Source organism: Patiria miniata, unplaced genomic scaffold (genome assembly GCF_015706575.1).
Source record: "Patiria miniata isolate m_02_andy unplaced genomic scaffold, ASM1570657v1 HiC_scaffold_5, whole genome shotgun sequence".
Classification (NCBI taxonomy): Eukaryota; Metazoa; Echinodermata; class Asteroidea; order Valvatida; family Asterinidae; genus Patiria; species Patiria miniata.
In genome coordinates, this window is record NW_024037072.1 from 28,836,299 (window position 1) to 28,975,887 (window position 139,589).

Here is a 139,589-nt window from a genome sequence, read left to right on the forward strand (position 1 = left end):
AGATGGCAAATTATCGGATGAAGATGAGTCGTTTGCAGATTCCGAAATGGAAAACTGTGAAACTGAATCTACACAGAATGAAGATGGGGATTTTGAGGAAGATATTCGGAATCCGAAACGGAGGTAGAAGAAGACGAATTATCAGATGAAAATGAGTCTAGTTCTGAATTGGAAGACAATGCTGCCTTTCAAGACTAGTTGGTAGACGCCAAAGACGCCACTGAAGAGATGTGGAGTGAGAAATACGTCAACGGGCGTATGGATGAAGATCAAGCCAAGGAAAAGGCAAATAGGAAGACACTCTTTGGCAGTCAAGCGAGTTTTTTTTTAAAACAAATACAAAGATCTTGAGGAAGACTAGTGATGATTAAAGAAGAAAGACTATTGTAATTTTTTTTTAATTATAGTACATGTAGTGCCTTTGGTAGAAAAAAAACAGTATATACCTTGTGCACTCTGATCCAATCTGGTCAAGATTCCCTGAAATTCAATCTAAATGCTCTGCTCTTACTTGATTCTACGGCACCGATATCCCCAATAAACGCCGATTGCCTACATGAAGACATTTAAAGCACCGCGAATTCGGATCTTTGACGATTGGACAAGACCAGACTTGTCCGGCTTCTTTTTGCCATCCTTCGATGACTCAGCACTATGACGTCAACGGATTCTCTCATTCGAGCATATGCAAAGAATATTTTGGACCATAATGGTGTGGATAACAGAACAACCGTAATGAAATTATTAGAATACCAAAATAACTGATACGGATAAAAATGTTCAAAGCGTAGGAGGTCAAATAGCCTACATAGTGTAAATACATTAAATAGTTGAAATAAAACATTCATTGTTATATGTCATTGATTTTGTGTGATGTGAATTTAAAAAATACACGTACTTGTAAATACATATTCAGTTGATTTTATATTTTGTAGCCTACGTTTTCCGCGTTTCTTTGTTATTCGTCATCTTTTAATACTTGTTTATATTTGTTTAATACTTTTACACACAATCATTCAACTAGAATAAATAGGTATAATTTTCAACTTAGCCGAAATATGCCGCGTGATTAAAAAAAAAGGGGAGGAAAAAAATTCGAATCAAGAGGACGTGATATCCATCGATAGGCCTACATGTTATTGCCTTTTTCTGTGAACTGCGTTAAAAATAATGCATGTATTATCTACAGAGTCAAGTTGTAAAAAATAATTATTCATTCACGTGCGCCTTGACTCCATTTAGTCGTCCACTGCATTCCATTTTTTCCTCCTTTTGTTGCACCAATTGTCTTCTAACAATAATACTCATTCAGTGCTAATCCCCACGATCGATTTATCCATCGATCCATGACGTCAATACGCCACAGACACACCCCGTTTTACGATCCTCGTCAGGGTTACCGATATAATCCTCGATGAGGATCATGATCCTCCTTGAGAAAACGGGGTCAAATGCTTAGACTACATTACTCGTCATTTATCCTATTTGACGTCATAGACAATAAATATGGACATGACAACGATTTATATACATTTTTTTTTACCACAATGGCTTCTTCATTTTCTGTGCCTTGTGTTTTCTTTGTTCAATCACATTTGTTTTTCATTTTTAACAATGAATAAACACATTACAGTAAACACATTAGAATTAAATAAATGTATCAGATTAAAGCCGCAACAATGCAATTATATACCCCAGGAAGTAAATATGAAGTGAAGCTGTTTAATGAAATAATTAAACGTATAATTCATTTTCTACGGTTGATACCTGAATCAGGCCACTATCCGCAACACATACAGTGGAATACAGTTTGTGAACACAGAAATGTACGTAGGACATCTGTGTTTTGGGGTAATAATACAATTTAAAGAGTATTGACAGAGAAAGAAAATATAGTGTTCATTTTTTTTTATTCTGTTCAATGGAATAAAGTTGATGAACACGGTAATGTATGTTTGATGAATCCTATCGTAAATTGTACCCTATTGTCGTATATTACTGTAAAATATTTTGTTCACTGTACTTCGTTTATTTCAGAAAAATATTTCTCTGTCAGGCCACCCATGCACTTTCGACCCCATCTTTATTGCTTCTTGATCTTTAAAAACTTGTCATAAACAAGGTGAATGAATGAAACAGCAACTCTAGGCTAATCTATTAAGTTCAATTACAAATTATATTAAGAGCAGCCGGGAAAGGACGTAAAATTCGAATAATGTCACATTCATAAACATAAAATTGTCTATAAAGGCCTATTTTCCTTTTTATAATGTTGTACGAATAAGTGGAGAGAAAGGATATGAGAATAGACTACGACATCAATTTATAAATGTCGCCTGATCTGGTTCTCTGATTTTAATAATTACACAGCATCGATGGCTATTTCCAGGAGGAGGGAAGGAAGGCATGGCCCCCATGTACCCTCCCCCAACCCCTCCTCCGTACCCCGATCCACCAGTAACACATAGAGTAGTGCAACCCCGCCCTCCCTGTCCATCATAAGTGAGACAATGACTCGAAGCCGCTTATCAAATCAGTTCCGAAGTCGTCTCACAGCCTAATCTAATGGGGTTCCCTTTGGATTGTATATAGGTTTGGTGAAGCAGTGACATTGACAAGCCACATACCAAATTCCTTGAATTTGCGCAGTTTCGCTGGGTGACTGCGTATACTAGCGGCATGCATGACTACTGTGGAGTGGTTCTGCTTTTGCCACGATGGGTCAAAAAATCTGGGTCCCCATGGAAACAGGTCCTCGTCTAGTATCTTGATATTCACATGTACGGGTTTATCAGCCGTAAACAGTCCATTCATTACACTTTGATCAGTCGGGAATTTTCCTTTTTTCTTGTTGTTATCCAAAAGTTCGGCCCACGTCCTTACGAACTGGATGGACGCATTGGTCGGTTTCAGGTAAATGAAGCCAGCGCAGAAATGCGTTTTGCTGATTATTCTGGGTTTAGAGAAGCTTCTGAGACTCATGTCAAAGTCTCCCTGAAAGTATGGAAAGGGATCCCGGAACCAAAACGTGTCCGAGTCAGAAAACAGAACCTCCAGGCCTTGCTCTAATAAAGTCAAAATGTAGGCCTGGCGTTTGTTCATAAGCCCACGACGAGAGGGCTCTATTTCATCCATTTCCCCCGAGTTGGTTTTCTGAACATAAATTGCTGGGTCACCCTTGGCATACTTGAGCAACAGATCGTAAGCCTTCTGATCCTCTGCGATGACTGAAGTGTTGACACAAACTCCAATCCTCTTGACGCTCTCCAGCATGTTCAGCGCGACGTCCGCGTAAGCGAGATTTGCCGTAGTCAGCATAACCACGCCGGGTCTCTTCTTGATGTCAGCCAATGTGCAATTGGATAGTTGTCCGCGGATCGGCATTAGCAGTTCCCCATTCTGGCAAACATAAGCCGATGTGTTAAATACTTCTCTTGTACCAGTTGGTTCGCAATCACAGTGTTTTTCAGCGCTCGACTTTCCGACAGGTTTATGGACAACCGTGGACGTTTGAGAGTAATCTGCAAGTTAAAGAATGTTAAAAAAAAATCGAAGTAAAGTACGAGTAACAAGCTCATTGCCCCTGACCTACAGATATAGGCCCACTAGGTCACCATTACCGCCGAACAAAGTACATATCCTCAGCACACATACAAGAACAGGTCCTCAGATGCATCATGATGTAGATTCAAAGACGTATTAAAGATGTAACGCTGGATCGAGTGTACTTGTTCGTAACTCCGTGTGACACAGCAGGGGCGGATCAAGTTTTTTGCAAGGGGGCAGGTTCAATCAGAAAATCATTGCTGAAATGTAGACAGGTTTTTTGTCCGGACACCTGGCTCCGTAAAATCAATAGGTGGGGGTGGTGGTGGTGGGGGGGGGGGGGGGGGGGCGGCTAGTACCTTAATTTCGATGGGGGCGCTGTTCAAATCCGACGATTACTAACCCTATATTAAAGGATTGTGTACAAATACCCTCTTAACCCAGCAGGCTCTGTCCGTATTTTGGACACATGCCTGTATATTTGTTTTTGGGTGTCAGAGTGGGGGGATACATTATTTTTTAATGAATTTCTATGGGGAAAAAAAAACACTTTGACAGAGCTGGGGGTTGACCCCCAAACCCCTCCCCCCCCCCCCCCCCCCCCGGATCCGCGCTTGACACATTGTTTAATTTTTTTCGTTAAATTATGTGCAGTTTCATTACTTCCATGTTCCAAATTATTCAGTTCTAGTTGTGTTTGGGTCCAGTTTGCATTGACTAAGACAAGATCGAAAGCTGAGGACTTCGAAGCAAGTCGGGACCGAGGTCTCATTCATCCGTGACCTTTACCACGACCGTTTTCGCCTCAGGCATTCGCACAAAGGCCCTAGTTCACGACAGTTTGAATAAATAAAATGCTTTGCCTCGAAGCTTTTACAAAAATCGCAGTGTGTGGAACAATTAGCTTCTATTCCTCCACTGAAGACATAATAAGCATTATAATGGACCTTTTACTACCACGGCAACGAAACGCTTTGGAAATTGTGGATTGAGATTTGAGTTGTGCAAAGCCAGACATCATTGGTATGAACTTAAAACTTGTATATTCTTATGGTCCTGAATACTTAACTAGACTATACAGAGTTCGGACTTAGTCGGACTATGGTTTACAAGGCTTGCACAAACTTGCCCATAAATGCACAGAATGCATTTTATATACATGCACATGTACATGAAAAGCATTTGTCTGCAAAGTTAGTTTTCGATTATGTGCAAAAAAATGCCCTTAGATCAAGATCAAAAGACATACTCAATATCTATTTCTGATGACGAGAGGAATTAGGTTTTTTATAAAAAAAAAAGTACACTTCGCAACTAACATTATTGCAAAAATACAAGTCCATTTTTGTCTTTTAATATTTTTTGTTAAGAAATGTTTCGACGTAGAACACGAAATAAACGCTACATAAATATCATTTAGTTCGTGAATATTTAATTTCTTGGAAAAATGTTACTAGTTTCGGATAAATTCACTGAAATCTATCAACAAAATCGATGCTTCAAATCACGATCAAAGTGCGCGAAAACAGACACTTCTGTTGCGACGCCGTTGTTAAGCACGAATCGTGGCACGCGCACTTCGGTGCACTTTGAACGCACGTGCTCTGTACTCAGTTAGTATTCAGTTGGCACATTTTTCCTGCTGACGTTATCAAAATAATGTGTATATACGTGTACATTAAACATACTGAAATTTACTATACCCGAAAGATGCATATATTTTTTTCTGGATTACAAATATTGATTTTAATGTAGAGGCTGAATTTCATTAATTTCTCTTTCTGCACTAACATGAAAATGTTCAAAACTGGGCAATACCCTATGAATTAGTTTTCGGCCCGATCACCCATTTACTCAACATACGCGAAGCTCTATGGTTATAACTAATTTGTATTTTGTTTTAGCTTAGTTTTTGTATGGTCGTTGTTCCCTTCACAATAATGTTGAGAGGTAGAATGGCAAGAGGCAAGAGGTAAAATGAGCAGGAAAATACCACGCTATAATATCGTACAAGTGATTCAGAAACCGTGAAAATAAAGCCACAAACTTTAACAACCATATAAAAGCGTGATAGTACATGGTGAGTAAATAAAACAAAACCAAAATGGCACGACCAATTTTTGTATTAAGTTTTGCCTGTAGCACTTGCAAAATCAAGTATATGAAAGCCCAGTCATTGAGCTTTCTTTTAGTACAAGCATCATTCAAATCACTCGTGTACTTTTCAAGTTATGGAATTTTGAACACAAACACCGTTTTAAAGTCCTGTCCACGGATCACAAAAATAAGTGTTTTTTCAGCAAAACGAAAACAATTCTCACACTTAGCCTATCTATTTTGTGATCGGTGGACAGAAGTATAAAGCGGTGTTTGTGTTCAAAATTGCGTAACTTGAAAAGTACATGAGTGATTTGAATGATAATTTTGTAGGCCTACTAAAAGAGAGCTTGTTAATTGGGCTTTCTTATCCTAATTTTTGATAGTTCTACAGACAAAACTTCATTTACAAATTGGTCCTGCCATTTTGGTTCCGGTTTTTTACTGACCCTGTAGTATCACGGTTGATTTCCACAACGGGAGTGTCGCATCCAAAACTAAAGATGGCGATACTACGTACATTGTCTGTCTTCCTTACATGTCGGTAATATTGCAAATAAATGTTTTCTTTACATGTTCGGACTATGATTAATTATTGTGAAAGCACACTTACTGATGATGAATAGTGTGAAGGCCGCAGACTGAATGAAGAACAGGACTTTAAAGACGTGATCGGAAGCCATCTTGACTGACCCGTTCAGATCATAAACATAGTGGTGGAACCGCAACTGAACGCCAAATGACAACGAAAAGCTGCGACATATGCAGGACGTGCACCCACTGGCTTGTACTATTCGTTGCGTACATAAAGCTGAACACGCCTATTATTAACAAGCTGATTTACCCGATCATAGATCGGGTAGGGCGTATTTGTGTTGGGGTTGAAAGTGTGGGGAGTTAAATGTAAATGGGGGATTTAGTTGAGAAGACATGTAGCTATAGAAAAGCAATTTACGGTGACGCGATCTGAGGCAATTTCTGACCACGTACGATAGTAAAACAAAAGATCATCTTTTAAACATCATTTTCGAGTTCGGAGTCATTGAATCAGCTGTTCTGAGCAAAAGAATATTATAGTAGGCTACAATTTTTATTCGGGGAAGAAAAAGTGGGGGTAGGGAACCAAACGATATTGCCCGCTTTAAAATGTTGGGGTGGGGGTCCCCCGTCCCCCACTGATTGACGCCGCGCCCATGATAATAAAATTACATAGTCTGAATCATGGAGGAAGGTCATTATGAAGGTACAGTATTGGACTCTTCAACAAACGTAAACTTGAACTTCTTACAATTTGCGAGACCTGCGAGGAAAAAGTCGATTTAACTATTTTATTCAAGTTGGCATGGTTCAACCATAATATAAGCGGGCCAAACAGCCAACAACCGCCAATATTATTATTTATGCACTCTTCGTTATTCCAACCCAACATAGTTCAAAGAGCACAATATTTGAAGCAATGCATCGATCCCTCGTTGATTTACCCGATCATTGATCAGGTAGGGCGTAGAGTTGGGGATGAAAATGTGGGGAGATGAATGTAATTGGGGGATTTAGTTGAGAAGACATGCAGTTATAGAAAAGCAATTTCTGTGGTGCGATCTGAGGCAATTTCTGACCACTAAAACAATTTTTTGTTTGCAAAAGATCATCTTTTAAACATCATTTTCGAGTTTGGTGTCATTGAATCAGCTATTCTGAGTAATAGAATCATTATACATGTAGTAGCTACAATTTTTATTCGGGGTAGAAAAGTGGGGGGAGGGGACCAAAACAGTGTCCACCGCTTTAAAAATGGGGGGGGGGAGTGGAGGGGTTCCCCGTCCCCCACCGATTGACGCCCATGATAATTATGTACCATGGCAACAGTCTGTAAATGTTCCCGTTGGTCTGTTAAATTGGCATTTTGTGAGGCAGTGGCATTTGTGAGAAAACGTACTGGAAAGGCTTGCCGTAGTACACAGGCGAAGGCTGATTAGGAAGGTCATAATTAAGTTTCAGTATATTGGACTCAACAAACGTAAACTTGAACTTCTTACAATTTGCGAGACTGTCTGCGAGGAAAAAGTTGAGTCAACTGTTATTCAACTTGGGTCAACCATCTATATAAGAGCAAATTTTACTCGGCTTCCGAGAAATGTTTGCTCCTGAAACGATCTGAGACCGCGGTCTTTCGCGACGCCAAAATCGCCCCACGTCCGTGGAAAAATGTGGAGGGTGTCTTCCGCCGGATCGGACACATTTTCGTTGATTTTTTTTTTGTGACTTCGTTTAAGATCGCGATGTTTGAAGCAATGCATCGATCCTTCGTTGATCCCAGACAGGCCCCCGAAATTATAACGCAACACTGTGGCGGGCAGCGAACTCACAACGCTCAGCCTTGGTGGAAGCATGGAGCTGTATTAACACACGTTGGAAGCAACAGAGCACTATACACGTCACATGCTTGTGCTTCAAATCATGCAAATAGCGAGCACCGTAGACCCAACCTCGTTTCCAGGGTGTGGAGCAGGCTGCAGTACGCGTTGCCATCGAAAGTTTTGCATAGCCCGGAAATACTACGCAGTGTAGACTTTCGATTGGTCAGACCGCGCAAGGCATACTTAATGTGTAGTCCTTCTGAGTATTCGTTGCACTCGGCGCAGGGGCGGCAAGCGAAGCCTATGAAAGAATAGGGGCACTTGGTGGCCACGCACCATGGAGAAAAAATATTTTACCAAGGTCACCCCATAACACAATTTGGTGAACGCTTTTGCAGAACGGCTGAGTAGAACACATGTACGGAACCCCTACGTTGACCTCGCTGACCTCGCACAGTCTAGACACGCAGAGAAGCCAGCACAGGGGGCGGTCAGGCAGTCAACGTGAAAGCGCACACGACGGCAAATTCCTGCGAAAAACGCAGTCACGAAAAATAGACGAAAAGGATCGCCGGTCCGTACGGGAAAATCAGGACGACCCGAAGTGTCCGACCCGGCGGAAGACACCCTCCGTATTTTTCCACGGACGTGGAGCAATTTTCGCGCAGCGGGAGCCCGCGGTCTCGGATCCTTTCATGAGCAAACATCGTCTCGGAGGCCAAGTTAAACTCTCTCTTATATATATGGTAGCAGACCAGTAAATAAACTTCCATAGACCCCAATGGTAAATGCTCCCACTTCAAAAAATCGGGAAAAATACTCACAACTCTCCAAGGTGTTCGAGACACACATCAAATTAAAACTTATTTCATCATCTTTCATTTTCTTTTCAATTTTCGGGGGGTCAACTGATGACTTTTAGGAGAAATTTCCATCTGAAGATGATCACCCCTGAAAATAGTCCTGAAGCCCATCGCCATTTTGAAAAACGATGCCTACACTCCATTGCAAAGTAGAGCGCTTTTAGGGTCCAAATTACATCCAAATTACACAGAACTGCAAGCTCCAAGTCCTGTGCACGGTTTCCACCGATATTTTTTACAAACCCTCAAGTTCATGGCCCACAGCATGCTCAAATACCGAAGATTTTGAGGGCATGCAAATCGTGATTTGGCCGGCGCAGGCAATTTTTGACCGATTTACTGGTCTGCACCCTATAGAGAAGCGAGGTTTTGAAAAAATTTTCCAAACCACTTGTACGGCACGAGGAAGGATGGATGACTCATATTTCATCACAAAATTGCGAGAAAAAAAATCTCTGACTGCGATTTCTGGCCTGAAAACAAGCCCTCTGTTTGCGGCTACCTTACTGTAGGGCGCCCCCAACGGGCGTGAATTGAGTTTTTGCTCTTTCCGACCCCAAATTACCCCCCCCCCCCCTTGTTCGCTCGAAATTGCTGTGATCGGAGGACGGTCCATCGGCCCTATTCAGATTTTGGGCGCATTTGTTGCGGAACCGCCATTGGTGACCCCTTTTGAAACGCTGCCCCCCCCCCCCCAGGTTCCGCCCCCTGAAAAAAAACCACTCCGCAAACATTTGACAACAAACGGGGGAAGGCGCCATTTTGAAACTATAGAGAAGCGAGGTTTTGAAAAATTTCTCCAAACCACTTGTACGGCACGAGGAAGGATGGATGACTCATATTTCATCAAAAAATTGCGAGAAAAAAAATCTCTGACTGCGATTTCTGGCCTGAAAACAAGCCCTCTGTTTGCGGCTACCTTACTGTAGGGCGCCCCCAACGGGCGTGAATTGAGTTTTTGCTCTTTCCGACCCCAAATTACCCCCCCCCCCCCCTCCTTGTTCGCTCGAAATTGCTGTGATCGGAGGACGGTCCATCGGCCCTATTCAGATTTTGGGCGCATTTGTTGCGGAACCGCCATTGGTGACCCCTTTTGAAACGCTGCCCCCCCCCCCCAGGTTCCGCCCCCTGAAAAAAAGCCACTCCGCAAACATTTGACAACAAACGGGGGAAGGCGCCATTTTGAAACTATAGGTAGCAGACCAGTAAATAAACTTCCATAGACCCCAATGGTAAATGCTCCCACTTCAAAAAATCGGGAAAAATACTCACAACTCTCCAAGGTGTTCGAGACACACATCAAATTAAAACTTATTTCATCATCTTTCATTTTCTTTTCAATTTTCGGGGGGTCAACTGATGACTTTTAGGAGAAATTTCCATCTGAAGATGATCACCCCTGAAAATAGTCCTGAAGCCCATCGCCATTTTGAAAAACGATGCCTACACTCCATTGCAAAGTAGAGCGCTTTTAGGGTCCAAATTACATCCAAATTACACAGAACTGCAAGCTCCAAGTCCTGTGCACGGTTTCCACCGATATTTTTTACAAACCCTCAAGTTCATGGCCCACAGCATACTCAAATACCGAAGATTTTGAGGGCATGCAAATCGTGATTTGGCCGGCGCAGGCAATTTTTGACCGATTTACTGGTCTGCACCCATATAGATATACGTCAATACGCCTTCTTATACAGCTCAATATGAGAGAAAGAATAACGTTAGTGTCGATACTGCTGTTTAGCATGGGAAACTACACGTGGGTGCTTGCACTACCGGCGTGTATGTGATCACACCATCACACCATCACACCATCATGGGCGTCGCAAGGATTTTTTTTCTGGGGAAAGAACATTTTCCCCAAAAATCCTTGCACTTTCTCTAGCATATTCTCAATTTATATATTTTTTTTATATAAGATAGGCGGGGGACATTCACCGACCCACCCCCATTGATGACACCCCTGCAGACGGCCATTGCGTTAAACGTGTATTAAGTAAATAGCAAATCACCTCTATTCTTCTGCGTCTTCTTTCTTTTCATTCACTTTTTTTGGGGGGGGGGGGTTTCCCCCCCCTTGCCCAATCCTGGCGACGCCAATCATGGGCGTCGCCAGGATTTTTTCTAGAGGGGGGCAAAACATATTTTTCCCCAAAAATTCATGTATTTCTCAACATATTCTCGATTTATCAGTTTTAGAGGGGGGCAGGGACATTTTGCCCCCCCCCCCACCCCATTAAATTAATACCACTATGAATTCGCGCCTCTTTTCCTTTTCCTTTTTCTCTTTTTTTTCTTCCTTTTTTTTTATTTTGCTTTTCCAGGGGGGGGAAGTGCCCCCTTGCCACCCCCCCCCCCCCCTCGCGACGCCCACGACGCCAATGCACTGCACTCTATACATGTAATAGCAGAAAAGCAGATTGAACGTTTTGCTAAAATGCATTTTTCTACTTTTTTGCTTTTCTGCTACAAGAAAAGCAGATTTTACTTTTTTTCCGAAATTGGCCATTCAAAAATGAATTCGTTTGTACAATATATTGTAATATAAGTCGGCAATTACTAAAACGGCGGAAATTGTCTCCAGAAACATCACAAAAAGTGTCTTTTTAGAGTTTTCAGTTTCATATCTCAACTTCTGCTTAACGTATGAATTCAGTTCTTTCGCCCAAATAAAGTAATTATTCCTCTCAATAACAGTACTGTACTACAAAGTTCTTATAAAGTTCCGTGGTTAAGATGGTCAGTTATGTCAATTTTGCTGTGCGAACGTCACTTTTTGCTCAATTCTGAGAACGCAATGAGGTCTCTACATGGTCGTTACACAGCAACCATTCGGCCGATTTTTTTAGTTCGTGTGTTAAAAAAGACTTTGGTCCCCTACAAAAAAAACGATGTAAAAATCGCGATGATTGATCACTTTTTTCTACCGTACTTGGTATATGCTGAATCCAAATAGCAAATCAGAATGGTCTTTTGAGACCCCATTAAGCTAGACGACCAAGGCATGCAACGTTTTCCGTCAGCGATGTCCACGTTAAATAAGATCTCCTTTTCAAAAAAAGAGGTAAATTCACTCTTTTAAAATTCACCACCGTAAACAAGAGCGTTCTGTCTGCTTTCTTGGATGGCAGAAAAGCAGAAAAGTGAACTTGTCCATCAAATCGTTCAATCTGAGTTTCTAATAGCGGAAGAGCACATGTCCACCTTTGGACCACACAGACAAAAACGTTCGATCTGTTGTCTCGAAAAGCAGCTGGGCCTTAGTAGACAAATTGATTTGTTCAAAATGTTTGATTGGCTTTACTGGTAGTAGTAATAGCAGATGACGCCACGGTATACAAAGACACATTACCCTGACAAAAGCTGCTCGTATCAGGTAGACGATGTTTATTCTGAATATGCAGTGCATGTACATAATCTGTAATTTTTGAAAAGTCTGTGGACGGTTCCCAAAACAGGCAAAAGCTATATAGTCATTAGCACTATTATACTAATATCGCCTTTGTATTACTGCTGGAGGAATCTGAAGCGTTCATTTAAATCACTAAAAGAACATTTTGAGTGCTTTTCCTCACTGTTTGCCTTATTTTCCTGTGGTTTAACCAACTACAAAATATCTACGCGATTGGAATACGAAAAACAAAAATTCTTGTTTACCGAGCACTGGCAGAGACCCCAACGAAACGGTGTCCCATATCTCTATGCGCCGTGTAGAGTTTTAATCTTACCATGTACCAACATTTTCCAAAATTACAAAACAAACCAACTTTGGAGAATAAATTATGCTCTTTGGTTACAAATTAATAACAGATGAAAGCAAAACATTTAAATTGTCCTGACTCCGTGGTAGCGTTTATAACTAGCCGGTTCTGAACAGTTTTCGGCGGTGTTTTAAACGGTGACTTAAAACCACCCACGTGATGAGCTCTTGACCAATAGGAATGAAATTGTAACACAGTCCTTCTTTGAAGTCTGTTCACAGTGAATAACGAAATTAGATCTACTGATCAAACACATTTAATGCAACTAAATCTTTCTGTTCCTGGCACTTTCTTTTAAAGGTAAAGGTAAAGATCCCATAGCCATTACTGGCCGTAGGGGCAGTGGGATGTTAGAGGTCCACCGTGTCTTAGGCGCGGCATATGAGTGGCGGGGCCCAGTCCTCTCCTCTCGCCGTCTTACCTTCCCTGAACGAATCAGGTACCCATTTTACTGTTGGGTCGTCAGAGAGAGTTTTCCAGTTTTTTGTTCGAATGGGATTCGAACCGCCAACCTTCCACTCCGTAGCTCCACGCTCTAACCGCTTGGCTACGAGGCCCCCCTAACTTAACTTACTTTTACCCTAACCTCTAAAATTCTTGATCAACAATTTACTCTGCGAAATGTAAAAACCTGCATCCTCCGTAAGTTAGTTCTATTAAAATTGATTTATATATATACAATTTATTGGAATCCAAATATACCAGTAAGAAGCACTTACATCATATTGACAAAACTGAAGTCTAGCTAAGCACATTCTCTATATTCAATGTTATGATAGCTTCTCTATAGGTAAATGCATCCATGCAGTAAGAGAACCTTTCGTTATCACCGAGTACTTAAGATTAAAACACAGGGCATGAACTGATCTGTTAGGCAGGGTGACCGTAAGGTATTGGCAAAATGCACTTCAAAAATCTGCTAGATTTAACAAAATCTTCTAAATCACCAAAATACATTATAAATGTATCGGCAGCGTTTGTACGCCAGGCAGGGGACGGATCCTGGACCTCCGAAGTATGAGAAATGAATCCCCGGTAAGCGATGGACTGGACTGACACAAGATGTTACACACACTGTGCATTGCTCCAAAGCTTTATTACTCCACAATCAAACACATTCGTTCGTCGTTGAATAAACACCCCATAAATCAATCTAAAACCAAAGTCTCAATTAATAACAGGTATGGTACATTTTATCATACAATAACCACAACAATTATACAATCAGAAACTTATAAGGTACCCGCGAGCAACACGCGGAAGCAAGTGAGCGCGATAATCGAGCACGCGCGAGACTGTTTGGCGAGCACCCTCGCGATCACACGCGAAGTTCGAGCGGCACTGTACCATGTGCACAGAGCCACAGACAGACAGCACGTACACAACATGTTACGTGCAATCGCTGCATTCCAAAAGGTCACACACAATAGCGTCAAAAACCGCAAAATACTGTCACAAAGACATATAGAATACACTGAAATCCTACCCACCCCGACACCAAGGGGTGGGCAGGAGTTCCTTCTGGTCACGAAACAAGGCTGGAGTCTCCAGACTCAGGTTTTGAGTGTCGTTTGCTGCCAGAAAAAGTACTCTATTCATTCAGCTTCAGCCATCATGTAAAAAGAGGACAAGCTCCCGCGAAACCAAATAACACGATAGGCTAGTTTATATATCCGTGCGCGGGAAAATGTACAATAATCACTACTTAACTTAAGTCATGAATCAATATTAGGAAAACGATTCAATATAATTCATAAAACAAAACTGGATAGTTATCCCTACCCAAATGTGTGTAAACTTGGAAAAAGTGGTAAACTAACTTCTTTCCCTACAGGCGCGGCAACTTTATGAGGTATGCAGTAAGCAACCTACTCGTTGCTACGCAACATAACAAAGTAAAGGTGAAATTAGTCTGGTTCCCAGACCAAAAGATTCTGACTATTCCTGATGAATCTTAGGTCCGGTAGCCTCCGGTAATACATTGTATTACAATTTACATCACGTGACTAAACCGGGAGGAATTCCTCCTTTTTCCGAAAATGTCCGAAGTTTGCCGAATTCATTTCGTCGACAATCGGATAGCGCCCGAGTATTTCCGAGTATAATATAGGTTTAACTAACTGCTAATTGATTTTTAAAAACTTTTTAAAATGAGTTGATCATTAGTATGCATTGCTTTCATTTAGAAAGCTTGAAGTTCAACGACGATTTTGTGCATCAAGTATACCCGGATCGTACGGGCGAACGTTTTGCAGCGTCATGTACTAAAGTTTGAATTTGACGACCGTTACCGAGATTTTCCAAAACTCGGTCTTCATTCGGCTCCGCCGGCTAACAGTGCTATTTGGGTGCCTAATTTTGAAGATTCCAGGTCAAAATTAGTCAACGTTTTCTTACAGAAATATCAAACTGTATTATCATACTAATTGTATGATATATGAAGCAAGTGATATATTTTAAAAATTTGATCAGAACAATAAAAGCTTCAAGTGATAAAGCGAATTCGGAAACGAAGCCGAGCTTTGAAAAAGGGTCGTCAATGTCGTCATGTTTATTTTAAGCCACGGAGGCTGCCTGACCTACAATTTAGACGTGTGGAAGTCGGAGAAAATTGTCAGGTCGGGGAACCAGACTAAGGTGAAATGAACTTCAGAACGTATGCAGATCCCCCACATAAACACTTATACTCACATGCAAATGTTATAAAATCGTAATTTTCCTCAGTTAAAAAAACCCATTAAATTGCAATTATTATATTTTTTTTTATTTGCACGTATCTAGCCTGGCTTGTGCTCAGTAACTGTGTACAAATTCACGTCAGGGAACTCAAATTTAAGCTTTTTGAGAAAAAAACTGATCAACTATATTTTTCAAAACTGCCATATTTTTTGTAACATCACCGATTTCACAGAATTCTGCTAGAAATCCGCTAAAAAGTTCATTCTGCTAAACTTTCTGTCAAACTCGTGTTTTTCGGAAGAATTCTGTCAAATTTAGCCGAACTTTTGCTAAAACGGTCACCCTGCTGGTAGGTTCTTATACAAGCGATGCATCAAGAATACACGGGAATATATTCCCATGCATTCTTAATGCATTGCTTGCATGTGCCCCTTCTAGTTTGCGATGCTTGCCTACCGCACGCATGCACAAGTTCGAATTTTATTAGCGAACGGGTCTGTGCATTGGATCACAGAGGCCTACAATCCTCACGTCTTATATATAACTGCAAAATGTGTAACAGCTAGAATAAGTCTCAACAAACGGACGATTGACAGTGAATGAAGCACTCTCCATAAATTCCGGTTCACTGCCTGTGTTTCGGTCGTCAAACAAACATAACTGGTATCTTTCTCACGAGCGAATGCCATGTCAGAGATGCGGAAACTAATTGGCAAAAATATAGCTCTTCAAAACCGGCCAGTAATTGCGTGCCCATTTTCAGGTCGCATTGTAGGGTTTGGGGGCTTGGTTTTCATATTCCTCGTTCATATCATAACTCCCTTTACCATTTGGAAATGGTAACTGAAACAAATTATCCGAAAATTAACGGCCAGTTTTGGTTTCATCTCGAGGGGGGCACATTTATGCGCGAGGGGGCACATAATGTCCGCAAGAGGGTCACTTGGGTAAAACTGGGGGCAAGTGCCCCCTGCCCCCTCCCCCCCCCCCCCCGCTTCCACCGCCCCTGTCCTCACAATATTCTGTCCTCACAATATTACTTAACTTAAAGTTGCTTAACAAAACCGTTCCTGTTCCGAAATAGATCGACAGTTTAATCCAGTCAGATTCACTTTGGATTTCACTTATCGCTTTGATGAAGTGGTGATATTGACAAGCCACATGCCAAATTCCTTGAATTTGCTCAGTTTCGCTGGGTGACCTCGTATATTAGCGGCATGCATGACTACTGTGGAGTGGTTCTGCTTTTGCCACGATGGGTCGAAAAATGTTGATCCCCATGGAAACAGGTCCTCGTCTAGTATCGTGATATTCACATGTACGGGTTTATCAGCCGTTAACAGTCCGTTCATTACATTTTGATCAGTCGGGAATTTTCCTTTTTTCTTGTTGTTATCCAAAAGTTCGACCCACGTCCTTACGAACTGGATGGTCGCATTGGTCGGTTTCAGGTAAATGAAGCCAGAGCAGAAATGCGTTTTGCTAATTATCCTGGTTTTAGAGAAGCTTCTGAGACTTATGTCAAAGTCTCCCTGAAAGTATGGAAAGGGGTCCCGAAACCAAAACGTGTCCGAATCGGAAAACAGAACCTCCAGGCCTTGCTCTAATAAAGTCAAAATGTAGGCCTGGCGTTTGTTCATAATCCCGTAGTAGTGACTGCCAAGACGACGAGAGGGCTCTATTTCATCCATTTCCCCCGAGTTGGTTTTCTGAACATAAATTGCAGGGTCACCCTTGGCATACTTGAGCAACAGATCGTAAGCCTTCTGATCCTCTGCGATGACTGTGGTGTTGACGCAAGCTCCAATCCGCTTGACACTCTCCAGCATGTTCAGCGCGATATCCACGAAGGCGAGATTTGCCGTAGTCAGCATAACCACGCCGGGTCTCTTCTTGATGTCAGCCAATGTGCAATTGGATAGTTGTCCACGGATCGGCATTAGCAGTTCCCCATTCTGGCGAACAAAAGCCGATTTGTTAAATACTTCTCTTGTGCCGGTTGGTTCGCAATCACATTGTTTTTCAGCGCTCAACTTCCCGACAGGTTTAAGCACAACGGTGGATATGTGAGAGTAATCTGCAAATTAAAGAATTAAAAAAAAATCAAAGAAAGCTTGTTATTCGTATACACGAGTTACAAGCTCAGTGCCCCTGGCCTAAAGTAAGCCCACTAAGTCACATGCATTACCACCGCACAAGTACATAATTTTATCCTCAGCACACTGTAGGTCCCTTGACGTAAATGTGTAACTTTGGCTCGAGTGCATGTACTCCGTATGACACGTTATAATCCGGGTTTATTTTCCCTGCTTAATTTAATTCGTTAAATTCTGTGCAGTTTCATTACTTTCATGTCCCAAATTCTTCAGCTCTAGTTGCGTTTGTGTCCAGTTTGCATTGGACCGAGACAAGATCGAAAGCTGACTTCAGAGCAAGTCGGGACCGAGGTCTTATTCATCCGTGTCCTTTACCAGGACTGTTTCACCCGAGGAATTCAAACGAAAGTTTGAATTTATAAAAAAAAAAGCTTTACCGCGAAACTTTTAGAAAAAGCGCAGTGTGTGGAACAATAGCTTCTATGCCTCCGCCGAAGGCACAAGTATAGAGATGGACCTTACTGCCACGGCAGAAAAACGCTTTTGAAATTGTGGGGCACGATGTGCGAAGCCAGACATCATTTGAAAAAGCGAAAGAAACATTCTTGAGAACCTATTTGCTAAGAGTGAAACAAATTAGGTTTCAGTCATCAGGTGAAGCGTGAGTCTATAGTCGGAGTTGTAATCGAGACAATCACAAGTCAATCGTGACGGGTTTTAAAAAAGTTCAAAGCAAGCAAAGTCACAATTCAATTCAAAGAGGTTGAATTCCACAGGAATACATGTATTTTGATAAGCTTTTTGACTTGGCTTGAGACTGGATGACTTGGGACTGACTTCCGATTACTTTGTTATGGTGTGATGACCAGAATCCAGCTAGAAAGATGTCTCCCTTTTGTTCTCTCATTGTTGTTTTTTTCCATATCTAGCAACAGGATCAGACTCTGCTCATCAGTTTGATATGTCAGTAAATTTGACATTTAAAAATATTGTATACGTATTAACCTGCTATGTTGACAGCGAGTCAAACAATCAATCTTGTTCCACTGCCATGCCTTTATAGGCCTTTATACACGGGCTAGTCAACAACAGTCAGATCACATTTCTTGTAAACAATAGTGAAATTCCATCAACAGACAAAAACAGTAAGGCAATTCTGCTGTAGGTAAACAGTATGCTACTGGCCTTTTAAAAAACAGTCACCTGATTAATTTCGACTTTTGGAATGGCTTTGTTTGGATTTACCGGCCAGAGAGGGGCATGGGCGTCGCCAGAATTGTTGGGGGGGGGGGGGGGGGGTTAAAGCACGTTTTTCCCCAAAATCTTGGTACTTTCTGTAGCATATTCTCAATTGATTTTTTTTTCGAGGGTGGGCGCAGGACATTTACCCACTCCACCGCAATGACATCCCTGCAGACGCCCATATTGCTGTGTATTAAATTAATAGTAACAATTACTTCACACCTCTTCTTTTTTTTTCTTCTTCTTTTTTTTGCTTTTCCGGGGGGGGGGGGGGGGGGGGGCTTGCCCCATCCTGGCGACGCCCATCGAGAGGGGTTATTTGGCTACAACTTTTGACTGGCCTATTGATCTCAATATTACAAGAAAAGGGGTGGCCATTATTTGGGCCTACTTATTATGACTCATTTTTAATTCTATTTTACGTTTTCGTTTCTGTTTGTTTTGGTCGTTGTTCCCCTCACAGTAATGACGTTGGTCACAAACGATTACTGAAGGCAAAAGGTAAAGGGAGCAGGAAACTACCACTCTAGTATAATATCATACAAGCAATTTAGAAAGAGTGAAAACAAACTTTAACAACCACAACAGCGTGACAATGGTAATCACGGCTGATTTCCAAACCAGGAGTTGTCGCATCCAAATCTACAGTTTTATGGAGAAACAATTTCCCTTTTCTCTCTACCTTTACATGTCAGTAATATTGCAAATAATTGTTTTCTTTACATGTCCGTACTATGATTAATTAATGTAAAACCACACTTACTGATGATGAATAGTGTGAAGGCCGCAGACTGAACGAAGAACAGGACTTTAAAGACGTGATCGGAAGCCATCTTGAGTGACCCGTTCAGATCATAACCAGTGGTGGAACCGCAACTGAATTACCAATGAACGCCAAATGACAAGGAAAAAGCCGTGAGCAGCTGAAGGATTTGCACCCACAAGGTCGGCTTATACGGTGCAAACATACAGCTAAACATGCCTATATTAAGTATTAATATACGTCAACGAGCCTTTTTACACGGATCAATATGAGAAAAAAAATATAGAAAACGATTTTTATGTATAGGAAACGATAGCGTCGACACTGCTGTTTAGCATTAGAGACTATACGTGTTGTGCTTGTACCACCGTCGTGTACATGACGTCCATGTAGAATGGCAGACAAAAGTATCACACCACCAATATACCTATCCACTGTATTTTACAGGCTCCAGACTCCAGAAAACACGAACAAAAGACCTTTTCCCCCGAAACTGAAAAGTATGAACATGGGGGTCGTGAGGCGGAACAAAATCGTCCCATTGAAAATGTACAGGGGTTCAAACCTTCGGGTCGTTTTTAATTCCCTTAAATCTATAGTCCATCATTTGCAGCCATCCGAAAAAGTAACTGGCGTATTATTGTTGAAAAACATACTTGGTTGAAAGATAGTAAGTGGACTAAACTCCCTGTGAAATTAATCTTTCTGGCAAGCTATCATTTTGAAGTAATCAACAAAAGAAGGCCTTTCCAACGGTGACGCACCGTAGGAAAATTTAAATTAGTAGTTCGTTTTGTTATTCGGCGCAGCGCGCGCAAGCATTGGAACGACGCACAGGAGGGCGCGGTTGCTATAATTCGTCGGATCAGTGCGCGACATCGCGTATAGCTGCAATTCAAAACAATTCAAAACATGATTCAGCAACTTTTGATTTGAAATTGAGATCCTAGAATGCTGTTTTTCTCAGAATATACAGCTGAAGCTGAGCTGAAACTTCCTCAGGCTAGTTGTTCAGTATCCTTCATTAGATTTTGAACACTTCTGTTGCTTCAAACGAACAAAATGCACAAATTACAAATGATGGACTTTATCTTTAAAACACCGGTTGAACTCGATTCAGTGTAACGCCTTCTCCGTGGCGCGCTTTTCTATTAAATTTTCCAATTTTCCAAAGTTTTCTGACCACATGGCCCGAGTTTCACATCGTGCTCACTCGAACTCGCACACACGATGACAAACGTGTACCGTAATTTTCGGAATATAAGCCGCGGCTTATACGTTGATTTTGCCCAAGAAAATGTTTACTGCGGCTTATACACAGGGCGGCTTATACGCCGAGCCTTGAAGAATAAAAATGAAATTCACATGTGTATTTAATGTACTGGTATAAGAAGAGATATGTTGCTGAAATGAATTAAGAAAGTCATTGAACCGAAACCACGTGCCACGTAAAGGTGCCGAGCGGTAAAAAGTACGGTGAAAGCTGTCTTGATCGACGCTTGCAACAAGCCGTACGTGATTCTAGTGCTGCTGCATGCAGCATGCTTTCCCCAGCGGACCACACCATTTGAGGTAATATAGGGGTGTACTATCTTGGAAACAATAATTACCAATATTTCCGCTGTTTAAAAAAAAGGAAAAAGACGACTAATACTTTTTATGGTGATCGAAACATTTCTGTATTCGATAATCAGTTGTTCAACGTCACAATATAATTTGTGTACTTCGAATGTATTCAAGAAACGATGTAAATCTCAAAACAGGGACTACATCACCCCTAACAAAATTAATGGATTCGTCCATGAAAATGGCAGCATCGTTTTGACTATTTTCGAAGAAAGTTACGATCGAAACTTGAATACTGCTCGTTAGTTATCACAACAAATTGATAAGTTTTGAGATAAAAACGGACCTGTATATTTTTAGGACAAAACAAATCAGCATCTGTTGCCACAGAGCAAGATTTGTACGTAGCGCTCATTGATCTCCATATACACAGACTGGATAGGACATCGCGCCGTGTTTGTGCACGAATGCGCGGCCGAACAATGGCGGCGCGTTTACTGTCAGACGGGTAAACGCGCATTGTGCTTTCACTTTGTTTACTTTGGAAAATTGATTATCGAGCGACATTTTTCTTACAGGAGGGAAATCAAGCGCTCCTCCAAAACCAATCTTAAACTAACTGAACGATGAAGAGTTACCCTCAATCCCTCCAAACAGCTTTTCCACACTTTCTTGATATACACTTTATTATGCATTTTCGAAATTCAAGAACCCCCATTTCCTTTTCCTTTTTTTTTTTAAATCCCTCCTCCTCCCAAAAATGATTGTAAGTAAATTGCCATTTTATTTTTGGCACATTGGTCATTAGAGCACACTGAATTACTCCATCAATGAAATGATTATTGTATTAATAATATGCTGAAATGACATCATATTTTTTAACTGAACACTCACACGAGAAATTGTATGGATATTCATTCAAATGATTGATATATTTATTAAAAACCCGAACATAAATCAATTAGAATCTAAAAGGTAAGGAAAAACCTTAATTTTACAAAGTAATCAGTAAAAACTTCTTCCCGTCCCTAGATTGATCAGGGAATGACATCGTTCACCTCCTGTGATATTGTGTGAAAGGAGATGAATCACAAAGCAAAATTCTATTTTTGTCAAAGAATAATTCAAGCTACGCACGGTCTTGTTTTATAATTAAATGTTTAGCTATACTTCTGAAAATAAATATAATTACTTGTAAGTATAATGGGAATCGTTTTTGTGAGCGAATATGACGGTGTATTAATGGCTATAACTAATAAGCTTATATAACGGCGTACACAATATAATTTCAAACCGTAAAAGTACTCATTGCTTTCTTCACCATACAAACTGTCAATAATGTGTCAGTCATCTTGGAGCTCACAAAAATACTTGCGTTGAACCCCACAGCTTCTTTCCAAAAAGAAAAATCAATCAATCTTAACAGGTTTACATAAAGACTGAATAGATTAAGTCAAACTCTCAGATGCCCATCACATCGCATGTTCCATTCAGTGGATGATATACGGTATTCGATTCCATCCCTCCGTGAAGTTCTCCATTTTCGTCCGTCTCGGAAATCGTCCTGCAGCTGGTAGTTTTTGCTATGGCTTTGCTGAAGTTCTTTGTTTGATATGAAGGTCAATCGGCCGGTTGTGCAGTAATTTAGCATAAACCATCTCCTCGGTTTCTCTTTATAAAGAATAGAAACATTTCGGTAGGCGTTTAAGGCAGACATAATTCAATCAGATTTTGCATATAAAAGTTATAAAAGTTATTTGAATAAACTATTTTAAACAAGTCAACTTTTGTTCATTGCCATTGCCATTGCCGGGTCAGTCATGCACGTTTAGGCCTATGTCTTTTAAAGAAAAATGATGCCGACCAGCATGACACTGACAGGCCTAGACTTATGGAATTTGAACAGAATATCTCGCTATAGCTACCAAACAGGCCTCCATCCCCTCAAACTCACAGCGACATTAACGATATTATAATTTGCTTTGTCGTTCCCATGTTCATATTCCTCCATGCCATGTTGTATAGGCCTCGTTAAAAAAAACAACTTACTTGCGAATAATTGTCCTATTCTTCAACGCTCCTTACTTCCCGACTCCAGCAATCTAATGCTGCGCACACCTTGACTTTACTACTCGTCGATTTTGATCAATTTAGATCTCTGTTTCTTTTATTCTTTCAAAAATGACAAAGAAACCGAAGAAAAGCCAACTTCATTTTTTAATCCTCCGTTCGAAAGTGTACACAATTCGAATGCGAATTTGTGTTCTTTACCCTTTTCAAAAAACGCGCGCGCGGACGCACGTTCGTACGCGATGTCCTATCCAGTCTGTGTATATGGAGATCAATGGTAGCGCTCCAGTCAGACAACACACGCAATGGGGGAAAATCACGGTGGGTTGCATACTCTCTCACGTGCTGCAGGAAAAAGTTGTCTTAGGCCGGCGCGCGGCGCAGGCTGCCGCGCCGGGCGATGTATTAACTTTTACGGCCGGGGACCGGACGGGTCAGCCGGCAGCAATTCCCGGTGGTTATTTCTCATCATCAATTTCCACATTTTTTTGTGAGAGTATCGATTGTAAATGATTTGACACAACTTTTGGAGGCCTTACAAAATTGAAACCGCTGCCGTCGGTGCGGCTTATACGCCGACTTCAAATCTTAATTTGCAGATTTTTGCGTGCTGCGGCTTATACGCCGCGCGGCTTATATTCCGAAAATTACGGGTAGATGCCAACGCAAAAACCGCAAGCAGGAGCATAACTATCATAATACACTAATGTATTCAACTACCAGGAAAACCTTGGCGTTGATTGGTCAATATTGCAACGTTAATATCACGTGTATTTTCACGATCACGTGCCTGACATGTTGTGCGGGCAAGTTGATGCAGTAAACCGTGAGTGAAATCTGTTCAATGACGTCTCAGTTTCGAACACTGGTTTTCGAACAACTTATCAGAACATTTTTTATGTCTTTTTGCACCACGAAGGTACAGAAAATAGCCCCGAAAATGTAAACAAAAATGGTGAACAAGTAAGGCCGATGTACGATACTTCCAAAAAATGGGGAAATCGCCGCGGTGGACAAGTGACTATCGTCACGCGTCATGTTTACCGGCGTGCCGTGGTACGTGACCGGCCGAGGGTGCCATGTCAAACACGGCATGGCAACACACATATGATCACACGGTAAGGGGCTCAGACCACGTGTAGTGAACTTAAAAATGGGAGAGTGAAGGCTCATTTTAGCGCACGGTTTTTGCCGAGGTGGATGTTCTACGTGACCTTAGAAACTCAGATAAACTACTTCGAGTTGAACTTGCTGCACTTTAAACGATGTCTGGACGCTCGGTAGTTTTAACGACCGTTTTAACTGTTACCGCTTTAGCTAACACGGCCAATTTGTCAATGATTTCTCACTTTGTTCTTTTTCAAAAGCATCTAAAATCGTCACAAGTAAATACTATCCGTCACTTTTTTTATGCACAAAATAAAAACTTAAAAATGTTTTGTCCCGTGCGCACGATGTCAAGGCATATTAGCACGGCTCCTTTAGCTTTCCGATTTTCGGAGTGGAAAAAAAAATACCTGTGTTATTCGGGTTACCATCCCAGGCGCGGATCCAGGTGGGGGGTTTTGGGTGTCAAACCCCCCCCCCCCCCAAAAAAAAAAATCTGTCAAAAAAATATCATACGAATTCCTAAAAGATAATGCGAAGCCCCCGGCCCCCCCCCCCCCTGCTGTGACACCCCCAAAAAAATTATACTTGTATAATGTCCGCCTGTTCAAAATACGGTACACAATTTTTTATTCTAGTGTTAATAATCGTCGAATTTGAACAGCACCCCCTATTGAAATATATGGGCCCCGGGGTCTTGCCTAATTAATCAGCAAATCTTTTCACGCGAAATATATTACATAGACTACTTTTCTGGTAGCAGAAAGCAGAAAAGTAGAAAAATGCATTTTAGCAAAACGTTCAATCTGCTTTTCTGCTATTCTGAACCTCCATAACAATAGGTATTGTTTGTTCGTCATGTTTGACTTTCCGGTAGACGCCAGACAGAATAAAACGGCGACTCATTCTGAAGTTAAAGTGGAAGTCTGCAGCGAGGAAAAACCCAGTGCGTCGCCATTTTTACAGTGTAACTATCCTTCAAAGTGTCACATTGACACGTTCACTTGCACGCAGCGCTATAAACAATTGGCTGCATGCAGAAAGGGATCAAAGTGAGCCAAAATAATTTTAAAAAAACCAACAACAACAACAATAAGTGGTAAAACACATTTCACTATACAAGGTTTTCCGACCCGTAACGATGAAATCTCAAGGTCTATCAGCGAAAGGCTGTTTTGTTTATTATTCCATTCATACGAGTATATTAGCGTACATTTGTATAGATGTATTATTGAAAATCACAATGAAATTGATCTGCCAGTGCCTTAAGTTACAATATTGGTCAAAGCATGCTTTAACTCTTTCAGTGCCCACGAAATTTGAAAAGTTTAACCCTAAAGTGCCTAACTTCGAGCGTTTTTTTAATTGTTCAAAATTCTGTAAAAAAAAAAAAGTAAATAAGTTTTACTCGCTAAATCTGTTCTTGTTGCTCTCTGGTATATCCTTGGTATATTGGAAAGTCAATGGTACTCCACATACATAGTGATACACCCTGAAACACTGTCCTGCACACAGGGGAATTCCGTACTTTTTGCAGAAAATACGAGTGTCAGTGCTGCGCCCTCTCGCAAGAACTCGAATGAAACAAATAAATACAGGTCGTACCTGAACAAAGATGATATTATTAGAAAGAGCGAGAGCGCCCCTTGTGATAACATGCTTACTCTACCTCGTACATTTGTACATGTACGAAGTTTGGCGATTTTAAGTACGAACATTACCTCGTACATGTACGAGGTTGGCAATTTCGAGCTAACAAATATACCTGGTATATGTACGACTTTGGTACTGTCGGATAATGTATGTTTTTACAAACATTCCTTAAGCTTTGTGATATCATCATAGATGGGTTTTGTATCGATAACCACCAAAAAATGACGAATTGAGTTAAGTCACCACGGTATCCAAAGGCAGATTACCCTGACAAAAGCTACTCGTATCAGGTAGACGATATTCAGGTATTAGGCCTACATAAGTTGTAGGTTTCACTTTGGAAAGTCTGTGGACGGTACCCAGAATAGGCAAAAGCTTTATAGTCATTGGCCCTATGTATATATACTAGCATGTGCGGCAAGCAATATCGCCTTTGTAACTTCTGGAGGAATCTGAGGCGTTCATTTTAATCTCTTAAAGAAAATTTAGAGTGTTTTTCCTCACTGTTTGCCTTATTTTACTGTGGTATAACCCAACGACAAAATATTTCTGGACGATTGGGACACGTTACAAATTAAAAACAGACGAAAGCAGATATTTTGAATTGTCCTCCTTGACGGCGTTTGTTATTGGCCAGTTATAAACTGTTTTCGACGGTGTTTAAAAGGCGAGTTAAAAACAACCACGTGACGAGCTCTTGACCAATAGGAATGACATGGTAATGTATTATTTCTTTGAAGTATGTTCACACTGAATAACGAAATTAGATCTACTGATCATATCTAATGCAACTATCGTTCTAAAAACGTCAGTGAAGGGCAAAACCTAATTTGATTTATATCACCCCGACGCAAAATTCCATCTTATAATAGTTAATGCGGTACCCGCTGCTATGTACATCAGATTCGAGCCGGCCACCCGATCCCGTTAGCTCGGTGGTCGAGTGGTAAGACATATGCACTAGAAAGCAGGACGGTCGAGGGTTCGAGTCCCAACCGAGTGATTTTTTCCAACTTTCACTCGGGAGGTAACACACTGAGTATACAGTTTTTAAAAACGTCGGTGAAGGGCAAAACCTAATTTGATTTATATCACCCCGACGCAAAATTCCATCTTATAATAACTATCGTTCTGCTCCTGACCCTTACTCTTCCTATAACCTCTAAAATTCTTGGTTAACAATTTACTTTGCGAAATGTAAACACCACTAAACTGGCATCCTCCCTAATTGAGTTATATTAAAAACAATGATTTCTATCAAACACTTAAAGGAACCCAGGACTACCAGTAAGAAGAACTGACATCATATTGACAAAACTGAAAGCCTGTGCAAATGAGTCACGAAGCAGACTATTTTGTGATAAAGGCAAAACCCGTGTGACTTAACTCTCCAGGAAAATATGATCACGTCGTAGCAACTAAGCATGTTCTCTATGTTCGATTTTACAAAGTTCTCTATAGGTAAATGCATCCATGCACTTAGAAAACCTTCCGTTATCACCGAGAATTAAAAGTTAAAACACGCGGCAAGAACTGATCTGGTAGGTACTTATTTCCATGCATTCTTAATGCATAGCTTGCATGTACCGCACGCTTTCGCATGTTCGAATTTTGTTAGCGAACGGGTCTTTGCATGGGAACACCGAGGCCTACAATCCTCGTGTCTAATAACTGCGAAATTTGTAACAGCAAACTGACTATTGACACGAAATGAAACACTCTCACTAAATTCAGGTTCACTTCCTGTGTTTCTGTCGCCAGTCATGGGACTGCAACAAATGCATTCCTTTGTCATTGTTTGTGCCCCGTTACTCGTGGCTGGTCTTGTCAATGGTCGCGTGCTTGCTCCAAAATGATTGGTCTTTTTCCTGTCTCAACTACAATACTGGAAAGGACGTAAATTGCAGGTTATTATGTCCGATCCATGTTCACGTACAAGTTATACACTGTAAAAAATAATGGGTAAAACACTGTTGGGCAATATAATTTTACCCAACATTGGTTTGAAATTACTAAATTTGGGTAAACATTTTCCAACAATTGGGAAAAATTCGCCCTAGAGTTTAACCTGTTGATATGTTGATCAACGTTGGTCTACATATCAACCCACTTTGCCCAACGTGTTTACAGTGTACATCATGAACAAAGCCAACAGACTCAGATGATGCCCCTCCCCGTTCCAATACCTCACTCAACTGGTCCCTCACAATTTTACAAGAACTCGAAGTCGCTCATCAAAACCGTTCCAGTTTCGAAATGGATCGACAGTTTAATCCAGTCAGATTCACTTTGGATTTCACTTATCGCTTTGATGAAGTGGTGACATTGACAAGCCACATGCCAAATTCCTTGAATTTGCTCAGTTTCGCTGGGTGACCGCGTATATTAGCGGCATGCATGACTACTGTGGAGTGGTTCTGCTTTTGCCACGATGGGTCGAAAAATGTAGATCCCCATGGAAACAGGTCCTCGTCTAGTATCGTGATATTCACATGTACGGGTTTATCAGCCGTTAACAGTCCGTTCATTACTCTTTGATCAGGCGGGAATTCTCCCTTTTTCTTGTTGTTATCCATAAGTTCGACCCACGTCCTTACGAACTGGATGGTCGCATTGGTCGGTTTCAGGTAAATGAAGCCAGAGCAGAAATGCGTTTTGCTAATTATCCTTGTTTTAGAGAAGCTTCTGATACTTATGTCAAAGTCTCCCTGAAAGTATGGAAAGGGGTCCCGAAACCAAAACGTGTCCGAGTCGGAAAACAGAACCTCCAGGCCTTGCTCTAATAAAGTCAAAATGTAGGCCTGGCGTTTGTTCATAATCCCGTAGTAGTGACTGCCATGACGACGAGAGGGCTCTATTTCATCCATTTCCCCCGAGTTGGTTTTCTGAACATAAATTGCAGGGTCACCCTTGGCATACTTGAGCAACAGATCGTAAGCCTTCTGATCCTCTGCGATGACTGTGGTGTTGACGCAAACTCCAATCCTCTTGACACTCTCTAGCATGTTCAGCGCGATATCCACGAAGGCGAGATTTGCCGTAGTCAGCATAACCACGCCGGGTCTCTTCTTGATGTCAGCCAATGTGCAATTGGACAGTTGTCCACGGATCGGCATTAGCAGTTCCCCATTCTGGCGAACAAAAGCCGATTTGTTAAATACTTCTCTTGTGCCGGTTGGTTCGCAATCACATTGTTTTTCAGCACTCAACTTCCCGACAGGTTTAAGCACAACGGTGGATATGTGAGAGTAATCTGCAAATTAAAGAATTAAAAAAAATCAAAGAAAGCTTGTTACTCGTATACACGAGTTACAAGCTCAGTGCCCCTGGCCTAAAGTAAGCCCACTAAGTCACATGCATTACTACGGCGCTCCATGAGTGCCATCCACTTCTTTATTTCCTCAAATAATTTATCACGTCATGTTGACATACCGCCGAGAGTAAGGCGACTTAATCACATAATTGTATCGCTAAGTCGACTTACCGAAGTCAACTTGACGACTTGTCCAGATGCATTATCTCTCCAAGTCGACTTCCGTAAGTCGACATGACGACTTGTCCAGATGTATTATTTCGTCAAGTCGACTTTCCGAAGTCGAGATGACGACTTGTCCAGATGTATTAACTCGCCAAGTTGACTTCTCGAAGTCGAGATGACGACTTGTCCAGATGTATTATCTCGCCAAGTTGACTTCTCGAAGTCGAGATGACGATTTGTCCAGATGAAATATCTCGCTAAGTCGACTTCCTGAAGTCGAGATGACAACTTGTCGAGATAAATTATCTTGCCAAGTCGACTTACGATGTGAAGATGATGACATGCAAAAATCTCGTCCTGCATGGATATCCCGTCGTTGAAGCACTGTCGTGGATTCTCTCATGTTCGTCGGTGCATTTGAGGTTTCCCCACCCGTTCTTATATGAACAATAAACTGTCAGATGAACAAGAGATAAACTGTAGGGTATTGACATGATCTGGGTCGAAGTTGATTTGTGTTTTCTTTATTTTCAACTTGCTTTCAATTACTCCCCAAGCTTCGTAGGAAATCACACCTCTGCCTTGTTTTCCCCTATTTATCCCGTTGAAAAGTAATTCACTTCACGTGAAACATTAACAATCATAAATTTACAAAAAATGTCTTTATTGACAGGTTGCCTAAAAATGACACTTACAAATTCAAGATTTGCTTTAAATCATATTGAGATCATATTTAGGATAAAACGACTCTCACGGCTTAAATTGGAATATCGAAAAATTAGCAAAACTCTTGTCTGATATATTTAATAAAAAATCACTATAAAAGCTCTTATTGCCATTATTAAATCTGGGGAATGAAGACAAAGACAAATTTGTGTTAATTTCAATATTTTAAATGGAGAGCGCCGGGGGGGGGGGCATTTGTTGCAGGACATTATATTATTTTACATTTCGTTCGGAAAAGAAAAATCGAAATTTTGAAAAAGCACGTAAATAATTATACCAACAATAACCTTTCAAATTCCCAAAACTATACAATCATGCGTTGTATGTTCGTCAAGCTTAACATCTTTTCCATTGATGATTATACCCAAACGCTTTGCATCAAAGCAACAATACCTTTTCAATAAAAACACTCTTAAGAACATCATTAATCATCCGTCTTTGTGCCGCTTCATGTGTGGAAAGGAAAAAGACGAGCAGACGTTTTGAATTTTTATGAACATCAACAAAAGAGACACAACCATTAGTTGCCTCTGCACGCCGCATTTTGATCAAATTTTCAGTCTCGGTGTCGTCGGGTATTAGTTTCTAGGAATGCTATTTAATAATTAAGAAATATCAAGTCCGTTTGCGAAAATAATTTACACGTTTCAAAATGTACCACAAACGTATTGACACTCAACTTTCCTTAGTTCTAATTTTACATGTCTTTGTGTGTGTTTACTCGACTAAACCACAGATGTCGCCGGTTTGATGCCCCATGAGTTTGTAAGCTGGATAAATACAATCTACAAAGAAATAAATGTCGTCGAATTGTTTGGTTTGTTGTTTTATATTTTGAGAACATCATAATGATGTAAATAATAGTTGAAGACTTATTTTGAGGTAAAATCAAATGTTCTTGTGGCAATAAACAAAAGACAAGTCAAGCCTAGCCAAGCTTTTCCCAAATTATAAAAAAATTATATTCAACTGGTTCCGAATGGCTATTCAATTGAGGCCTTTGGGTGCATCTGTGTACACAATAGACCATTCGTGTGACGTTACGGGGTAATCCTGTACAATAGTACTGCCCAGCGCCCCTACTCCGACACCCCGAGAAATTATACTGGTATTATACGCCTTTCCCCACAATACGGACAGAACCTGCTGGGTTAGGGGGTATTTGTACATCCCGTAACATATTGTTAATAATCGTCGGATTTGAACAGCGACCGCTTTAAAAGTATGGTACGAGCCACCCCCCCCCCCCTATTGATTTTAAGGAGCCAAGTGTCCGGACAAAAAACCCTGTCTACATTTCAGCATTGATTTGCTGATGAACCCCCACCCCCCCCCGACAATTCCTGGTTCCCCCCCCCCCCCCCCCCCCCCCCCCCCCATTGTTGTTGTGCATATACGGCAATTATTATTGTCTACAAGGTGATTCAAAATGCAATCAAATGTGATACACAAATTTGATACAATGAAGTATGTCTAATAAGAGCATGTTCTTCCACTCATCTGAAAAAAGCAGTTACTGATATTGATCTATGCCAACAGACGTTATGCATGTTTTACTTAAAGGAAGCATTTTTATAGCTTTCCTTGGAGTGCCATTGAGCGTAGTGATAATACACACAAGCATTCATTAAAATGAGATATTAATAATTGAAATCAAGACCATTGTTTTTACTGTCAGTTGTAATGGTTTGCATATGAGGAACAAGTCAACTCTTTTTCTTCTGAAACGTTGTTAGCGATATAAAAATCCTTTGCAAGTTCTCGTTCATTCATCGAGGTGGGAAAACGTCCATGTTTCATAATACTCAATGTGTATTAACCAGTTCGTAGAATTATCAGAGGTTGACAGCCGAGTTTTTGTGATTTTTTATTCAACTAGACATAACGTGAGATTTGAAGGTTTGCATGCTGGAAAGATACTAAGACAAGAAAAGTTTGCGGTAGCACCATGTGAATAACATTCTCCTGACGACGGGCAGAGCATACTGTTCGAAACGTTGAGTCCCCGGCTCTTTTCAGAACCACACATACTCACAAAAGAGATTTATTCACATGGTGCTACCGCAAACTTATCTTGTTTTAGACATAACACGGGAATAAAGTATGCAAATGACGTGAAATGTTCACAGTTAAAAGTCAATAAGATGTACTTTATCCTTTTTTTTTCATAATGAAATTGAGCAAGCCGAATATTTTTAAATATTTTCAAATTCAGTCATTTTCTTTTTTGACTCCCCTGCAAGGAGAAGCCGGTAGAAAGCCTTGCGAATCGGTATCGGCTGAGCACCGCATGCATGGTTGTATACACGGTAGCCTCATCAGTATCCTGTACTCTGAAACCGACCACTCGCGGTTTGCATCATGTCCTATTAGCCAATATATTCGGCTTTTCCAAAAGAGAGACTGACAACAACATTCCAAAGGGAAAACGTTTCTTTTGCGCAACTCACAGGCAGGTGTGATAAAAGTATAATATTGTCGAATTAGCCGGTTATGCTGTAAAATATGACCGGCGTTTGCATGGTGATAAAGGAAGGATATTAAAACACATGCTGACATATATTTACAGTTATAATTCTTTTTCATTTCTTGAAAAAAAGGTAAAACATACTGGTACTATCAGTGGCGTAACTGGGTTGTGCGCCCCCCCCCCACAACAAATGTCCGTGCCGTACCCCCCCCCCCCCCCCCGCCCGGCGCTCCCCGTTTAAAATCTTTAAATGAAAAAAAATGTGTCATTTGCCTTCAGTGCCCCCTTAAAAATTGTGTGCACCCATGTGCCCCCCCCCACCCACCCATCGGAATTAGGTTAAACCTCACGCCACTGACTGTTAATACCTATGAACAAAGTACTCTCTTTTAACGTCTTCCACCTGGTGTCTTACGTCAAAGAGGAAAGTATCATTAACTTATTAATAGGGAAATCGTTTAGGTTCTTGGGAATTTGGATTACATATTTGACAAAATATCATTCTTCCCGAGGGATCTTCTCAGCCTTAACGATTTAGGTCGATTTGGGATCTAAAATCGCTTGTAATTTCATACTTCATGACATCAGAATAACGTCACAGTAATATTGAGGCCGATGTCTCATTCAAAAGTGAACAACTTCTATATTGCTAGGAACGGAACTTTATCATAATGTGATGATCACAGTGTGATTTTAGTGTTCTGAGGCTAATCATAAGCTAATGTCCTTTATAAAACATTGATTTAGTGTTGACAATAAGAGTTTTTATAGTGATACCTTTATCAAATCATTTCTCGTAATATACCAGACAAGAGTTTTGCTAAATTTCCGATATTCCAATTTAAGCCATGAGAGTCGTTTTATCTTAAATATGATCTCAATATGATTAAAAACAAATCTTGAATTTGTTAGTGTCATTTAAGAAAGCAACAAGTTTTATGCAACCTGTCAATAAAGACATTTTTGGGAATTTGTGATTGTTAATGTTTCACGTGAAGTGAATTACTTTTCAACGGGATAAATAGGGGAAAACAAGGCAGAGGGTGTGATTTCCTACGAAGCTTGGGGGAGTAATTTAAAACAAGATAAAAATAAAAAAACAAAAATCAACTTCGACCCAGATCAAATCAATACCCTACAGTTTATCTCTTGTTCCTCTGCCAGTTTATTGTTCATATAAGAACGGGTGGGGGAAACCTCAAATGCACCGACGAACAAGAAAGAATCCATGACAATGCTTCAAAAAACGGGATATCCATGCAGAACGAGATTTTTGCATGTCATCATCTCCACATCGTAAGTCGACTTGGCAAGATAATTTATCTCGACAAGTTGTCATCTCGACTTCAGGAAGTCGACTTAGCGAGATATTTCATCTGGACAAGTCGTCATCTCGACTTCGAGAAGTCAACTTGGCGAGATAATACATCTGGACAAGTCGTCATCTCGACTTCGGAAAGTCGACTTGACGAGATAATACATCTGAACAAGTCGTCATGTCGACTTATGGAAGACGACTTGGAGAGATAATGCATCTGGACAAGTCACCAAGTCGACTTCGGTAAGTCGACTGGGCGATACAATTATGTGATTAAATCGCCTTACTCTCGGCGATATGTCAACATGACGTGATGAATTATCTGAGTAAATAAAGAAGTGGATGGCACTCATGGAGCGCCGTACATTGCCACCGCGCAAGTACATAATTTTATCCTCAGCACACTGTAGGTCCCTTTGACGTAAATGTGTAATTTTAGCTCGAGTGCATGTACTCCGTATTTTCCCTGCTTAATTTATTTCGTAAAATTCTGTGCAGTCTCATTACTTTCATGTCCCAAATTCTTCAGCTCTAGTTGCGTTTGTGTCCAGTTTGCATTGGACCGAGACAAGATCGAAAGCTGACTTCAGAGCAAGTCGGGACCGAGGTCTTATTCATCCGTGTCCATTACCAGGACTGTTTCACCCGAGGAATTCAAACGACAGTTTGAATTTATAAAAAAATGCTTTACCGCGAAACTTTTAGATTAATCGCAGTGTGTGGAACAAAAGCTTCTATGCCTCCGCCGAAGGCACAAGTATAGAGATGGACCTTACTGCCACGGCAGAAAAACGCTTTTGAAATTGTGGGGCACGATGTGCGAAGCCAGACATCATTTGAAAAAGCGAAAGAAACATTCTTGAGAACCTATTTGCTTAGAGTGAAACAAATTAGGTTTCAGTCATCAAGTGAAGCGTGAGTCTATAGTCGGAGTTGTAATCGAGACAATCACAAGTCAATCGTGACGGGTTTTTAAAAAAGTTCAAAGCAAGCAAAGTCACAATTCAGTTCAAAGAGGTTGAAACAGGAATACATGTATTTTGATAAGCTTTTTGACTTGGCTTGAGACTGGATGACTTGGGACTGACTTCCGATTGCTTTGTTATGGTGTGATGACCAGAATCCAGCTAGATAGATATCTCCCTTTTGTTCTCTCACTGTTTGTTTGTTTGTTTGTTTTTTTGTTTTTTTGTTTTTTTCCATATGTAGCAACAGGATCAGACTCTGCTCATCAGTTTGATATGTCAGTAAATGTGACATTTAAAAATATTGTATACGTATTAACCTGCTATGTTGACAGCGAGTCAAACAATCAATCTTGTTCCGCTGCCATGCCTTTATAGGCCTTTATACACGGGCTAGTCAACAACAGTCAGATCACATTTCTTGTAAACAATAGTGAAATTCCATCAACAGACAAAAACAGTAAGGCAATTCTGCTGTAGGTAAACAGTATGCTAATGGCCTTTAAAAAACAGTCACCTGATTAATTTCGACTTTTGGAATGGCTTTGTTTGGATTTACCGGCCAGAGAGGGGCATGGGCGTCGCCAGAATTTTTCGGGGGGGGGGGTGTTAAAGCACGTTTTTTCCCAAAATCTTGGTACTTTCTGTAGCATATTCTCAATTTTTTTTTTTTTTTTTTTTTTTTCGAGGGTGGGCGCAGGACATTTACCCACTCCATGCACCCCATTGACATCCCTGCAGACGCGCATATTGATTGTGAATTAAATTAATAGTAACAATTACTTCACACCTCTTCTTTTTTTTTCTTTTTCTTTTTTGCTTTTCCGGGGGGGGGGGGCTTGCCCCATCCTGGCGACGCCCATCGAGAGGCTATTAGGCTACAACTTTTGACTGGCCTATTGATCTCAATATTACAAGAAAAGGGGGTGGCCATTATTTGGGCCTACTTATTATGACTCATTTTTAATTCTATTTTACGTTTTTGTTTCTGTTGTTGTTGTTTTGGTCGTTGTTCCCCTCACAGTAATGACGTTGGTTACAAACGATTACTGAAGGCAAAAGGTAAAGGGAGCAGGAAACTACCACTCTAGTATAATATCATACAAGCAATTTAGAAAGAGTGAAAACAAACTTGAACAACCACAACAGCGTGACAATGGTAATCACGGCTGATTTCCAAACCAGGAGTTGTCGCATCCAAATCTACAGTTTTATGGAGAAACAATTTCCCTTTTACATGTCAGTAATATTGCAAATAATTGTTTTCTTTACATGTCCGTACTTTGATTAATTATTGTAAAAGCACACTTACTGATGATGAATAGTGTGAAGGCCGCAGACTGAATGAAGAACAGGACTTTAAAGACGTGATCGGAAGCCATCTTGACTGACCCGTTCAGATCATAACCAGTGGTGGAACCGCAACTGAATTACCAATGAACGCCAAATGACAAGGAAAAAGCCGTGAGCAGCTGAAGGATTTGCACCCACTAGGTCGGCTTACACGGTGCGAACATACAGCTAAACATGCCTATATTAAGTATTAATATACGTCAACGAGCCTTTTTACACGGATCAATATGAGAAAAAAGCATACAGAAAACGATTTTTATGTATAGGAAACGATAGCGTCGACACTGCTGTTTAGCATTAGAGACTATACGTGTTGTGCTTGTACCACCGTCGTGTACATGACGTCCATGTAGAATGGCAGACAAAAGTATCACACCACCAATATACCTATCCACTGTATTTTACAGGCTCCAGACTCCAGAAAACACGCACAAAAGACCTTTTCACCCGAAACTGAAAAGTATGAACATGGGGGTCGTGAGGCGGAACAAAATCGTCCCATTGAAAATGTACAGGGGTTCAAACCTTCGGGTCGTTTTAAATTCCCTTAAATCTATAGTCCATCATTTGCAGCCATCCGAAAAAGTAACTTGCGTATTATTGTTGAAAAACATACTTGGTTGAAAGATAGTAAGTGGACTAAACTCCCTGTGAAATTAATCTTTCTGGCAAGCTATCATTTTGAAGTAATCAACAAAAGAAGGCCTTTCCAACGGTGACGCACCGTAGGAAAATTTAAATTAGTAGTTCGTTTTGTTATTCGGCGCAGCGCGCGCAAGCATTGGAACGACGCACAGGAGGGCGCGGTTGCTATAATTCGTCGGATCAGTGCGCGACATCGCGTATAGCTGCAATTCAAAACAATTCAAAACATGATTCAGCAACTTTTGATTTGAAATTGAGATCCTAGAATGCTGTTTTTCTCAGAATATACAGCTGAAGCTGAGCTGAAACTTCCTCAGGTTAGTTGTTCAGTATCCTTCATTAGATTTTGAACACTTCTGTTGCTTCAAACGAACAAAATGCACAAATTACAAATGATGGACTTTATCTTTAAAACACCGGTTGAACTCGATTCAGTGTAACGCCTTCTCCGTGGCGCGCTTTTCTATTAAATTTTCCAATTTTCCAAAGTTTTCTGGCCACATGGCCCGAGTTTCACATCGTGCTCACTCGAACTCGCACACACGATGACAAACGTGTACCGTAATTTTCGGAATATAAGCCGCGGCTTATACGTTGATTTTGCCCAAGAAAATGTTTACTGCGGCTTATACACAGGGCGGCTTATACGCCGAGCCTTGAAGAATAAAAATGAAATTCACATGTGTATTTAATGTTCTGGTATAAGAAGAGATATGTTGCTGAAATGAATTAAGAAAGTCATTGAACCGAAACCACGTGCCACGTAAAGGTGCCGAGCGGTAAAAAGTACGGTGAAAGCTGTCTTGATCGACGCTTGCAACAAGCCGTACGTGATTCTAGTGCTGCTGCATGCAGCATGCTTTCCCCAGCGGACCACACCATTTGAGGTAATATAGGGGTGTACTATCTTGGAAACAATAATTACCAATATTTCCGCTGTTTAAAAAAAAGGAAAAAGACGACTAATACTTTTTATGGTGATCGAAACATTTCTGTATTCGATAATCAGTTGTTCAACGTCACAATATAATTTGTGTACTTCGAATGTATTCAAGAAACGATGTAAACCTCAAAACAGGGACTACATCACCCCTAACAAAATTAATGGATTCGTCCATGAAAATGGCAGCATCGTTTTGACTATTTTCGAAGAAAGTTACGATCGAAACTTGAATACTGCTCGTTAGTTATCACAAAAAATTGATAAGTTTTGAGATAAAAACGGACCTGTATATTTTTAGGACAAAACAAATCAGCATCTGTTGCCACAGAGCAAGATTTGTACGTAGCGCTCCAGTCAGACAACACACGCAATGGGGGAAAATCACGGTGGGTTGCATACTCTCTCACGTGCTGCAGGAAAATGTTGTCACAGGCCGGCGCGGCGCAGGCTGCCGCGCCGGGCGATGTATTAACTTTTACGGCCGGGGACCGGACGGTCAGCCGGCAGCAATTCCCGGTGGTTATTTCTCATCATCAATTTCCACATTTTTTTGTGAGAGTATCGATTGTAAATGATTTGACACAACTTTTGGAGGCCTTACAAAATTGAAACCGCTGCCGTCGGTGCGGCTTATACGCCGACTTCAAATCTTAATTTGCAGATTTTTGCGTGCTGCGGCTTATACGCCGCGCGGCTTATATTCCGAAAATTACGGGTAGATGCCAACGCAAAAACCGCAAGCAGGAGCATAACTATCATAATACACTAATGTATTCAACTACCAGGAAAACCTTGGCGTTGATTGGTCAATATTGCAACGTTAATATCACGTGTATTTTCACGATCACGTGCCTGACATGCTGTGCGGGCAAGTTGATGCAGTAAACCGTGAGTGAAATCTGTTCAATGACGTCTCAGTTTCGAACACTGGTTTTCGAACAACTTATCAGAACATTTTTTATGTCTTTTTGCACCACGAAGGTACAGAAAATAGCCCCGAAAATGTAAACAAAAATGGTGAACAAGTAAGGCCGATGTACGATACTTCCAAAAAATGGGGAAATCGCCGCGTTGGACAAGTGACTATCGTCACGCGTCATGTTTACCGGCGTGCCGTGGAACGTGACCGGCCGAGGGTGCCATGTCAAACACGGCATGGCAACACACATATGATCACACGGTAAGGGGCTCAGACCACGTGTAGCGAACTTAAAAATGGGAGAGTGAAGGCTCATTTTAGCGCACGGTTTTTGCCGAGGTGGATGTTCTACGTGACCTTAGAAACTCAGATAAACTACTTCGAGTTGAACTTGCTGCACTTTAAACGATGTCTGGACGCTCGGTAGTTTTAACGACCGTTTTAACTGTTACCGCTTTAGCTAACACGGCCAATTTGTCAATGATTTCTCACTTTGTTCATTTTCAAAAGCATCTAAAATCGTCACAAGTAAATACTATCCGTCACTTTTTTTATGCACAAAATAAAAACTTAAAAATGTTTTGTCCCGTGCGCACGATGTCAAGGCATATTAGCACGGCTCCTTTAGCTTTCCGATTTTCGGAGTGGAAAAAAAAATACCTGTGTTATTCGGGTTACCATCCCAGGCGCGGATCCAGGTGGGGGGTTTTTTGGGTGTCAACCCCCCCCCCCCCCCAAACTCTGTCAAAAAAAATATCATACGAATTCCTAAAAGATAATGCGAAGCCCCCCGCCCCCCCCCCCCCCCCGCCCTGCTGTGCCACCCCAAAAAATTTATACTTGTATAATGTCCGCCTGTTCAAAATACGGTACACAATTTTTTATTCTAGTGTTAATAATCGTCGAATTTGAACAGCGCCCCCTATTGAAATATATGGACCCCGGGGTCTTGCCTAATTAATCAGCAAATCTTTTCACGCGAAATATATTACATAGACTACTTTTCTGGTAGCAGAAAGCAGAAAAGTAGAAAAATGCATTTTAGCAAAACGTTCAATCTGCTTTTCTGCTATTCTGAACCTCCATAACAATAGGTATTGTTTGTTCGTCATGTTTGACTTTCCGGTAGACCCAGACAGAATAAAACGGCGACTCATTCTGAAGTTAAAGTGGAAGTATGCAACGAGGAAAAACCCAGTGCGTCGCCATTTTTACAGTGTAACTATCCTTCAAAGTGTCACATTGACACGTTCACTTGCACGCAGGGCTATAAACAATTGGCTGCATGCAGAAAGGGATCAAAGTGAGCCAAAATAATAAAATTAAAAAATAAAAAAACAACAACAACAACAATAAGTGGTAAAACACATTTCACTATACAAGGTTTTGTAACGATGAAATCTCAAGGTCTATCAGCGAAAGGCTGTTTTGTTTATTATTCCATTTATACGAGTATATTATCGTACATTTGTATAGATGTATTATTGAAAAGCACAATGAAATTGATCTGCCAGTGCCTTAAGTTACAATATTGGTCAAAGCATGCTTTAACTCTTTCAGTGCCCGCGAAATTTGAAAAGTTTAACCCTAAATTGCCCAACTTCGAGGATTTTTTGTAATTGTTCAAAATTCTGTAAAAAAAAAAGTAAACAAGTTTTACTCACTAAATTTTTTTCTTGTTGCTCTCTGGTATATCCTTGGTATATTGGAAAGTCAATGGTAGTCACATACATAGTGATACACCCTGAAACACTGTCCTGCACACAGGGGAATTCCGCACTTTTTGCAGAAAATACGAGTGTCAGTGCTGCGCCCTCTCGCAAGAACTCGAATGAAACAAATAAATACAGGTCGTACCTGAATAAAAATGATATTATTAGAAAGAGCGAGAGCGCCCCTTGTGATAACATTCTTACTCTACCTCGTACGTGTACGAAGTTTGGCGATTTTAAGTACGAAGATTACCTCGTACATGTACGAAGTTGGCAATTTCGAGCTAACAAATATACCTCGTATATGTACGACTTTGGTACTGTCGGATAATGTATGTTTTTAAAAAATGTTTGTAACATTCCTTAAGCTTTGTGATATCATCATAGATGGGTTTTGTACCGATTACCACCAAAAAAACGTCAAATTGAGTTAAGTCACCACGGTATTCAAAGGCAGATTACCCTGACAAAAGCTACTCGTATCAGGTAGACGATATTCAGGTTTCGTTGTTTATTTTCAAATATATTGTGAATACACAGTGCATGTACATAAGTTGTAGGTTTCATTTTGGAAAGTCTGTGACGGTACCCAAAATAGGCAAAAGCTTTATAGTCATTGGCCCTATGTATATATACTAGCATGTGCGGCAAGCAATATCGCCTTTGTAACTTCGAGAGGAATCTAAGGCGTTCATTTTAAGAAAATTTAGAGTGTTTTTCCTCACTGTTTGCCTTATTTTACTGTGGTATTGGGACACGTTACAAATTAAAAACAGACGAAAGCAGATATTTTGAATTGTCCTGACTCCTTGGCGGCGTTTGTTACTGGCCAGTTATAAACTGTTTTCGGCGGTGTTTAAAAGGTGAGTTAAAACAACCACATGACGAGCTCTTGACCAATAGGAATGAAATTGTAATGTATTATTTCTTTGAAGTATGTTCACACTGAATAACGAAATTAGATCTACTGATCATATATAAAGCAACTATCGTTCTGCTTCTGACCCCTACTCTTCCTATAACCTCTAAAATTCTTAATTAACAAGTTACTTTGCGAAATGTAAACACCACTAAACTGGCATCCTCCGTAATTGAGTTATATTAAAAACAATGAGTTCTATCAAACATTTAAAGGAACCCAGGACTACCAGTAAGAAGAACTGACATCATATTGACAAAACTGAAAGCCTGTGCAAATGAGTCACGAAGCAGACTATTTTGTGATAAAGGCAAAAACCGTGTGACTTAACTCTCCAGGAAAATATGATCACGTCGTAGCAACTAAGCATGTTGTCTATGTTCGATTTTACAAAGTTCTCTATAGGTAAATGCATCCATGCACTTAGAAAACCTTCCGTTATCACCGAGAATTAAAAGTTAAAACACGCGGCAAGAACTGATCTGGTAGGTACTTATTTCCATGCATTCTTAATGCATAGCTTGCATGTACCGCACGCTTTCGCATGTTCGAATTTTGTTAGCGAACGGGTCTTTGCATGGGAACACCGAGGCCTACAATCCTCGTGTCTAATAACTGCGAAATTTGTAACAGCAAACTGACTATTGACACGAAATGAAACACTCTCAATAAATTCAGGTTCACTTCCTGTGTTTCTGTCGCCAGTCAAGGGACTGCAACAAATGCATTCCTTTGTCATTGTTTGTGCCCCGTTACTCGTGGCTGGTCTTGTCAATGGTCGAATGCTTGCTCCAAAATGATATTGTGTTTGGTCTTCTTCCTGTCTCAACTACAATACTGGAAATGACGTAAATTGCGGGTTATTAAGTCCGATCCATGTTCACGTACAAGTTATACACTGTAAAAAATAATGGGTAAAACACTGTTGGGCAATATAATTTTACCCAACATTGGTTTGAAATTACTAAATTTGGGTAAACATTTTCCAACAATTGGGAAAAATTCGCCCTAGAGTTTAACCTGTTGATAAGTTGACCAACGTTGGTCTACATATCAACCCACTTTGCCCAACGTGTTTACAGTGTACATCATGAACAAAGCCAACAGACTCAGATGATGCCCCTCCCCGTTCCAATACCTCACTCAACTGGTCCCTCACAATTTTACAAGAACTCGAAGTCGCTCATCAAAACCGTTCCAGTTCCGAAATAGATCGACAGTTTAAGCCAGTCAGATTCACTTTGGATTTCACTTATCGGTTTGATGAAGTGGTGACATTGACAAGCCACATGCCAAATTCCTTGAATTTACTCAGTTTCGCTGGGTGACCGGGTATATTAGCGGCATGCATGACTACTGTGGAGTGGTTCTGCTTTTGCCACGATGGGTCGAAAAATGTTGATCCCCATGGAAACAGGTCCTCGTCTAGTATCGTGATATTCACATGTACGGGTTTATCAGCCGTTAACAGTCCGTTCATTACACTTTGATCAGTCGGGAATTTTCCTTTTTTCTTGTTGTTATCCAAAAGTTCGACCCACGTCCTTACGAACTGGATGGTCGCATTGGTCGGTTTCAGGTAAATGAAGCCAGAGCAGAAATGCGTTTTGCTAATTATCCTTGTTTTAGAGAAGCTTCTGATACTTATGTCAAAGTCTCCCTGAAAGTATGGAAAGGGGTCCCGAAACCAAAACGTGTCCGAGTCGGAAAACAGAACCTCCAGGCCTTGCTCTAATAAAGTCAAAATGTAGGCCTGGCGTTTGTTCATAATCCCGTAGTAGTGACTGCCAAGACGACGAGAGGGCTCTATTTCATCCATTTCCCCCGAGTTGGTTTTCTGAACATAAATTGCAGGGTCACCCTTGGCATACTTGAGCAACAGATCGTAAGCCTTCTGATCCTCTGCGATGACCGTGGTGTTGACGCAAACTCCAATCCTCTTGACGCTCTCCAGCATGTTCAGCGCGATATCCACGAAGGCGAGATTTGCCGTAGTCAGCATAACCACGCCGGGTCTCTTCTTGATGTCAGCCAATGTGCAATTGGATAGTTGTCCGCGGATCGGCATTAGCAGTTCCCCATTCTGGTGAACATAAGCCGATGTGTTAAATACTTCTCTTGTACCAGTTGGTTTGCAATGACAGTGTTTTTCATCGTTCAACTTTCCGACAGGTTTAAGCACAACCGTGGTCATTTGAGAGTAATCTGCAAAAGAATGCAAACAGGCTAACAGACTGAGAGCTGGATGAGTTTAATCAAAATGTTGGGAACAAATCCCCTGATTGTCTTAAAGCATAGTATAATCGAGCAGTTTGAATTGATGCCTTGGCACTTGGAACGTGGAACATGAAAATATTACTTAAGGGGGCTTTTAGGTCAGACTAATTACCTTAAGACCGGCGGGAAAAGCCAGAAAGGGGCGGGGCCTCAACCCCCCTCCGTGCACATTTTGGCTCCTATCGTCGCAAAGCATTTAAATCACGCCAAGTTTCTTTGACAGTTGTTCAGATGCCTTGCGATTATTTTGACACCAGGTTTATGAAAATGTGGCATACCTTCATCGCAAAATGTCCAAATGTTAACTTTTCCCATTGAAAAGTACATGCACATGAAAGCGTGCATCAGAGTGCCGACTAACAGATCGAATAGAAGCTGTGCAAATGTACTTCAAATTAAAAATGGGAAATTGAAACAATTTTTATTGATGCCTTGGCACATATGGAACGTGAAAATATAACCTAAGAGTGACTTTTGATTAGACTAATTATCTTAACAGCGGTGCGAAGAGCGTGGAGGGGGCGGGCCGCAAACCCCCTCCATGTACATTGCACTGATTCAATTCATCCAAGTTTCTCTGACAGTTGTTCCGATGTAAGGGGCCATTCAGAATTTTCAATGTTTTAAAATTTCGATCTAATTTTTTCCAAATTGTGGGTGGGTGGGTCAAGCTAAATAATTGAAAATCGAAATTCACTTTCCATGGAAAAAAAGATAAAAAAACAAAGAAAGATAGATCTTTTGACTTGCCTGAACTACGCGCAAGCGTTCCGATATCGCGATGCGTGTTTCTTTTCCAACTTCGTCCCCTGTATGTACTGTCAGTGGCGTAGCCAGGAATTTTTCAGTGGGGGGAGGGGGGGCGCTGGGGGGAGGGGGGCCGCCTGGGGGGGGAGTTTGGCTGGAACATTTCATGGGGGGGGGGGGCGTCATGTAGATCAATGATAATTTTTTTAGAAACTCAAAATCTCAGTGGGGGAGGCGACTGGGGTGGGGGTGACAAGGTTTTCATGGGGGGGGGGGCTGTCGCCCCCCACGCCCCCCCCCCCCCCCCCCCCCCGTGGATACGCCACTGCAGGTCATACAGTTACAGTTTATGTAAACTTGTATGAAAAGTCAAAGAAAAGTAACTCCCATGATCTATTTGACACCAAGTTTGTGTTAACTTGCCGGTAACGCCCTAAAAAATTATCCAGACAAATATGTTTATTTTGTAACATTTTATGTTCGTCTGTCGGTCTTCTATGCTGTTATGTTTACTTTTAGGTACCTTCAATGGTACTATGTTTACTTAACCTGTTCATTTGTTTAATTAAACTAATAACGCACATATAGTTGCCAAATATGGCACTAACAAGTTTGAGGTCGGCAATTTCGTCTTTAAAAATCTGTGTACGTCGGGTTACCGTACACACAATTGTCCTGGAAACAACAGTACCAAAGTACAGAAAGTCGTACGCAAGAGCTCCCCAGCAAGTATCACTGACGCCATTATGATTCCAAAATTTCTCACTGTGTCACACAGTGAAATAACTAAACAGCGTCGTTGTATTGTGAACACATAAAAGCATTCATCGCGTTCCTGCACACTTTCTGCAAGTCGACATAGATATCCTTGAACCACTGCCCCTGCTTTGCATAACAAGTGCACATGAATGAACGATTCGACTTTTATTCAAAGAAATTTCTATGTACAGTCACCAGACTCTATTCAGTAAAGTCCCCGTCAAAACGAAAGTAAACAATCCACGTGCATAACGCACGACTACACCATCGTACAGTGTGGCAGGGACACCAACAAGTAACCAACAACTAAACATTTTTTTAAAATTGATAAATATTCTGATTGAATTTCGTTAAAAGATACTTGTTGGTGAGGTATCACATATTCTAGCAAATTGATAAAAATGTACAATATTACAATATGCAATTTTGAGAGAAATGGGCAAAATACTGCATAAATAATTTGACAAGCCAGACAGATACAAAAATATAAAAACGAACTAATAAATAAATACTCTTACAACCCAACAAACAAACTAACAAACAAAACAAACAACCAGACTCAATAACGGGAATGAATGACAAACGGGCTAAAAAGATTATTACAAACAAAACAAAACAAAACCGAGAAACAAAAGCAATCCCATTCCCCAGAGAGAAAAATGCAAACCATAAAAACAAACAACCTAGTTGACATACATAGGTCTAGACTCACATTAAAGGGAAAATACAACATTTGCAAACATCAAAAAATAAAACTACCAAATCATTTTGAAATACCTTGCTGGACTGTTAGTGAATGACAGTGTAAAGCATCCTGTAAAATCATGGCACCTGGTATACTGTCATTTTCAAGAAAAGTGATATTTTTGTATCAATTTCCAACGCTGGTCGGCCGACCAGCGTTGGAAAAAACTGGCTTTTTTTTCAAATACTGGCCCCAATTGACCATCGCACTTGTTTGCAATCGATTACACACCTATGAACGGGTACAAGCCAGCTAGACTGGTTCCCTGACCTTACAATTCCCCAATGTATGTAAACTGCTCTGTTTCTAAATTTTTCTTATATGGAGTCAGGGAACCAGACTACAGGAAAATGATTGTTTTTCTTGGTTTTTATAGCATTTTCGAGCCCAAAACCTCAAAAAAGGCAGTGTAACTATATTTGCTATATATTTCCAACCCCCCAATTCCATCCATTTCTGAAAATTACAGCAAAAGCAAATGATGTATATTCCCTTTAAATACACACACTAAAGAAACAACAAGAAAATACCCGGGAACAAAATGAAATAAGACACAATTTTACATTGACGATAAAATAAATATGACTGCAATAATTCCTCCCTCAGTTTTGAAAGAAAAGATTCACAACCGAAACAGTGTATACCCTGTTTATTGATATTTTAAAGATGCATTACCCAAACCCTACTTTTCCACGACCCATATCTAAACTCACGATGTGAATTCTTGCCATTACATGAAGTTTCAAATGTAGGGAAAGTTCATATCTGACCCATGGTGAAGTTTTAAAGGTCAGCGAGCTGTATGCACCCATTTTCCACTATTACTTTAAAATGCCAATTGTTCATGTCCCAAGTCTAAATAATGAATAGAAATTTATTTTTACTCTATTGTTCTATACATGATGTCATGAATTCAGACCCAAAGACGATTTTATTTTCTTCAGAGCATCTGATCCCCATGTCCTCTGTTTTCTTGCCCATGCAGGCGCAACAGAATAGAATTTTAAGAGGCAAGCCAGACAAACTAGTCAACGGTGAACCAGCAAGTTTGGTAAAAGGGTTACAAAATGTTACTGGTTATCGCGAACGAGAAATAATGTTTCATGGTTGGGTAAAGCGCATTGGCTACTTCCATTCCATACAAAGATCATAAATCAGTCACAATCTGTTGCTTTGAATTTAAACACTGCGCCCACATGCACTGCAATAACTAGAAATTCGTCTCATTTATTTTTGTCAAAAATTTTCCGGGCGGCATTCCCCCCCCCCCCATCAAGCAAAACCATAGGCTTATGCCTTTGCTGCTATAGCACTATCTCACACCAAGCTTTGAATTTGGCACCTCGGTCCACAGCCTTCCATCCAGTCGTATCATTGTCGCGGCTGCCCCCTAGAAAAAGTCACAGGGCACCCCATTGTCTTTTGGGTCTGAATGTATAACATGGGTGTAGAATAATAGTTGCAATGGCGTTCTTTTTCATAAAAATTATATTAGCGAGAAGTTAACTAAGGTATACAAAGCAATTTGTCCCAGCAGAGGGCAATGGAGGTCTAAAATGCTCTTTCCATATAGGTCATTATTTTAATGGACACCTGAATATCTGTAGTACATCTGTGAAGTTTCAATTCAACCTGTTAAAACGTTTTGTTATAGTGGTCATATTATATAGTAAGAGTCGGCACTCTCATATGTATGCGCCCTCTGATGTACGTTATACATGCTCTATGTAATGGAAAAGTCAGCATTCAAGCCTATACCTGTTTTGGTATTTGGACATTTTGTGACAAAGGTATGCCCTATTACCATAAACATGGTGTCAAAATAATCGCAAGGCATCTGAACAACTGTCAAAGAAACTTGGCAGGATTTAAGAAATGCTTTGCGTCGATAGGAGCCAAAATGTACATGGAGGGGCTTGCGGCCCCACCCCCTCCGCGCTCTTCGCACCGCTCTTAAGTTAATTAATCTGATCAAAAATCACTCTTAAGTTATATTTTCATGTTCCACATGTGCCAAGGCATCAATACTAATTGTTTTGTTTCCCCATTTTTAATTTGAAGTACATTTGCACAGCTTCTATTCGATCTGTTAGTCGGCACTCTGATGCACGCTTTCATGTGCATGTACTTTTCAATGGGAAAAGTTAACATTTGGACATTTTGTGATGAAGGTTTGCCACATTTTCATAAATCTGGTGTCAAAATAACCGCAAGGCATCTGAACAACTGTCAAAGAAACTTGGCAGGATTTAAGAAATGCTTTGCGACGATAGGAGCCAAAATGTTCACGGAGGGGGGTTAAGGCCCCGCCCCTTTCTGGCTGTTCCCGCCGGTATTAAGGTGATTAGTTTGACTTAAAAGCTCTCTTAAGTAATATTTTCATGTTCCACAAGTGCCAAGGCATCAGTACAAACTGCTTTCATTTTCTCCTCTACCGTTGCGTTGCAACGGTATCAGCGAAAAGGAAAAAGAGGGGGTGACCGCCACGCCTACCCTCCGCGCTTTTCGGGCCGCTCTTAAGTTAATTAGTCTGATCTAAAATCATTCTTAAGTTATATTTCCATAATCTACAAGTTCCAAGCTATCAAATGATACTGGTTTTGTTTTTGTTCTCAACATTTTGATTAAATGCAAAATTGGCCACATTTGGCATGGGGCCAATGGGCCTTTGTCTGATCTAGCGAAACTTAAGACTGGCCATTCTGTGATCAGGGTCGATGATACTATGCTTTAAGACAATCAGGGGATTTTTTTCCCAAAATTTTGATTAAACCCTATCCAGCTCTCAGTCTATAAGTTCCAGACACAAGAACAGGTCCCAAGATATAATGTCTCCGTCGACGAATGTAATAGGTATCGGCATTGTAATGGACCTTATTGCAACGGCAGCAAAACGCTTTTGTAAGCCCAATTCCGTGATTTTTGTCCCCTGAAACATCTTCAGTTTTTTCCTGTCACATCTGATTTACATCTGAAAATATGTCTGAATAGTTTGTTCACTCAATTTTTGTTTTTTCATATGTATAGTAGAAGAGGCACACTCTGCTAATCAGTTTGATATACCACTCAGGTTGACATTTACTATTTCGTAACTGTTGACTGATCCTATGGAATTCGATTTTGCAAGAAAAGGGTGTGGCTGCTGGTGCTTCTTAAACTCAGACTGATAATAGTTTCTGTTTTTGATTTTTTTTTTTTTATGTTGCACGGAATATCAGCTTTTTCCCCCCTTTTTTTTCCTCTTTTTTTTTTTTTTTTTTTTTTTTTTGCTTGTCGGGAGGGGGGACGGGGAAGCACCCCCTTGCTCCCCCCTCGCAACGTCAATGAGTACGAATACTCTTCACAAAAAAGGACTCGAGTGGTACTCGAGTACGAGTACCGAGCACAAGTACTACAACGCTGGACAATAGTATCATGATTGATTTCCACATTAATCCATCGGTGGGTATATATAGGTGTTGTACTAGCAACAAAACCTTCAGTTTAATAAAGAGAAACAACCTTTGATATCCTCTTTACATCGTAAGATTGTAGATTATTGTCCTCCTTGCATGCCCATAAGATTATTTATTGATGTGGAAACGTACTTACGGATGATGAAGAGTGTGAAGGCCGCAGACTGAACGAGGAAGAGGACTTTAAAAACGTGATCGGAAGCCATCTTGAATGACCCGCTTATAACCTGCTGGGCAACCACAACAGAGACAAATAAACGCTATGACAATGAACAAGCCATGACCTAGCAGAACGTGCATACACACACTCGACAGAATATGTCAGTTCAATCACACGTACATGCAACATACAAATTCCTACGAACTAGTAATGTGTAAGTAACCCTAACCACCCCTAAAGCTACAAAATACTACTGAGTAGTAAACCGTAGTATATACATTTCTTTCCATACAAGTGTGCACAACACTATAGCAGGGTTCGACCTTAACGTTTTTGTTCACTAGCCAACCAGTCTACTGAAACAGACTCTTAACTAGCCCGCGGGCATTTTCACTAGCCCACATTTTTTTAAGCTCAAATACAAAATGGCGTATTTTTCAGGCTCAATTCTGGGGCAATTTTATCTGTGTTTTTAATAAACAGATCTAGTAATTGAACCGTTTAAAACAATTCATAAACTTAGACACAAGTTGATGAGGTTTTCTTTCTGAATTTAATGTTTAATTTCTTCCTGTCCGTTCATCTTTGCCGTTTCCAAATAATTTTGTTGACTCGCCAGCCGGGCTGTGGTATTTGGTCCTTGAACCCCAAATTAAGAGCCGTTATGTCTATTGTGCCTTTTTTTTGTCTACGCAGATCAATATGAGAGAAAATATATTTAGGAAACAATTTTGATGTTGGGAAACGACAGCGTCGACACAGCTGCTGTTTAGCATTGTGGAGACCATACGTGTTTTGCTTTCCAGCCTACATATCAAGTACACGCCGGTAGTATATTCGCTTGTGCTAACGGCGTGTACTTGATGTAGGCCTATAAAGGTAGGGCAGACAAAAGTATTGTACTATACCTTAAAATGTCGGGCATTGAGAGAGTACAAAATGCTCACTTCTGTAGTTTTGCATCGCACTTGACATGCAGCTCTAGTATCTAACGCTGGCTGCATGCAGCGCTGTTGGCAACGCTGGCCGATGCGGTCAGAATGGGATCAAAGTGCGCCAAATAAATGCACGTATGTTTCAGCCGCTCATTTAGTTTGCGCGCATGCGCACTTAACCTATGAAATGCCGATAATGAGCAAACATCATGGCTGCCCACTGTCGCAGTTTAACCCTAATAATAATAATAATGATAATAGTGCAGGGTGGATAAAAAAAAACCGAAACCGAGATATTATTGCTAATTGAAACAGAGGTCGGGCACATATGAATCAAAGGGAGATATGCTCTGTATGATATCCTCTTTAAAATGACACCCTGGTCATGGCCCAATTTCATAGCGCTGCTTAACAGCCGACTTTTGCTTACCAAGCCTCCATCTATTTCATAGGAACCGTTAAGCCGCAAAACCACGCTTAACCCCAGAAGAAAACTTTGCCGCAGGCTTAAATCTGTGACGTAACAATATCAATCTCCATGCGCGCGCAACCGTTAGCATGAAATAGTGCTTAAGCAGCATGATTTTCCGCTAAAGTATAAGCACAACTTTTCTGCTTACTGTTAAGCAGCGCTATGAAATTGGTCCCATGTCATTACATTCACGGTTGACTGAGTAGTGACCAACTATTTAGAGAGTTGGGCCACTTTTCAATTGTGGTTTTTGTGGAGTCATTTGTCACAGAGTGAAAGGCTATGGTTGCCAATCGAGGCAGGTGGGGGAAAAAAAAAGAGATTTCAACATAGAAAGTGCACAGTTCTAAATAACCCCTTTTACTGCGCAGTCAACCGTGAATGTAATGACATGATCAGAGTGTCATTTTAAAGAAGAGATTCAACCCCGAACAGAGGATGACTCCCTTTGATTCACATGTGCCCTACTTCTGTTCCAATTAGCAATAATATCTCGGTTTCGTGTTATCCACCATTTATAGCGCTTTATACCAATTAGGTCTCAAAGCACTTCACAATTATTACCCCTGTTCATCAGGCCATGAGACCAGTTTCTGCAGCAGCTCGAGATCAGCGCATTCTGGTCTCTACCCTCACTGGTACCCATTTATACTCCTGGGGGAGAGAGGCAGTTGTAGTAAAGTGTCTTGCCCAAGAACACAAGCACCATGTTCGCCGTCAGGGTTCGAACCCACGGCACGTGAGTCGAACACCATCAAGGGCGGATCCAGGGGGGGGGCCAAAGGGGGCCATGGCCCCCCCCCCAAAAAAAAACGAAACCAATTTTTTTTTTTTTATGTGACATCGCAATAAAGGCAGGCAATGAGTACACCACCATCTTTTCCTCAAAAAACCATTGGTTAAAGTGGTCAGAAATTGCCTCAGATCGCACCACAGAGCATCTAGAATCCAAAAAAATGTCGGGGCCCTTAAGCGGGCCCCGAACTACGCCGTAATTTTTTTGACCCACTTTTTTGGGAGACCAAATTTTTTTTTGGCCCCCCCCAAAAAAATTGTGTTCTGGATCCGCCCTTGAACACCATAACCACTGGACCACATCGGTCCACAGGCCCTCTGAAGTATCCGTCAACATATCACTTTCCAATCAGTTTGTTATTTTTTTACCCACGCCAACAAGAATTTTATGCCCTCAAAATCACTTTTGCCAATCTTTGCGTGAAAAAAAGGAGCAATTTGCTGCCAAATTGTTGTCTGTCCGTATGTCGTGTACCACAAAAGTACGAGGGTCACAATTCGAAACAGGCTTTTTTTTTCAGTTTTGCCAAGTTACTGCAAACTTAACTGACGAATGATAAAGAGTGCCACAAACAATGTGATGAATAAATATCATAGAAGAAACAAATTATTTGAATGAGAAAGGTAAGGTTTCATTTTACACGTTTTTACGTTGAATGTAACGTTATTGTACGTGTAAAGAAAATGCCCGTATATATGTACATGTACATAAACATGGTAGGATGGGTTGCCCTATTATCGCGGTACTTATCACGTTTATCGTTCGGAATAGAGATTGCCCATTATCTCCCCGAATTGTCCAGTCTTTTGTGTAGTATAACTCTTCCTTTTCAAAATTGATATTAAAAAATTTTGACGGTGGTGTGGTTTATTCCGTGTACGATGCCTGTGAAAATAGACATGTTCGGAGTGTGCGAACGGAGGTGGACTCTCTATTATCGCAGTATGCGGGAAGTGGTTCTTATAATGATCTCACCTTTTTTATTCATAGTTAATGTTTGACCAAAACATCCCCTGAATAAAGTCTGATATTTTCCCTGTAAGTTCAAGTTGATTAAAGACTATATGTCTACAGGATGATTTCGTAAGACCCTGCCCTTCCCCCGAAAGGAGAACACAAATCACTGAGGCAAGTCTACTGATTGGCGATTGGGGGCGCCATTCACTTTACATGGTGTGCCGTTTTATTTTTGTTAACGCGATGGGCTTATTTTGATCCCGTAAAAGTTTTTACGATTTCGCGGTGGAAATATCGTCCTCGACTTCATTTTACATTTGCAGCTGAAGAATGGGAACCAGACAATGGAACTTTTATGGAGAAATCACCATTTAAGATTTATGTTCAAATATGGACGGTACCTTTTAGCAGACACGGTAGTATCAAATTGTGTGAGATTATGAAGCTAATACAATGTAATTATAAGAGATATGAAAAATAAAAAAAAAAGTTTTAATCATTTGTAAGATGGACTTTTGCGTCGGAGTGATGTAAATCAAATGAGGTTTTCCCTTCACCGACATATGTTTACACATTCTATACTCAGTGTGTTACCTCCCGAGTGAAAGTTGGAAAACAAATCACTCGGTGGGACTCGAACCCGCGACCTCCTGCTCTCTAGTACAGACTTCTTAGACGTCCTCCTGCTTTCTAGTGCAGGAGGTCGTGGGTTCGAGTCCCACACGAGTGATTTTTTCCAACTTTCACTCGAGAGGTAGCACACTGAGTATATAGTGTTTATACGTCGGTGAAGAGCAAAACCTCATTTGATTTACATCACCCCGACGCAAAGTCCATCTTATGAATAGTTAATGTGGTACCCGCTGCTATGCACATCAGATTCGAACCAGCCAACCGATCCCGTTAGCTCGTATAAGCTCGGCGGTCGAGTGGTAAGACGTCTTCGCTAGAAAGCAGGAGGTCATGGGTTCGAGTCCCACCCGAGTGATTTTTTCCAACTTTCACTCGGGAGGTAACACACTGTTTATACGTCAGTGAAGGGCAAAACCTCATTTGGTTCAATAATTTTATAGTACTGGAGTTCCTGTGATCATGCCGATTTTGTATTGAAAAAGAAAATCTTCATCGTTAATCCTTCTCTCCACAATAGTACAGTGTGTATCAAAAAATGACACCTTTAGAGAAAAATGTGAAATATACTAGCTCCTATCTATACGCTTTAAGAATTATTTCTTCACGCAAATGACGGAGAACAATAAGTAATGTGGCCAACAGGGTGATTGCGGCATGTTAATCTCCTTTTACCCACTTTGCTTCAAATTAGACCACATTGACATAACCGCTTTCAATTAACTGTCCTTATCTATGGATGGAGGTGTCAACATGAGATAGGAAAAACAGCATTGTGTTGAGAAATAATATAGGTTTTCCCGGACAATTTCGGAAAATGTGCGATTGAATTTTAAAACATAAATTCAATTTGGCGCCGAGTTTGAGAACGACGTACATCCTGGTTTCATTTTCGCAATAGCTAGCATTCGATTTCATTTTGCATCGATCAAATGAATGAATGTGCATAACGTTTCATTTAAGGGATTACAAATACGTGATTAGGTTTTCGGTTTGACGTACGCTTTGCCGATTATTACGAATGCTCAATCCAATTCGCAGAAAATCGAATATCTATTGTGACACGGGTTGAATTGAACATTCTTTTCCATTTGTTACAATTTAAATACGCATTTTCTGCATTCCATTTAAATAAATTACACAGGCCTATACAAATCACGATACAACTTTGATTCACTAATTAATGATTCATTCATTAATCAATGTATGCCTTATTGATCATTAATGTGTTTGTTCTTATATACACAAAGGCCTATGTGAAATGTAGGCAAATGGAATGTGAAAATGATATAAATATGACCAATATGAAATTAATCAAAATAATCTTGTAGCCATATTATTGAGACGGTAAAGGGACACATCAAGTGTCATGTTACATGGGATCTGCATGAGGACTTTTTGTTGGTTTTTTACCTTAATTGTATTTTAATTTCTTTATGTATTTCTTAAGGTTCTCTCTCGTTTTATCAGTTCGAATGTCTATCCTTCATTGACCTGTCTACCAAGACATCGAGGGAGATATGTCTGAGAATGGTTGTACCAGGCGGTGTATTTCGCAGGCGTCACCTCTCCAATGTTGAGTGCAGCCACCTCCTGGTGACGGAGGGATCTTCAGACTTGCAGCTTGGACTCTTACGTCTTGGTCTCCAAATCTGTCCTGCCATTCAGGAAACCCCAGCGTGCACTTCACTCCCGCCTTGAAAGCTGAGTGTGCCATTTCCGTTGGATTTAAGAATGGTGAGTATGGGGGCAGCAGCTTGATGGTGAAATTGCCGGCATTAGGGAGTAGTTGGGCTCGGATATGAGGACGAGCGTTGTCATATATCAGATATATGCGTTCACCTGCCGGGAATAACATACCACATTCTTGTACAGTCGTCGCTAAGAACTCCTCAAAAGTCGCTCTCGTCACAGTCTCTGATGATATTCTGTGAGCCACAAGTCCAACCTCACCAGAAATGACAAACGTAATGTTGTCTTGCTTGCCCCTCTGGCCATGGACGACACGCCTTGTTGGCTCTCCACGAGGAGCGCGACCATAAGACCGACGGGTCCATACGTTGTACCCAGTCTCGTCAATGTACACAATGTGGCCAAGGACACCAACCTGAAGAAACCAATTTCCAAATATGACTCGTGCATCTTATATGCGTGGCTCATTCCTCTGTTCTGGAATTTCTTCCGCTAGTTTAAGAGTTATAAGCAACCATCTAGAGTTCTAGCGATGGTTCTAGTGGTCACTAGTAGGGCTTATCGGGAAGATCAGCTCGCAGTTGAGTAGCGTAGCTGCAGTGAGAACGCGTCTCGGACGCTGAATTCAGGCCCAATTAAAAACATGATTCAGCAACTTTTGATTTGAAGCTTCTGAGCTGAAACTTCATCAGGTTAGTTGTTCAGCACCCTTCTTTAGATTTTAAGCACTTTTGTTGCTTCAAACGAACAAAAAATTCACAAATTACAAATGATGGACTATACCTTTAAATCTTCATGTACAAGTGTGTTATCATATTTCTGTGACAAGAAAAGGTAGAATTAATGTTTCATTCTTTCTGTTAGGGTTTAAGCATCCTTGATGCTATTATATATCTCTCACATTGGTCATAAATCATAAGATAAACAGCTTGCAGCTGGATTTGTTTTTGTTTGTTTCTTATTTATAGCACAGGGCTTTTCTTGAAGTCTAATAATGGAAATCTTAAAAGCGCCTACAGTATTTCCCAAAAAAGTGTCCCTCTGACTATTTTTGAAATAATTACAAAACCATGAGGTCAATTTTGAAAATGTTTGGTTGTGCAGATACAACAGATTAAAATCAGATACATCAGAATAAAATCTTAAAAGCGCCAACACTACAGTGTGTCCCAAAAAAGTCCCTCTGACTATTTTTGAAATAACTACAAAACCAGGCCATGAGGTCAATTTTGAAAATGTTTGGTTGTGCAGATACCTAAGCCTTGGCGTCAACCCCAATGAGTCAATTTCAGTCACGCATCACTAGCACAATTATCATTTGATCACAACAACATTTTTGGACACAAGTTCCTTGCCTTATTCAATTTCAGTACTGTGTTAAGTGAGCTGTGTAAAATCCTTCGTGTTGTAAAAAGGGCTGTAGTTAGGATTGGAATCATTTGCCCGGCTATCAGTCGTCATGTATGTTCTGGGATACATGCATTCTTAACGTCATAATCCTGTCAGAGATAGCACGCGGAAGTTCACTCAAACTGCTTGCAAGGTAGCTCCAGATGGCAAATCCAGTGCCAGCGATGCCTCGTTTGACAGAATCATCTGGCAATCCTGACCAATAGAGTGTGCAATGTTGCTCTTGTCTCACACCACACCCCCTAAAAACCATTTCAGAAAGAGAGCAGCGACATCGATGTTGAGACGCTGTAGCTCCAGACTCACAAGGGCAGTCTTCCTCTTTGGAGTTAATGGATTCACATCAAGTAGCGACCTGATATTCCAGCTCGCCAGTGAGAAAGGTGTGCATGTATTCTTGTTGTTTGCCCCACACTAATGGAGTTCCGGTTACCGTGGACAGCCAGCCAGGATGTGTGTGGTTGAGCCTTTTTTACCTCACCTTTCATAGGGGCTTCCCTGAAAAGCCTCCTGGTCATCCAGGACGGACCAGTCCTTGACTAGTCGCATAATTGTCCCGATGGAGGGCGTTCTGTTCCCATCCAAGAACTTGACTCGGTCCCCAGACATATAAGGTTGCAGACCAGTATATCGACCCCAATGATAAATGCCCCCACTTCAGAAATTCAGGAGAATACTCACAACTATCCAAGGTGATCGAGACACACTTCAAATTAAAGCTTATTTCATCATCTTTCATTTTCTTTTCAATATTATTTTTTTCTTGGGGGGGGGGTTAACTGATGACTTTTAGGAGAAATTTCCATCCAAAGATAGTCTCGAAGCCCATCGCCATTTTGAAAACGATGCCTACACTCCATTGCAAAATAGAGTGCTTTTGTGGCCCCAATTGCATCCAAATTGCACAGAACTACAAGCTCACAGTCTTGTGCACGGCTTCCACCCATATTTTGTACAAACCCTCACGTTCATGGCACACAATATGCTCAACTATACCGAGGGCATGCAAATCGTGATTTGGCCGGCGTGGGAAATTTTGGACCGATTTACTGCCTTGCAACCATAACACATAGACCGCCATTCATGAGTGTAAAGCCGTGATTTGGAAAGTATGGGCAACACGTTTGGGAGAAATCTCCATGCAAAGATAATCATTCCCGAAAGTAGTCCTGAAGCCCATCGCCGTTTTGAAAAATGATGCCTAAGCTCCATTCCAAAATCGAGCAATTTTAGGGCCCAATTTTATCCAAATTTCACAGACGTACAAGCTCCCAGTCCTGAGCACGGCTTCCACCCTTCATTTTTACAAACCCTTTAAGTTCGTGGCCCACTAAATGCTCTCGTAGCATGCACAAGTTCGAATTTTGTTAGCGAACGTGTCTGTGCGTGGGAACACTCACAATCTTCACCACTTATATAACTGCGAATTTTGTAACGGCTATAATTTATATTCTCATAATACAAGGTCAGCCTCTAACCTTCATTTCCATAAAGCTAGAACATTATTCTCGTTACTGATCGACTGTCAGAAATCAAGGACGTCTATTGTGGAACCGCCTCAAACCAATGCCTATCTTTAGATTACTGAAACATTTCAAAAACTACCTTAAAACGTTACTATTGACAAATTACAGTGATATTTGTGTTATGTGTATCCACATTAAATACTTTATTGAATGTCATTCCACGGATGGTCGGGGGAGAGAGTGTCATTACTAAATGATTCCTTGGCCACCTTTTGCACCTTTCCTTTTTCTACTTTACATACAATATTATTTCTTTGCACAAATGCGGTTTACAAATATATATATATTTATATACGAAGGTGAATATTTTCTGTTTAATTTCTTTTCATCTCAATTAATATATCCACTTGATTTTACTCAGCCTAGTGTATTTACATGTTAATTTGTAATCTCCCTGTCCAAGGTCTTGTACAAGCTTACGCTTTTCATACCTGGATCCCTCATATCATTACTGTATTTTTTCTTTATATAAATTCTTCTTAATCATGTTTCATGATATGAAAAATAAACTAATAGTTGAAAAGCCAGAATATTACCAAACTGGCGATTGTCACAAAATGGCGCACTCTGAATAAATTAAGATTTACTGATGTTTTCTGTCGCCAAACCTAATTGCTTTCTTTCTCACGAGTGAATTACAAAGTGGTCAGAAATGCGAAAACCAACTGGAAAATAAAGCATGCTTTTGAAAGACTGTGTCAGCCGTTATCCAAGGAGCCAAGTCTCCTGTATAACGTCTGATAATCTAAGCATGCGTGACGTCATTTCATTCCTAAATCAGGACTAAGATTGTAATTGGTCAATTTCGATGCCGCGTTTTGTAATAGGCCTTTAGACCTAATGACGTCACGCTTTGTTTACATGTGCATTTTTCTATGTGGTAGACGGTCCCTACTTCGTCTGGCAACCCGACTTCGCTCCGATAGGAAAGCGAATATGTAAACAAAGCCATAACGTCATTAAGTCTCAGGTCTACACAAAACACGTACAAAATGCTGCTTATCGTGGGCGTGATGTTTACGCACGCGGCGAGCTCAAATTACACGGGGATAGAAGGCGCATGCTGATTGGTCAGTTTCTCGAGGTCATACGCAGTCTAGTTGCATCCTTAATCGCCGAATTTGTTTTCATGTAATAGATCATGGTCGGCATCGCCAGGTCCAGGGTCTATACAGACAAGCACCATAGGGCAAGTTCGCGCAAGAACTATTGTTGACCATTGGTTAGCCATAGTTCGACTAAAGTTAGCCCGAACTCTGTCTAGTCGACGAGGGGTTACTATGCTAGTCGACTATTTGGAACCAACAGTCTGGGTATATGGAGATCAATGGAACCAACCTACTGGGGCTGGATGTATCACTGGTAACCAATAGCCGCGCGCATTTATAACGAACAACAGGGAGCCAGGATCCAGAAGTTATGCGATGACATTTTGACCAGCGTTTGACTAGAGACGTAAGCACGTCGCTATTAGTGCGCAGGCGTAAGTACGTCACAAATCTACCACTAGTCGACTAATGGTCCTCGCCCGAACTTGGCCCTATATGTTCATTGAACAATGATTGTTATATTTATTTGTTTATTTTGTTTGATAGTTATTTTCGTTCAAGTTTCAACTTGTTAGAAGGTTATTTTTCAAACTAAAAAAACTGACATTTTAATGTTTCTCTGATTTAGCTGATTCTGTTTTTGATAATTACCGGAAGAAAGGGTATTGAGCCCTCCCACTTTTCTCCTGTATTTTTTTTACTGCACCAAAGTTACCAACACTATCATGGTTTAGGCCTATGTGTTTAGTGTGCTTTTATCGAATTGTGTATTGTTACTCGAGTAATAAAAGTATTTTCTTTATTATAAGACAATAATAAATTGCCCCTTTTATTTTCTACTTATAAACGAAAAGATTTCTTTGTGAATGCCGGCCATGTCCAAATCTGTAAGTAAATAATAAAAGGTCGTTCAAGGCACATCTGTTAAATTCAATTCAAAGTTGCGTAAATAACAAACCGGGAAAGAACGTAAAATGGGGATGATGTCCGATCCATGTACACACATACTACGTGTTATAAAAATCGTGTCCTACTTTTGATCCTTAATAACTGTGTTGTTTACGAATGGAATTAAACCAAAATTTCAGAGCATGTAAGCAAGTCATGCCAATTTTTATGGAGCTAGTTTCAGCAGCGTTGTGCAAGAGGGTGATATTTAAACGCCATACGAAAACAATACTCAATTTCAGAATGTCGATAAAGCGCTGGATATGAGGGCAGAAGGCGCGTGCTGCAGCCGAAAGCTTCAGGCAGAGCGTGGAACTGATGTACATAATTAAATGGTGGTGGGTTTAAAGTATTAATATTTAGGAATTAAAACGAATCCAGAATTTTTGTAAGTAGGCATTTGGAATTTAATTAAATTATTTATATTTTCATTGCAAACTCTTGGTGTCATAACAGAGTAATTTGTTCTATCGTGGTATCACCCCAGTCAGAACTATCCACTGTGATGTCCGCATTGGGAAAAACAGACCCATGGTGTGACACGATGAAACTCGCTCCATAAAATTTGGCATGTATTGTTTTATTGATTGGAAATTATGGTTTAATTCTATTGGTAAACAATAGAGTTATTCAGGATCAAAGTAGGACGTTGAACAACGCGAATGGTGCAACCCCGCGTCCTGCTGCAGTTCCAATTTCACACGCTACTGAAATTAGACAAGAAATCGAACCTGCTTAACAAAACCAGTTCCAGTTCTGAATCAGGTTCCATTTGGGTTTCAATCATGAGCCTGGTGAAGTGGTGACATTGACAAGCCACATGCCAAATTCGTTGAATTTGCTCAGTTTCGCTGGGTGACCGCGTATACTAGCGGCATGCATAACTACTGTAGAGTGGTTCTGCTTTTGCCATGATGGGTCAAAAAATGTTGGCCCCCACGGAAACAGGTCCGCGTCCAGCATTCTGACATTCACGTGTCCGGGCTTATCAGCCCTCAGTAGTCCGTTCATCACCGTTTGATCAGGCGTGAATGATCCCTTTTTCTTGTTGTTATCCATAAGTTCGACCCACGTCCTTACGAACTGGATGGTTGCCTTGGTCGGTTTCAGGTAAATGAAACCAGCGCAGAAATTAGTTTTGCTAACTATTCTGGTTTTAGTGAAGCCCCTGAGACTTATGTCAAAGTCTCCTTGAAAGTATGGAAAGGGATCGCGAAACCAAAACGTGTCCGAGTCGGAAAACAGAACCTCCAGGCCTTGCTCTAATAAAGTCAAAATGTAGGCCTGGCGTTTGTTCATTATCCCGTAGTAGTGACTGCCAAGACGACGAGAGGGCTCTATTGCATCCATTTCCCCTGAGTTGGTTTTCTGAACATAAATTGCTGGGTCACCCTTGGCATACTTGAGCAACAGATCGTAAGCCTTCTGATCCTCTGCGATGACTGTTGTGTTGACGCAAACTCCAATCCTCTTGACGCTCTCCAGCATGTTCAGCGCGACGTCCGCGTAAGCGAGATTTGCCGTAGTCAGCATAACCACGCCGGGTCTCTTCTTGATGTCAGCCAATGTGCAATTGGATAGTTGTCCACGGACCTGCATTGGCGGTTGCCCGTTCGGGCAAACATATGTCGATATGTTAAATACTTCTCTTGTACCAATTGGTTTGCAATCACAGGTTTTTTTAGCGCTCAACCTCCCAACAGGTGTAACCACAACCGTGGACATTTGAAAGTAATCTGGAAAACAAAGCAAACAGGTTCGTGGAAAGTGAATAAGAGTGGATATGGGGGTGTTTCTTTTATATATTTTCCAGGCTGTTTTAAAGCGTTTTTCATTCGAATCACAACTCTAACATTCAATTTCGTGAGAAAAAAATCTCACACGCTTTTACCAAAACCAATTTAGTCATGTACCATCCAATTGCAAAGTTTGGTCAACCTCTTAAACACCGGATCGAGAATATTCGTCTTTTGTTTTACTCGACTACACTAAACTAAACAGTGATCGAATTCGTCTTATCAATCCATTTGAAACTTAAATTAGTCTGATATGTATGTGCTCGAGCATTTTCCATGTGTCGTTAAGTAAAGTTCAGCATATTCGCTTGCATGATTTTATCGGACCTGGTAAAATTCTAGACTTTAAGTACAGTTACCAAGACAAGGGTAAAGATTGCCGAGATCGACAAACCAAAATAACTAATAAACGAAAAGAGTAAGTGTTAAAATAAAAGAGAAGTTGTCAAAAACCACGATTTCACAACCCTTAAATCCCCGTGTAATGTGCTTACAATAATTGAGTCTTAATATAATAGCAACAGAAACAAGTCACCTGACCCTCGTAATTTTACCGCACTCTGATTTGTGTGCGTTAAATAAAAGAATTCATTCTAACCCAGCATATATGGAATGGTTTTTCAATGACATATTCTGCCTTATTTCGTGAGTTTCCCGGAAATGCCGCCTGCAGCCCTACATCCGAATATATGTGACCTAAATCAATCTGTAGGATATTTTTGTTCACTTTGGTTTTTCATGTGCAGAGCCAGCACACATGCTCATTGGATTGATGTATCAGTCCTTTTGACATGTACAAATACAGTGAAATCTCGAGAAGTCAAACCTCAAGGGAACAGGTTCAAAATTTGACTTAAGCAGAGTTTTGAGTTAAGCAGGGTTGTATAGGGAATGGATTCTGTGTTTGACGTAACAGTTGTTTTGAGTTATCAGAGTTTGACTTATCGATATTTCACTGAATTCGTGTTATTTTGTGGTTTTAAAATTCTGACAGATTGATTTTGGGCCCCAAAATACTTCTGCTTCCGATTACATGGCATTTGAAAATAGGTTTGGACGGTAGGGAGTTGGGGGAGGGGGGATTGGCATTGTTTTGTGTATGATCATTATGGAGGTGTCTGCGTGTAGTCAAGGGTAAAAGGTAGTAATTGATGGTTTTCCCAATTTTTCCTCATTTATCCCCAAAACCCATTAGGGTAGGGGCTGTAAAAATATAATAAGGTAGGTAGGGTAACCGGAAGCGGAACTTTTTTCTTTTTGCCATGGTTATGTAAGGTTTGAAGAAAGGGGCGGTTGTCACACCCCCAGACTGTCACTCCCCATAAACAGGGTAGTGCAACGGAAGGAAACCCATATTTGACAGGAATTTAACCTTTTTGAACTGTTTTTTTGTATAATGCAGTGAAGTATAGCTCATTAACCATACGTGGTGAAACAAAATGTTTTTTCAACTGATGCTCCAATTTGCCAAATTTATTCAGTACACATTTTGTTTGCAATTGGTTTCACATCCGTGAACGGGTGTGAGCCAGCTAGACTGATTTCCTGACCTTATACAATTCCACGAAGTCTATCAATTGTTCTGTTTCATTAAGTGGGGTCAGGGAACCAGACTACAGGAACACGATTCTTTTCTTGTTTTTTCTAGCATCTACAAACAAATATACTAACCCCCAAATCCATCCATTTCTGAAAATTACAACAAAAGCAAATGTTGTATTCCTTTTAAATAGGCTATATAATAAACAACGTATGATTTTCCTAAGATATCCGTGAATACTATGACTTTTGTTGTGGAAACACACTTACTGATGATGAATAGGATAAAGGCTGCAGACTGCATGAAGAACAGGACTTTATAAGCGTGCTCGGTGGCCATCTTGACTGAACCATTAACAACCTGCGGGGGAAACACAACGGAATACAATGCTTTACATGACAATAAGCGCTCGAGCTAGCTGTGCATACAGCGGGTGGGCACTCTACAATGCATGATAAGTGCTGTACTTTGGCCAAACACTACACGTCATCACCTCAATTCCATAGGCGGCCAAATTAAATGCCTACGTCTATTGAGTGTTATGCACCCGTGTCTTTTGTACCGTTTTGTACTTTATTTACTGACCTATGCCGATCCATATGACAGACAATCGTGTCAGTTTCAAAGGGCCATCAGAGCCCAAAAGCACATTTGTTTTATTTGTCTTTTTTTTTGGTCATCACGTGTACATTCATCATCGTATTTAAAGTGTAAAGAATATCTGTAGAAAAGTTTTATTACACCAAGGTGAAACGTATATAAGTACATGTAGTTTGTATAACCGTTTCAATTTTTTATATATTTAATCGGTTTTTTTTTATAATGAACTGTCGAACCATATGCTATTGCCTTTTTAAGGATAAATAAAGCAATTTGAATTGAATTGGATTGAATTGAATGGATACAAATTGGAGTTTTGCCTTTAAGAGGTAATCCAATTGCTACATATTAATATGTTCCACACGAACCACTGCAAAAGATGTGGTACAATATCCAATCCTTTCTTAAATTAGGACAAAACTATTGAAACGCCCACTAAATGTTTGCTGAAGGACTGTGAAATTCATCCCTTTTGGTTAAATAACAATATAATTCATGCAATTGAGCAGATGATTCAACAGGATTTTTTTCGTCATGTTCTCCATAAATTTAGTGGGTTTTCTGTTTGCAGTTCATGCGACCCAGCGCTTGTGGCGAGGACGTAGGCTTGGTTTTAGACCAATTTGGGAGGATAAAGAAACTATGGTGCATGGGGAACGATTTTTGAGAACTAAATTTCTGGAATGTTCAACTGCTACTGAAACAAAATCGGGTAGCTGTCACCTAGGTGATACAAAATCCCAAACTATATGCAGAACATTCAATAAGAACCGATATGCCAGAAATGAGGTGTAGTCTGCGAGTGGAGCATTCATGTGCCTTGGAAATATTGGTGACATACGCAGGTAAACAAAAACAAGAATTCTGTTTCGAGCCAGTTTTTTGTTTGTTTCTCAACCACATTTGGGGAATTGTATCGGTCTTCTCTGTGTCAAAATGCGAACCAAACCTGCAATTTATAAATAAATATTGTAATGGAATGTAGGGACTATGACTTTATTTTTTAAAAACACGGCAAGTTTAAACTTATGTGATCCCCCTGCCTGGCATGGTGCCACGGTGGCAGTATTTATACAGTAAGATAGTTAGTACACTTTTCTGTTGACAAATCAAAATCAACATTTCCCTCATTTGACCCCTAGATGAGGTTTGACCTCAAATGTCTCAATTCATCTTAAGTCCCAAAGATTATTGTCACCAAGTTTGGTTGCGACTGACGTCTAACTTTTTCATATTATACAGCACTAAACAGTTAACCTAAAATGGCCAACTTTCACTTGCACTACAGAAAGAATACACTATTGCAATATCCCCCTTTTGGCTTAAAAGCCGGCGGGGTAAAAAATAAAGCATATTTATTCACTGCGCCAAGGATTATCGATCTGTCACCATGACAATGGCGCCATAGACTCCGGCAAATTCACCAGCCTACATCAACATAATATCACTTCCCGTTTTACCGTTTCTTATCTCACCACTCCGGTCACCATAACCCTACGTATTTTCACGCTCATAATTTGACGTTTCTCTTGAGTTAATTGATGTCGATGCCATATGAAAATCTGACTCCTATGAAAATCGGACTCCTTTTCCCTATATAGTATTATTGGTTGATCCCTCGCTGGTGACAGGCAGGCTCCCCATGGAGGTAGGAAACACCTCCATGCTCTCCCATATATGATCCTTAAAATAGCACATGATCGCACTTACGCATGCGCAATACTTCCAATGAGTCCATATTTCATGGAGTCGGATATTCGTGCACGCTACACCGAAACCAAATTTCGAATTTTCAAAAATGTTTGCAACACCATGAAGGGAAATGACAGGCAATGGAAGGCAATTTCTCGCAGGTTTTTCCTATACACGACTAGGTGCCTAGAAAGGTTAAATAAATAACATTTCAACCAGAAAACTAAAAGATGGTGACTCGATGCGAAGTGGTGACTCGATATTGGTGATTGCAAGATTGTCCTTCAGCGTCGTTTCAAAGAAACCACCCAAGCGTCGACCCAACACCACTAAACACAGCTCAATGAATACATAATGCATATAACGGCAGTAAATTCACTATACCACGTTAGCTGAACCACGTCAATATGACTCCTATTTCACGGGTCGATGGATGAGTCAATTACTAAGGCATACTCCATCGATTTCACGAAGATCAGAATCCCCTAAACACGTAACAGACTGTGGCTTTTTACTCTACTCATCACAATTATGCCAGTGTACATGTATGTTCATAATTATTTACCACTGGCGGAAGCAAATCGAAAAACGTATGGTTATTTTGATTTCTCACCAAAATATATTGCTATCGAATCAATATTGTCAAGGGCTCTCATTTCCCACCGACCCTTCTGGGTTTGTTTGCTACGAAATGAAAAAAAGACTAAACCGCAAACAGTCTGGAACCATGGAGGAACAAATAGTCGTACCTGTTTACCAGAATTGTGAATGAAAATGCTAGATGTAGCAAGCCAACATGGTGTTCTTGTCGTTGTGTACGTCTGGTAACTCCATCATGCGAACAGCAAGTGTAGCGCTAGCGGTACAGATCAGAAGAATGACCTCGTGTCATAGTCATACATCCACGTACCCACAATAAAGGTCTAAGGCCGTGTGTACAATGCACATTGCGAACAACTCGACTTGTTCCAGTCCACCTTTCCAGCGGGCATGGCAGCAAGTGTTATGTATACCCTCCGTTCGCTGATTCGCAATGGCTCCGGTTGATTCCATAAGATTGTCACTCAGCTGCGCTGATGTCCGATCCGGCAGCACCAATCTTGATCGGACCATGGAGCGAGTCTATGATCTAACGTGCATGCACATACGTTTGCTGACCGACTGTTTTTTCGTGCACAAAACAGTACGGTATTTGCCACAAAATATGCACGAACGGCCTCATTGAATTATGCATTATGCACAGAGCATGCTACAACTGGATCTCCATAATATACATTACCAGTCGGCGCATAAATAATTTCAACTGCAAGGGCACAGATAATTATTATGACTGACCGGCGATTTTTTTTCCATAACACTAATTCGCCATGGGCGTATAATGAAGCACTTTGAGTTGCAAGTCAGGTTCTCGGACTTGAAAAAAAATCAGTAAAAGAAAAATGTTCCCAAATGACTAACAAATCCTTTTGAAGTAAAGAAGAAGAAACAAAAAGAAAGAAATCCAATGGGACCATATCGGATATATAATCCAATGACGCGATCGAAATATAGTTTAAACATACATGTATATTAGTGCATGTATAGCGCCCTCCAGCACAACTCTAAAAAATAGTAGCGATATGTGGTAAGGAAAAAATAAATCGCGGCCCGGCTTCCACATCTGTCAGTACAGACACACGCGCAAATAGTGCACTGTACATACGTCCATGGAACCAGTTATACCCTCAAAATATTCTATATTAGAGAGTTTGAGAGCCATAAAATTGGGGAATTGAAGAGATATGGTAATGAACCTCTGGCCCGGACTTGGGGCTTCCAATTTTGAGCATTTTGGATGCTATTGAGCTCGAAAGTGACGCTATTTTGCCACGTTGTGGATGGATCGTTTTTCAAGATGGTTATTTTCCGCTTTGGGGAAAATAGGGGTCGTCTTCTTTGGGTGAGAATATCTCGAAAAGTCAATGGTCAACCTACCAAAAAATGAAAAGAAAATGAAAGAAGACACATTGATAATCATTTTTTTCTGTGCAGCTTGAATATATACCTGTGAGAGTTCTGAGTATTTTAAAAAGAATTTTGAAGTATGCGCATTTAGTACTAGTGTCTATGGAAATGTTTTTGCAGCCATAAGCCTCTGTACTGATGACGTCACACTTTTGTTTACGTGTGTACCTTCCTATGGTGCTCAGTGGACCGTGGGCCCCCACTAGCTCCATAGGAAAGTGCACACGTAAACAATGTGTGACGTCATCAGTACAGAGGCTTATTAAATGATACGAGTACAGGTATCGTATATTGTACAATAGAGATCAGTGGTACGTATGCAGCTCGGAAAAAAAGTTGCTTATAAAAATCAATTAGGATTTGTGGGTATGATGAGAGAATCATATTCAATCATCACAGCCGCATAAGCGCCCATCAATTCCATTGGCAGACAGGGGGCGGAGGCCAACGGAATGGGGACACCTTTTTGTCTTAAAACTTTCAGGAAGTACATTAAAACGTTGCGTATCTCCCTTGCAAGCCTTTATTTTTAACTTGATAATATAGCACACAATAGTATGTTTACTTAATCCCCTACCTCTTTTTGGAGAAAAAACTCGCTCCATCTTGCACCCCCCCACCCCCCCCCCCCCCAGAATGTGGTTCTGGATTCACCCTTGATTAATTCTAATTATGCATAATTATCCGTATGATCTTTTACGTCTGCATGTTTTTAAGCTCTGGCAGGAGCTTCACATGACACTTGGTGGTCGGTCGGTCTGTCCCCGAAAATTGACCGGAATGATGGTGTCCCATAATTATGTGCCTTCGGCCGTGAAAACTGACTTTTCGCATATACGTCGTGTACACAGAGCAGAATTGCCATTCGTACATATGAATAATTAATTAACCATAATTCCAGAACCCTTTGACCTATAGTCATGAAATTTCTTGGGTATGTTTAGGAAGAGTTGCTCTATGCATGTACTGAGTTTCAAAATTGTTCGTCACTCGATGGCCGAGATCTTAGGGGGGGCGGAATGAATGCACATTTGCCGTCTGTTTCTCAAAACCGAATGCACGGACAATGAAAACGATTGAACTTTCGTTTAATTGAAATGGATTAAAGGCGTGCATTCAAATTCAGACGAAAATGCATGACCGATTTTCAGAAGTGCATGAACATTTCAGGAAATAAAACGGGAAAACCTATAGCATGTCACGTTGGTTGGGCTACTTTTTCAAATATACTGATGCTCTTGAACCAACAAAGAATGTTCTTTGAATGTATAAGCATATCGTCAGGTCAGGGAACTAGACCAGATTTTGTTGTCATGTGGTCGGCCGGCTTTACTGTCGACTCCTGCATTGTCCTGAATGTAATCATCCGTCACTAAAGCCTAGTGAATAATCTCGCAAGTTACGATTAAACAAACACCAACTGTAATTTCGCTTTATGTTTTAATTTGGTCAGAATACAAATACATCTATAAAAAAAATAATGCAATAATGATCTGTACATTATACAAGTATTGACATTGATAAGAAAGTAAGATAAAGTTTATAGGCCTACGTACATTTAGGGTTGGACGGTATAAAGAATAAACGCTTATTGCATTACTAACTTCCCAACAGAACACGTGGTAGAAAAAGAATTGTAGGTTCTTATACACTCTGACATATAATATCAAACAAGAAATTTACACATCATGCATTTTCTTCTGGAAAGTTTTTTCTAATGTGAATCCACTAAAGCATCTATGTTGTGCCTGAACGCACTCGGGCATCCCTTGACAAAGGGCATTGCGAATTACCGATAAAATGGAACAAGGAGAACACACTCAATGTACATGCGAGTCTTTTACATAAAGGGTTAGTAATTAAGTAAACTAATAATCAACTAGTAAAACATTCAAACACGTATTTTTTTTTAGACATGTGACAAAACATTTAGACACAACAAAACCAAGGAGTTCTAGCCAAGATTGTTACAGTGATAACAACTAAAATTTGCTTTAATACATTCGCTATTTTTTTTATTAAATTATTTAAAATAACAAGTCAAGAGTTTTGTTTTTTAAGATTAACTTAATTTACATGCTTAAAACTATCTTACAGAATGTTGGAAGAATTTATTATTTTGTCGGCAATCACTCACTACTCTGAATTTCAAAAGTTCTTTTGGGTAACTTTTTTTATGTGTGTAATAAATGTACTGGAAAGAAAATAATGGACACCATGTATACGCGCACGAATTTCGCCACAAAAACAATTCATCTTTCCCCAAAAAAATGTACATTACTCGCTGACTTTTTGTTGATGAAGTCGAGGTTGCAAGCTTTTTGTTGTATTTACACGGCATTCAATGCTCTGTATGGGTAGTTTTCTAATGCATGTATTTTTTGGAACAGATTCGTCCAGCCACAAGTTTACGACCTCGTTTATCCGATTTCACTTCAAGAACGACACACATCGCCTTTTTTTTTCTAGAAGTTACATTCAAATTCACGGCTCATTATAACAGGATTATATTCTAACGGTTCAAATGGGCCAATGTAGAACGACATCGTTATCAATCTCAATGATGCAAAATTGGTATTATGCTTTTCAGGATCGTTTCGCAAACATCGGCTTCGGCTCCGGCAGATTTTATCCCCACCCCCTCCTCGTTCTACTTTTTTGGGGGGCAACACGATCATCAACTGCTGTAATAACGAGCCAAAGTTTAGACATCTCCATTTGGTTTGAACAGTTATTTAGGGTATATATATACAAGTGTTTCTAGAAAGAAAACCGATGTTAGTTTGAATCCGAGATTTCAGGAATGACCATTACAGATATGCGTTTATTTAAAAATGTACTCTTAACTCGATCATATTCACAGTGCATGATTTCACCTTCTTTGCATACTCATAACTATTGCGCCTTAACCAATTACACGTCGTGTGTTCGGTCGGTAGGCCTAATGTCTATTTCTTCGGCATCTGCAAAGCTTTAAAAATGCTTTTTGCGTTTGCGTACAAAGATACGCCTGAATTATTGTCCGGCCGCCTAATCATTCCATTACTAAAGGGATTTTTTTCATTCGATGTTTCACTCAACTGTGAATAACTTTTGTACTGCTGAAGAAAAGGCAATTTCGCAAAATAGCAAAAACAAGAGCCCAATTTTTTTTCAACTGTTAACCCGTTAACAGCACGGACAATTATACGTATTTAGTCTGAAAAGAAAGCATTTGATGCGAAAATGGCTGCCCTAGTCTCTTCCTTTCAACGTATTCACTTTTTTAACTTTTAAACATTGATCATGACGGGGTTTTCTCCGTCGTGGTATTGACGAGCCAGATATTACATTTGTCAAAAACCTTTCTCTTGTCGACGTGAAGGGGTGTAAATGCAGCGTGGAAAAGGGTTGTTTTGTCGGTGACGTTTCTGCACACTTCATTATCTGAGTCGTATAAATTCTTGCAAGTCGGGAAAGTTTGGAACCCCAACGACCTGATCTTGAGGTCTGGACTTAATTTGGATGAAAGGACATAGCTCACGACGCGCTGGTCTTGCCTCAGCTTTGGCTGTGTGTCCAAGACCCAAACCCAGACTCGTAAGAAGTAGTCGGTGCTGTTTGTTGGTCGGTAGAACCCCACTCCATCACTGAATGTTTTGCGGTAATCCCTCATGAAAGCAACGTCAAAACTTCCACCTTGGAAGTACGGATAGGGGTCCTGAAACCAAAAGGTGTCTGAATCGACGAAAAGCACCTCGTAGCCTTGCTTGATGAACTCGCGCACGTAGGCTGGCCTACGAATTGTGAATTTCTGGTGGTCTGGAACGCCAAAGTCAATGGCCTCGGGAAGTTTGTTGAAATCAGGAGGTTTCAGTACGTGGAGTCCATACTTGTGGTCAAGCAGGGCCTTGTAGGATCCTCGGTCCTCGGCGATGACTACTACTTCAGGATGGATGCCAACCCTGTCTATACTTAGCAGCATGTTCTCGGTGAAATCCAGGTATCCCATATTGGTTGTGGTCAGGACAATGTTCAGTTCGGGCAAGGTGTTGGTCAAAGCCCGAACCTCGGCAGCAAATAGCCTGGCGTAAGAGGAGTTGGGACGCATCGAGTAGTCTTGCGTCGAGTCGTCTTTGCCCTGTGCCTCAGTCTCAGATCTCTTACGTCCTTTGTGTCCCACTTCTAGGACTCCTGACACCTCTTGATTTACATCGAACGGTGTGCCGTGAACCCAAAAGCCAACTGTGTGTAAAAATAAAGTACAAAAACAAAATCGTGAATATATCAAGCAATACAAACCACTTAGTGCTCCAAGTATTTGTCTCGGAGTTGCGCATGCGTGCATAAATAAGTTTACCACAAAATTAAAGGGTCATTATCATGCAGGAGGATATACTTGGCCGCACGGGCTTACACTTGACTTCCAGCTCTCAAGCCCACATTCCTTCAACATAGCTCGTGCAAACTTTTGACTTTTTACCGTCGAGATTATCGGGTTTGATAAAATATGGCCTTTAACATTCTGTCTCTCATTTTCAATTCACGTTTTGGTCCACAGCGACACACGGGGCGGATAGTAAGTTACGCTAAGTTGCGGGGAACTTGAAGCAAAGTCCCTTGGAACTTTTGCCATCGCAGAATCCTTCCTAGATGTCCGATATTGGTACTTACCACCAGCAAAAGCGGCCAAAAGTAGAATTCCCAGGAGGAGCCGACATGACGACCTTGGTTTCAAAAGTTGCATCAGGGAACCAAACAGGCAGCGCTGAATGTGAATGAATAATAAAAAAAATAGTGATTTTTTGCTGGTACATGTACATGTATTTCTTATTCGCATTTGACAACATTTATAATGTATCAAACTGGGAGTAATATCGCATGGCACGTTTAACCAGATGCATCGATCAATGCCCTAAATAGAATATATCTTCCTATAACAAGCAGCTTACTGGGGAGTCAGGTTGGCGTCGGGGAGTCAGGTTGGCGTCGGGAAGTCAGGTTGGCGTCGGGGAGTCAGGTTGGCGTAGTGGTGCTTTCCTCGCCTTTCACCACTGTGACCAGGCTTCGAATCCCGCCTGGGCCAATATGTGGATTGGGTTTTCAGTCCGTGGGTTCTCCCCAGAATATTCTGTAAAACTGTAATTGCTTCTCACTGTCTTCTCTCTACATGTTTCTCCAGGCTTGCGAGCTACAGTGCCTAGGCGCTTTTGAGGAATCATTGGTTTCATTACCAGAAATAATAATAAATAATAATAACTGGCTCAAAATGTCATGACTTTGTCAACCTACTAAATGTCGACACCCGAATTATTTATTTTTTACGAAATGTTTAATGCTTAAAAGTGTGTGCTATGGTTGCGAAACATGGACTGTAACTCCCACGATGGAGAAGTCGTTCAATGGATGCTACATACGCGCATGCTCCGAGTGGCGCTCAATGTATCCTGGGAGGACCACGTAACCAATGACGTAATATGGCGACCACCCTAGGGTCGGAGACAAAATCGCAGCCCGTCGGATGCAGTTAGCAGGCCACTGTTACCGGTGTAGCATGAATTTAGGTTTTATGAAATACGGACTCATTGGTGGTATTGCGCATGCTCATGCAATTAGGAGAGGGACTGGTCACGTGAGAGGGTTTATCCAATAAAAGGGAAAAAGAGTCCGATTTTCATACGAGTCCGATTTTCATATGACACCGGCACCCGGAGCTGGAGGCAAACAAAGTCATTCTCTGGAAACCAACCCACGGACACAGGAGGCGAGAAAGACCGAAAATGTCTTACACCGGGGTGCTGCAAAAGGACACTGGTGTAGTATCGACAGACGAACTGGCCTCCCTCATTACTTGGAAAAGCCATACTCAAGATACTTAAGCTTGTTTGTGGGCGAATGAGTGAGTGAGTGAGTGAAGGGCATGCCTAGTTCTCATGAAGAAGGGGGGGGGGGTGTTGTGATATAAGGGAGGGGGTTGAGTATAAGGCGTGCCGACTGTACACCATGCTGGAGGGGGGGGGGCATGCCACCGGAAAAAGTTTGAAATCTACGATACTTTCTCCTCCATTCTAAGGCAATTAGAGAATAATTTTTGGAACTTAAGCATTCCATTGATTATTTTTGGACCCATTTTACCAGTACAGTCCTTCTCTACAGCTCTGGATAGCGAACCCCATGCAGGCTGCTGTAGGCTCGACTAATACACGAATTCAGGTGAAATGGGTAGATAGCGACTATTATTTTAATTTTGAATATATGCGACGCCAAAAGTGCCCATGCCTAGTTCCGGATAGGTTCAAACAGTTCCGGATCTGGTATAAAAAAAATGCTTCGCACGTAAAATAATAATCACTCGGAAAATCAGGTTTTCAGCCAGACCCACCCCGAATCAAGCAACATTTCTGACAAAGTATAATACATTTTTTTTTAAATTAAGTTAAATCGAGATAATTACAGTGAATTTGAAAAAGAGAACTTAGGCCTACGCAAATAAACTTTCGTCTACAGCGCGACAGACACGCACAGACCCATGCATCACGTACATAACACGTCACATGTCACACTTAAAATATTTCCGTGTGTGCATAGTTGGGTCCATACGGACACACGGAACTATAGCAAAAACAAACGCTTATTCGTTGGCGAATTTTCAAATATGAAAAACCCTTCAAAATATATTGATTCAACAAACACTCGATGTAAATACGACTGAAAAGTACGTTCTAAGTGACGTGACAGACAGGAAATTTATCATCGATTCACGGCTGTCGTGATTTTCTACAAACCGTCCAAACATGTCAAAGTTCGACTCGGAAGTCTGGCCAAAATTCCTTTTCTTGAGATTTTATCGAATAGGTATTTGTGCATCAAGAAGATTACTTTTTGTTCTTTTCACATGAACTTCGTCGGAAAAAAATAGTACTTATATAATTATGGTCTTTATAAGTTTTCATTTGAAGCGATCCGGAGCTAGGAAATACCCGGAACTAAGAAAACGACTGTATATCATTAGTATTAAAACATTAGCGGCTGAAATGAGCGGGGCGGTTGCTACTCCCGGAACTCCGGAATGGGGGTATAAACTCAAAATTTCATGGGCCATATACATGTATTCCATATTTCAGTCATTAAGTCCTTACCATTGGACTGTTTCGAGAACCGGTGTAATTGGAGAAAATCTCGTGATGTGCTGTCATGGTGTCACGTATACATTTATACTGTCATCTGCCTGAAAAGGGCGGAAGAAAAAAAAGGCAATTTTATCACCATTTGGCCAAAAAAAAATCCCATTTTTTTCCCGACGAAATAATATCTAAGGTTTTATGTAAGCCCTAAAGGCATCCACGTTGGAGGTTTCAATCTAAATGCTAATGGTTTTATACCAGAAGCCATTTAAATCGGAAGCATAATCATACGGATTCGACATGCTCAACTTTTATGGACCATATGGCCTAGTGGCAGAACGTGCGGGTAAAGAACATATGGTGCCAAATAATAGTTTCTGATAATACACATCGACAATAAAGAACCCTACATTTTTTAAGATATTGCTTGATTTTAAACACTGCAATGCCATGAAAAGCCGACAGTGGAGAGTATTGATTCCGGACATTTTACTACAGTAGGGCCTAATAGGTATCGATGTTTAGAAGCGATTAAATCATGCATTTTTTTCGAATACCAAAGGAATCACCTGGTCAATATTATGTGACCTAATCAAAATACCGCGTGCGCCGAAATTTAGCTAATGTGAATCCAACGAACAAAAACAAGTGATCCGCGGATCGCAAGTTTCGCCTTTTTCCGCGGTAACCCCTATACATGTATATGATTTGTGTTCGTATTCTTGTTTCAAAAGTCCGACCTGTAATGACCCCTTCATGACCTTTGACCTCAGTAATCCGATGAAGAATTGTGTTTTCCCACTCAAGGGTTAATGTATGCAAGTTTCAACAAAATCCATGAAAGCATGAAAGTTACATATTTGTGATACGATCAAGCTACGTGAGTCGTTTGTCGACCCGTGTCAACTTGTTTTATTACAGATTTGAAAAGAGCACAATCTCAGCATTACTGCGGTGGAAACTGCATGCTGATACCATCTTTAGTTTAAAAAAATATGGAAGTTGGAACACCACGAGATGTGATGAAGTGACCCTATTTTGGCCTTTATCTCCAAAGAAGAATTCCCGACATCACATTTGTTTTCAAAAACTTTACCTAAACTTTAACATACGGTCATACGGAGATTTGCGGTCATATATCATACAGAATTTTGGACTGGTAGGTGTCACCCATAAAACTTCGTATAGGCGACACAAGACAACGAAGCTCTTTTATCCCTTGAAAGGTAGATTGTTGGCTTCACTTCGGGTGCATTATGTTCCCCAATACCTATGTTCCCAATACCGATGTTCCCCAATCCCAACCCTAACCCTACGAATTTCGGGGAACATCGGTATTGGGGAAGATAGGACCATAGACCCCCTTCACTTCTAAAAATCTCGGAGCTCGTATAAAGTTAAATCTTGAGAAAAAGAGTAATCGGCGAAACCAACTGATTACGAATAGACTACAGAAATGTATATACATGTATACCAAATACGGACATCATTATGGAGTCTTCATATTTAATGCCATTGAATATAATCAAATGATTCTGATGTCGTGCGTGAGATTTGAAGGTTTGCTAGTGAAAGGGTAAGGCATTTTTATGATCTTATAGACACATGTTTATTTGTAGTTGTGGTTTTTACTATCCCCTGAAGGTTTATTTTAGCACTTATTTCCCATTCTTTATTTGTCTTTAGGAGTTAAGTTTTGGTGTATGTCTCTTTTAACAAACATTTTATTGTATAAGTGGTCACAGCTGGTCTGTTTTACATTTACTTACCTTTGTATTTTAAAATATTGTATATTTCTATATTTGCTTGTCATTTTTTGTTTGTAATTTCATGCTGATTTTAAACTGATTTTTACATTTTTCTTGTTAATTCTAATAATTACTTTGAGTTTAAAGGGATTTTCTATGTGTTACTCTGTAAGCGCCCTGGAGCATTGTTTTTTCGATGGATTGGGCGCTATATAAATCTTTGCTTATTATTATTATTATTATTATTATTATACATATATAAGATAAGTTGTTGCGGTAGCGTGACAAAATCTCTTTTGTGTGTTCTGATGCTCTGTATGCTGAGTATGCTCTGCCCGTCGTCACGACTGACACTGAGGGATTCCAACGGTAAAATTAGTGGGATTATGCATCATGTTATGTAGCGAAATGCTCAACTGACGTCCAAATTGGACGGCAGATCCAATGGATACAGATGTACACGTCAATAGGCCCAACTATATATATACAGGTTGGAATTTACAACAAGACCGGTACAACAATAAATGTACATGCCTGAATGCACATGAGGCTAACTCCTTCAATAAATCGATCATCGGCAAACATTAGGGATTCTTTTGGGATTCTATTCACTAAAGAGTGAGTCAAGTTGGCCTGATCTTTGTTTGCATCGTTTTGAGCACTTCAGGTCCCAGTCTGGACTTGCGTATGACTTGGGGAAGAAAACGTAACATTTTGATTCCCACAAGGAACCGTTCCTACGACCTGATGATCCAAAGATACCACCGCTATCCACCAGACAACCGAAGCGCTTCTTTTCAATAGCTCCCGAAGAAAAGATTCCCATATCTGGTCATCACTTGTCACCCTGTGTGTATACAAACCCTATAAGACTGGTCTGAAAATTTGTGTTTTCTCAGAACATACTTCAATAGTTTCCCTGCTAAATTTGACTTTTTAGGACATATTATTACTTTCTGATGGCTGATAAGTCACTGATGGGAAAATTAACGCTGGCCAGATATGTGAATCTTTCCCTACTGTACAGTTTTAAACGTTATTCTAAATGACATCAAGATCTTACGCATTATTGCTACTGGTTGTGCGTAGCCTCGCGAATCCGGAAACCGATACGGGTTCGATCAGTAGCCACTTCCTAAATAAAAAGTTTACGAATTCGAATCCTATCTTGAAAAAGTCTGGTTTGAAAATTCGACCTATATATGCAAGCCACGTATCTCCGTAGTAACAAGGCAGCCTACAGCATAACACATACATGCCAAGGATCAGTTTCACCATGGTCTGACATCCGATTTCCCTAGTGTTTTGGGTGTGTCTTTTCATGTAGTTCAGATCATATCAGAATATAATTGCCAAACACTTGCAATCTTGCTAATTATATACGTCACTTTGATACAAAATGTATTGGAAAGAATGTTGCAACTTGACGCTCATTATTTCTTCATATATCATCTCAATGAAGGTCAGTCATTGCAAGAATGATAAGACATCAATCGGGGACCATGGTGGGACTGAGAAACATTTCCAATTTTGTTAGGAAATACTTAGAAAACCGTCCTGACTCTCCATACTTTGTACACAACCGCTGATGAAGTAGCGTCAAGTTGCCACATTCTTTCCAGTATCTTACCTGTAAGATATCATACGATGATTTCTTTATCAAAATTGTAGTCAACGGTTGCCGTAGTAAATGAATCCAAACACGAACAAACACAATACGCTGTTTCCTTGCCTTATGGCGCAGATGTGATGACCCTTTTCAGCAAGTTGACGCGCTACTTGCACACGTGAAAGAGAAGGTCAAACGCCATTGTAGTACAATAATGCCTTCGCCGAGCCGGCCTCAGTTGGAGACCTTTGTCACTATATTATTTGTGGAGATGAGTCTTTGTCGTGTTATGTAATCACGAAGACAGAAAAGGTAAATCGCGGCGAGGTGTTAAACAACGGGAATGAAAGTGGGCGCATACATGTACGTGTTTACTGAACAAAGGCGAGCTACGTCGTGTAATATGTTTTGCCACACCCAATAAGGGTATTTAAAATATGTGAAGGGTTTTCTTTTGGAGGCAAATTGGATCATTTGCTTTTCATGTATTTTGTTTGATTCTAAAAAAAAAAAAAAGAATAATAAAAAACACTACTCAAAATCCAAAGAAGAATGTTCCAAACCTAACCCAGCTGTTGAAGTTCAGGTGATCAGTGGATATTGCACTTAAGTTTTTCACTGTTTTCTCGGAAAGTGCACTTTCCGAGAAAACATGAAAACCATGCACAACCTTTTGATCACGAAATACGATCTCGTCAAAAGCACTCTATATATTTCTGAAAAATCAGTCAAATGACTGATCGTTGGAAAACATCTTTAAGTTTCTTGATTTCTTCTTATAAATGACAGCAAGCCAGATGGCATAAATGCACGGGGTTCCATTTTTAATCCAAGTAAGCTTTTTGACAATGATTCGGTAGCTGTAAGGTTACTTTGGGGATAAATGCAAATGATCGTATATGCTTTTCGATGCGTGTTTAAAGAGTTTTTGGTAGCTTTTGCCCACTGTTGGGAATATTAATAATAACTTGGACATTAATAAATGAGAATGGTATAAAATGGGGATAGACAAGGAGAAAACATGTAATGATCCCTAAACCTTTCCAGCGGAGATGCACCGAGAAAAAAATGACATAGGAACAGTAAACGCAAGAGGTTGTGGGGCATGGGAGCACATGGACAGTACCGTGGTTGGAGCTGGTGACCATTGATCGGGGATCTGGGATTCGAAACGATCAGTTGGCAATACACAATGTATCGTGTTGTGTCCTTGGGCAAGCCACTTCACACCGCTTGCCCCTCTATGTCATATAGACCAACCTCTTAACATATAGACCAATCCGAGCACGTTATCAATTCTATCACGAAGGCACCCTTCAATGGCGAAAGCCATGGCATTGTGCTGATGGTTATTTAGATGGGGCCGTATCATAAGTCCGACGCCTCAAAGGTCCAGACGCCTCATAAGTCCGAAATTCCGCCTCATATAGGTCCGACGCCTCATAAGTCCGACGCCTCATGAAGTCCGACAATGGACAAACGCTGTTTCGGACTTAGTGGGGCGTCGGAGCTATGATGAGGCGTCGGACTTATGCGACGTCGGACCTATGAGGCGAAATAAATAAAATTGTATGCCTAATAAGTCGGACGCCTCATAGGTCCGACGCCTCATAAGTCCGAAATTCCGCTTCATATAGGTCCGACGCCTCATAAGTCCGACGCCTCATTAAGTCCGACAATTTACAAACGATGTTTCGGACTTATTATATGAGGCGTCGGAGCAATGAGGCGTCGGAGCTATGAGGCGTCGGAGCTATGAGGCGTCGGACCTATATGAGGCGTCGGACCTATATGAGACGTCGGACTTATGATATGAGCGGACCCCATTCAGATAATCCGTCACGGGGCAGTCGCTTTGTACAATAGCGTGCACAATGGTTTCTCCACCGAATCAAGGGCGGACCCATGCCCCCCCCCCAAAAAAAAGTACCACCATCTTTTCCTCAAAAAAGTGTCGAAGTGGTCACAAATTGCCTCAGATCGCACCACGGATCAGATCATCTAAAATCCCCCTCCCCCCCCCCCCCCCCCCCAAAAAAGGGGGCCCTTAAGCGGGCCCCGAACCCCACGCCGTAATTTTTGGACCCTCTTTTTGGGGACGAACATTTTTGGGCCTCCCCAAAAAAAGTTGTGTTCTGGATCCGCAATTGACCTTTCACGGTAGAATCGCGTTAGAATGGCGTCAACTTCGCAGCTAGTGAAGTATTGTCCAATTACATGATATACATGGACGCATGAACGCGCAAAATCTGAGACAAACAAAACTTAGTGTACACAAATCCCATAGGTTGTCTAAGGGGCGTGGCTAACTTGCAAACAGTGATAGGTCAATTGCACTGAATTGGGCCTCGGGAATGTAACTTGCCTGCCAAGCTATGCACTTGCATAGCTAGCTTGCCTCTCTCAATTCCTATAAATTATATGAACCGGTGTAGCGCAAATATCCGTCTCCATGAAATGTTGACTCATTGGTAGGCTTGTAAAGCGCATGCGTAAGTATGATGATATGCTATATTTAGGATCATTATGGGAGAGTGACCTAGCTGTCACGTGCGAGGAATTAACCAATAATAGGGAAAAGGGGTCCGATTTTCATAGGAGTCAGATTTTCATATGACTACGGCACTAGTTACCCGGATGGACAATCTCATTTAGGGAATCCGGTCTCTGATATAAAGGACAGTATACTGTGCAGCACGATTTGAAACAGAGGGTATCCCCTTAACCCCCCCCCCCCCCCCCATAAGCGTAGCCGGGGGGGGGGAAGTTGGGTATTTACCCGCCCCCCCCCCCCCCAATATTTTGTAAAGAATGCCTTTTTCCATTGAAATGCCAATTTTTTTCAACGGGCTTACCCCCCCCCCCAATAATTTGTAGAGAGTGCCCTTTTTTTACGAAGTGCCTTTTTTTCTGATCAAGTGCCCTTTTCAAAAAGAAGTGGTGCCCTTTTTTGTGGCACCTGCCGTTTTGGGTGCCTTTTTCAGCATTTCGCACATGTACCGCCCCGAAAAGCACCATACTGATATTGGCCCTTTGTGTGCATAATTGTCGGTTTTGAACAGCGCCCCCATCGACAGATGTTACAGGCCCCCCCCCCCCCCCCCCCCCCCCCCCCCCCACCCCGCTTTTTGATTTTACGGAGGCCAAGTGTCCGGAGAAAAAACACCTGTCTACATTTCACAACGGATGTGCAAGTGCCCTTTTCAAAAATTTGTAACCCCCCCCCCCCAATAAAAATGACCGTGCTACGCCAATGCACCCCCCCCCCTCCGTGTCCTATACCCAATGGATACTCAAGACTGTCGTTACCTCACCCCCCCCCCCCCCTAAATATCACTAAAGGAGATGATTCCGGGAACTTTTTGATGACCGACACGGTGGGTTGGGGTCCTCTCCGTCGCCTATATCTTGCCGGAGGTCAAAGGAATGAACAAGAAATGTCATAAACTACAGGGAAGGTGATAGAAATATAAAAAAATAAGCACGATTTTGTTCTTATATTTCTAAATTCAGGCAATAATTATCTTTTCCCCATTAACTCAACATTTAAAAGAGTAGTCTATTGGAGTGCATGTCATCAGAAGCATTTCTATTCAGTATTTTGGATGATCTCCAAAATAATACACAGGTGGCATCCAACAACATGAAAAACGAAGCTGAACTCAAACCGTTGAGCATATGGTTGTTTTTTATGAATGCATGGGACTATTGAGAAGTGAAGCAAGCTGTGCTAGCTTTAGCTTTCACTAAATTTATTTTTGAACCAATATACATATAAACAACGTATTATTTTCAACCTCCGGGACTGATCGATCGGGGTAGGAAATGGTGCAGATACCATTGATATTCGGTTGCACCTGTGAATGTTTTGATGGGACCCGTGTGAAGTGAAACAAACTGTGGCGGCTTTAGTTTTCACTCGATTTATTTTTGGAAGAAAAAGGGGAAAAAACAGGTATTTTTCATCACTCGACATTTTCAACCTTTGGAACTGATCGATATCGGGTACATATCAGTGATATTCGGTGGCACCTGTTAATGTTCTATGGGACCGTGGAGAAGTGAAACAGAATGTGGCATCTTTAGCTTTCACTCATTTTTTTTATGAACAAAAGATGTAAAGATCGACCACGTTGTTATTTCATCCTCGTTTTTCAACTGTGAATGTAAGGACATGATCAAGGTGTCATTTTAGAGGAGATTCCACCCTAACAGAGGATATCTCCCTTTTGATTCACAAGTGCCCTACTTCTGTTCTAATAAGCAATATCTCGGTTTCGTTTTCATGATCCACCCTGTCAGTATTTGCAGTATGAAAGTAAGTAAGTACAAAATACACAAGTTACGGAACAGGAGAAATATAACGGACACGCAAACGAACAAACAAGCACCCCAATAGCCCAACAAACACTCAAACAAAACAACAAACAAACAGGCGGACAAAAGGACGAATAAATGGTAATGGGTAGTATGATATAATAAAGGAAAGATTATGTATGAATGACGCATACGGTTTTATTTGGAGTAATACAAGGAGGTATGGGTAGACGGAGGGAGAAATGCACACAGGTAGGTATCAGGTGAAAAAAAAATTCAAAATAAAACAAATTTGCAATTAGGAAAATTACAACAAAACTAAAGAATAAGTGGAGAAAAAACTATGCTACATATATCGCCTTTGTGAAGGTCAGTCATTGCAAATATGATTAAGACATGAATCTGGGACTGAAAAACATTTCCAATTTTGTTAGGATACTTAATTAGAAAGTGTTCATGACTCTTTATAGACTTGCACATAACCGCTGAAGTGGTGTCATCAGGAGTTGCAACATTCTTGTCAGAGACTGAGGGCGCTCTTACATGAATAATGGTTCTGAAATCTCGAGTCTCCATCTATTGAGGGCGCTGTACATGTATCTAAACACAACGTGTTCGAGCTCGAGCAACTTAATTCTTAAAACTTAGCACTTTTCTTCCGGATCGTAAGTAAACTTCAGTACAACCATCTTAATCATCGATGTCTACTTGTTCCTCAGGTGGCATATCTAGTAATTTGGAGGCCGTTTTGAAGGTGAAATCTGATGTTTTTTTGTTGGAAAATGTTGTTTTTTGGGACAGTGACAGGATTATGTTGTCCAGCTCGCACTAGTAGTACTAGCATGGAGCTATAAACACAGCTCCATGGTATTAGCTTGGACCTTACTATCGCCAGACCATGTCCAAATGTTAAAAAAGGCGATAAGTTGGGTCCAAGTTACTCGGACTAGATGCGATGTGACATGTGAGGAGTCGTTGAGTAGAATGGCACTCTTTTGAGAACGAAGCAACGTTGGTATTAATATTAGACCGGTCTAGCTGGAGTTACCCAGCCCTGAGTTTTATCATTGGGTTGTCATCTAGGGCTGGAGCGCATTTTTCTCAAAACTTGTAGTATTTGCAAAAAAAAATTGGAAAATGTTCAATTTTGTCCCCGTTACACACTAATTGCAACTGCAACTCACCCCAAACTTGCCTGGAATAACCATTACACAGGTCCTTGAAGTAAAACACGATCCACGATGAAGATTCAGCCTACAATTGCAGTGAAAACAGGAGGAATAACCGCTAACTTGACAACCTTGCTGGATTGGCCAGGACCGCTATTGGTTTGTGCACAAAAAAAATTGTGTACAATGAATGGCGGTCGATTAACAGGCACAGAGAGCGATCGCTGTCAACTACTCGTTTTTGCCGGCTGCGCTGGCTGTTGGCGCATGACGTCACGCGGAAGCGTAACACCCGATGACTGTTTCATGCACTATTGGTTGTGGTTCCAGTACCAAAGCTGTGATGCGACTGGTAAACCTTATACTAGTGCATGAAACAGTCATCGGGTCATACGCTTCCGCGTGACGTCATGCGCCAACAGCCAGCGCAGCCAGCAAAAACGAGTAGTTGACAGCGATCGCTCTCTGTGCCTGTTAATCGACCGCCATTCATTGTACACAATTTTTTTTGTGCACAAACCAATAGCGGTCCTGGCCAATCCAGCAAGGTTGTCAAGTTAGCGGTTATTCCTCCTGTTTTCACTGCAATTGTAGGCTGAATCTTCATCGTGGATCGTGTTTTACTTCAAGGACCTGTGTAATGGTTATTCCAGGCAAGTTTGGGGTGAGTTGCAGTTGCAATTAGTGTGTAACGGGGACAAAATTGAACATTTTCCAATTTTTTTTTGCAAATACTACAAGTTTTGAGAAAAATGCGCTCCAGCCCTAGATGACAACCCAATGATAAAACTCGGGGCTGGGTAACTCCAGCTAAGACCGGTCCTACTAAACTGCGTCAACAAGCGTCAACAAGCATCAACAAATTTTGTATAGGCCTACATGTACTATAAGTTTTGGAACATCAAAAGACGTTTTTTATGGTAGCATTCAGCATATAAAATAAAGTTGAAATTATTTAAAAACTTGTTTTTTTTTTAACATGTTGAACGCGAAATGTACGACAAGTTTGTTGAGTTTGGGGTGGCCGCCATTTTGTTTACGTGAAGCTAGCCGTACTTTGCATGCGTGAAGTTTACAGAGCCATAAGATGCGTGCGCGGAGTGTACAGTGCCATCCAAACAAGATGGCGGCCAACACTAATTGACAAACTCGTCGTACATTTCGCGTTCAAAAAAACAAGTTTTTAAATAATTTTAACTTTAATTGATCATGTTAATATGCAGAAGTTGTTCTTTATTGCTATTTCTACCATATAAAACTACTTTTAATGTTCAAAAGCATATACAAAATTTGTTGATGCTTGTTGACGACCGTTGAGGCTTGTTGACGTTTGTTGACGCTTGTTGACGCTTGTTGACGCATTTTAGTAGGACCCTATTAGACTACTATGTTTACGCGGGTCGGGGTATGAACGTATGTATAAAAAAATAGAGGGCGGTATAAAGAGCGAATGGGCATGAAGAAAATTGTGATCAATAGAGGGCGCTATAGAGAGTCGAGTTGAGTCGACCTGACACTGCCAGACTGCAGGGACAGTTGAGTACAGAAATACATGCAAAACAAATTCAGGCCAAATTTACTCACTCTTTAGTAGACAAAATTCTCCAAAGTTTTTATGAGGCAAAGACAAAGTCTAGAAAGTCGTCAGTATTTCATCAGTCTAGTTTGAACTTCAACTTTCCAAGTCTCAATTCAATTAAATTTAAAGGAGACTTTTCTTCAATCACTGTCAATATTTTGCACCTGAGCTGAGTGCGACTGCCAAGTGATTTAAATTTTTGAGGTCAAAAGACTAGACTGGAACATATTAAGAAAGTTAAAATCTTTTTATGAGAAATAAACAAAGCAGATATATTGTATGGATTTTTTTTCATGTACAAAACTACAAGTGTATGGGAGGACATGCATGACTTGGTAACCTCATCCGCATTCTGCAATTTTTCATCTTATCAGAAAGAAGATGGAAACTTTTGTTTGCACAAAAAATGGAGCATGCTATTGCAAAACATATTACAATGTAGAACATGGTGCTGTTATTGTTTTTAAAACAATACATAAAAATAGCATAATTTACTTCACAACAATAACTTTTCCTTGATTTTTTGGTACCCGCAGTTGTTATACCGTAAAATTTCAAAGCCCTTCACAAAATTGGGGTTGGGCTTCTTGTACAGGTACCCCGGTACACACGTTTTACAAAAATATTACCCAGCTCCCATTCCAACCGTAGTTTTATGGACACCACTACTTGGAGGGACACAGTGACATTGTCTTGGAAGTGTTACAAAAAAAAGTGACAGCCTACAACTGGCAACCCAAACAAAAACGAGGGATATTGTTTTTATCACATTGGTAATCTCAAGTCCAGTGTGTTTAATTTATGTACGTATACATGTATGCACTCTGATCAGAATACTGTAGATATACAACATGTAGAAGTCACGGCCTTTCATGCCAACTCCAGAGTGGTGCCCTGGGCTTCAAAAGTTGAGGTCACACGCTACCTTTACACAACAGGTCACCAGAACAACGGCATTTTATTTAATCCAGAGGGACCTGCTTGTCACCCCTTTATAGTTTGCCCCAAAACACTGTTGACTGTCCTCTTGAGGCGTTGTTACGAAAATCAAAGAAATTGCTATCGCGTGTGTGGTATCTGTACGTTTTGCATCACCGCATGTTTTGTCAGATAAACATTTTTGAGTGGCGGTGGGACGCTAGTTCTCACACTCGTACTGTAGCTGGCTCCAGCAAGTACTGTACATGTACCGGTTGAGAGCAAATAAAGCTGGAGTGGATGGGTTACATGTAATTGCTAGTTTTACTTTATCTGCTTTTTGACTTTATGGAAATGTGGGAGATACGTACATGTACATGTACATGTTATGTACGCGTACTCTTAAAGCGTCTTTAAACGTTTTGTTAACTTTATTCCTTTGTTGTTCAATACAGATGTGGATTATCAAGAGCAATTAGAGGATCAATTACATGCTCCAGTACCAACATAAATTGACAACTGAAGAAGGTAAGACATTAACCTAGCTCATGCTGCATCTTGCTAGAAACTTTCCAGAATTCTCCTACTCGTAAATCCTCCACTGTGCAAGAGAACATTCTTTGTACGTGTACATGTACTTCAATTTTCTAAGGGGTTAATGACGTACACTTGCGGGATGTGGTTAGGCATCTGCATGAGAGACATCAGAGTCTATTTTGTATTCTTTTTCTGAATAATATTTTTCAGGTAGGAGAAATTTGCTTGCAAACAAAGTGCATTTTTTTCTTCTTGGTCTCGAGCTGGTCTCAGGCCAAAATTCTGAGAACAGCAGGTCCGAGACCAAGAACAGTACAATGTACATGCAGGTCTGACACTATGCGCGATCGAGACCAAGACCACATCACACTGGTCTCGAGACTGGTCTCAATTAGACCAAGACCAGTCTAGACGGCTGCAACACTGAAACTGTACATGAACACTACATGTATGTATTGTAAAGTATGATAGTGGCAAGTTTGTTCCATCTGCAATATGCTGTAAATTCTTTTTGCAGGATTGAGGATGTGGATATTGGGGGGATGATCCTTGTCCTCACTCCTCAGGAGGATCCAGTGTCACTTTCGTGAGTTGTGTAAGGATCTGGCAAGAGCAACTTGTTTAACACAGTGTGTTCTGTTTGTGTTTATCCACCAAGTTGCCTTGCACATTTGTTGTGAATTGGCTTTTGACCAAGGGAGTGGTCTCAGCTGTTGTTTGAATTCAATCATGATTGTACAAATGTACCAGATGCAATCCAGTAGGAGAGGGTGACAATCTCATCACATTTCAGTAATAATGGAAAATGCAAATGTGTCAATTGGCATACGAAGGACCTTGAAGAGTAAATTGTGTAAACCTGCAAGCAGTTCAACCCATTGCAGGCTTTCAAGTACATTCCTACTTTCCCCTACTTTTTTTTTACCTTGCTCCTACAATGTATTTTTCGTATTTTTTTTTAATTCCTACTTTTTCGTACTTTATTGTCCCACAACTATGAAAAATGAATTTCATTGAATATTTTTCATAACAGTGTTAGCAAAAGCCCACAGAAGTCCTACTCTTATCCTGATTTTGTCCTCCAAGGTCCTAATTTTGTCCTGTTTTGGTTTTTTGTTTTATCCTACTGGTACTGTTCTCCTACTTTTTCACCTGGGTCTGCTTGAAGTCTGCCATTGCCACATGCAGAAATGTAGTAATAATCAGTCTTGATACATTTGTATCTCACAAAAATCTATCCACCAACTGTTGGAATCCCTCATGCTCAATCTCCAGACAACGGAGAGAGCACACTGCCTAACATGTTTAGTTTCTCATGGTGCTTTCGCAGCCACACTTGTCACATGGTGCTTTCGCAAACCTACTCTTAGGAGAGAATGCAAAATTAAACAGGCGGTAACTAGGTTTACATGTACCTCAAGGTTTACCTCAAGGTTTTATGAGGTTCTATGTTTTTTTTAACAGGGTACCTTGGGCTTGAACCTTATTGTTACTGCTTATGTAATTTGTAACTAACATGACTAAGGCCAAGAAAAATACACTTGTGTTTCCGGTTACCCCACCCAACCAAGAAAAATCATGGAGAGCCAAACTCTTTTTACTTGAAAACTGAATGAAGAAACTTTTGGAGCCACCCTCTCCACCTTCCCTAGTTTTTGTGGACATCGTCCTGCATTTTTATAAATGTTCACTTCCTTTTTCGTAAGTTGGTTGACAGTAGAATTTTTTTAGCCTCCTGCTGTTTCAAGAGTCACAAACAGTCAAAAAATCAATCCTCTTCCCCTGCCATGCCTTTTACACAGGCTAGTCACCAACAGTCAGATCATGTTTGAAGCAAGCACTGTGAGTAGTCAAATTCAGTCAATTGACAGAAGCAGGCAAGTGGTAAGCACAGCTGGCATAAACACCTACAATCAAAGGATGTCCCCTGTATTAATTAACCCTAACCTTGCTGAATCCAACAGGATCCAACTACCGGTATGTCACATACCAGATGGAGCCTGTTGGAATGAGCAGTTAACCCCTTTTGTTTACATTCCTCATGCAAAATGTTGGATTCAGCAAGCAACTGAACCGCATTATAACGCATTGTTAGATTCCGTTGGATTCAGCAGACAACTGGTTAGGGTTAAGTTACAATGTACATAAACAGTCACAGCCAGTCAATCCTGCTTTATGTACATGTAGGCTGGGAGCTCTTAACTATTGAGAACAGTCACTTAATTGATTTTACCTAAAATGACAACTTGGCACAGAATGTATGTTTGCATAGGAGGATATGTATACATTAACAGACCGTGTCTTTTTCCCTACCGGTAAGTGGTGGGTTTTTGTCCTCAGTGAAAGAGGAGATATCAGTCATGCATGAATACAGAGAATTTCGAACCACCTGGCAAAATAATAAGAAGCAGAAATTCCACACCGTTACAAAATGTGATACAAGTAACAGTGCAGTATTTGGGGCTTTGTGGAAAACCAAGGTCGCAGGTTCAACCTGTTCAACCATGTATTAATTGAAAGTTCAGAAAAGATTCAAGAACATTTCACATGCTATTTAAAAGGTGGAATTACTTTGGCTGCGGTAGCCACTGTTATAACAGATTCAAACAGCCAGCCAACCCCAGCAGGCTCGGTGTTTGAGTGGTAAAAGACATCTGCACTAATGTTCTGCATCGGGTAGGGCTGACCAGGCCAAACTAACCCAAAACAATATATATATAAAGCGAATTCAACCAAAACCGATCTGAACTCCCTAAAACCCACCCAACCCGCCCCGACAAAACTTAAAGGAAAACTGACCCGAAACTACCCAAAATCTAACCAAACCGGAAAAAAAAACCTAATTTGTGGCGTGGGCAACTGTGTCCGCTTTTTGTGCCTGAACTTACTCGCGTCGCTTGAAAATCATCGTGGATCTCTCAGTAACTGAAACATACCGAACGGTACAACGTGACCTACTGGTGGGCCTACATACATGCATACATGTACATGTGTAATAATCAGATTTTATGAAACTTCAACTTGTCTTGTTATATCTTAAAAAGTTTTTTAAAAATGAATGGCAAGAGAGTAACAATGAAAGGAAAGTAAAGGGTTGAAAGAAATACTAAAAGTGCCCGTTATCCTTCATGTGAATTTAGTTCTAAATCTGTCTTCCCAATTCCCGTAATGAAAATTGCATTTTGAAGATAAAATTAGTCCATTCGTTTCCTGTTCCAAATTTGGTTTCAGTTCTGTTTATTCCTTTTATTAAAAAAAAAAAAGGAATCAGGGATTTCACCAGAATTTTTATCTAATTAACCTCCGGTCTGCTATGACGTACATGTACGCACAGGCAGTCATGCATGTAGATTTCCACGGGTGATTGCAAAAAAGGAATTTCACAATTATGGTTTTCTGGACAGACACGTGTAGTACATGGTGTACATGTAAAGCACCTGTAGGCAGTGAAGGACCTTTGAACCGAAAATAATTGCCAATTATCTTGTATCATCATGTACAGATGTATGTACATACATTACATTGGTTGCTAAATGTTTTCGAGAGCGAAAGAGATCACTTCTTCAATATATTTTGTTTTTGGAGAGTAACAAATAAATGTATACTGGTACATACATTGTATTATTATGTAAACTTGCGATGTGTAAGACTGATTAATGCAATTTTTCACACTGAGATGCCTGTTCTGTCATGTTTCGTACATTCAAAGCTGGCTTTTTTCCAGGACTTCAAGTTTAGGAAAATGTCATCCCTCATAAAACAATCCACTTTGTAGTAAATTTCCGTTTCTGTTGAATCAATTTATTGTACCATTATAACAGATGTATACACATGTACATGTACATGTACATGTAGAACATTATTTTTCATACAAATGCATACAGTGAGTGTGCATTTTACAAATTGAAATTGAATGAAACTTATGAATATACATGTATGTATGTATTTGTTAGACTTGTGACCAAATTTCATCTTAAAACATGTAACTGATCTAACCCAGGCAGCTCTTTTGCTTTCGTGAATTATAATTTTTTCCCCATATAATTACAGGTGATTTGCTTTCAACATCTGCAAAAGGTTATATTGATGAGAAGTGCTGATACTCAGAATGAGGAAATGCAACTGTTAAAAATGCAGCGATGAGTTCGGTGCAGGGGCTGTCTTTAGTTGGATGATTGCCCCAGATACAGTCATGCTCAGTTTACCCGCATAAGTTGACAATTCTCATTAATAAGGGAATAAATGTGTGCTCCGGAGGTTTTTATCACTCTGTTTAATACCACTTAGAGTCTGGGTGCTGATAATTACCCGAGCCGGAGGCGAGGGTAATTATCAGCACCCAGACTCTAAGTGGTATTAAACAGAGTGATAAATACCGACGGAGTACATATTTATTCCCATTCATAAATACCTTTTCGGTAAAAAAAAATCATATAATTCGTTCAAAACATCCCGATTTTGTTCAACAAATTCACTTTATGCTTTTTGAAACATCCCTCCTGCAAAATAATGGAGTGTTCAGCTGGCGAGTAAGATGAAAACAACCCTTTTATGGAGATTGACGCGCGCGTATCATGTTCTACGCGATGTCGCGCAGAACGCACCTGGCGCGTTGCGTTTTGAATTTAGAACTTTAAAATTCTAACTCCCTGGTAGTGTTGCGCATGCCTACGCGAGGATTGTGAACGTTCAACCAATGAAACGATAAGAGGCACTGGATTTTTAGGAGTCCATATTTTATTGTGACACTGGAAAAGTGTTTAAGACCAGCTAGCCATGACTTTATCATCCGTTTAATACCGGCCACGTGACGGGCTCTCGACCAATAGGAATGGCTAAACTGTCTGAGGTATTTATGAATAAATAATTAATGGTCCATGTACATGTTAATGAGGAACTTCCTAATAGAGCATCACGCATGGCCTGTTCCATGAATAAGTGGGACACAGGGAAGTACGTACATGTAGGCCTACATGTTGTCCCTCTACTGACCCAATTAGTATCAGCCCATACTGTCATGACTCTATCCCCTGACCCATTTAGTTATTTTGTCCGGTGTGCTGTATTTGTTTTGTTATTTTTTTCTGGAATACATGTATTCTGTCCACATCAGCCATGAGAAACCGATTATAAATTAATTATTATACACGTGTACATTTACATGTGTGTATGTATGTATTTATATCAAAATTCAGGGATTTCCATGGACATACATGTACAACATGTACGTGTGAATTTTTTGTTATTTCGTTATAAGTACAAGCAGATGTACTAATAGTATCACGTGGTTTGCACAATACCGGTAAGTGTGTGTATTAAAGCTTACGATGTGTAGCATTCTGTGCATTTTCATTTGTTAATTGCAATGTTGAAATTGTTACCCAGGATACAATCATGCACCTTTGGTTTAATTTCACTGTGAGAAAAAAATACCCCTGAAAGTTTGATATTTTTAGCACAGCCCAGCCATAGAAACTGTCCACAATGACCTTACCGGTACATTGTAAATCCCTTCTTCAGGATGTTGAATAGTACGCTTTCAATCCTTTGAAACCCTTACAATCCCCTGAGCCCAGCTGAACGGTGTCACCCCCCCCCCCTTCCTCCTCCCCTTCGGTATAAATGGAACAGTCTTAATGGATGGTTGAGCTGGCGGTCACAAATGGTCAAAGAGATGATGTCATCCTTAGGAATCCTCCAGCGTGGAACCGGTATGTGGGTACCGGTGTCTGCGTGCTGCCGTGTTACTTCCGTCACTTTGCGGTTTGTGCACATGCTGCATTGACATTTCTGAGCGGAGATAAGGGAAATTCTTGGCTTGGAATTCGTGGATGTATATTTGGATTTTATATCACTGAAAGTTTGTTCAAGGTAATGTTTTATGATTTATTTTATTTATCATGATATTTTAAATAAATCGGGGGGGGGGGGGTTCCTGTTAGGTTTGATTTTAAATGTTCATTTGTTTGAATTTATTTTATAATTGCGAAATTTTTGTACTTACCAATTTTCTTCATACATAATTTACATACATACATTTGTATAGGCCTAGTACATGTGTACCAGTACATTATACATTTGTACAATGTATTGGCACATGAGTATTTTGGACATATACATGTATGTACGCTTATAATTATAGATGTCATTGAGTGAACTATAGATTTATTGGAAAAATAAGTACTTTTTAAAAGCTGTGAGTCATACATGTATATTGATTATGAACAGACACACCGGAATGTGTGTAGAAATGATCAAAGATGCCGCTGTACGCTACAGTATACATGTACATGTAGGTCTGTCAATGTCATTGATTATTGCCCAGAGATTTATAGATAGAAATACAAACTGTAGTATGGATTTTGATTTAGAATGCGCATCATCTGACATGTCAGATGTGAACTTCAGGGATGGACGATTCAATGGATATTGAGATAATGTACATATCCAGTTTTTGCTAGTGTTCATCAATGCTTTTGTCCAAAATTGTGTTGCCTTCATTTTCTTGTCTTGTGATGAAAGCACAGTACATGTATGCAAACATTATTTTCTCTTCTTCATTTTTTAACTAGGCCTTATGTTGTATCTGACTGACTAAAATCTGTTCATTGTGTAGCTGTGCATATGATCCATTAATCAGTTCGTGAAGAAATAATTAACAAACTGACAACAAGGGCAAATCTTTTCTTACTATTTGTGGTAAATTATCATAAAGGAAAAGAAAGCAAGATACAGGTATGTATGTGTGACATTGGAAGCGACCTTCTGCGTACTACTGCGTAAGGGACAAAACGTACTACTTCAACTATTTTACCTGTACATCCCCATTCTCCAAGTAATTTAAATCATTAAAAACAACTGATTGTAGGGCTCTGCTGCAATTGAGCTCTTTGAATTCAGCAAGCTTGTCGTACATGTACATCATGTTGTCAAGCGACAAATGAGCATCAGTAAGCAGAAACTTGTACATTGTTCTGTTTCTATCACCAGAGAAAAGAACTAATATTTTTGTCTAAGTTACAAGTTCTCATGGCATTATGTTGGTGAAAGCAGTAAAATAAGTGCAGCGGCAATAGTTTTTTTATCTGACGTGCTACATACATACATTGTATGTGTGAATAAAAAAATGTATTTCCATGTAAAAGGGCCTGCAAGCTTTTGTATCAATTGGGCTTTTATGCTACATGTAGTTTGTAAATTACCCGCACATTGCAAACCCCCTTCGTTTTTTAGTTCAAGCTTTGACCCTGAACTTGGACAAATGGTTATAAACTTAGTGTACCGTACATGAAGAGACTGAGTACAAATATACATGCATGCATATCCAGGGACTGGCATGACTGAGGATCAGCTTGCAGGATACACTTACCCACCTATCATGCTTGTGCAAAGAAAATGCGCATTTCTTCATTTCAATACCGCACAATTACCGCACCGCGGGCAGAAAGGCAAGGAAGACTGTACTCTGAAAGGTCATGCCCTGGCGAGGGACGCAGCGATCTTATAGACAGCCTGAAGAGATGTCTCTCTATACAAAATGTACATTACTTGAGAAGGGAATCAATGAAGAGAAAGAACTGAGCTGTTGGCGACTGTGATTTAGTGTATGGGATTATTTATGGGATTATTTGCATAATTAATTCAACATTTTTTGTCAGAGTGGCATGTGCCTTGAATTATGATTATGTGATGCACTTTCAATACATGGCTGTTGTACAGTGTTAAAAAATTGTAATTTTTATAGTAGGAGGGACAGCCCAGCACAATGAAAGCATCTTGCAACTAAAGCAGATTTTTTTGTAAATGATACATGTACATGTATTAGCAAAAAAAATATTTGTAGCAAACATGGCAAATGTGGGCATACAAACACAAATGTATGCAGAACAGCCATTGATACATGTACATGTACCATGCATACCAGTAGCAGTGGAAGTTTGTGTAGTGCTGTCCAAAAACTTTTGTACATGTACTTGAGTAAAGTAATTTTTTTAAATAAAATTAATTCAGAACATTTTTGTACATGCGTACCTTACCCACTTCTTCATATTACTTTTTAGAAATATTTTGTGGGTTCACTGCTGGTATGTTTAATTTTGCACGTTGTCGCATCCAGCTTAGTCCAACCATGGAGAAATAAAATCAAACTTGTTTTATTTCTCCATGGTCCAACTGTACCATACGTACATGTACATACTGATTTGAGTGCCTGTTTTTAACATTCTTATAAAGTCATCCATCCAGGCTTAATTGTGTTTCTGTTTTCCAATTTCTAATCTATTGTTGAACTCTCTCTCAGAACACTCCTTCGTGTATTTTCCAATTAAGCCGCAGTCCATCCATTGTACAGTATGGTGCCTTGTTTATCAGTCAGTCATGGCCTTCAAAATCAACCCACACAAATCTGGCATATTCCCAGGGAAACTATTAAAGCTTTTAATAACGAGTAGCCTCTTGTTCAGATCAATTATTATTGAACCGTGCTGAGGTGTTTTTGAGTTCTGAAGAGTCAATATTCTGTGTAGGTTTAGCCTCTAAATAGATATTGACAGACAAACTACATTGTAATAGCCATCTTAATGCAGTTTGTTTGCTTCCAGTAACACCACTTAAAATCCGAAGAAGAATGTTCCATCCTAACCTGTTGGAGTTTCAGCTCAGTGGATAATTACACTTTTCAAGAAAAATGTGAAAAAGAATGCACTTGTACCCGGTAACCTTTTGATCACTAAACAAGATTTATCAAGTAATCTTTTTCCAAAAATCAGTCAATTGACTGATCATTGGAAATCAGCAACATTTCTTGATTTCTTCTGAATGACAGCAAGCCAGACAGAATAATTTCACTGGATATTAGTACCAGTACCATCTTTAACCCTAACCCTGCTCAGTGAATCCAACAGGATCCAACTACAAATATGTATGTCACATACATGTACCCGATGGAGCCTGTTGGATTAGGCAGTTAATTACCCCTTGTGTACATTCCTCATGCAAAATGTTGGATTCAGCAGGCAACTGAACCGCATTATAACGCATTGTTGGACTCCGTTGGATTCAGCAGACAACTGAAAATGAGGCACAGTGGATTGAGCAGGAAAGTCCGGTTGGACTCTGTTGGAGTACCAGGGGGTTAATTCCAAGAAGCTTTTTGATAATAATTTGGTAGTTACTTTTGGGATAAATGTGGATGATCCTACACATTGTATGCCGTGGTCTTTACCCCATACATGTACAGTCAAATTGAAATTGTAAACTAACAAACTTGAAGAGAACTCTTGTCAAACATTTTTGTAAGCTTTGTCAGGACCAATTAAGTTAATTCGGGCTGATGTATAATAAACAATCCAAATAATTAATAAACCGTGGTACTGCTGCCACATGTGACACAACTTGTACTTTGTACATTGTACATGTTCCAATCAAGTATGCAAGAAATCCATCGGCCTGAGGCCAAATTTTAGTCATATTAAAAAAAATTGTGGCCTGCAGGGAACCGGTGTGCTGCTGTGACGTCCACTGTGCCCAGCAAAAGGTCACCGGCTAATTGTTTACACGCTAGAAATTTGAAACTGGAAGTGCACAGTTTGAAAAAATAAATTGACCGGTAATTCCAATAAATGTTGCATTTTATATCATAACTTTGTGTCATGTTACATGCTGTTTGAAATGACAAGTGCATGTAATATATTGTTATTGAAAAATTGCAAGGTGTACCTGATAGTCTAAAGGATACTCATCAATCAAACAAGACACATGGAACGGTTGATCAAAAGAAATACTGTATGAGCTTGGCAATGGCACTAATTAATTGGCACTAACTGTTTGTTTTAGGCAGCTATGTCATGCAAAAAGACAATTTTGAAACTTGACAGAAGTACATATGTAAACAAACCGACAGTTATCAGCAAATTGTTTTGTATGTTCTCATAATTTACAATTATACAGGGTGAGTAAACAAAAAAAGCAGAACCCAAACCCACAGAAATATACACAAATGTATTTCATATTTAAAAAAAATATGTAGCACCAAAAATAATTATGACTGGCAAGCCAATTTAGTAAACTACATGTACTTGTAGATGAAGAAATCACTTCAATTGCTCAAATAATATCATCATTTAAACGAAATGACCCTATAATCTGTTTCGTCAACATGTGATTTCAAGGATTGTCGTTACAATTGTAAAAACATCACCAGCGACAAAACCTCAGTTTAAAAGTTAAAAATATTCCACAAAATCCTTTTGAAGGCCTGTCTTTTAAAAAAGTGGATTTTATAAATCTATTGTTAGCCAAAGCAGGGTTGTTAATAAAGACATTGTGTGCTACAGTTGTTGACAGTTGTTGAAACAAGTATTCTGTGTCATTTTCTTTGCTGTTCCAAACAGTCAGAACACACAATAAATTTGCTTTTTTGGACGAAACTGAATTTAGGGTTACTTCGTTTAAATAGTGGTAAAACTTTAACGTGTAGTGCAATCAAAATAATTTTCTCACTTAAAAGTAGTTTAATAAATGGGCTTCCAAGTCATAATTATTTCTGGTGCTACATACATTGTATTTGTTTAAATATGAAATATATTTGTTTGGGTTTGGGTTCCTTTTTTTTTTTTTACTCACCCTGTACATAAATCTACATTGATTAAATAAATTTTAAAAAAATACATCTACACTACAGTGAATTGAATCTCAGTTAGTTCAAAACAAGTGGTAAAAGTATATTTAAATGCTGTAAATTTACTGTTTTGTTTCAAAAGAGTTATGAAACTTAAAATAAGAAGATACACACAATGTACATACATTCGTGGGTTATTTTCAGTTATCATTATTAACCCTCCTATGCAGACAAACATTCTGTGCAGTCAAGTGACTGTTTTTAACAGTTAAGAGCTCCCAGCCTACATAAAGCTGGATTGACTGGTTGTGACTGTTTACATAACCTGGTGCAGCTACATGTGTACATTGACTCTAGGTGATTGATAAGCCAGCTGTGCCTATACCATTTGCCTGCTATTGTTGGTTGACTGAATTTGACTAGTCACAGTGTTTGTGTGAAATATGATCTGACTGTTGGTGACTACCCTGTGTAAAAGGCATGGCAGGGGAAGAGGATTGATTTTTTTAACTGTCTGTGACTGTTCAAACAGCAGGAGGGTTATTTGTCGTTCTTTACAGTAACACATATTTATCACAGGGAATTATATTAACTTATTTAATAACCAGCCTACTAGACAAGTTGTACAAATAAAAAAATGGCCGCCTGTATAAAAAGCACTCAATAACACTGTGTGCATCTACCAGGTACATGTACATTTGTACATGTACATTCTGTGTACAGCACGAACGTTTTCATCCTACATGGTCATTATACAGTGTACATGTACATGGCTTTAAGTGGAGAACAAATTCAAGTATTCTAAAAATGTACGTAATTCATTTTAAGTACTCACTGATCACTGACGTTTTTATTACAGCAAGCATTTTTCATATGAGTTGAAGTATGGTAGCATTCACCGAAATAGGTTTTATATATCGCTCTCAGATCATCTACTTCAAATCGTTGAGATTAATCATTAACCCAGACAACTCATTATCGGCCAAAGTCTGAGGAAGTTGTTTGCTAAACTCTTGTACTTTAGTTGCATCCCCTTAACCCCACTACAGCCAATCCTGGGCTTTCCCGCAGCATTTTTTGGCATTTTTCGTCATCAGGCTGGCACGATAAGAGATTTAAAAAACGTCCCTTTTTTAGATTGTGCATTGCGAAAGTGCCCATTCCGTTTGCAGTTTTAGCACTGGCAGGTTGTGCTGAAAAGCATACAGTGTGCGTGTGTGTGTATTTCTGCTAAAGACATTGATATCATTCAAGTTCGTTGTGAGTATCAATTAAACATAGATTAATATACCGTATGGTATAGCCATGCCACCTGTGATATTGTCATGCCTGTTGCAGGTTTCATCAGCCAAAATTCTAACTTGTTTATGCGTGTTTCTCATGTGATTCCGTATTAATTTTTTTTTACATAACATGATGAAAACCCACCCATTCTGGTGATAAACAGGCAGTGTAAAATAAGCTGGTATGCTTTTGCATGGAGAAATTAAAGTGGACATAATGTGACAACATGTACATGTTTCCATAAATTAGTATGACATGCTCTGACAGTGCAGTAGTGTACATGTACTTATTTATGTATGTAAATGATAGTGGTACTACACTGTAGGTACAGTAGCAAAGCTTTAACCCTTACTCCATAGAGGGTGTGAAAAATTATATTCATAAATACCCAAGACAGTTTACCCATTCCTATTGGTCAAGAGCTCGTCACGTGGCCGGTCTTAAACGGTTGATAAAGACCGGTTGGCTGGTCTTAAACACTTTCCCAGTGTCGCATGAAATTTGGACTCCTACATACAGTGTAAATCCGGTGCCTTTTGCCGTTTTATTGGTTGAACATTCACAATCTTCACATAGGCATGTGCAATACTACCAGCGAGTCAGAATTTAATAGTCCCAAATTCACAATACACCGGCACAGCTGCGTTGTGCGCCACATCCTGCAGTACCCACGACGCGCACGCCAATTTCCATATAAGGAGTCGTTTACTACACTCGTGAGACTGGACATAATATAGCTAGAGCCCGGTGTCCCGAAAACTTTTTGAAAAGTTTGATTATTTGACCGGACAATTATCAGCATCCAGAATCAATCCAGTCTTAAACAGAGTGTTTGAAATCGGCCAAGCACACAGTTATTCCATTATAAAACTTGGAGGATTCAGGACTGAATTTTAAAAAAAAAATTACGTGAGGTATCCAAGTTGCCCAGTTTTTGTTTTTATTGCTTGTACTTGTACACAATGTACATGTACCTAAAAAAAAATGGCATTAATATTGCCTACAAGGTGCCTTAACCAGCTCACGTCAGATGACGTGTATACACGCAACGGTTTTGCGGTATTCAGAACAGATGACGGATGAACACGCAACGAGCGAAGCCGGAAATATCTTTCAGGGACCCGCTCGCAGCGAGCAAGGCCGGAAATATCAGGGAGTGTTACCTATAGATGATGCCCTGAACCCGTCTGGCATCGAGGTTCGTGAAAAAAAATCCAGTGCCTGGGTCCGGTAGATAACAAAATAATACCGGCGCAAACTGGTTAAAGACCGCTAATACAACCCTCTGGCTAAAACCTTGGTTAACGGTACGGTAGTTAAATCTCACACTTAAATTTCATACTTTGTTTCCAACAGATTTGCCGTTAAACTGAGACACTGATTTAGAATTGGCATCAGTTCTCAAGAACAAGATGTCGACTCTCTCGCCCTTCATCCTTTCAAGGCCGTCGCCCAAACCCAAGAGGCGAGGCGGCACGGCCTCCCCCCTCACCAAAAAGAAACGCCCCTCCCCAAGAGCAGCAGAGAAGATGCCTCGACCGAGGAGGAAGCAAGGGGTTGCCACGGACACCAGCAATCGTCGAGGAGGCAAGAAGAGACACCAGAGAGAGGGAGGCAATGGGGTTCCTGCGGTGGCTGAGTGTCAGGTCAGTCATTTTGGTTCTGATTTTTTAATGCATCTCTTGGAAATGTGCACCTCAAAGCTCTGTTTCTTTCAGTGGTTTATCTGTATTTTCCTCCATCCTGAAAAATCTTCCAAACACTTTCTTGTGGATTCTGAAGGATATGTTGGGGTATTAAGCATGATAGGTTTTTGGCAATTTTGTCAAAAGGTTTTAAAACATTATCAATAAAATTCCAGATGGCATCAAGTTTTACATGTACTTTACTTCCAGGAATTTTGGTTAACCTGTCTGCAACAAACCGTGGGTAAATTCATTAATTAATGGAAACACACTTTGCAACATCATGCTTTGTTTCAAGTACCGGTAGGCATGCACTTGTACAATGTATAGGTACACATTCATATACAGAGACTGAACTTAAAATTTGCAATTCTGTATGTACATGTAAATGCATTCAAAAGCAACTATGATTTGATATGATGTGGAAAAAATTAATACACTGTAACCAGAAGCTTATACATGTAGGCCTACCGGTACATGTACATGTATACTGAGGAAGGAAACGATTGAGCAATATAAATTTATGCTACCCACTCTGGTTTTAAGTCCCATGATATTTGAGAGTGGTAAAGTTACAGACGCCTGCCTTTGTAAGTTTTCTGAAAGGGCAGTCAACTTTGTACTCAGTCGACAGCCTTTTAGTAAAGGTTGATAACACCCAGTGTTATTCCACTGAGGAGATCATGTTGCTGGATTCAATTGTTATTTTGCGTGGGAACCACACTTCTCACAGACTGTACATGTATGGGAATAACATTTTATCAAATAATTGTCTGAAATTCTAATAATTATTATTTCTTTATGCACTCAGTAGGCGCTGCATTTACAATGTAGTTTATAATTAAATATCAGGCCGTCTAATTTTGTTTGATAACATTTCAGGTCAATCTGATCCAGTCGACAAGCAGTCTGCAGAACTTTTACTTATTTTCATATAGGCCTATACGTTGTAACTATATTATTAAGATTTTCCACTCCAGAGTTCTTCTTATTGGATTATTAGGAATGCAAGACTTTGTTTGAAGATTGCAAAACAAAATTCTGTAAAAGCATAAAGATTCACTGTTTGAGAGTTAAATCTGTCAATCTGTTTTATGTCCATTTTCTCCCATCTTTACCACCTACTTATTGCAACAACGCACTCTGAGTGGGCCTGTCATTTTGTTTGGATTTGCATAATGTGTAGGAATTCCAAGGTGACCTCAACCGACTGATTAGCTGGTTGACAGCGACCATCGACCAATCAGAGCAGTGGAAAGCGCCCTCTAACAACACCCTTAGCCTCCGAGTACAGCTGGAGAAATACCTGGTATGTAATTTAGCAAATTAATGGCACAAATGATGGGTGTAAAATGTGTTAATTGTTTAAAGCAAGTGCTTGTTCCCAATGGCTTACCTTTACAACTTTTTTAATGAACGAGGCTTTGCCTCACCTGCTACCCGGGGGAAAGCGGCTTTGCTGCCTGTCGCCTGCTTCAGGGGGAATCGCCCCTTTGTGGGCTAGGCGAGAAAATCACCTGCTTCATGCGTGATCAACTCGTGAACGATCAACACTTGAGCACACATGCACATGATATACACACACCTTTTGTGTTTTAAAGTACCGTTATACATGTACAAATGTAGCTGTGGTTTGAGCAACTCTTTCTCATAACCTTTATTATTCAATTCAAATTAAAACAGTGTATATTATCAAATTTGTTGAAGGAACATCTGTTCAGAGTTTTTGTTCAGTTTGATTTTCTGGTAATAAAACAAAGGATCTCTTAAATAACTCGCATGAGACACTTTACAATACATGCACATGTACCTTGGACGCCTGAAGAAAGTATGGCAGTTAAAACAATGAAAGCAAAATTTTAATTTTGTTGGCGGGAGAAAAAAACCCAGGATATTCCAGGCAAACCCACAGAATTGGGTGGGGATTCACACCTGGGTCACAGAGATGGAAGGCAAAAGAATGACTCCGAATTTAAGTTAAATCTAAAACTAAAAGAAACATGTTCATGTACATGTACTTGATATATGTACGTGGCCTTATTATTCTACACCATAGATAAAAATACATGTTCCAAAATAACTTTTTTAAATTTTTCACATTGACTGATTCTGTACATGTACATGTACAGGATAGCACAGTAATTTTGGCCATGCACATCCTAAATGTGATATATTTGAGTGCTTTTAAATGTCATAAACGCATCACAGACCAGCCATTACTGTAATTCCCTGTACAGTGTGATGGGCACGGAGTCATGCCAAAAAGGCTACATACCATACATGTGCGTGCATTTAATTGCCTGAGCGTATTTGAATGGCACGCCAACTATTTGCCGTTGGGACTTGGCATCAAATGCTGATGATACCATCTGATAGATGGATCTGTGGGTATCCTTGAACTTTTCTAAGTTGATTTATTCTGTCCACAGGAATTTTTTGTAATTGCTACAAACATGTACATGTACATGTACATGAAGAGTTTGTCTGATGAGGGCAGTTAAAATATGACTTCTTAAAATTATTTCTAAACACTTGTTTCAAAGCAAAACTTTACGGTTTTGTTTAAATTAGATGCAGTTCTCAATTATAAGTGCTACACATAAGTGCTCAATTATGGAGAAGCTACATGTACACGTACGCAAAATGCGTGTTTAAGTAATAGAGATGACCAGCTTTACATTTTAAGAGAGCATCGATATCTTTTTTTTTTTAGGTATATCGTACCTGCACAAAACATTTGAAGAAGTAAATTTATACTGATTATACTGATATACTTTCGCTCCAGAAGAAGTTAATATTACCAAACAATACCAAGATAACACTTAATGTGTATACATTATAACCTGTCAAATGGAGGGAGTGGTATACATACATGTTTACATTTACATGGGGGAAATAGTGAAGCTTTATCAGGACATTTTGTTTTTTAAATGTTGGTGACATGAACAAGAATCCATGCATTTACATACTGACCGGTAGTTTGGTTTTGTCTATATGTGACCTGTTCTGTCAAAAGCAGATGCTTCTGGGCAGAGGTTGAAATTGAGATAGGGCCAAAAAACGCTGTGGGGGTGATTTTTATCAATTTTCATATTTTTGCATATATGTAATCCTGAACATGCCTAAAGTATACTATAAAAGTTTGAAATATTAATTTGAACTCTACATATACTATTTTTGATGATTTGTTAAGGTATATCAGTTAAAGAAATTACTGTTTTGTGACGTTCGTGGCCATTTTCTCCGTTTTCTACTTTTCGACACAATGAACTTCAAAATAGCATAACTCTGCCCAGGAATGACCGGTTTCAAAAATTAAACCACCTATTAAAAGGAAAAAGAACATTTTTTAACAATATGTAAAAATATCATTTTTGGCCTTATGCCCAGAAAAGTCTGATTTGACGGAACAAGTCACATATTAGATTGCAGAAACAGGCTATAAATGGGAAAGTACATACATGTACATGTACATGGTCAAGGCATAAGTCATAAGCATAGCTATGACTTATAGCTATGAGGTATAACGTAACAATGAGCGTCCATATGAAACAGTACACTGAACTTGATTAAAGGGGACAACCTAGAAATGTCACATTTTGATAAAATAAAACCTTGAATCAGTGCAGTAACAAACGCAGAAACACTGGAAAATTATTCATGCAATCAGACAGGCAGAAAATTCCTGCCTGTCTGATTGCATGAATAATTTCCCATATGTACAATGTACATACTGGTACAAATCGCTAGCTACATACATGTATGTAAGCCAAGGGAAACGCAGAAATCCTTTTCTAATAAGATTTGCTGAAATCCTGATATGTGGTTTTTTATTGACCTTGTTTTTTCCAACCAGAAGCATCTGACAGGGCCAATATCAGACACTGTCCTTCACTTTCTTGATGTAATTATCTGCTTATAATCTTGATCGTGTACTACAAATCCACTTTATCAGCTGGCACAGTTGATGGCTTACTGTACCAGTAGTTTGCTCACGGCCGAGAAGTGATATGACCGATAATTTTTGAAACTGCTGGTAGTTACAAAGTAGATCTGGAATTGGCATTAACTTTTTCTTTGACAAATAACGAGCATAACAAAATACAAACAAGATAAATTAAATTAATTTTAACTCCTTAGAGACGTTTTTGCATGCACATGAGCTCAAAAATCAATCCCTCCATGTTGTGTAACAATGGCTGGGCTATACACGTGATTCAGTACATGTACCTACATGTATACGCAATGGCATATAAGTCCACTTGCGCCGCAATTTATTGCACAAGTTGGCAACATTCAGTTATGGCAATTTCACAAAAGTTTCATGGTCATGGCATAATTGCACAATCATTTTAGGTGGCATGAGTTGTGGCGTAGCGACTGAAAATGTTTGTATTTTACCAGCAAATTGTGATCGTCGTGGAGCCTGTTGTTGCCTACCTTATCAAGGTTGATACGAGACACTCACAGCATTGTGTTTGAAGTAAAAGAATTGCTATTTTACTCCTGACAGAGTTTTTAGGGTTGCCGCACGATTCCAACATGTCCAAGGAAAGTTGGATAAAAGTATTTTCAAAATGGTAGGCAGAGGTGATTCAATGACTGTTTCATGAACAAACAAACAAAATACACAAACAGCCGTCGTAAAAGCTGTTAATCCTCGTCCCACATGTTTAGATTATTTAAAACATTGTGCAGCTTCGCCAAGTTTCTTGAAATTGATTGTAAGTTTATTGTGCAGCTGGGCAATAAACTTGTTGTGTAAGAAACATGTATGCACTGTTTCAGTGAAATCAGCTGCAGATAATCAACAGGATAACAAACATGTACGTAACGTACATGTACGTTGAACGTCAACATTCTGTAAAATTGAAAAGTTGCCTATTCCAGTCGAACACTTGGTGGCGCACTATACATTTGTGTGAGTCACTTCTTACTTTTCTTCCCACAGAAGCAGAATTTTTTCACCAGAGGATTACCAAACTTGCCACATTTGATTCAGTATTTTCATGTTATTCGTAGATAGTGCATGGATTCTCCATGTAAGAAGTTCAAGGACATGAATTAAAAAAAGGTGCCAACATGTCTTTTTAGTTTTTTACATGTAGTGTGTCTTGACAGGGCATTTGCATACATGTAAAACCATCAATATGATAAATCGTTAGTCACCTTGTTTACGTCAACCCCATTTTAAGCTGACCTAGGAAAAATGCCAAGAAGTGTTGCGGCCAAAATAGATACATCCTGTCATCAGCGTTCTGTCTATCAGCATCATAAAAATGACCCTGTTTTCTTTTTTTCTGTAGACTTTTGCCATGGAACTCCAAACTCGACAACACCTTAAAGACAGCGTTTTGCTCAGGGGTCAAGATCTGATCCAACTGTACCCCCAGCTCACAAGCAACCTTCAGGCCACCCTTGAACTCATCGATAGGCAGTACCAGCGGCTGGAGGAGAGGCTAGACACCCAGTTTAGACAGCTAGAGGAAGCGTTGGCATCCCTGGAGACTAGCGCCAGATCAGACTCTAAGGTAGTTGACAGTTTTATTTCTGACCGTTATTAGTTTCTTGGCACTCCATTGGCCAACGAGAGTTGAGTCACATTTACGCACAGGTTCCTGTGCTGGTGTTATTCTGGAGATGATTTCAGTTGTAAGTTTCACTACACTAGCGGGGGAAGGGTTTAATAAAGTCGTCTCTGGATGAACCTGTTCAAATTTGGATTCATACTAATTCTGTAGAAATCTCCAGGATTTTACGTGTGGTACATTGTAAGTATATGCTGTATTCATGTATACCATCAAGAGTTTTGCCTTATTTGCATGTCAGAAAATGGTATATTGGACAGTTCCTACTTGGCGCAAACCCAAACTTGTTATACACGTATTAACATTGCAAATCTGCAAAAGTGGAACACAATTCAATTCCAGCGAATTTTGCAGTGAATGTTTTCTGATGTCAAATTCGCTTCGCATTTGCATTAACGTGAAGTATGAACTAGCCTGAAGACTATAAATAAGATACCATGTAGAGGTACATGTACATGTAAGTGGAGAGATTCATTATCACGTGTGTTGGGGAGCGCGTGTTGGGGATATGTTGCCTCCATCCCACCCCGCCCCTGTCATCATGGGTGGGGAAGTTCGGTGACAACCCAACAGTGTTTTGACAGGAAGTGTTTCGCTAGTTTTTTTTTTCAACCGCTTTGCACGAAGATCTATGCAGTTTGTGTTTTTCATTAGGGAACTTCCTGTTTTTATCCATCTCGGTTTGATGTTTACAGACGGTTACCGTGGGTTTCAAGTCAGTGTGGATAATATGCTGTGGTGGGGCAGGCATTATTTTTTGAGTTTCATGCTGCATGTAGCAGTTGATATCACTGAACTGTGTCTGGAGCTCTTGTACAATGTAGTATTGACATTTGATCGTTCTACATTTGTGAGTTCTTTATTCAAGTTGAGTGTGTGGTTTGCTGTACAATGGCGAATGCTTCTCTTTCACTTGCAACAAGTTGGAATTATGTATGTACATGTACTGTCTGCTACTGGTAGGCCAACAAAAAAGTTTGGTGTTTTGATGATAAAGCTTTGACATTGAGCCGATACTGGATCATGGACAAAAGGTAGGGCTTTTAGTATACATGTGGATGATGTGATGTAGACAGATTTGGGGATTGAATTTTTGTTGTTGTTTTTATTTTAATTTTTTTGGGGGGGGGGGGGAGGGTATTTAGAGTAGGGGTTGGTTTTGTTGGCAGAAAATGGAGAGACAGTGATTTTCATGGAACGTGGCAAATAGTTTTGAATGAGCTTTAAGTGCAGAGTTAAACAGTGTGAGACTCAGTTGCGCCATAATTCATCTCAGATGTGTTAATCAACATATCTGAGATAAATAAAATAAATAAAACATGCACGTGCCTACACGTTATATACAGTGTACATACATTGTATTGCTATTCAAGTTAATCTACTGAATTGCTATCTTACATACCGGTACCTAATATTAACATGGTTGAAATGGTTTATTATTTTGTTTTGGACTTCGCCAATATGATGTAAGCAGTCTGCCCAATTCTCACAGTGAAGGGGACAATCCACTATTAAAATTCTCAAGATGATTTTACAGTGCATCTGAGTCTCGCATGGTTTATTTAACTCTGCTTCATGTACGGTACCTTAAAGCTCATTCAAAATTTCTACTCCTGACTTTGTCACTTAATTAAAGTTGACTTTGTGTCCGAAACTAAAAAAAAGTGAAGACTACATGTATAAAGAGTCCGTGAATCTCGATCAGGTCAGTCAACAGGAAGGCAAGTTTCCTTAGTCATGTTAGTAGTTCACGTAAGCTTACCTGCATGTATGTCCATGACAAATAGAAGCTAGTGTGTGGCACAAGGGAATATTATCGTCAGTGAACACATCCAACTTGTGACCTATTTTTAGTCCTAGCCTAAAGTCGCTAGTGGATTTGTGTCTTTGTCCCTCATTTTTTTTTTTCTAATTACATGAATTATTTTAAACATTTAAAAGTTGAACGAAGAAATTGACTTGAGCGGAGTTTTGACCTGCGATCTGGAAATTACTGTACCCTTGCTCTATCTACATGTACATCAAACTGAGCTATCCAGCCCTATGTTGGCGGTTCCCCATTTTGTCAATAACTTAAAACTGTAGATGTGTACAATTACCATCAGATTATGTTTTATCAGATTCAGAAGTTACTGTTTACCGCTCAGTGCTGAAGAATGTTGTGTGACTTGCACATTATTTGCTTGTAAGCTACTTCCCGTCGTACCAACGTTCATGTATGTCATTTTTCTGCTTTCACGAGTATTTGGTTAACTTCTCGCAAGTACTCGACCAGGCCTACTGTTTACAACCCAAACCCAGATCAGCGCTGTCCAGTGACAGAATCTTTTAGTTTAAAAGAGATCTTGTGTTGTATGAAGACATAAGTTAATTTACATGTAGTACATGTACATGTACATGTACATCAGCAAAATGTTAATCCCGAAGGACAAATGCATTTAATTAGTCATCGTCAATTGCATCTAGTCTCTGCATTTCCTAATGGACAGTCTGTGAAAAAAAAGTCAGCATTGTGTCTGCCACCGTAGCCTTCATTGAACAAAGTTGACATGTTGCAGATTGATTAAATTCAGGTCAAAATGTTCTCAAGACATGGGAAGATAACTTTGTGGAAGCTGTCCCCCAAAACACATGTTGATATGATGTTACTACCTGAAACCAATAGGCAACACATTACATGTACGGTTTTTTTTAGAACTGAGGTTGAAAGCATTTCCTAAGGATAGTGACTCAACCCTCAGAACAGAAATCTGTCGGGATGAAGCGACCATACTAATATTAGATGGGACAAGTTGAACAGGTGTTATTGTCTAGGGAAGGATATCAATACTGTAAATCTGTCTCTGTGTCAAGTACAATACTTCAAGACTGCTGTAGGTGTGGGGATGGGCAATGTGCCAGCTGCTTACTGTGTTACCTTGAGTGGGCAGTAAAGACATTTTTACACTATCGCCTTGACCACCCATGTTGAAATTGACTTGGGTTCACTGTGAGTAGAACTACATGTAGATCTCATCAGCAAGTTATACCGTTCACACTTACAAGTTGGTAAACAAGTCGGTCTAAGATTTGGGATTTTCTACCCGGGTAACTAGAGCCTCTCAACCCTGGTCCTTACCAGGATTGAATTTGACCTGTGTACCGGTACATGTGTAGACTATTTTCTGGGGTGAAACCAGGCTCGTGCGAGTCGCGCGCGCTCAGGTACAATAGTACACATGCACCGCTGGCTCCTTCGACTAATAGGAATACTAACCACCGCAGTAAAAGCTTCTAATTCTGGTCATCAGATTCCACTGTATAGACTACTTTGGCGACAGCCATTTTCTGAGGTGGCACTGCTGTGGCACAAGACACCTGCGAGTCACGCTCAGGTATCGCAGTACGTATGCCCTCCGGGCTCCTTCCACCAATAGTGTTACCAAAATGGGCGCGTGCCTCATCTTTAAGAATGCGTTGCTGCGTGCACGCAAGTGTGGCACCACCTCAAAAATGGCTTCTACTTTGTTCTTAGTTTGTTCGCCGGATAAATCTAAGCTTCTCAAAAATGAGGATGTGTAAACACATTATTTTAAAAAACCTCAAACCCAATAAATCGTCTGCAGTGTACTTGGATGACTTGTGAGCTTAGAATCGACATGCTCATTGAAAATTTGCAATCCAAGTAAAAAAAAATGGCTACATGTAGGTAGGAGCATGCAATAAACAACACATGGTATTTGGCCTAATAATTTGTTGTTTTTATTAGTAATAATTAAAAAACAATATCTGTGTACCTCCAGTTTTATGTATCAAATTACAAGGAACAAGAAAAGTAATTTATTTACATGTAGAACAGATTTATTGAGCTGATGTTTTACCAGTAATTTTTGTTTTACTTTGGTGCGCAGAATCATCGATCCTTTGATGCAGAGCTGATCATGGACTCTATCGAGCAGATGTCGTTTCGTCTTCAAAACAGCAAGAGACGCAACTCACCAATGGAAGTCAGTGTGAAAACCTTGAACAAGCAGGTGGATACGTTCAACACAACCAACAAGTAAGACTTGCCGTACATTGTGAAACCTAACATGTGTTTTACATAAATGTATGTGTCTCTCTTTACCACATATTGGTTTGGATGGAAGAAAACCCTTGTGTTTACAACAGGAAATCAACATTTTTAGTGGATTAGGCTACTTTGCTAGACATACATGTACAACTTAAATCAGTTAATTTTCAATAATAATCCAAAGTATGAGATGGTCCTGTGATATTAACTTGACATTTTCTGTATAATTTGTTTATTCAAAGGCTGTCCTCAACTGGAGGTAGTGATTCCTCTTGTAGCTCCTCCCCCGACTTTGATGTTCTATATGAGGAGCTTTCGGATTGGCTGAGTGAACTACACATGGCCGTGACGGACAGCCAGAAGGGCCAATCAGATCAGAGAATGGAACAGATGTTTAAGGTAAACATAAACATGCTTCTTGAAATTATTCAAATTCTTCAAATGGTTTACTGAACGTTTTTTGCTACACGTATGTAAGTTGACATGCAGTGCTACAAAGAGCAAGTATGAGCAGTACTTGTTGGTTTCGGTACAGCTAAAATTGCTCTCTACCATGTCTACAGACCATTTTCATGTTGCGGCCATCTTGATTTTTTTCCCATTCAAATCAACGTAACCAAAGCGAGGCTGGAAGGAAATATAGTCTGGTACCTTTTTGCACAAAAACCTGTTATCATTCAGTACTAATATTGGATACAGGGAACATGACTCAAATGGTGGCAGCATGATAAAGGTCTATACATGTACACCCTTGTTTTGTGCTACCTATGGAGTGGTGTATCTGCTGCCCTCTTTGACCAAATCCCACCAGTTGTATCAGTCGCTCATTACTGGATGAATATCTGAATGAACTGTCCCTGCGTTTTTTGACCCACTTTAAAGCACCAGCTTTGAGCACAGGGATATTGAAATCAAGTGTGAAACACCATGATTTAAGTGAATTTATTGAGTTCCGAATGAGCTTTAAGGTAGCAGAGTGAAATAAACCGTGCGGGAGTTTGATGCACTGTCAAAGCATCTTAGCCCTAACCTCCCCAACGGCCCTAGGGTACACGCATGAGCTGCACCATCCTTGTTGACAGATCTGCTTACAAATGTAGATCAATATAGAAAATCTTATGATGTCACTAATATTGATTAAAAAAATAACCCGTTCCCTTGATAACATCTCAGGGTTACACCCAAGAGCTGCACCTCCGTGAGGTGACCCGGGCCAAGCTCAACAAGAAAGCCAACCGTCTTCTCGCCCGGCGCCAGTCCACATCAGCCGACGTCACTACCAAACTCCAGTCCATCAACGACCAGTGGGCCAGCCTGCAAGCATGTCTGGAGCCCGGGACGGGACCCAACGCAACCTCCTCCCAGGACCTGCCTTCCTTTGCTAGCTCGGAGGAGGTCATGACGCTGACCTTGGAGGTTGAGGAGGTCATAGTTCAACTCAAGGGATGGTTGACAGAGATGGAGAGGAAGCTGTTTGCCACGGAGAGCATCAAGTGCCCTGGCAGCGTGGAGCATATGGAGAAAAGACTTGAGGCTCACAAGGTGAGCATTAAAATCAGTCTTCAGAGTTCACTCTTGCTGTATACTGCATCCTCCAAAACACATTATGAACAACTTGGTACCATATAGTGGTGTTCCCGAATGTGGCACACTTTGAGGTTTCCCCAGACTTTCCTCATGCAGTGTTGCCAGACTTTTTTCTTGATAAACTTTGGATTCAGTCAGTAAAATACTGGTACTTTCACCTTAATAATGTTTGCTGTTGAACCGTTGTGGACAGTTTCAGTGTCATGAAATTTAGTCCGAAATGCAAAAACGGTGGCGTCCAGATATTGAGCACAAACCGGGCGATTGTTCCCTAACGTGGCGCACTTGAATAAGTCTCACAAAATTCCAAGTCAACATTTCAGAATTGTTGAATTGTTAAAAAATTCTGATAAACCATTATCTCTACTCGCACACCCAACTAGAAGTTTGTCAGAAATTTTTTATTTTTGGGCGCAGTTTCAAAGGGTCCACTGTGCACTTCGAAATAAGATGGAAAAATCACGCCAAAATAAATTCTCTGCTAGTTTTGGAATGGGTGGATAAACTCAAGATTTATGAACGGGAATGTTTAGAGCCTGATAAAATTTCAGTTACTGTGAATCTTAGGAAAACTTTTGCTCTAGCAAGAGGCAAGAGGCAAAAAATCAAAGTGCATCACGTTTTGGACCGCGTAACATTTGGGGACATCAACAATATTTTTTCTGAAAATATTTATTTTTATTTTTAACATCACTTGTTGGAGGGTACAAACAAAAGTCGGGTTTCAAAATTTTTTCGAAGTTTTTCAAGCGATTATACTATTTCCTCTTTGTTTAACTCACTTTTGTTTATATGAGAATAAAAGAGGGGCTGCAAAAATAACGTTGGCATCATTTTTGGGCAAGCTGCAACCCCATTCAATTGACCAAAGTTTGACAATGCACTATTATAAACTACAGTCTCTATTTCAACCGAGCCATGCAAAGGGTCCATTGGCCATCCATCAATTCACTGTGGAGGGCTAATTTCATTTTGTATCTCGATGTTCCCATGTAGGAGCTTCAAGTGGACATTGCCAAGAATTCGGAAGGCATCCAGGTGGTGCTGAACATGTGTGAGATACTACAGAAGGACAGGCATGCCTGCGCTAGTGAAAAGGAGAGAGAATCCCTGCAGCTGGCGGCATTCAACTTGGAGCGGCGCTGGCAGGCCATCCAGGCCCAGGCGATGGCACTGCAGTGCAGTCTGGAAGAAAAACTCAGAACCTTCAAGGTACAGATCAAGAAAATCTTGCCATTCATTTTAGTGTGTTACATGTAGATATTTTTTTGGTATCATGACCAACAAATGGAACCTGGCCAGGTGCATATTAAAGGTTGATAGAGAAATTGACTCTGCTGGGGATTGAACCTGATGTCTGGAGGTAGCAGGTTCAAATCCCACTCCAATAAATTTCTTTCTTTACAATTTTGCATTGAGTATATCTCATAGAATTTTAACGTTGGTCTATTCTTCTTTAGACATTATTGCATTTATTCTTATAATTGAAATTGCGATGCATAATTTATTTTTTTCCTTCATTGTGTTTTGTACATAAATGTATTGTAAACAAAATTCTTTATATATTTGTGTGTCTTATTTTTGTTTCTTTTAGTTTGTGTTTACATCTTTTTGTCTTGTTTTTATTTTTCTTACCAATTTGTGAAGTCTGAGGACATTTATTATCATTTTATATATATATGGAACAAGAGCAGATCTCCAACTCTCTAACCGTCATTTTTCTTCAGTTATGGATGCTAAGTAGCAAATCTTTTGCACAATTTTTGTCCTATTTTTGTTATTGACTTGAGTTTTCAGTCCTTCATGTCCTTACTGATTGTCTTACAGCAATCTTTTGCTTGTGTTACAGGGAAACAGCACAGTATTTGGTGAAGATTGCCAAAGCACAGCCGCCTCTGCTACAACAGTCGTTGACAACAAAAATATCCCTTTGCCCACCTACAAATCAAGTCTCCTCCCTTACAAACCATCTGGGGCAAAAGACGATTCAGCTTTATTCACTCTCGGCGAGGGAATCAACTACGACGATATACTCCTTGTTCGTGAGGCATTCTCTGAGAATGATGCTTTCAGCATGAGCGATGCTTCCGAGGTATCCCTGGGCGACTTTGCATTCGATGATGTCCTGCCCATGAAGGGAGAAGATGAAGACGTCACTCTCTCTGTCCCATCTCAGACCCCGGACATCATGGAGTTGAGTGATGAGATGATTGATGCCTACCTCAAGATGGAAGAAGAGCAGCTGAAGTTGGAGGAGTCTGGGATCGACTGTGACATCCTCCCAGAGGTCGCAGAGATCAGGGGCAGGAGCAACTCGGAGTTGGAATTCTGGTCCATGTCCCCAAGGGAGGACCTCCAGATGTCCAACTCCGTAGAGCTCCCGCATGTCATGCACTCTCTGGTAGATCTGGACCAAGAACCAGTCCTACTCAGAGACAGATCTGACTTGCCAAAGTCATTTTCGGCCCACTCCTCAACCAACTACCAACCGATCACCTTGGGCAAGTACAGTACTGGAACGGTGGATTTTATGTCCTCTGTGGTCGAAGATGCTCTGGAGAGTCTCTGCTCCGATGATGATGAGTTTGATGAGGAGTATGAGGATGTACATGAGGCAGATGATGAAGAAGATGTAGATGTGACCCTGACTGAAGAACGATGCCAGAGTAGAAGTCTGGATGATTGTAATGATTGTAATGATGATGATGATGAAGCTATTGGTAATCTTCTCTTTGCCATGGAAGACTTGGATGAACCCGACCCTTCCCCCACTTTTGCCCTTAAGCCTGCCAAGCCTCTGAGCCACTCACTGCCACTGACCCACCGCACCTTGCCAAGCAGAGATGTCCCAACCCACGATTACCCTGCCTCATATCCTAACCAACCGTCCCCCAACACATGGTCACATCCAAGCGTCACAATTGCCAAATCTCCGCATCAGAAGAGAGGTTTCTTTCCTTCTCATGGTGGTTGCTTCTTGCCAAACCCTTTTGAGGATGTTGTCAGTAGCAGTCCGGTTAAATCAAAGAGTCCGGTCCCAACAAATGCCTCAGATGAGCTGCGTAAGCTTCGGCGACGCCTGAGTCAAGTCTCAAATCCTTTCAGTGAGGAGGAAACAAAACGTCAGCAGAAGATGACGACTCCCCCACCCCAAGATAACCTTCTGGAGATCACAGATCTTAGCCTGTCCCATATGTACGAGTCCCTGGACTTGGTAACAGAGTTGACGCATTCTCTCATGCCAGGAGTTCATTCGCCAAGACGTGATGTTGACAGTCCCCTGGATTTTCCACTCCTTGAGAGAATTGAAGACTCTGATTCAGACTCCTTCAGTGACAGCAGTGAAGAAATCGAAAGAGAAGATCTTGTCCAAATATGGATCAACGAGAACATGCCAACTCCTCCGGAAATCATCCCCTTAGAGATGCCTCCCGAGTTACCATTAGCTCCCATCTTTGACGTGGACACAAGCATTCAAGAAATCCCCACCCAGGATCTCCCCAGCCTACCAATTTGTAATCTCGAGGGAGTCCACAGTCCACAGGAAACCTCATGCTTGCCACTCACACCGTCAAGTCAGTCTGATCCAGGAATAGATGAAGAACAGGAAACAGATGGTTTCCTGGAGTCCCTCCCCGTCGAGAGTGAAGCCAGTCGGGGTCACTGCACCGACGCAGAGAGTGTGGAAGTAGCTGATGAGGAAGTGACCCTCATACAGCAGGAAGTGGTGAATCAGCCTCATTGTAGTGCTGCACTGCGTGAATGCATTGAACCACAGCCAGTCACCGATAGCACTGTTAGCAGTAATGCTGCAGACGGCAGTAGTAAATCAAGATTGGAGGGTACTCGTGACTTCAGCGCAATCGAGGAGCGACTGAGAAGAGAAATCATGGAGCAGCCCAACCAAAAGCACGCCTACTTCACCTATGTGTCCAAGCTTGCTGAGTCTTGTGCTGATGACAAGAACCTGAACCAGATCCTTGGGGACTTCAACCATCAGAAATGCTACCTGTGGTCCATTGGGGGTAATCGGGGTCAATCTAAACAACCGACAGCGGAATGCCAAGACGTGCCAGACACAGTGAGTGATAACTGGATTGATGTTGCCTCCCAGTGCTCAGATGACACCGACAAACTCCTTGAAGCATCCAGCTCTCTGGTGGAGGAGCTTGAGCGGAGTGCTCGTCTTCAGGCTAGTTCCTTACCGGAAGATGAGATAGGTAGTTGGCGTGATGTCATCGTCTTGTGGCTGGACGAGCAGTCCAGCGCTACGAAGAGCGATGATGTTATTGACACCGAGCATGATGTCACAGCCCACAGCGATGACCTTATCAAGAGTGACAATGGTATCAAAAACAGAGAAACACAAGTCGATACATTCACGCCTAGCCGCCAGCAAGAAGATCGCAAATTCATAAGCCCACTCTCTAATCGGAAGTTGGACATCCAGAATGATGCATCGTTTGATGCCACTGATGATGGCATTGTTCCCGACTCCAATCCTCAAGACACCTTTGAAGAAAGTACTGATTGTGGCATTGTTGTCGATGGGAAACAATGGTCATCACCCTCAGAACTGATTGACAGTGGACACTTCTCAGCTGATGGAACTTTGGATGTAAGTTTTAATCTTTTTTTATTTTTACATCATGATTTTAAATCAGAATTTTTAAAGCAAACACTTTACCATCCCAGTTTTTTCAAAAACTAGTAGGGCATATGTTTAAAAAAAATCTCAATATTTCACAGAAACAACTTGCCACTTTGTAGTTCAATTAGTTGTTTTGGTCATAAGGAAATCCTAAAAGCTAATGATAATGTTTTGTGTAAAATCTTGTTCATTCAACATTTGTGGAGAACAGTCCGAAAACAGTGATTGATTGAATCATCTTAAAAATGTTAACATGATTTTCCATCTAAAAAAGACACCTAATCTTTTCACATACATGTACAATGTACATGTATTTCTATTCATTCACCTAACATTGCTGATTATACATGTACTGTATACACTGAAGGAAGTGCATGCATATCAGTTTCCTTGTTATACAGGAAATGAAAGTAAAAGTGCATGTACACTATAAATTGTTTCGTGAGGATAACCATGTTGAAACAAAAACAGGTGGTGTGGCATTATGAAGGTTGCATGTAAGCTACATTGTACATGCCCATTGTAATCTGCCATTTCCTGACTTTTGTTTCATATAAGTCCTTGAAAGGAGTTTGCTTGACAGAAAATGTTGTTTTCATCATTGAAGTCAGGTGAAATATTGTCAAAGAAAGTGCACTTTTTTGCCCTTTTACATTTTTTGTTTATTTGTTTCAAAGTAATATTTTGACAAACCTTATTTGAGCCCTATTCACAGTTGGGTTTAAAAAGAAGCTACATCACATGTAGCAACTATCAGCAAGGTCAAAATTTCTTTATCTGTCATTCTATAAATTTGAGGTCCAATATTTGTTCCTGTCCCTGTTACATCTGACATCTATGATTCTGTAATTCTGATGTACTCAAAACATGCAGTCATCCTCCAAGAGTGATTTGACATTACTTGTACCCAACAAAAATAACAATTTGAAGTCATTCTTAATGATACTTGAAAGGCAAATAACAAAGTACATTTGGTACTTGGGACAGGAAAAAATGTTTTTTTAATTTTATAGAATGACCCTACTGAATACCTACATGTCAAACAGTCTGCATGGTCATGTACAGCCTCGCTTTTATCCAAACAATTCAATTCAATGCAAGGAACAAAAAAAATTGATCAGTACTGTTATAATTTCTTATTATTTTTTCACTTCAACAGGAGGAGAGCCTTTTGTGCGATGTCCAGGACCCATCCCTCAACTCCGTCCATCTGACTTCAACACCCAAGGCATCATCCACTGATGAAGAAGACGAGACTAGGAGCAAAGTCACCTCGTCACTATCAGCGACTCACACCCACCTCAATGATGCTCCATCAGGGCATCCTTTCACTACCTCTAAGCCTGTCTTTGTCTCACCGCATCAGCAGCCTAGTTACATCAGCCGCGTTCTCTGTCTTGGCCTTCCCATCTGCATCTTTCTGTTCTTCTGCGTCCTCCTCATCCTGCTTCTCCCAGCAGTCATCGTCTCGGCAACGGGAGATTGCTCCCTGTCCCTTACCGACAACATCTTGTTGCACAGTCCAAGCTGGGAGCCCATACTCTACTACGTGAGAGGGCCTCCACCACAGTAGTTGGTTGTTACTGTCGGTAGGTGATAGGACTCATCAAAGGATTTTTCATTCATGGATGAAGTCAACATATTTTTCGGCCATTTTACTAAAATTTCTTTGGCATTTCGTACACGATTGCAATGTCGAATTCTGAAATTACTCTATGCTGAGTATACTGTCGGATAAAAAAGCAAATGTGTGATATGTGTCTCATGTACCACCAAATTACCGCAGTTTTCAGGAAGTTGCAAACTTTCCATCTTTCTACACTTTGTCTTTTCTTGAAAGCAACGCGGAAATGGTCTGAGAACATTCAACGCAGATAAGAAATGTCTTGCCACATTGGGTGCAAAAACAAGAAATATGGCTATGCTTGACATCTTGCAACAATCTTTGAATGAAAATCTTAGGGAGAAAAAAAAACTTGCTGACTTAGAAACTACAAAATGGTTTGTATTCATCAACACTATTAACAACCGTGGTTGAAATAAGGTGCGAAGTACCCTAATAATGTTCTGGTATTATGTATATATTGGTGTTTGGAGTGTATATACATTGTATATAAATGTAGTCTGTCCATGTGTAAACACTGCTTTGCTGTTTTAATCTCAGTGAAGTACTAGCCAGAAGTTGGCAAGCAGTTGTAAAAGTCTTATGAATTTGAATGTTTGTTTTGTTCTGAAACATGTCATGAGGTAGATTAGAAAAAAAAAGTACATTGAAACAAATTGTTTTTAAAACTATTTTCACTTCACTCTAGACTTCATTTCAGTGACGTTCATGATTTACCTAGAACTAGCAGCCGAATGCACCTTCATATATTATTATTCAATGTTTTGATTTTCAAAATATTTAGTCGTTCCGTAGTAGTGGTTTCAGTTAGATTTAGTAGCTTTAAACGTGCACATTTACACACACACTGTGGGATTCAAGTAGGTACTAATGTATCTGAACGCGGCCCTATTGAGTGAACATTGGTGAAGCAGCAATGATTTCTTAAAGACTGTTCCTTCCCAGAAGTCTGGTAACACCAGAGAACCCTTTTAAAATGTATTTTCCGAATTTTGCCCAAAATTTGCCTTGGCAGACTAGCTTCCAACATCTTGCCTCCCTGCTCACCTTCAGTTTTATCCACCTGCCTTTCCCCTTGCCCATATTTCACCAAGCAGGCAGAACTCATTACCCATTCCTTCTGTGTTTTTTTTTTTTTTTTTTTTTTTTTCTTCTTTGTTCCAGTTACTCTTTCGTATTTTCCTTGCCAGCCTTTTGCCAATGACAATGCCTCCCATTGTTATCTACCCCTCCCTCCACCTTGTTGATGCCTCCACCATGTTGATGCCTTTACCATGTTGATGCCTTTACCTTGTTGATGCCTTTAGCTTGTCTACCTTCCGACTCCATACCCTTCTCCCGCTTCCTTTTCCTTACTGCTTACCAACCTATATTTCCCTACTGCTTGCCAACCCATTTCCTCGTCCACTCCTTCATTAAAATTCGACTATTTTTCCCTTTGCCAATTTTGTTCTCTTCACCACCACATATATTTCTACTTCACCCATCCGCATGTAAATGTATTCCCCTCTCACCCATTCTTGTCACTGCTCTTCTCCCTCCCTTAATTGACCATCCTTCATCCAATCCCTTTTCCCATCCTTTCCCTTGCCCGTCAACCATTTAGAATCCACACATCTCTTGCCAACACTGATCCCCTTGCTAACTGTGCCCTCTTTATCCACCCATCCCTTTAACATTCTTTCTTGTGTCCTGCCCTTCGGTCTTGCCCATTACTCCCCATGATACCCCACACTTGCTTACCCTTCATTTTCCCCCCTTCTTACCAACCCTTCTTTCCAAGTCATTCTCCCTGTGCATTCTTTCCTTGTGTCTAATCTTCACCACGCAAGCCCCGTTACTGTCCTGCCTTTACCTTGCACCCCCTACTCACAGTCTTCCATTTTGACACCTTTCCTCTATAAACGGTTGCCTTGTTCACCCCCTCAGAGATGAAACTTTTCCGATTTTAATCGGAAAACCGACTTTTTGAATTTTCCAACGAAATTTCCGATTTTTTTACAGTGTGTCCCACAAAATTTGATTTTCTGATGATTTTTTGCACAAAATGTCATTTTATTTCAATCATAATTTCGAAGAAAAGTCGATGGAAATGGCGTGCTAAAATCATCGCGAACGTAGTTTTAATCTCTTTCACCAGTCGTTATTGGAGAGTTTCAACGGTAGAAACACAGGGCATAACACTGATCGGAGCCTTCTCCGGATGGACAAAAGGTTAAACATTGACAGGCGACATGGAAAAATCACTGTGTCGCACGTGCATGCGGATATGCAATGGTACCAGCGTGCGTACGTACCGCACCACCGTACCGTCCGCTAGCACATGGCCGGCCGGGACGGGTAGCCTTGTGAAGGATCCTGTGGATAAAATCATTATGTTGTGCGATTTTCGGAGGTTTCAGATTCAGTTGTACAAAATGCAATGCTTTAAAAATCATGATGATTATCTCGAGGATAGCGAAGAGAGCATTAGCGAAACATTTCACTGGCATTTGTTGGAAGAGAAAGACGGTAATGCCTGATTTTTTCCCATGTATGAATGCAAGCACCGAATGCAAGTGATGAACTTTTGAAGCACCATGAACGGTGCCCTTGTCTTTCGGACTTTTCCCTCGACTTTCTCAAGTAAGAAGTGAACTTCTTTATTGATGACTCCATTAATCTAACCGTAATTTAGGCATTTTATGCAATGACAACACTGACCGTGTTTTTTTTCATTGTAAACTTTTGTTTGAATCAAAAATAAAGCAGGAGTTGGTGTCCGGAAATTGGGCATGAAGTGTATTGTACATGCATGTATTATGTGTGTAATGGCAGCGCAGCCCAGATTTCGGACACGTATTTTTGTTCGGCCTTTTTTCCAATTTTTTTGCCACATGCCAGTTTCATCTCTGCCCCCTATCTTCACCAACAGCTTACCCTGTTCATTTCCCTAACCTTTCCCTGTGCCAACTCCACGACATGCCCACCATTGCCAATTTCCCATGAACTCCCTTGTACACCCATGCCCCTTTCCCGCACTTGCCTCTCACCAGCTCTCCCATTGTTCCCATTTTCCCACCGTTGTCCCTTTCCCACCTACATGTATTCCCTTTCCCACCTTTTACACTTAGCCCACCCTTACCCAGTACACCCACCCTTTTCTCTTCCCCACTTTCCCGTCTTTCCCTCATTCCAACCATACCGTCTTCCCCACCCTTCCCACTAATAATGTACCCTTCCCACTAATAATGTACCCTTATCCACACCACCATTCCTCCTGACCACTCTTCCCTTATAACCACCCCTCCCCTAATTAGCTACTTCACCATCTTACCCAACTTACCCTTCCTCGCCCTTTCCAAATCCTACCCTTTCCCCCTTACCTTTTCCCATCATTCCCCTTTCCCATCATTCCCCATAGCCTTGCTTTTTCCAATACAGTCCCCAACCCCTAATGTCCAACTTTGCCCACTACATGCCCATTCCCCTTAACCACTCTTTTTCCCAAAATCCACCCTTCCCACTTTACCACCCTCACTTTCAAACCCTTGTCCAAGTTTCTCCCTTCAAGTGTATTTACTTACATGTTCCTTACCCAACTTCTTTCCGTTTTCTCCCCACTCTTTTACTTTCCAAGCCCCTTCCTTTGCCACCCTTTCCCTTTTCTCTATACCCACCCGTTCCTTATGTCTTTTCCCACCCTTTTCTTCCTCACCTCTTTTCCTTCCCTTCCCTACTCTTTCCCATTTTTCCCTTTCCCACGCCTTTTTCCTTTCCACACCCTTTTTCTTTCTCCACCCCTCCTTTTCTCGCCACCCTCCCATTTTTTCAAATTTTTTCCTTTCCTACCACTTTCCTTTCCCACGCCTTTTTCCTTTCCACACCCTTTTTCTTTCACCACCCCTCCTTTTCTCGCCACCCTCCCATTTCTCCTTCCCAAGCCCTCCCCTATCACCAGTCATTTCTTTCTCCCACCCTCCCTGTTCCTTCTGCACACTCCTCCTGTTTTCCTTTCCCACACCAGTCCTCCTACTTTCCTTGCCCCTCATCTTACCTTTCCTCCCATTCCCCAACCTCCCACTTCCTCCTTATCCACCCTTTTTCCCACCCACATTTCCCTCTACTGTACCCTCCCCTCAGCTAGCTGTCTGCCTTGGTCGATTATTTCTCTAATACATGTACTGTCATAGAACTCAATCAAATCAGAGCCGATCGTTCAACCCGGAGAATCAAACATGGCTGCTTAGACCAGTGTGTGTATAATAATGCACTTCAACTTGACATTAAAGTAAATTTTGTTTCTTTGTAGTAAAGAATCGAGATACAGTAAAATATTATAGCATTTAACTTCTTTTATCATTCATTCTTTCTCTTCATCTTGATAATGTTCTCCTTTGTGAATACAAAGTAACACTTCATGACTGCATTGGATAATTTTGAGTCACATCATAGATGAATATTGGCATTGCAATTTGTTAGGATAACATACACGTAAGTAAGTTTATTCCCAAGTAAAAGTAAAATGCCATTAATGGCGCTATGTATTTTTTATGTAAGAATTATTAGAGTTTCAGGCCTAATGTAAGTTAAGCATAGTAGGGTTTGATAGGTTGTCTTTCTACCAAACTGCAGGTTTAAACTACGAAAGGTTTACAGAAAGGGTCATTTTGTCCTTTGTAGAATCTTCAAAAACATTGAAAAAAGGATTTTATTTAAACTGAAAATTAAAAACAACATATTTTTGTGTGCTACGAGAATGATTTGTGAAGTCTGAGCTGCTCACAGTCATATTTTTTTTTAAAAGTATGGACTGGTTAGACTAGTATAGACAACTCCGCTTACATGATCACTTTACACACATGAGGCCCCCATTCAATGGTGAAAGCATTTGGTAAGCTGTTGTGCAAAGCTACTGCCCCGGATTATCTGAGCAAGATGCTGGCACGCTAGCACAGTGCTCTCGCCATTGAAGGGGGCCTTCGTGACAGACGTTACTGCGTGCCCGCTGCCCGGAGTGGTCTGCAGCGTCTATTTGTTCCCCATATGGCTGTAGCAAGTAGAACTACACAGCGCTCATAACAATTGAGATTTATTTTTAAGCTGGAGTAGTACGGCAGATAGGTGATGGGATTGTGCCTTTGATGATACAAGCTTGTCATTTCGCACACAGTCAGAGTATGTCATGATGAGAAAGATATTTGGCTATAGGGCCATTGCAGATTTGTCCTTTGAAAAAAATATAGGTCGAATAACAAGCAATGGCAGCCATTTGAAAATTTTGAAAATTGCTGGTTATTCTACTTATATTTTTTCAAAGGACAAATCTGCGATGGCCCTATAGCCAAACATCTTTCTTAAGACATACTCTGACCGTGTACCAAATGCCATGCTTGTATCATCAAATGCACAGTTCCCCCAAATATTTCCCCCATCTGCCCCCCCCCCAAGAGTATATCTTAGAGCAAGCACTGTTGACTCCATGCAGCAACTGTACAGCAGATGGTGCTTTGTAGCCTGCTCACAACAACATGTGCAATATACTTTTTGCACATGTGTGAAATAGCATTGAAGTTTCCATCATAACAATGAGGACGTAGTTATGCATAGTATTAGACCCCTGTCTTTCTGGGAAATGCAGGAGTTTATGTACATGTATTATGGCAGTGAGTTTTAAGAACTTTTCAGGGCTTTGTCATAAACTTAAATTTTAAAAAGAACGTTGATCAGGTTTTAGGTTTTGCCTTGTAGTAAGTGCATTGCACAGTAACGTTTGTGTTTAAAAAGTTAGCGTAATTTTGATATTTCGTAGTACATAAATATGGATAGTCATTAGAACACTATACAAATCCATGAAGGGGTGGGGTTATGCTAATGAAGCAAAACCCACCAAGCCCTGCCCCCTGTATTGATGGGTTGTATTTTTCAAATACAGGGTTACTTTTAAGTATTATTACTGTAATTTATATTAAGTATTGACAAATGAAATCAGCATTAATTATATGTACATGTATAAGCATATTTACTTAATTATATGATTTATGAAGCATTCTTTTTACTGTTTTCTAATGTCGAAAATTTACTTCTTTATTTTGAAAAATAAGTGATTTACTTTTGATTTATTTATCAATTTTCTTTAAAGTGTTCTTGACAAAAATTGAAATTTAAAACAAATAGAAGACTCAGCTGTCTTGCCAGAAGTATGTATGTAGGTCTGCTTAAGTGCCAATTGCCTAGTGGAACACAACGTAAGAATTTCCTGTTTTTAGTTGTAAGTTTTTATTTGTAGTAGAACATACCTAATTAAGTGTAGGCAAGTTATGTGCAATACTATCTGGACTTTCCATCTCCAAACTTACATTTTTGATAACAACTTACAGAAATTATTGTTTTTTAAAGGAAACAGTAAATCAACTTGACAATTTGCCAATCACGTTGACAAAACAATATATTTTTAGCACGAGGATAACAAAAATGTATCATAATGTACAAACAAAGAAGGACCTGTTTGTAATTGTAAATGTAGCGTATGTAAATTATGTAACTGTAAAAACTGTAAATTTAAGTAATTAATTATTTTATTTAGGCCTAGGCTATCAAATTGTAGGTAAGTTTAAAAACTATTGAGATATGTTTTTCCAAGAAAATGATCTTTGGAGAGTAATATTTTTGTAATGTAATGTAAGCTTAATGTAAGCGTAAGTAACTATTGAAGAAATTGGTAAATGAAATGTTTTTTAATCGTATGCCTGTTGGGAATACTTTTAAATGAAATTTTTAGAGGAACATTGGGCAGGGCTGAGCAATTTTGAAGATGTTTTAATACAGAAACAAGTGGACTAAATGTAAAAATTCCACTGACAAGTACGAATGTTGTCTAAGTGAAAATGTATGCAAATACACACAGCTTCATGAAAATAATGCTGTTTTATTTTTAAAATATTAGCAGCTATAACTGGACAATGTGTTTCTTCCTGCAAATACTCAACTATTGGACAAACTTTATAATTAAGAAAAACAGAATTAGTTTTAAAAGTTTAAGTATCTTGTTGAGAGTTACCTTGTCTTAAAAATATGGACAACAAATTTATAATTACGCACAAAGGGTCTGTGAAATTTTTTTCGTTAAATTTGAGTTTGCTTTCTGTTCTTGAAACATTTTGAAGGTGCTACAACTTCCGAGACTTCAAATTTGGCTTTACTGCTCTGCAATTTTTTTAAAGATTGTTATGAAACTCCACAATATCATATCGTGAAAGTCCGCGTGCTTTTTATGCAGGAGTATAAAGTGATTACACCACATCTTCAGGCATGTTAGTTATAATATTTGTTTAGAAATAATTAAGATTTCGGCAGACATTTTGCCAATCCGATCCTTTGCATCAGATTCTTTACATTACAATTAATTAATACAGAAAAGGCGTGGACCGGTTGACCTTGTACCTGAAATGCCAAAATGTTTGTCATTTAAATAAACTCATTATTTTTACAGTAATTATTACACTCTTCTTTTTTTAGTCAACATTATTTGTCATTATTTAGTTTACTTCTTTAATTTAATCATAACTGTAGGTCTTTTGTAAGTGCTGTGATTAAGTTTTAATCGATCAAGTCTTTAAATGTCACATCATTATTTATTGCTTAATTTAACTTTTTTTTGTATTATTATGAGTATATAATTGTACGTTTTTAAAGGTTTTAAGTTGCTTAGTAAGTTTAAGTTTTGAAATTAATTCAACAAAGTAATGTAATCTTAGGCCTTCAGAAGGAAACTCAAGATGATTTTAATGCATGAGCCTTAAAAGCTTCAAATATATCCTAATTAGTGTTCCATTTTATTTCATTTCAAAAGGTTTTTTTGTCATACACAATCAATTTGGAGGTACTGACTTCGGTATTTCTCATTTTAATATTGATTACTTATTGTTTATAATTATAAATATATGTATCTTATAATGTAAGTTAAGTGCAATGTCAACTTTCACCATGTTTTACACTCATTGCTAATAGAACACTCATTGCTTTCAGTAGATTTTCCTGACGCAAAAAAAACCCATGCCAGTTTCATGTACAACACAACAAATAAAAGAGTATTAATGATGAAGTAAAAGAAGACTTATGAGCCTTGTTCATTGCAGATACTTACTGGCAAATGATCCTTAGAATCGTCCTAGCCCTTGAAACAATGTCCGCTTCCCCCCCTTCAGTTTTGAATTTATTATTTGAAGTTCTTAATCGGTATTTATTAATATAGGATTCTCTGTTACTTTAACCTTTGTATCATTGAGATTTCATATTGGGCTGCAATTTCAATTTCGCACCAATAGATTTGGTCCAGTGAAACCACGAATCTAGCGTCTAAGTTCGTCCCTGTTTTTTGAAATTCCTCACGTAGATTTTGGGCCTTGGATTGGAAAGAAACCTCTTTTTTTCGTTAATTTAATGACTCGGTAATTGCATGTATTTCGTTCAGTGGCAAGCTGAGACGTTACGGTCAGAATATTTCCAATCTTTTTGACCTTTTGAGTGACACAGTAGCTTTCTGAAATAACTTCCAGGTAATCATACACTATGGGCCTTATTCACGAGTTGACAATTTTTATCAAGTTCCCTGAATGTATTTCATTAATTGTTAACTGTTGAATGGGATGGGGCCAGACTATTTATGCAGGCACTGTGCAGCCTTATTTTACTGTCATTTTTTTTGTTAAATATGGCTTTAAACACAAATTTAAAATTACTGATTGAGGCAGACTGGAATTGATTATGAATTAAGTTGCTTTTTCTCTCTTCGCAAGTTCAAAAAATTAAGATTTTACCTAACGTTCAATTCAATATGGCCGACTCGTGAATAAGGCCATGAATATTCTTTTGTCGCGTTTCTAAAATTAAGGATGAATGTTGAAACCTGGCATGACGTCATTAGCCCCATTCTTCAATCCATTCCCTCGCCACGCGAGGAATGCATGGTTTGGGGTTAACCTTGGAAGTAGGGATAAGGGAAACATTATCCTATAAATAATTTAATGGGGTTTAGGTGAGGATTGAACCTGGGTTTGGATTGGGATTAACGCTCACCATAGGATCATTTTAATCAAATGGGTTTGGGTAAAGGATTAACCCTATAGGTTGGGGTAAGAGTCACGGTTAATTTTAGTTTCACCTCTAGCGTTATGTTTAGGCCCCAAAAAAGTCTCCGGTTTCTGGTATGGAGCTTGCCCAAAAAGTGGTGCGGCGACGCGGCTTTTCTTTTCTTTTTTACCTGTTTTTTTTGTTGGGCTTCAAATGTCGGCTGATGACTGCAAATGGTGCCCGACTAGCAGTGGCGTAGCCACCGGGGGGGGGCGTGGGGGGCGACCGCCCCCCCCCCTCCCCCCCCCCCCATGAAACCTTGTCGCCCCCCCCCCCCCCCCCCCCCCCCCACTGAGATTTTGAGTTTCTAAAAAAAAAGTTCATTGATCTAAATCTAAATAGTCGCGAATGATCCACATGATGACCACTGAGAAACGACCCTTCGACCGGCGACCGCGGACCAGTAAGCTGACAACCGGCGTGACATAGCGCATAATGATAATCTAAAATGCGTATTAACACCCACTGCACTGCTCGCTCACACCACGGAACACGTATTATAGACAGGTGGTCCGTGGGTCACACAGTTTCAGTCATCGATATCACGCGAATCGGCCAAGCACAAACTTTTTCCTCCATTCATATAAGCTAAATAATAATAATAGACCAATTAAAATTCCTTGAAATCAGTGGCGTAGCCACGGGGGGGTGGGGGGGTGGGGGGTGGGGGGGGTGCGACAGCCCCCCCCCCCTCCATGAAACCTTGTCGCCCCCCCCCCCCCCCCAGTCGCCCGTCGGCCCCCCCCCTGAGATTTTGAGTTCCTAAAAAAATTATCATTGATCTACATGACGCCATGGGCGTCAATCCTGGGGGGACCCCACTTTTTGAAGGGTTGGGGACACAATATCAAATGTCCCCCCCCCCCCCCCCGATTTTTGAACTTGTGTCTCATTTACAGGGCCCTATTATGTACTACAATGTATCTTTTGCTTAGAAAATATTGGTTAAAGTGGTCAGAAATTGCGTCAGATAGCACCGCAGAGCATTTAGAATCCAAAATGTTTCGGGCCCTTAAGCGGGCCCCGAACCCCAAGCCTATATAGCTCTGAATTCTGTTAGCTGATTCAATGACTCCAACCTCGAAAACAATGTTCAAAAAATTGTCTTATGCCTTTAGCTGAGAAAACCTCGAAAATTATGTTTAAATTATTATCTTTTGTGCTAAGATAATTATTGGTTAAAGTGGTAAGAAATTGCCTCAGATCACACCACAGAGCATCGAGAATCCAATTTTTTTCGGGGCCCTTAAGCGGGCCCCGAACCCCACGCCTATAGCTCAGAATACCGATAGCTGATTCAATGACTCCAACTTCGAAAATGATGTTCAAATAATTATCTTTTGCTAAGAAAAAATTAGTTAAAGCATGGAGGAAAGTGGTAAGAAATTGCTTCAGATCACACCCCAGAACATTTAGAATCCAATTTTTTTCGGGGCCCTTAAGCGGGCCCCGAAAAACGCCGTAAGGGCTTCGCGCTTCGCGCTCGCATTAGTTCTGATCAAGGTATGTCCCCCCCCCCCACACTTTTGAGAAGCAATTGACGCCCCTACATGTTGCCCCCCCCCTGAAATGTTCCAGCCCCCCCCCCCCCCCCCCCCCCGCCCCCCACTGAAAAATTCTGCCGACTAGTTAGCATCGGGCTTGGCTACTGATGATTTGCTATATGATTTTGCATTTTGCTGTAGAGAATCGGGTATTAACAGACTTCGGTAACGGCCGAAGTTTGTTAAGGGTTAAGGGAAAGGGACATGTTTAAGGTACAGCTATACTGGTCTGGGTTGGATTTATGGTTAGGTTTAGTGTTAGGCTTAAGTTTTGGTAAGGATTAGGGTTAGGCAGCGGCTTAACTAGCGTTCTCACCGTATGGGGCGAGTGGGGGTAGGGTGGGGGCTTGATCATACAGTGGGCATCCGTAAAATAGAAAAAGAATAAAAATGGGGGGGGGGGGGGAATGGACACCATCCTTCCATGGGGCGGACACTATTAGACAATAGATGATGCTCTCTAACGCAACCCTAACGCAACTTTTTTTTATGGGGGCATTTTCCAAGTTTGACAAAATGTTCTTTGTTTAGAAGCTTGGGCAAAATGGTGGGTTTTTTTCCACCTTGATGTCTGCGCATGCCTGAAAAAAAATTAATTCAAAGGGGAAGGGTCTATTTCAAGTCGGGGTAGGTAATTCCTCTGGTGCAGGTACGGAGCTTACTGTGGAATTTTTACAGGAAAATCGAAAAAGACATTGCCACTAGGGTTGGGGTGGGGGTTGTTATGAAGCTACAGTAAAATGGGACTAAAAATAATAACTGGAACGCCAAAAGTCCTAAATTCATTCTCAAATTGCCTGTGAATACAGCCAGGAGATCTGGGGGGACCTGCATGGTTATGATATAAATGTTCATCTTATGCAAACTGGCGCGCTTACAACATGTCAAGACACATTTAAAGTGTTTATGCTATTCGTTGCTATTTAATACATTTGGGCTTTTGGAAAGTGAGAAAATAACCTTAAAATCGGCATTTTTTATTTCTCAACACAAAATTCCGGGGGGGGGGGGTGATCCAATGGCCTTCTCCCCTAGTAAAAAAAGGTTGGGGATATAACATCCCCATCCCCCTCGAGATTTACGCCCATGTAGAGAAAAATCAATTAGCAAAAAAAAATACAACTGGAGCACACAAACCAAAATCCACAACAAGAGAATTTATGCTGATTTAAAAGTTTATTACATTAAAAGTATTCACATCACATCATATTATGCTTTGTGAGAAAGGTTTGAAGTCATAGTTGTTTCTTATGTGTTTGCTTGCACAGCAGACCAATACATGTAAAGACTGAAATGGATAGACTGAAATGGATAGGCCCAAAAGAACAAACAAAAAAGCATTGTTTGAATCAAACCAAACCATTGTGTGATGCAAACGTGTTTTTTTTTGTGCGACTTCTATTTAACCAAATACTTCATTCTAAACTAGACGTTCATGTGTAGTTGTTTGTGCAAGGTTAGTTTCTAAAAGACTCTTTAGCATATAGAAATTGCGTTAGAGGAAGACCTATAGCTGATCAACACAATCCAAACATAAAACAAATAAACGATAATCGTCCGGATGTGAGATGGGGCTCTTTTGAGTTCCGGTTTCATGCGACTTTTTTATTCATTTCTTTTCCAACTCCAACTAGGCCATGTGCTATTCGAAATGCAGTTATTAAACCCTTCGTTGAGAAATTCTGGGTTTTTTTCTTAGCGGATCTTGTCTCAATATCTGGTCTTATTTAAAATTTAAGTAGGCTAAAATAAAAACCGCCCCCCCCCCAAAAAAAAGTCATATCTATACATGCGACTCAGTGAAGAAGAAATGTCACAGAATAGTACCATAGTACCCTTTAACCAAAACTTAATAAACAAAAACTTATGTCTGTCAAGTGACTGTCTCGTTTTATCTCTTTTCTCCGCGCTTAGACCGTTTCCCGCCCCCATCCCCCACCCCCTAAAAAAAATTGAAGTCCGAAGGACAATGGGGTCAGGGAACCAGACTACCCCGCGCGGTGCCTGACGTCGTGTCTGTTTTATGTTTAAAGGAGTTTCACTTGGTTGGCATTGTACAGGAAATCGCCGACGTAAGTGTCTGCGTCTGCGTCGTACGCTCCTCCCCAGTTGACGACCACAACGTAGATATCTTTGTATTGCATGGGGTCAGTCAAGACGGTGTTGCTAGTCAGCTGTTCGCCATTATGAGCAATGTTGTTCATACCGACCTGCACAAGGAGGAGGACAACAAGAGATTAATCCCTACTGGCAAGAGAGGGCGCTTTTTTATGAGCAATGCTCCTCGGGCTCATTGGAAGCTTGGACACGACCTCTCAAGGAGTTTCCCCAACCTCGTCCCCAGGGTGTCGAGCAGTTCGCGCCCGCTTGCTCTCTCACCCTGGTATTGGATCATTTGCAAGATTTTTGAACGCTTATGCAAATGAGGAATAGTCTGGTGCTTGCCTGTGCGTTACATTTGCATTTGTTTTTGTATGCGGTGTCTGGGGTAAAAACAGAATTCAATTCGTCGCAGCGCGAGCATGGCATGAACTGTTACGATCTTAACGAGACAACATGCAGTATCACATTTCATATTAATATTAACAAATCGGAAAGGAAATAAACATTTTAAAGAAGGCGTGGACGAATGATCGCGAAAACACGTACTGCACGTTGTGAACAAGTACACGATATAAATCCATTACTAGCCAATTGCGGTATCGAATCAGGATACAGGAAGCATGTTTCCTATCCAGGCTTACTATTGGGAAACGAGGTTGGAAATAAAGTAAAGTAATTCAAGACTGAATTTGGATTATGTTCTCCCAACGCGCAGACTGAAAAATGCTGCCAAGCTGCAGTAGCGGCGGTAGAGGGCGGTATAAACAAAGTGAATTTTTCAATGTTTACACTTACGTCACACGGCAATTTGTCGCAGACGTACTGCGCGTAGCTGCTCTCGCCGTCCGCAGACGTGACGGTGGACTCGACCGAGAACACGTGAGTTTCCGCGTTGCTGCACCAGGAGAATTGGATCATGGCCTCCTGCAGATAACCCAGAGAGAAGGACGGAAAGACCGACACGGACTCGGTCAGGGGAATCGGGAGTGCAGGAAGTGACTGGGGATTGAATCCCGGCAAGCTCAGGGTCTTGGGACCCGGAAGGCTCGGGATGTTAGCCTTGATGTGAAGTGCAGCTGGGCTGCCCTGTATATGGAAAAGACATCATTAACAGGAGAACAAAGTAACAAACAAACGAACAACAACAACAACAAACTAAAACAAAGTTAAGGGCAGTTGCAGTCGTCATTGAAGATGTTCGGGTTGATTAATACCTGCTCATAGAACTCTGCATTTAAGCTCAAGGCGATTCCGGAGACAGGGCCAGCCTTAGCAAGGATGATGATGTCAAACTTGTTGGGCCAAGATTCGATAAGGCAACTGGAGGTTGCATAGCCATCGGCATCCTTGTTCGTGCACAACACGCCATCCTGACACACGAAAAAGTTAAAATAAAAAGGGGATTAACATTCAAGATAAATTATTGTGGGTTATTTTTTTTTCGCAGAAAGAGCTCAGTGCCTTGGCGTCGTGGTGGCCGGCCTTTAGCATTGAACTTGTGGCCTGCAGGTAATTCTGCAGGCTGTGGGTTCAAAACCAGCCTGGTGTTATAGTGTGTATGTGTGCCCTTGGGCAAGGCACTTTGTCACTCACTGCTTCTCCCCACCCATGAGTAAATGGGTACCTGTGAGAGCAGAAATGGTATTGTCGTTGATTTTAGCTTCTTGGCGCCGGCCGAAATGGCAGCATCGAGCTGTATAATCCCAAGGGAGCTGAGATTGTCTTCAGAATATTGGACCAATCAGGGCTATTTATGATGTAAAGCGCTTTGATCTTTTATAAGAGATGAGAGCACATCCAGGGAAGGTTTATTGACTCCGTGCATGAACGATAGATGTTATTTTAGGTTCAATTTCTTGAAAAGGAAACGTAAAGGGCCGGCCGCTCATAAATGCCGAAACCGGTTCGTAAGTGACTGCGTCATACACGTACACGCGCACACACCACTGACTACTTGCGCCAATTGGCTAAAATCGCCACTTTGCATTACTTCTGGTTCCAATTTCCAATGCTACTCCGTGTGTAGTGGGCGAGGTTTAAGTTGAAATGACGTCACACCTACGAACCGGATTAGCCCGCCCACAGCACACGTGGGCAACAACACGTGCATGTGCTATCTGCGCGCGTCATATGCGAGTGCGCGCATGTCGGATATAAATCACGGCTGTAATTGGTCAGAATACATCATGGGGCGGAGCCTAGTGGATAGTCAATTGCAAAACAATTTTACCTGGTAGTTAGAGTCGACAACTTCGAAATTCACGACGCCTTTGGTTGGCTCCCAGCCCGGGTTGTTGTTGAGGAGCATGGTGATGTTAACGGCTTTCCCCACGGAGTGGCCGCACAGCTCACCCATAAACCACGTGTCCTCGTCCTGGGCCAGGTTTTCAATCTGGGTAGTACTGTACCGGATAATCGTTGGTACGATGAGCTGCTCGGACATTGTAGTGGCTGGGGGAAAAAAGTTTTCTTTTCTTTTTTCATTCTACACAAATACCAACATGAATTTGAAAATGGAAAAAGGAAAAGCGGGTGTTTTGCATCGGGATTCTTTTTTAAACCACCTTGAGTAAGTTTCTTTTTGATCAAAACCATTTCTGGCAGATTCGAAACCAGCCCCATATTATGCATTCACTTCATTGTTCAGCAAGGATTTAAGACCGATACGATCAATAGGTTTAACAACTTGTTCTGAAGGCAGAACTCGGAAAGTTACAACATACATGCTCTTAAACCTAAAATCTGATTCAAACAAAATATAGCAAGAATCAAATAGCCCAAATGTCATTGCTGCAGTGGTTATTTTTACTGAAATGCTGAAAACACGAAGAAACTAAGAAACATACTTACCTTTCCCGGCCGGATCAGTCTTTCCTAACTTCTGTATCAAGTCGTCCCACTGAAGCAAAATAAACAACAAAGCAACATATTTCAGTGAGAGATTTCACGCCAAAATGATTTATTGTGAATCTGTATTTTTGTCTAGCAATACAGAATTTATTCTATTTTGAATGAGACATCGAACGAAAAAAAATCTGACCACTTTTAACTTGGAATGTGTTTTGTTTCACAAATTTCGAATCATTTTAGCCCGACAATGTGTACACTGGTTCCAGCCCTATCGAATTCGACAATGTAGGGACCGGACACCAGTCTACTCGCAGCAGCAACCCAAAATAAAAGACAACCGTTTTCAGAGATTCGCAAACGCCTAAATTACTAGACGAGTTGGTTTTATTTTCTTCAAGGGCTCCTTTGGAAAGCAGGGTTTTTTTTAACTGAAATGGACTACCCTCGTTAAAGATTACAATTTAAAAAATGATAAAAATAAAAGAAATGAATCACATCAGTTGAAAATTCATCAGAAGAAAAACAATCTAAAAAGTAATTTGATTTCATGCTACTTGCTCTTGAGTAAAACGCGAACTGTAACTGGCGCAAAGGCATTTGAAATTTAATTCCAGAGGACTGCTTACTTGCTAGAAATTAAGTTGTTATAGAAATTAACTGCTTTCGGTGATCTGAATTTTCAATTATCATCAGTGAAACTTCTTGCATTGTGTCCATTGGCGTAAATCTGTGCCAGCGAGTGGGGGAATGGGGATGACCTAAATATTGTATTACATGGGCCCTTCATATTTTTGCTGCAGTTTGGAGTTTTCTAGGTTTTTTTTTAACGATCATCATGTTTTATTTCATAAGTTTTAAAATATAAGCTGTGTACACATCTTGATCAAAATAAGAAAGTTCGACAAATTGATTACATGCAAATCGGCATACGTTACACTAAACAGTCCTGGATCCTCAAAGTTTGACATTTGGTTCGCATTCCTTACTGAATTAAGGCTAAACAAACTAGGTTATAAATCATATTCAATCAAAATATGTGACAATGCAATGCTTAGTATTAACCTTCCTAACAAGGACTAAGCCAGAGGCGGTACCAGACCAATTTGGTATGCATGGTGTGTAGCTAGTCATTTGAGTTGGATGCCTTATTGCACAAACAAAGGCTCTAAATTTCTAGCCTTTCGCCAAGGCCATCGTGGCTTATCGGCATTAGACGGAGCAGCGAAGATATGTGTCGTGGCTTCGCCATTCGACACATGTCAGAATCAGACTTTTCTGGTCAAAAATGAGATTTTTGCATATTGTTGAAATATGTTCTTTTTCCTTTTAATAGATGGTTTAATTTTGAAACCGGTCATTCCTGGGCAGAGTTATGCTATTTCGAAATTCATTGTGTCGAAAAGTAGAAAACGGAGAAAATGGCCACGAACGTCACAAAACAGTAATTTCTTTAACTACTATACCTTAACAAATCATCAAAAATACTATATTTAGAGTTCAAATTAGGGTTTCAAAGTTATATAATATATTTTAGACATGTTCAGAATTACAAATATGCAAAAATAAGAAAATCGAAAAAATAACCCCGACAGTTTTTTTTTTTTTGGCCCTATTGCAATTTCAACCTCTGCCCAAAACGTCTGCTTTTGACAGAACATGTCACATGTGATCTCCGCTCCATTCGCTTTGGTCTCCGCTCCAGTCGCTTCGCGTCTTCGCAGCTTCGGCGCTCTTTTTAATGCCAGCTAAGCCAATGGCCTTGGCGAAAGGATACGAAACTTCACGAGTGCACACACAAAAGTCTCTGATCTGAATGAAGGCTAAACTGCCAACCATGCATAAATTCGTAACAAGCAGACGAGGTCGTTATTGATAATAACGGGCAGGATTTTACAGCTAAACGACAGTCGATGATGTACGATGCTTTTTGTGAATTTCAGGGTTACTTTTCAGACCGTGCTTTGCCCATACGTATGGCGCCTTGGTTCCCGAGTTCCGCCTATCTCTCTCTATTGATGCATTCCCTGTGATATTTTTGAATTTTGTTCCCCAAAAAATACTGGAATGAGACATCGACCGAAAAATATCAGCCTATGTTAAGTTATTGACATTACTTTACAATATCGAATTATTGGCGACCCGACAGTAATTCCGTCATCGCGGGGTAGGCTGGTTCCCGCCCCACAATTGATCAGCTTCGAGAATGTACGGACCGATAATGTACGGCGGATCTGTGCCCAAAACAAAATCCTTTTTTTTTTGGTTAGGTTCGCAGACGTCAACACAAATTATTAATAGGGAAAAATTAATTCGTTGAAGGACACGGCAGATACAATTTTTAAACTGTTGAGGGGGTAGTATAAATAGAGGGAGTCCATACTTCAGAGATAAAGTTCGAGACGCATTTAAAATTTTCATCATAGAAATTCATAAAAAAATATGTGAAAACCCCCCTGCTCTTCCCCCCCCCCCCCAAAAAAAAATAATGCCCTCCTGTGCACAAAATACGGACAGAGCCAGCTTGCTTTATAGAGGGTATTTTGAATACACCATTTTGTATACACTAGTGTTAATGATCGTCGGATTTGAGCCACGTCCCCATTGAAAGTGCGGGTCCCCCCCCCCCCCCCATTATTGATTTTCGGAGGCAAAGTGTCCGGAAAAAAAATAACTTTTCTTCATTTAAGACTTTTTTGCTGATGAACCCCCCCCCCCGTAAAAATTCCTAGATCCGCCCCTGCTAGAAAGAAATGGTATACTTACTGTTCATAAATTTCTTAAATTGCCTTGGAATGCAGGAGATGAGACAGCATAGTAGATGTTCAGAAGGAGGTCTCCATAACTCTTTGGCAGTGAGTGGCTTTGGCACGCCTTGTCCTCCCTCCCCCTCCCCCTCCCCCTCCCCTGCACATGAAATTCCCTCCCCTCCGTTTCCTGAAAGCTAGATCCGCCCGTGTTAGGTAATCATACACGATGGCACTGCCCGGCCCACAAGTAACAATCAATCAGTCAGTAAGTCAGTCAGTCAGTCTGGGAGTCGGTCATTGAGTCGGTGCAGAGATGACTAAAGGTTTGTCCTCTGGAAACAGCCAAAAAAGGATCCAGAAAAAAAGTCAGAAAGACTAGGATAATGATGCAAAATCTCACTTGGTACACATTACGACTAAATGGTACACATTACGACTAAATATAGGAACAAACGTTAAAAATGAACTTTACTGAAAACAAAAATACCTCGAGTTTTCTCTCGACAAGTGTCGTTTTCGACATGTAAATATTACATTATTATCTTTTTTTCTAAATGAGTGTGCTACTTTTTTCCGGGGTACATACCTATGTTCCCCAATACCTATGTTACTGAATACCTATGTCCCCCAACCCTAACCCTACCTATGTTCCTCAACCCTAACCCTAACACTAACCCTGAGGATTTTGGGGAACATATGTATTGGGGAACCCAGGTATTGGGCCCAGAACATCGGGTAGACCCCTTTTTCCGTAGGTGATATGGCAAATATCTCTTTGAAAATAAGATTGTTAGGGGTTCAGCAAGCGTTGTCGGCTAAACGAAAGATGTATAGTGTTCCTACACTGTGTTCTAGGAGGATTTTGTCTTCTGGATCTTTGTCTTGTAGATGGTTTGTCTGCGATAGTCACACTGGGGGTCATACACCACTGTCGTGCAAGCAAAATCGTTCTACCAAGGCCAGCGGAACAATCCGGACTAAGTTCGCTGTCTGCAGGGGTTAGACATAATTGTTGTTGTGGTTTTTTTAAACATCTCTTTAATGTCACAACTATCCAGGACTGATGGCAAATGGTGCATATCTAATGGTTAATGGCTATATCCTCGCTTTCAAATAGCAGTCACGTTTCCCATCAAGATCCAACAAGTTTCATGCGTTGGAAATTATAAGTAATTCTTCATGATAAGAATTTGTGTCGTCCAATTTTTTGGTGTGAAAGTCTCATGCATTTTGTAATTTTTGGCAAACTTTTCGGTGACTTTTTGGTGAGCTCTCTTTTCAGTATTATGATAAGAACTCATCCAAAATGTGTATGTTGACGGAAAAAATCATGCCTTATTTTTCACAAAGCTGTTTGATTAACAAAAGGAGGGGGAAAGAATAAGCATGGTTAGCAATCCCAAAATTCGGGGAAAATTTGACACCAACCCCTGGCAATATTCGAGCTGATATTTTCCAAGGTCAACATTAAACATAATACGGGTCAAAATGACACTTCAGTGGATCATTTCTGGGTCATTTTGACACTTTTGCCAAGGTGTGCACCTTGGTGACAGTGTCATTTTGACACCAAACAAAGTATTATTTTTGACCCAGAAAATGTATTAGGTCAAATAATACAATCCGGATCAAATCTGACCCGATGTATAGACCAGAAATCATAGGGGTCAAAATTTCACACTATACACCGGGACATTTTAGAGAGCAGAGAAAGCTAAGGCTTTGATATATAAATCATGAGAGGACGACATTAATGTTTAGTTTAAATGGTGGGTGGACAACCGTTGCATGAAATGCCGGAGATAAAAAAAAACAGACGTGCCGTGGCATTGGATTCGAGGTATGTAACTCTGCAGGTTGTGGGTTCGAGTCCAGCCTGAAGCTGTGGTGCGTGTGCCCTTGGGCACGGCACTGTTCTCCCGATCCAAATGGGTACCTGTGAGGGCAGAGATGGTTAGGCCTATTGTGAACGTGATTGATTTAAATAGCTACCTTGTGCCGAAATGGCAGCATCGAGCTGCTATGAATACCCCCAGGAAGCTGAGGTTGTCTTTCGAATTTTTCATTTGCCCAAATGAGCAGGTGTAATAATGATCTATAGCATCTTGAGTACCCGTGCGCTTTATAAATACACATTATTGATGAAATTATCATTATTAAGGATAAATATAAGAGATTGAAAACCCCAATCCACACGTCGGCCAGGGAGGGGCCGGGAATCGAACCCCGGGTCAAAGATTTGGCAAGCAAGGAAAGCAACACTTAAGCCACATTGACTCCCCAGCCACTTAACATTTTGAGAAACTTGGCAATTAAGGTTTGATGCTCGATGTAAAAACATATAGTAACGACTCAAAAGTCTTACGCATGGACTCCTTGTGAACAGACTTCTTTTCATCAAGTAAACAGAAAATTCAATGATTTTACAGCAAAGTAATTTATCAACAAAGTTATAAATGATTTTATTTTCGATCTGTTAACACCCGTAACCTTCGATGTTTTTTTAAGGACATACGTGTACCAATGACAGGAGAGAAACTTAATATAGAAGAGGGCCACAGACAATATACAGAGTCATGTCTGTCGAATCATCCGTGAGAAAACGTTTTGACAACGCGTCGTCTGCAATAAATTATGATGATTGAAGACTTCACATAAAAGGTGCACTCCTTGGGAAATCGTAAAGCGTCGGGCCCTTTTGAAGTTCTAGTTGACAGCCCGACAAAGACACATCAAGTTACTAGAAAAGCAAATGGCCTTAATAATGCGTTGATCAGCCCAACGTAATGAACCAATGAGGTAATATCGATTGTTTGCTGGTTGTAAAATAACCCATTGTCGGCACAAGGAAGGTCTCGAGAAAAAAACGGGTTGCACCTTCGTGGTAACACAATGCATCAGGTACAAGCATTTTTTTAGGGGGGGGGGTGCACGGTTTACGTAAGCGCTTTAACAGATTGAAGGGTCAAAGTTAGGTCCAAGAAGCACCCTCTCTTGTTTACAAACGGAGCCCATTTCTCACCTCCAGGATTTGAAACAAATTAAAAACAGATTAAGCAAATAAATAAATATAATACCTTCATTCATAAAGAAATCAAACGGAGTTTGTGGAATGGCAGTGGTGTAACATGTGCGGCTGGATTCACGACTATAGCACCCAACAGCTAAATTTTTGACCCCAAAAACTATGACCCCGAAATTCGTTCTCGTAAGAATAACACCAAACAAAGAATGGTTTGTGTGGACGTCTGTATCCTACTTTCAAATGCTCTTTTTAATTAACGTCTTTTCGTTTAAAATGCGTTTACGGTAGTCCAATTGAGCGCAGTCCAGGACATAATTTCTTTTTGAACGACTATTCAATTTGCAGTTGCGGATCTACATATTTGGCTTTAGGTTCAGGAAATGTTTAGGCCCCAGACATTGGGAACTTGGTGTGGTACATGTTCTGCTTCAGTAACATAAAATCATATGTCTAGAGATGAGAGATAGGCTAGATATGATAGGCAAGGGGTGAAGCCGAAGCCCCAAACGAAACCGATGCTTAGAAAACCTCCTAAATCTCATTACAAAATTATACAATCTTTTGATAATGGGTGGCTAGCCTCGACTTTATACTCAACCAAAAATAGGTGAACAACCAATTCCATTCGCAAGTTGAACAACTCTTCACCTATTAATATGTTGGTTCCCTAGCACGTATTTCAAAGTACACTCCTTATCTGCCA

The 139,589-nt window shown here is 40.4% G+C and overlaps 8 protein-coding genes across 15 annotated transcripts; 1 reads left to right on the plus strand and 7 right to left on the minus strand.

Annotated features, from left to right (window-relative positions):
• Positions 1-2,562: 2,562 nt before the first annotated feature.
• LOC119741355 (UDP-D-xylose:L-fucose alpha-1,3-D-xylosyltransferase-like) lies at positions 2,563-6,360 on the minus strand. Its single transcript, XM_038217104.1, has 2 exons — positions 6,257-6,360; positions 2,563-3,521 (listed from the first exon to the last, which is right to left on the minus strand). Exons 1-2 carry the CDS (start codon positions 6,324-6,326, stop codon positions 2,563-2,565), a joined length of 1,029 nt encoding a protein of 342 aa, XP_038073032.1. The 5' UTR covers positions 6,327-6,360.
• A 9,962-nt stretch (positions 6,361-16,322) lies between these two features.
• On the minus strand, positions 16,323-19,798 carry LOC119740477 (UDP-D-xylose:L-fucose alpha-1,3-D-xylosyltransferase 3-like). Its single transcript, XM_038215802.1, has 2 exons — positions 19,405-19,798; positions 16,323-17,380 (listed from the first exon to the last, which is right to left on the minus strand). The coding sequence occupies exons 1-2, from the start codon at positions 19,472-19,474 to the stop codon at positions 16,428-16,430; spliced, it is 1,023 nt and encodes a 340-aa protein (XP_038071730.1). The 5' UTR covers positions 19,475-19,798; the 3' UTR covers positions 16,323-16,427.
• A 7,056-nt stretch (positions 19,799-26,854) lies between these two features.
• Positions 26,855-36,464, minus strand: LOC119742041 (UDP-D-xylose:L-fucose alpha-1,3-D-xylosyltransferase 3-like). Its single transcript, XM_038218057.1, has 2 exons — positions 36,070-36,464; positions 26,855-29,053 (listed from the first exon to the last, which is right to left on the minus strand). The coding sequence occupies exons 1-2, from the start codon at positions 36,137-36,139 to the stop codon at positions 28,101-28,103; spliced, it is 1,023 nt and encodes a 340-aa protein (XP_038073985.1). The 5' UTR covers positions 36,140-36,464; the 3' UTR covers positions 26,855-28,100.
• Positions 36,465-40,595: 4,131 nt separating this feature from the next.
• On the minus strand, positions 40,596-50,382 carry LOC119740275 (UDP-D-xylose:L-fucose alpha-1,3-D-xylosyltransferase 3-like). The gene is made up of 3 exons (XM_038215535.1): positions 50,300-50,382; positions 49,368-49,458; positions 40,596-43,453 (listed from the first exon to the last, which is right to left on the minus strand). Exons 2-3 carry the CDS (start codon positions 49,435-49,437, stop codon positions 42,501-42,503), a joined length of 1,023 nt encoding a protein of 340 aa, XP_038071463.1. The 5' UTR covers positions 49,438-49,458; positions 50,300-50,382; the 3' UTR covers positions 40,596-42,500.
• Positions 50,383-59,673: 9,291 nt separating this feature from the next.
• LOC119741800 (UDP-galactose:fucoside alpha-3-galactosyltransferase-like) lies at positions 59,674-66,608 on the minus strand. 4 transcript variants are annotated; one of them, XM_038217698.1, is made up of 3 exons: positions 66,192-66,608; positions 63,412-63,502; positions 59,674-61,399 (listed from the first exon to the last, which is right to left on the minus strand). In XM_038217698.1, the coding sequence occupies exons 2-3, from the start codon at positions 63,493-63,495 to the stop codon at positions 60,590-60,592; spliced, it is 894 nt and encodes a 297-aa protein (XP_038073626.1). In that variant the 5' UTR covers positions 63,496-63,502; positions 66,192-66,608; the 3' UTR covers positions 59,674-60,589. The 4 variants fall into 4 exon arrangements, with proteins under 4 accessions (XP_038073626.1, XP_038073625.1, XP_038073624.1 ...); XM_038217697.1 differs by having other exon boundaries at positions 66,184-66,606; XM_038217696.1 differs by having other exon boundaries at positions 59,674-61,542; positions 66,192-66,601.
• A 2,249-nt stretch (positions 66,609-68,857) lies between these two features.
• On the minus strand, positions 68,858-78,097 carry LOC119740976 (UDP-D-xylose:L-fucose alpha-1,3-D-xylosyltransferase MGP4-like). Of its 3 annotated transcripts, none has more exons than XM_038216510.1 (4): positions 77,861-78,097; positions 74,557-74,645; positions 72,092-72,185; positions 68,858-71,662 (listed from the first exon to the last, which is right to left on the minus strand). In XM_038216510.1, exons 2-4 carry the CDS (start codon positions 74,611-74,613, stop codon positions 70,722-70,724), a joined length of 1,092 nt encoding a protein of 363 aa, XP_038072438.1. In that variant the 5' UTR covers positions 74,614-74,645; positions 77,861-78,097; the 3' UTR covers positions 68,858-70,721. The 3 variants fall into 3 exon arrangements, with proteins under 3 accessions (XP_038072438.1, XP_038072437.1, XP_038072439.1); XM_038216509.1 differs by having other exon boundaries at positions 77,920-78,095; XM_038216511.1 differs by lacking the exon at positions 74,557-74,645 and having other exon boundaries at positions 77,920-78,096.
• A 4,706-nt stretch (positions 78,098-82,803) lies between these two features.
• LOC119740890 lies at positions 82,804-119,423 on the plus strand. Of its 3 annotated transcripts, none has more exons than XM_038216357.1 (11): positions 82,804-82,880; positions 86,337-86,409; positions 99,677-99,966; positions 101,192-101,314; positions 105,312-105,536; positions 109,484-109,632; positions 109,887-110,043; positions 110,818-111,186; positions 112,228-112,443; positions 113,081-115,849; positions 117,042-119,423. In XM_038216357.1, the coding sequence occupies exons 3-11, from the start codon at positions 99,733-99,735 to the stop codon at positions 117,453-117,455; spliced, it is 4,656 nt and encodes a 1,551-aa protein (XP_038072285.1). In that variant the 5' UTR covers positions 82,804-82,880; positions 86,337-86,409; positions 99,677-99,732; the 3' UTR covers positions 117,456-119,423. The 3 variants fall into 3 exon arrangements, with proteins under 3 accessions (XP_038072285.1, XP_038072286.1, XP_038072287.1); XM_038216358.1 differs by lacking the exon at positions 82,804-82,880 and adding an exon at positions 82,931-82,969; XM_038216359.1 differs by lacking the exons at positions 82,804-82,880; positions 86,337-86,409 and adding an exon at positions 92,109-92,289.
• A 10,682-nt stretch (positions 119,424-130,105) lies between these two features.
• LOC119740485 lies at positions 130,106-133,209 on the minus strand. The gene is made up of 5 exons (XM_038215809.1): positions 133,115-133,209; positions 132,495-132,715; positions 131,479-131,634; positions 131,060-131,350; positions 130,106-130,371 (listed from the first exon to the last, which is right to left on the minus strand). Exons 2-5 carry the CDS (start codon positions 132,705-132,707, stop codon positions 130,189-130,191), a joined length of 843 nt encoding a protein of 280 aa, XP_038071737.1. The 5' UTR covers positions 132,708-132,715; positions 133,115-133,209; the 3' UTR covers positions 130,106-130,188.
• Between the last annotated feature and the right edge of the window lie 6,380 nt (positions 133,210-139,589).

Bases quoted from the DNA above. Each gene is read 5' to 3' on its own strand.
- LOC119740890 (XM_038216357.1), top strand. From the start codon at position 99,733: ATGTCGACTCTCTCGCCCTTCATCCTTTCAAGGCCGTCGCCCAAACCC. The intron at 112,444-113,080 runs GTACAGATCAAG...CTTGTGTTACAG, and splicing joins AAAAACTCAGAACCTTCAAG to GGAAACAGCACAGTATTTGG. The intron at 115,850-117,041 runs GTAAGTTTTAAT...TCACTTCAACAG, and splicing joins CAGCTGATGGAACTTTGGAT to GAGGAGAGCCTTTTGTGCGA.
- LOC119741355 (XM_038217104.1), bottom strand. From the start codon at position 6,326: ATGGCTTCCGATCACGTCTTTAAAGTCCTGTTCTTCATTCAGTCTGCG. The intron at 3,522-6,256 runs GTAAGTGTGCTT...TTTAACTTGCAG, and splicing joins CTTCACACTATTCATCATCA to ATTACTCTCAAACGTCCACG.
- LOC119740976 (XM_038216510.1), bottom strand. From the start codon at position 74,613: ATGACAGCACATCACGAGATTTTCTCCAATTACACCGGTTCTCGAAAC. The intron at 72,186-74,556 runs GTAAGGACTTAA...ATTCACATTCAG, and splicing joins GTTCTCGAAACAGTCCAATG to CGCTGCCTGTTTGGTTCCCT. The intron at 71,663-72,091 runs GTAAGTACCAAT...TTTTACACACAG, and splicing joins TTTGGCCGCTTTTGCTGGTG to TTGGCTTTTGGGTTCACGGC.
- LOC119740485 (XM_038215809.1), bottom strand. From the start codon at position 132,707: ATGTCCGAGCAGCTCATCGTACCAACGATTATCCGGTACAGTACTACC. The intron at 131,635-132,494 runs GTAAAATTGTTT...TTCGTGTGTCAG, and splicing joins TTGTCGACTCTAACTACCAG to GATGGCGTGTTGTGCACGAA. The intron at 131,351-131,478 runs GTATTAATCAAC...TTCCATATACAG, and splicing joins ATGCAGAGTTCTATGAGCAG to GGCAGCCCAGCTGCACTTCA.
- LOC119740477 (XM_038215802.1), bottom strand. From the start codon at position 19,474: ATGGCTTCCGATCACGTCTTTAAAGTCCTGTTCTTCGTTCAGTCTGCG. The intron at 17,381-19,404 runs GTAAGTGTGGTT...TTTAATTTGCAG, and splicing joins CTTCACACTATTCATCATCA to ATTACTCTCACATATCCACC.
- LOC119742041 (XM_038218057.1), bottom strand. From the start codon at position 36,139: ATGGCTTCCGATCACGTCTTTAAAGTCCTGTTCTTCATTCAGTCTGCG. The intron at 29,054-36,069 runs GTAAGTGTGCTT...TTTAATTTGCAG, and splicing joins CTTCACACTATTCATCATCA to ATTACTCTCACATATCCACC.
- LOC119740275 (XM_038215535.1), bottom strand. From the start codon at position 49,437: ATGGCTTCCGATCACGTTTTTAAAGTCCTCTTCCTCGTTCAGTCTGCG. The intron at 43,454-49,367 runs GTAAGTACGTTT...ATTCTTTTGCAG, and splicing joins CTTCACACTCTTCATCATCC to ATTACTCTCAAATGACCACG.
- LOC119741800 (XM_038217696.1), bottom strand. From the start codon at position 63,481: ATGGCCACCGAGCACGCTTATAAAGTCCTGTTCTTCATGCAGTCTGCA. The intron at 61,543-63,411 runs GTAAGTGTGTTT...TTTGTTTTCCAG, and splicing joins CTTTATCCTATTCATCATCA to ATTACTTTCAAATGTCCACG.